We start from the raw sequence: 121896 nt of genomic DNA on the forward strand, positions 1-121896 counted from the left end.
AGCTCACTGCAGCCGCAAACTTCCCATCTTAAGCGATTCTTCTGCCTCAGCCTTCCAAAGTACTGGGATTAGAGGCATAGGCCATCATGCCCGGCCAAGTTAAAAAAATTTTTGATAGTTCACAAACCACTCACAAAAGAATCTGAAATTTCTCCAAGTGTTAAGAGAAAGCAAGCTATGAAATGCTATATTTGTAAGCTTAAAAGTAAATTAGTGTGTTTTCTTAAAAATGTAAAACAAGATTAAAATGAATATAGTCATAGGTATGAGGGGCATGTAATTTATCTTCCCACTGGAGATACCTTTGAGAGTTAAAGGAGGAGCAATTAATTGTTATTCCAGGACAACAGATATAAATCGAGATTATACTAGGGGAGCTGGGACATATGGTCATCTTTGTCATAGCTTAATTCAGGAAAAAAGGAGTTAGGGAAGTGTGAAGGTCTAACTCAAAGTCTGGTGCTTTTTAAGCAAGTTTAGGGAACTTGAGATGACCTGATTGAGACCCCTAAATCTACAGATGAGGAAAGCAAGCCTCAAGCAAGGGGGGCCTGATCCTTTCCCTGTTCCCTGTGTATTCCCTGTCTGTGGCAAAGCCCATTGCCTTGATTCTCTTCTCTTTAGTTTCATGTTGAGAAGTAGTTTCTTTCTGCAGTTTATTTAATTTACTGGCAAAATGACGTATTTTTTTCAGCAGTGTTTCAGCTAGATATTTGCTTTATGCATGTAATGTCAATGAAGTACTCATAAGTTTTCAAGAAATGACTGACATAAATCATATGTTCCACTACATAGTCTAAATATTTAGTATTTGGTCATCTATTTTAATATGTTCAAATTCTGTTAAACAAGACGTAGTCACTATGTGAAGAATAAAAATAGACAAAGTTGCATTATGACTTTTCTTCTTGCATATACAGTTTCCCTCTTGGTTTTGGGATTTTTTTAATTGAATTTTTATTTGGCATAAATTATGAACATACATGATTGAAAAAGTAAAATAGTACTAGAAGGCTTATTTAAAAAACAAAACAATAAATTATCTGTCCCTTCCCTTCTCATTCTTAGTTTGTACATACCAGAAGTAACCAATTTCTAATTCTTTTGGCTGTTACATATATTGTGTACTTGTTTACAATAAGGTCTAAAACTGCCTACTAATGAAGCTTTAGCTCTCTTACCCATTCTTTATACTTATTGGAAGATAATAGGTGCTATGGAGGGAAAAGTCAGGGTAAGGAGACTGGGAAGAGGAGGCCATAATTTAAAATGTGGTGATCAGGCTAGGCTTTATTGATGTCTCCACTTCCATTCTATGTGTCATTTTGAAAATCTATTTGCTGTTAATTTAATGGGGTTTTAGGAAGGAACTGAAGGAAATTTATATATTGAGTGCAGTATGTTTAAATGGAAGTCCCACAGCACTTTTCAGTTGAGTTAACAAATAACGAATGACAATAACATGTTTACAGAGCATCTACTATATGCCAAGTATTGTTTTAGGAACTGAAGATATGGTAGAGAATAGGAATAATAAAAGCTGGCCCTTGTATAGTTTATGTTCTAGTGGGAGCAAATAATAACAGTAATAGTGCAGGATGTCAAGTAGTGGTAAGTACCGTGGAGAATATAGCAAGGGGAGGGGATGTAAGGTGATGGTGAATTGGTACTGTCCCATAAACAGTGGTTTCTGGTGTGATTACTTATGATCAGACACTTGAAAGAAATAAGGGAATGAATCACAGGGACATCTAAGAGAGAGGAGCATTCCAGATAGAACAGCAGTTCGAAGGCCCTGAGCTCAGTATGTGTTTGGTGTATTTAGGACTAGGAGGCCAGTGTGGCTAGAGCAGAGTGAGGGAGGGGAGGGTGATAGGAATAGGATCAGATCATACATGCCCTCACAGACTGCAGCAAAGACTTGGATTATGAGTTGGGGAGTCAGTTGCAATGAACTGAGATGTGGCTGACTGCAGGAGGAATAAGTAGTAGGAAGTGGGTCCAGGAGGTTGTTTTAGCCATGTTAAGTTTAAGATACTTTCTAAAAGTCCAAGTGGAGATGTACCAGCCTGGAATCCAGGGGCAGGCTCTGGCTGAAGATGTAATTGTTGGTGCCTTCTTAAAGGTTAAACAGAAATTTACTAGCTGTGTGAGAGGAGAAGTGCATTCTGGGTAAATGGAATAGAATAAAGAAAAAAGTACGAAAAAGCAAACCTGGTTCAGGAATTCTCCAGACTGGTGGTGTTGGCCCACAGGGTGTGTGATGGAGAATGGGTGAAGATGAAACTGAAAAGGCAAGCAGGGAGGCTATTGTGCAGGACTTTGTAGGACATGCTAAGGAATCTGGACTTTAGTCTGCCATGACGGCTGCTCAACCATTTTTATGCCTCAGCATAACTGAGGGCTACAACATAACACCCATCACTCAACAAGCATGGCAGCGATTTTCATGGGATAGGAAATGTGTATGGGAGCAAAAGGGACATGGGTGAGGGGTGTTGATGATGCCACATATACCTGTGTGTGTGTGAAGCTTTGAAAAATCCCTGAGATGGTTCTGATATGCCCCCCATATTCCATATGTTTACTCCCTGGGGCGAGGTGGGGCAGGGAGGGGGTACCCTCTACTTAGAAATCGCTGCAAGCAATGGCAAGCCATTAAAGAATTTTCTTTTTAAATAATCAGATTTGCATTTCAGAAAGGCAATTTTAGCTTCAGTGTAGAGGGTGGACCCAATGGGGAAGAGGTTAGACCATTTCCATAGTCTGGGTAGAAGACAATTAGCTCCTTGAATAAGTCTGGAGAGGGAATGTTTAACTCCTAGCCCGCAGGCAAAATGTGTGGCCAAAGGAATGCATATTTTGTGAAAGTATTGATCAGAAAGATAATGAGTCAAGGATCCCTAATGGTATATATGTCTGAGTCTTATTTAATATAAGAAGAGCATGGTTGCCTGCCATAGCTCTGCTCCAGTCACCCTGGCTATCCCTTAATAAGCCCAGGAAATTGTTCAAATATTTCTGCCATTTGTATTTTCAGCTTGCCTTGTTCAGGGACTTCACATAGAATGGTATAACTGGAGTACAGGGTGTGTATGTAGTGGCGGGTGATAGAAAATTAGACTGGAAAAGTAGACCAGGCTCCAGGGCAGGAGGGTCTCTTTTCCTCACTCCATTTAATTTAAAAAAGAAATAGTTTCAATTATATAAGCATTGTGATTAATGCAGGCAGTTGGAGTACTTTCTAAATCAGAAAAGTAAAAGTGCTGCTCCTTCTGCATATCTCTAGAAATTTGTTATGGGGAAGTCTTTATCAAAGAATGTCCCTATGATTTCAGTAGAATTTCTTAAGAAAAGAGCTTCTAAAAACATTCAGTCAGCCCAGCACATTCCAAATTAAATAATGAGAAGTGTGTTTAGTATTTATTTAGGAATTCTTTTCTGAACAAAAAAAATTTTCAATGGTCTAGGCACTTCCTTTTTCTTCCAAAGAAATGGTAATAACAGGACACTAGAAGTACCTTTCTGTGTAAAGCGAACATCTTGTCAGTTTTCCTTACTTTGTACTTTTCAGTCTCTGCTGTTTACCATTTTTGTCCAGGATCAGAGACCTCCAGTAAAATAAAAGGAATTTCTATTTATTGTCTCCTTGATAATCTTGATTTCTAAACTCCTTTACTCCTCTCTTGAAGGAATTTGTTTTACTGACAAAAGAATGGATCTAGGTCATTTAGTAGAGTTCTGAAGAGAATTCTTAGAGCACTCTATATATTCAAACCTCCGTATTTTTTGATACAAAAAGGACTGATGAAAGGGAGACGTGATTCTTTTGAAAGATTAATTCACAGAATTTTTTACCACAGTTGAAATATCAATTGCAATAACAACTGAAAACTGATTGCTATTGCTGAACACTGCCCTTAGGTGGCTCACTCTTAGAAGACACAAAGTCACTGGACTACAATCCTTTAGGGCAGGGATTGTGTCTCTTGCTCGTTGTATATACATGGTTCTTACACAGTGCCTGGCATTCAAAAAATGCATTCAGAAAAATTTGGTATTCAAAAAATGCTTGATGAATTGACTGATTGACTGCCTGAATGAATAAATAAATTGGTGGATTAATGACTGAATGGAGTACAGAAGACTGTGGTCCCAGAAGACCTGAACATTGAGCTTGCTGCAGACTGAATGTTTGCCTCCTCTCAAAATTAATATGTTGAAACCTAATCCTTAATGTGATAGTATTAGGATGTGGGGCCTTTGGAAAGTGATTAGGTTATGAAGGTGGAGCCCTCGTGAATGGGAGTAGTATCCTTATAAAAGATATCCGAGAGAGGTCCCTTGTCCCTCCCAACATGTGAGGCTACAGTGAAAAGATGGCCATCTGTGAACCAGAAAGTGAGTCCTTACCAGATACCACATCTGCTGTGCTTTGATCTTGGATTTCCCTGTCCCCAGAACTGTGGTAAATAAATTTCTGTTGTTTGTAAGCCACCTAGTCTATGGTGTTTTTGTTATAGCAGCCTGAATGAGATAAGATAGAACATAGTTCTTATAATGAGCTAACATCACTAACCTCTCAGTTAGCTGTGAACTGTGGCCCTGAGAGATGTTCCAACTAGATCCTAGAGCTGTTTCAACACTGTCACCTCTGAGCTATGTGGAGGCCTAAAATTCAGTCTCCAGGACAGGGTACATGTGAAAGACAGATGTTAACAAGGTAAGCAAGCAGCTGCTTATATGATTGCTAAACACAGGGTGGTCCCAAGTGGGATCGAGAGCCCAGATTCCAAAGCACAACTTAAAATAACACACCATTTGTGTGGGATGTTGTAAACCACCAGTAATCAGCAGACGATTGCTAAACTTCAGCCATTGCCCGTAAGAATGCCTTGTGAGTTCATGACACTGTGCAATCGAGAAAGCATAGCCATGCCAGCAAAGCAGACTTCCTAGAGAACATAGGACAATGTGGTGTGGGTGTCAAGGGTGTGGGCAAGCAGTGTGGTTGGGAGGGTTGGTTATTCAGCTGGCTTTTCTGCCACACCTGCACACGTGGAGAGTCAACCATGGCACCTGTTGCCTAGTGCATGTTTTAAGAGTCTTATGGATGATGAGAGGACCTTCGTGAATTCACTACTGAAGATAGGTCATTTTTAATTAAAAAAATAATTTGGATGTCAGAGGAGGAAGTAGGGAATGAAAGAATATTTTATAATTCTGTAAAAGAAGTTTTGTTTCTTAAATGGTATGCAATGAGCCCACATGCAGGCTTATTTTATAAAATGTGCTAAAATTCATAAAAACATTGCCTAGTCCAAGTTTACGCCATTATTATGCTAAAGCTTACTAGATAGCAATGATAATAGCAGTCTTACTGAAGCCTAGCAAAGTTTGAATAAATTTGTACGCATCTGCATACTGTAAGGAAGATAATAGCTACAGCCCCATCTTATAAATTAGGAAGCTAGGTTCAGAGAGGCTAAGAACTGTGACCAGAGACATACAGCCAACAGTAATTATGGATTAGAGCATAAAACTCAAAATAAAACAATGTTCTAAACTTGAATTTTAATTATTTAGAGTGCTCAAAATTCTACATTATAATCATTAAAAATACTGAGTTATAAGCATAGTTACATCAAAACGATTAAACTTTCACCATAATTGTTTGCCTTTAATCTCATGAAACTTAAGTGAACAAGCAAAAAAATTGTCAAAGTAGATTATCTTTGTTAAAGATAGACTACTGGGCCAGGTGATGTACCTCACACCTGTAATCCCATACTTTGTGGGGCTGAGGTGGCGGATAGCTTAAGCCCAGGAATTCGAGACCAGCCTGGGCAACATGGTGAAACCCTGTCTCTTCTAAAAATACAAAAATTAGCTGGGTGTGGTGGTGCAAGCCTGTAGTGCCAGCTGCTGTGGAGGCTGAGGTGGGAAGATTGCTTGAGTCCCAGGAGGCAGAGGTTGCAGTGAGCCAAGATCAGGCCTCTGCACTCCAGCCTGGGCACAGAGTCAGGTCCTATCTCAAAAAAAAGAAAAAAAAAGACTACTGAACATCCTCACATTTTAGAAATCACTATAACTATTTGTCATAGTTTAGGATCCTGCAGCACAGCCTACAGACATCATAAAATAATCAGTTGCAAAACCAGACTTCTGCTTTTTGTGTCTACTCTCATCTTGCACCCAAACTGTGAGTCACTTTGATTGAGCTTCATAAACATAAAAGCAAATTATTTATTAATATATTTATCTACAGTCTCCATCTCTTAATTTAGTATTGTTTCCTGGACTTTTAAGACTCTGTCATAAATGTTTGTGGTTTTTCAGGTGGTTGAAGTGAATGGAGACATTGTAAAACGCTTTCAATCAGCTGACCAATGCTTTATATAACATAAACCTACTTTATCATCCTCTCCTAAAGAAGAGAAGATTTAGCTAGAATAATTATTAACAGAAGATGTGGAGATACAGAAGAAACTAGAAAATATTTCACAATCAATACATCTTTCAAGCAGTCAATCATTTGTCACTCATATTGCTTTTTTAAACCCAGCTTTACATGGAAGGAATAAATGGAACTCCAGTTTGGTTTTTCTTCTTTTTTTTTTTTCTGTTAAGGCAGATTTAAAACTTTTTTTGGTTTACTTTTCATTGAATTTTGTCAGTTCCTGGTCGAATGTATGTATGTGTGTGTTTTTTAAAGAGGTCATGCCTGTTTCTTTTTTTAACGAACTGGAAGTATGTATTATAGAATGTTAGAATTGAAAGGGACCCCAAAGATGATCTAGTTCAGCCTTCCCATTTGACAGTTGAGGAAACACTTTGTTTGGCATTTCTTTACTTTAAGGAAAGTTGGGGCACTGCCAAAATCAACACTGCCTGCTTTGAGTTTTCACTGCTTGTCGGACAAACCCTAGGTTGGGGGATATATACAAACAGGGACTAAAACAAGCAACATCATGCCATCAGCCATCAGTCTGGTTGTTGTCTTATTCTTCCCCAAAATAATTTCAAGTCAACTATAGACACAAACACTTGAAATGTATTAATTTATTTATTAAATAAAAATGGCTGATATTTTGCTTACTAAAAATCTGATTATTTCTTTGGCTCCTGGTTAGATGAGCAAGTCAAATGTTAACAACCTGAATACCATCATCTATAACAAAACAGTGAATCAGCACCCTCTAGCACATTTCTGAGTCACTACTTTTAAAAAAAAAACCTTTTAAAATATGTAACTGAAACTAAAATATTCTAAACACTGTGCTGGGTTTTTCATACTATCTCATTTTTAATTCTCATAAAATTGCACAACATAGCTTGAGACAGCTCTGTAAGTAGATAAAGATAATATACAATGTAGTGAGGTCTACTTCGTGTGTGGGAAGAGAGTTGTGGTCAGAGAGCAGCTGACTCTACTGAGGGAGGCAATGATGAATGAGAAGAGGCCCTGTATCCCTGGGAGCTCCCACCATAGTAGGAGAGACAGATCCCTGGAAAGGAATGTTGCAATAGGCATGTCAAGAACTATTGCACAGTTATTTCTTTTTAAATGGTGTGAGAGCAAAAAAAATGGAAATGCTAACTCTGGGGGTTTTGAAGATGACTTGAATGAAGAAGTTACATCAGACTGAGTATTAAAGGAAGAGAGTAGTTTGCCAGGTGAAAAACAGAAATGTCATTCAAGGAAGCAAGAAAAACAAGTGAGAAGGCATGGTATTGAGGAAGACTGTGATGTGTATGCACAGGAAATGTAAGGGGTCAGTGGTGCTGGAAACCAGGGTGCATGGGATGAAGTGGGGTGGAGATGTGTGGAGCAAGTCTGGGACAAGTTTCTGTGCCAATGTAGGGATATAGAAGTTGTCCTCTGGAAAACTGGAAGTATTGGAGGTTTTCAGTTGGAAAATAATGTAATTGGATTGCTGTCTTTCTCTTGCCATAAAAATTAAGAAATATAATCCTTAATGAGGAAAAAATACTAAAACATTAAAACAGATATAGTGTATAAAGCATAATTGTAAACACCTCTGTAACATATAACCCTTCATCTCCTCCCCAGTCATATGTCATGGAAGCCCCAAAAATGATAACCACTGTCCTGATTCTTAATCACTTCTTTGTTGTTCCTTAGTTTTTTCACTTAGGTATACATACTCAGAAAAGACAGTCTATTTAGACTAGTTCTGAACTTTTTATAAATGGAATAATACTGAACATATTCTTTGTGTTTAAGTTTTATTGCTCAATGTTTTGTTTTAAAGATTCATCCTTGTTGATTGTTCTTGTAGTAATATTTATTTATTTACTTTGCTATATAGTATTTTCTTATTTGACTATTTCACAGTTTATCTTGTCTGTTGTATATTTTTTCTTTGGTTTTAAAAATCATTCTTATGTTTATTTGATCAGTTTTTATGTTTATTACCAGTTCTTTTATACCAGCTTTTTAAAAATAGCAATTATGAACAATATGAGCTTTTGTACTCTGTATCCCGTTCACATGGTGCATAACAGTCTCTAGGGTATACTCAAATTCACTTTTTAAAAGATTTTATTTTTCTATGAGCAGTTTTAGGTTCATAGCAAAATTCAGAGAAGGGTATAGCGATTTCCCACATACCTCCTACTCCCACACATTCATATCCTCCCCCTTTATCAACACACCCCACCAGAGTGATATGTTTGTTGCAACTGAGAAACCTACATTGACACATGATAATCACCCAAAGTCCACAGTTTATATTAGGGTTCACTCTTATGTACATTCTACATGTTTGGACAGATGTGTAATGACATTTGTCCACCATTATAGTATCCAGATTAGTTTCACTGCCCTGAAAATCCTCTAGGTTCTGCTTGTTGATTCCTCTTGCCCCACAACTTCTGGCAAACACTGATTATTTTACTGTCTTTAGAGTTTTGCCTTTTCCTGAATAGTTGTAATTATACAGTATGTAGCCTTTTCAGATTGGCTTCTTTCACTTAGTAATATGCATTTGTTTCTTTCACGTCTCTTCATGGCTTGATAGCTCCTTTCTCTTTAGCATTGAATAATACTCCATTGTCTGGATGTGCGATAGTTTATTTACCATTTATCCATTCACCTACTGATGGACATCTTGGTTGCTTCTAACTTTTGGCAATTACAAGTAAAGCTGCTATAAACATCCATTTGCAAGTTTTTGTGTGGGCATAAGTTTTCAACTCAATTGAAATATCAATTGGTATCAATTGGATAGATACCAAAGAGCATGATTGCTGGATCATATCGTAAGAGTATTTTAGTATTGTAAGAAACTGCCAAACTGCCTTCCAAAGTGGCTGCACCATTTTGCATCCCCACCAACAACAAATGACATGTTCATTTTTCAGGAAGTTAACTCTGACAGGACTGAGTGGCATAAACTGCAGTGAGGTGATGTAATGAGAATGTGGACCACATTCAGTGAGGTTGGAGAGGAGAGGTCCACACTGAGGGGTGGACCTGAAGCAGACTTAAGCTGCACAAGAAATGGAGTGGCATCACCAGTGACCCTGAGTTTTCTAGCTTGAAAGATTAATATCCTTATCTGACATCAAAATTCAGGAAAAATAAGTTGTAACATAAGCTGAGTTCTACTTTATGTTTGAAATGATTGCTAAACAAATAAGTGAAGATATCTTCTAGGCAGTTAAAAATGCCCATGTAGAACTTAGGAAAGGGAGATGAATATTTGGAAATGTTAACACAGAGTTGGTTGTTGAAGCCATAGGAAAAGAGAATAATATCATTACCAACACTTTTGAGCATTTACTATGTGCCAGGCACTATTAGAAGAATGTTGTATGTTTCAACTCTTAATTTTCACAACAACCCAATGAGGCAGATAATATTATTTTCATATTACAGATAACTGAGGCACAGAGAGATCTACTACCTTGCTTAAGGTCACATGTCTAGTCTGTGGTGGTGCCAAGAGGAGATTATTCAGGGTGTGTATGTGGAAAGTACCGAATTTTAGTGAGTACCAATATTAATGGTTGGGAGGAGGAGGGAGAGCCTATGAAGGAGGCTTGGATGAACAGTCAGGGAGTCTGGAGGAGAGCCAGAGAGTGTTATTAGCAGCCAAACTTAAATTACCTTAATCAGGTAAGTACTGCAGGTGCCTGGCACTACCAGAGGAGGTCAGGTATCATGCCAAAGTACAGTCACAGATCGTCAAGCTCTGAATCTACTTGTGAATGAAACTTATTCAAGATTGGTTCATTGCTTCCAACAAAGGAGGTGAACTTTTTTTTTTCTGAACTTTTAAAATAAATCTAAAAGTAAAATATAAAAAAAAAAATTCTTGCCCTTGTGTTGCTTTCTCAGATAAAGTAAAAAAAAAATCCCTCCCATAAATAATTCAGTTATGTGTGGGTATGGAAAGATAGTGGGCAGTGGGGAGTGGGGCTAGTGGGGAAGAGAACTGTGCTGAGTAAACAAGACAAAAGCAGTTGAGCTGAGTGGGAAGGAGAACAGGAAGAAGTCTGGGACAGTCCCTGTTCTGCCCAGGCCTGCACCTCCACCATCCCCCACTGTGGCTTGGTGACTCTGATTAAAGTGGATGGGAGTAGGTGTCCAGGTGGCCCTTCAGCTGCACCTGGAACCTAACCTATGACCTTGTTTGTTCCTGGTGTTGCCTTGTTCCTCCGTGGATAAGCTACCTACTGTTTTCCACAAGGTTGGCAATTCAAGATTCCTTACGTTATTCTGAGCTGTGTGATGTGCTCAGACCGGCATGGCCTGTGCAGAAGGGCTCACATTCTAAGCTGAATAAAATAGGAATGGTGCTGGCTCTGCAGTAAGAGAAGAGAAAATCTAAGCCTGCTTCTCGTTCATTCATTCATCGATTCACTCACTGTTCCCACAAATGTGTACTGAACACCTACGAAGTCCTAGGCACTATGCCAAGACCTGTGTAACTGAAAGAGGATTAAGTCAGGTGTTATCCATGCCCTCTTGGAATGTATAATCTAGTGGAGGAGATGAACAAAAATTAACAAGCAACAAATGAAAGATAAAACTGCTACATATAATAAGGAAAAAATGCAGCTAAGAAAGGTGAAGGGGTGGATGGGGAACTGTTTAGAAAGACTGGTCATAGAAGATGTGGTGGAGACTTCCTGTACTCGTCCGTGTCAGGTTCTCTGCCTTTAAGGCATGGGAAAGAACCATACTTCCTCTTTCCATTGCAGTTAGGTGAAACCTGGTGGCTAGTTCTGAACAGATATTGGTATTTGAAGCAGAGTGCTTTATTAATTTAAAAACCCTAAAATATGTGGCATGGGCTTCGCAGTTCAGTGGTGGACAGCATAGAAATTGATAATGGAGGCTAGATAGATGACAATTCTTGTTATGTGGTGGTTGGTAAAGCCAACTTCTGTATTAACTTGGAGGAAGATTATGTAGCTAAAGAAAATATGACTCTAAGGGAAAGGATTGGAAAATAATGTGTCTACTGTGTGTTGGCAACTACTAGCTATTTTTTTAAAGGAATACAAAACTATTTATTAACCACTGTTCACCAGTATTTACAATAAAGTAAACAATATACAGTTGAATAACATTCTGATTACTACAAAGTTGTTCTTCCTGGCTTTTGCTGAACCAGTAAAGCAAAGTGAAGATTGAACCTACATGTAAGGAATGAGTTGGGGTAAAGAAAAAACATGCAGGTCAATAGGTTAGATTACAAAAGGTTGTTCACACATTTGTAGCAGCAGGTCCTAAACTGCCAACATCTCTAACCATCTGATTAGGTTTCTATGAGCCAAGTCTTACATATTCCATTCATCATTACCTTTTAGTCAATGTAGCAACAGGGATTTCAACATTTTGTTAAGGAATGGCACACTAGGGAAATTTTTTAATGTTCATTTAATTTAGTTTTGTTTAGCTAGTTAAAACACACTAGCATTTGTCTAGTTTCCTCATCTGGATGAGGAAAACTGCTGTGATGGCAGTGATAAAATTTTTCCTTTTAGGAATTTTGCAAATAAACCACTGCAATTATAGATGCTTTAAAATTATCCAATTTAAATTGTCCTATTTAGAATTACTTATTTCACTTGAAATGCATGGCTTCAGGAAAATTTTCAATTTAACTTGAAGTGATTATCTCTTATTTTGCTCGGAATAATGGCATCTCAGAAACATGGGCTTACCTGTGATTTTTTTGTTTGTGTGAATGCTCAAAAACAAACAAACAAAAAATTTACATATGCATTTTATGGATACACACACAAAAAAAAAACATGTAAAAAATCTAGAAAGGTCCTTAGGCTTATGAGAACACAAGTTTTGATTGAGTAATGACTATGGACATTTCCCCAAACATTTAGAGAAGCTGTTCTTTAATGAAGAGGAAATAATATACCATGGTATCAAATGTTCTTTTCTGATAGGGGAAGCAACTACAGAAAGCTTTTGTTTGTTCAAAGTAATCAGTGCTATGGATTCAAAAAACCCCCCAACAACTCTTCCAACGCTTTCAAAATGAACATATCAAACTTGATTTTCATTAGGATGTAGTTATTTCATCACACTAGTAAATCAAAATCCAAGACCCAAATTTTATATATATTAAAATATATATAAAAAAACAATGTGAACAATTATTGAGCTTCATCTTCTGGACAAGAATGCCAAGTTAGTCTCTCTTCATAAAAAGCAATTACAATTTGAGGACACTTCAATACTTGCTTTTTTTGCCAGCACCAAGTCTGCCTCATCTGAATCTTTCCATTTCATGAGAAACATCAATTCTCCACTGCTGTCTGTGGCACCAATTATTCTTTCAGGGTCAAGACCTCTGGCAAATCCTCTCGGTTTGTCAGCAGCATCTGTTTTCTTCTTTGATTTGCTGTCATCAGATTCACTGTCTTCTTTTTTTCTTTTTTACCATCTTTTTCTTTGCCAGCTTTCTGAGAGCTAAGAAATGCTTCAATCAATTCTGGACAATCTAAATTTTCTTCAGGTTCCCAAGTATTGTCAGCATCTGTAAATCCCTTCCACTTCAGGAAATATTCCACTTTCCCATTCACTACACGTCAATCTAGTACTTTTTCCACCACAAATTCTTCAGGCTCTGCCTCTTCAACTTTTTACTTTTTCCATTCTGTTTTTTTCCCCCATTTTTCACAATGTAGTTTTATTGGAGGCCATTTTTTATAGCAGACTTGAAGAGATATTATTCACCGCCTCCGAGCTGCTCCGGGTCGCAGGTCTGCAGCGTCTCCGGCCCTGCGCGCCTACCACTACTAGCTATTTTTTTTTTACAAGCCTTTTTAAACTCAAGAAAAGAATTGGTTGCTTTGTTAACAAATATGAGAAGGAATGGAACTATTTCAGAAAATTGGGGCCTTGCAAAATTGCGAATTCTAACAGGCTTTAAACTCCAAATACTAAGTCAGAAATTGAGAAAGGCTTGAAAGATGAAGCCCATTAAAATAACCTGTGGATAGGTAAAATTAAAAGCATGGTGTCTCCACCTATTGATAATGCCTTTCAATAGATTAAGGAATTTCAGGGCAGATAAAATTTAGGTATTCAATTGGATAAATACACATGGCAAAGATCAAATTAAAGTTGTGGCTTTTCCACAGAAAATCATAGACTCATGTATATGCAGGATACCAGTAATGGCAAGAGAGAGATAAAGATAGAGAGACATGAAGAGCTAGATAGAGAGGGAGGAAGAGACAGAGGAAGGTAGGGTAGATAGGAGGACCAGGGAAAGAGGGACAGAGAGACAGAGAGGGAGAGAGAGAGAGACACGGAGGATGGGGCAAGAAAGCAAAATGCTAGAGTATATCTGAGAACCATGTCTTGGAAAGAATGGTGGATATTGGCAAATACTGTTTACTGGAATCAAAGAAATAAGAAGCTTACTAAATTACCACTTGGCAAAAGCCATAAAAGTCCCTACCTTGAGTATACAGAAATGTTCCTTGATTTTCAGGATTCCACTCTCCGGAGGGTCTTCTGTTATCTTCCTTTGCCATGTACTAATGGGCATATATTCGTCTTGGGGACTGTGTAATTCTCTTAGTGCGTGTCCTTCTTACGTAATGTCAGAAGACCATAGGTCTACTTGGGCTTGTGATTCCTTTGACTGTAAATCTCTCCCAAATTTTAGTAAGCTTCTTATCTCTTTGATTCCAGCAAGCTGTATTTGTCAATAGCCACAGTTCTGAGCTATATTTGTCAATAGCCACAGTTCTTTTCAATACATGATTCCATTCTTCTGCTTTCTTGAAAAGTAAATTTTCTGTTGTATACAAATGGATTGCATGAAATGTTCTTGCTTATTTTCCAATTAGTATGTCTTCCATGTCTTTTCATCCATACCAGCACATACAGATCTACCTCAATGGTATGGATCTACTTTGTATTCTATGCACCAATACTACATAACTTATTTAAATAGTACTCTACAACTTGACATTGTAGCAAGTTTCAAGTGATGCATTCTTTTTGGGAAGATCTTCCATGACAGTTTATGCTCTCCACAGAGTTCATTTAAATTTCTGAGATTTTATAATAGTGTCATCTATAATTTGAAGAACTCAAAATTTTGTTTTATTGTTATTTTTATTTTCTTCATTCTTATTCTTTAATCTTGTTTGTTATTTATTATTGTTTTCTTTGGAAATTCGTATCTTTGATCATATATCATAAATTAGTAAAGGAAATTTGAGTTCAGGAGAACTGAGATTGTGACGATAAGTGCCCATTGACAACAAAGCTCTATCACACATTATCACACGTTGTGCTCTGCAGCTCTCATAAGAATGCAGACTAATGACATGACCCTGCTTGGAATATGACTGCTAGATTCTAATACAGCATTAATCTTGGCCCCAAGACCCTCCAAAGAGAGTAAAATCAAGTTAAGATTCAAATATCTTAGGTATCACGTGCAAGATGCAATGCTAGATGCCAAAATTAACAAGTTAATTTACAAAATCTGACACTCCTAATCCCAAAGGGAATATATTTCTGAATGTTAAAATTTGTGGATATATTCTGGATGTATATTGTGGATATATAAATTTGTAGCTACATATTGTGGCTCTCTCTCTCTTTCTATGTCTGTCTCTCTGTCTCTCTCTCCAACTCTCTCTCTCACCTCTGAAATAACAATTTGATTTGATGGGTGCTATGGTCTGAATGTTGGTGTCCCCCCAGAAATCCTATGTTGGAACTTAGTATTCAATACAATAGTATTAAGAGGTGAGGCCTGTTGAGAAGTGATTAAATCATGAGGGCTTCACTCTTGTGAATGGGATTAGTGCCCTTATAAAAGAGGTTGAAGGGAGGTGCCTTGTCTCTTCCACCATGTGAAGACACAGGAAAGTTGCCATCTATGAGGAATAGGCTCTTACCAGACACCAAATCCGCTAGCATCTTGATCTTGGACTTCTCAGCCTTCAGTACTGTGAGAAATAATTTTTGTTTATAAATTAACTAGTCTAAGGTATTTTGTTATAGCAGACTGAAAGACTAAGACAATGAGAAAACATTGTTTCACCAAAATTGCTAATAGACATAGGTCGTAAAAAGCACAGAAGGAAAACTAACTAGGACCTTTATTAATAGCCTCAGCGTATCAGATGATATTGATGATGGCAGTGACAACAACAATGGTAGCAACGATGATGTCAACAAAGACTTGGCCATATCTAGTTTCTCTAAGTTGTTGAATCAAGTTTGTCCTAAAGCAGCCTCCTTACATATCTTAAGTTCAGCCTAAAGGTTTCTCTGTAATGTAAGCAGACTGTAACCTACTGTTGTGCCAGTCAACAAGTTTTGGCCAATCAAAGGGGGTCAACTGTTCAAACTGTGTTCAAAGAAGGTAAATGCCAAGCTGTAACCAATCAGGCTGTTTCTATACCTCACTTCCGTTTTCTGTACGTCACTTTCCTTTTTCTGTCTATAAATCTTCCATGGGATTCTCTCTGAGCCTACTCTGGCTCAAGAGGCTGCCAGATTCATGAATCATTCTTTGCTCAATTAAACTCTGTTAAATTTAATTTGGCTATGGTTTTTCTTTTAACAGAGTTAAAATAATTATCTGCTGCAAGAACAAAAATTAGTGTGTTAATCAATAAGTACTTAAACTTTTGTGATAGGCAGGAAATTCACACTAAGAGAGGAATAAAAATCTTTAAAAGGCTTTTTTGAAATGTCATGGGATTGCCATTTAACAAATGACATCTCTGTGCCAAGGAAAGGGTCTGATCTTTCCCTCCTTCTGCTTTACACTTCCATTGGAAAAAACTTTTATAAACATTTAAAATATCTGAAGACAACAGCATGTTCCAGATTTTCAAATATGTTATCTAACATGAGCAATATATCCACAAATTTTAACATTCAGAAAGATATTCCCTTTAAGACTAGGAGTGTCAGATTTTGTAAACTAACTTTTTAATTTGGCATCTGGCATTTCTTCTTGCATATGTTACCTAAGATATTTGAATATTAATTTGATTTTACTCTTTTTGGAGGGTCTTGGGGCCAAGATTAATGTTGTATTAGAATCTAGCAGTCATATTCCAAGCAGGGTCATGCCATTAGTCTGTATTCTTATGAGAGCTGCAGAGAACAATGTTTGAGAACTAGCACACATGAAGACAATTGCAAGACACTTTCAGATTCACAGTGTGTATGTGCATTTCCTTTCAAGAAGTTTCTTTTCCAAGAAATGTTCTGTGGTTTCTGAAACCCATTCCTGACATTGAAAATGATAGTGCTGAAAAACAAAGTACTGCAGTTAAAGGAAACCAAAGGGAACCCATAACCATTGGCTTTACACTGTGCTTAATGTGAGACTCTACTACTCATTTCTTTTTATTTTTTATTTTTGACCTCTGAACTTTTTATTGGCCTCCTGCTCCTCAAAGGGTCCCCTACTTCTGCTGGCTTAATGTCTCAGAACTTTGGTGTCATTGGTCTCAGACACCACTTTGCCATCCACTATTGGGCGGGTGGTGTCTTTTGGACGGTTTGCATGGAGTTGCTGTTGTCCAGGGCATCACCAAGATTGAAGTCCTCGCCATCTTCCAGCAGGCATTGGTAGGTGGCGATCTGAGTCTCCAGCTTGACTTTGATGTCCAGCAGGGCCTCGTACTCCTGGGCCTAGTGCTGTCCCTCTGCCTGGGTCTGTGCCAGCTCTGACTCCAGGTGCAGCAGGATCCCATTGAGCTGTTCCATCTGCAGGGCATAGCAGGCCTCCAACTCCCTCAGGCTGCTTTCCAAGCGGCCTTCAGATTTCTCATGCAGTCCAGGTCGATCTCCAAGGAATGGATTGTACATCTCAGCTCTGTGAGCATCATCTCAGCAGCTCCAACCTCGGTGGACTGAGTGGTGGCCACTGTGGTGCTCTCCTCAATCTGCTGAGACCAGTACTTGTCCAGCTCCTCTTAGTTCTTCCGAGCCAGCTCGTCATATTGGGCCCAGATGTCTTCCATGATCTTGGCAAGGTCCTGAGATTTGGGGGCATCTACCTCCACGGTCAGCCCAGAGCTGGCAATCTGGGCTTGTAGGCCTTTACTTCCTCTTCATGGTTCTTCATGAACAGCAGCTGCTTTTTGAGAGCCTCGATCTCTGTTTCCAGCTGCAGCCAAGTGACATTGGTGTCATCAATGACCTTGTGGACCCCATGGATGTCGCTCTCCACAGACTGGCACATGGCCAGCTCTGTCTCATACTTGACACTGAAGTCATCAGCAGCAAAACAGGCATTGATTTGCAGAACGATGCGGGCATTGTCCACAGTATTTGTGAAGATCTGAGCCCTCAGGTCCTGATGGTCATGAAGTAATGGCTCCAGTCTCTGGCCTGGGGTCCCTTCTTCCCCAGGTGCTCCCGGATTTTGCTCTCCAGCTTCCAGTTCTCGGTCTCCAGGCTCCTCCCCCTGTCCAGGTAGGAGGCCAGACAGTCATTCAGGCTTTGCATGGTCTCCTTCTCATTCTGGATGCCTGCTATTCCTGCCAGACCCCTGGCCATCCCTGCAGCCAGGCCCCCGGATCCCATGCCGCCCCAGAAGCTGGTGGAGCGGGACACAGAGATCTGGGAACCAGAGTCCCGGGTGCCTGCATAGACACTGGCTGCACTGCTGACCAGCTGGGTGATGAAGCTGGGTGTCTGGACAGAGCCCAGGGAATGGTAGTTGGTGGAGAAGGTGGAGCAAGTGGTGAAGCTCATACTGTCCAGGGAGGAGAGCAAGAGGACAGGACTCAGGCTTTGCCGACGACGTTCTACTACTCATTTCTTAACAGCTGAAGCAAATCACAGGCTTTCAAAAGTGTAAAGACATTTAAAATATTATTTAGTCTACCTCTCCACACCATTAGGGTGTTAAGTCAATTTCCACTAAGGGCTGAACTTCTGAGCAATATCCTCTCAGAACAGACCTGGGTATGGAGGGCTGGGAATCTTCAATAGACCCAGAGCTAGAACCAGTCAATCCAGTGGTGGTGGGAGTGGATGGCAGAGTACTAGACTCAAGACCAAGTGCTGGGGAAACATTCAGGCTGGCAGGCAAAACCTGGACTCTCAATTATAGAAACCTGTACTAAGTTCTGAATGATCATTGCATCTGGGAGATTTGGGTTTGGGAGAGCACAGAAGTAGCAAACCCAGGAGATGGTGTTTAGAGACACAAGCTGACAAGACAATATGTCAGGATGCAGCTCAGTCTGTGATAAGTTTCAGAGGCAGAATTGCAGACTACATATTCTGGTCTGTGAAGCACCTAAACCTGACCTTCCACTTGCAGCTTTGGCCTCATGATGTGCCAACTTGCCTGTCATTCTCAATGCTCCCATCACTCTGGCCTTCTTTCTAACCAAGCTCCTTTGTACCCCAGACTCATTCAGATTAAATGTCAGTTTCTCATAGAGGCTCTTTCAGGACACTCTCTAACTCCAATTTATCCTGTGCATAATCTTTAGGACCCCTCCTCTCCATTTCCTATATCATCTCTACTATAAGTTCAAAGACGGCAGGATACCTGTGTCTTCTTCCTTGTTGTATCCAGCAATACCAGGCACTTTTGATAGGTACTTGACATATTCTGAGTATTTATTAAACATTTAAATGAATGACTGAATGAACAAATAAACTAATTAATAACTGGTTAACGAATTAATCTAGTTGGGGAAGCGGGCTGATAGATAAAAGTTTCTGTAAGTAAACATATTTCAAACAAATCCTTGACTAAATAACAGAAGCCAGGGAAGAGAAGGTGATGGACTTCATTAGAGTCTTAATAAATGAAGGGAATGAAAACAGACCATAGGAATGAGGTGAAGGAGGAGATGGTGCTGATTAGATTGAGCCTCAGTGGATGATAAACTATTACAGCACAGTGGTAAAACCCTGGTATGGCTATCAGCAGGTAACCAGGAAAATGCCAGCCATCCCTCTTGGTTTGAGAGATGTGGGAGAATAAATTAATCTCACTCAAGAAGACAGAAGGATGCATTTTTATTAGGTTTCAGTTAGGGGAGATTTGGATAAAGCCATCTGCACAAAGGTTGTGGATATAGTGATGTTTCTGCATGATGGAATATGGGAAGGGTGGAGGAGAGAGGACACATCTTAGAGTATTATGGTAGAGATGAAGAAGAGTCCAGCAGTAAGAGGAGAGTTACTCAAGGCACAAGAGAAGAAATTTATCTTGGGAGATGACAAATTACAAAGATAACAGTCAGAGCAGAAGTGATTCGCTTCAAACACGCAACTTTGCTGCAAGTTGACAGGAAGCCTAGCTGTATCTGGTCTAATCTCAGAGAAGAGGGCCCCAACTTTCCTGCATGACCATGAAGACCCTCATCTGGGGTTGGCCTCTAAACACACAGAAAAAAGATGTCTATTTACCACATCACTATGGAATGACAGCTTTTGGCACTACGCTAGGCACCCTGCTGGTGGTGTTGGAGAGGGAGTAGTTAAGAAGGCAAGTTGGACTAAGAAAAGAATAATACATTTCTTGTCCCTTCTCTAAAAATTCACTTGGTTCCATGGGCTACCTATTCTTTCCAGATAAAATAAGGCAAGCCTAGTGGATGGGCACCAATAAGAACCATTTCATTGTGAACTGCCCACCCAAGCTCCATATCCAGATACTCTCCTTGTGGTGAAGCAGACAGCTAAGGTGTACACCAATTCTCTTAAGGTAGCAGAGTCACTGAGTCACTTAATACTATCCACTGAATTGATCCTTGTTTAAAATTCAAAATTCAGTATTCATCAAGATTCTTAAGTTATGTACAATGTAATTATTTGTTGTCTATTCCCAAAATTGCATTTTAAGGGGAAAACTCTCACACTGATCATTCATTTAACAGACATACCCTATATGTAAAGGCACTTTACATATGCTACTCAATCTACTCATGTCAGTAATCTTGAAAAGTGGGCACTATTATCCTTCTTTTACAAATAAGGATGCTGTGTCTCAGAGGGGCATACTTGTTAAACACACCACAGACAAGATGCACTTGACTTCAAAGCCCATGTTCTTTCAAGCACACCTCAGCTCACTCTGGAGTCACACAGAGTAAGGCTCAATATCACAGAAGTGGTTACAGTGTTTGTGTCAGAACAACGCTGCCTTGAGAAAACTGAAGGTGGAGGAAACAACATTAGATAGATGTAGCTGCAGTTTGAAATTTTGGGTTCAACTAGCATTCTTTGAATAATCATGTATCCCCTTCTGTGCAGATCAGCTTGGTGGTCAGAGTCAGAATTTTACCCTCCTCCAGGCATTGACAGTGTTATGACATATCTGAAAGAAAAGAACATTGTATTGATGAGTAAATCAATACAGTATATTTGGTCTAATGTCCTGAAGGAGATCAGGCAGAGGAGAGAAGACTCAGTGTGAACTAGGCTGGTGGCTCTGTCCGGTAGGGAGACAGAAAGGGTGAAGCACATCATAGAAGTACCAGAACTTGAGCTGGACTTTGCTGATTTAGCTTATGGAAGAGGAACCAGAAATTTGTCCTTGAATAATGTTTCCCGTAAGTAATCAGTTTTTTGATAATTATTTGGTTTTACTGTGATCTGGCTTAGTAACTAGGGTGGCTGCAATAGAGGAAAATCTGGTATTTCCCAGTTTTTCCAACTGGCGGCCGTGGGTCAAGAAGGTTAGTTTCCTGGTTCGTTGTCAGATTGGTGGTAATAAAGGAACAAGGTCAATCTTCTGTCAGAGTTCCTGAATTGTAGGGGGAAGATAACTGGTGCCTCTGCCTTTGGAACGGGGTGGGTGCCAGAGAGGTCAAGGTCCTGGGGGTGTTTGCTTGCCTGGTTCTGTTTGTTAACCAGAGGTGGTGTGGCTGAAATGAGAAAGTGAAACTTTAGGAAGGTCTGAGAAGCCCTCTTCCCTTAAAAAAAAAAAAAAGCTGCTTCTCGCAGAGTGGAAAGCGCCGGTCCCCATCCCACCAAAACCATTTGACAAGCAGGACAAGGAAGAGGCAGAAGGACCTGGGCCTGTGCGCGACGCCCCGGGGGACGAGGCTCATGGAGAAGTTTCGGGCGGTGCTGGACCTGCACCTCAAGCACCACAGCGCCTTGGGCTACGGCCTGGTGACCCTGCTGACGGCGGGCGGGGAGCGCATCTTCTCCGCCGTGGCATTCCAGTGCCCGTGCAGCGCCACCTGGAACCTGCCCTACGGCCTGGTCTTCTTGCTGGTGCCGGCGCTCGCGCTCTTCCTCCTGGGCTACGTGCTGAGCGCACGCACGTGGCGCCTGCTCACCGGATGCTGCTCCAACGCCCGCGCGAGTTGCGGACCTGCGCTGCGCGGCTCCCTGGTGTGCGCGCAAATCAGCGCGGCCGCCGCGCTCGCGCCCCTCACCTGGGTGGCCGTGGCGCTGCTCGGGGGCGCCTTTTACGAGTGTGCGGCCACCGGGAGCGCGGCCTTCGCGCAGCGCCTGTGCCTCGGCCGCGACCGCAGTTGCGCCGCGGAGCTGCCGCTGGTGCCGTGCAACCAGGCCAAGGCGTCGGACGTGCAGGACCTCCTGAAGGATCTGAAGGCTCAGTCGCAGGTCTGCCGCTGGCGCTGGGGGCGTTTGGGAGGAGCCGAGGGGCCGAGCTTTCTCAGGGCCGCTGGGGTGAGGGAAAAATCGGTGACTTTTCTCCAGATATACAGTACCCTAAGAAAATCTAGAATGGCTCCTTGCATCTAATTTGCCGTCAAGCGAATATCTGAATAAAACGAATGAAAAGGAGAAAAACGCATTCCCGTAGTATCTGGCTGGCACTGTACATGAATCGTGGAAACTGGGAGTGAGAGTGGGCACGCCTACTCTGTGCCAGATACTGCGCTAGGCCCTTGACCTCCTGCATTATTTTTACGTCTCACAGCAGCTCTGTTGGGTGCAAAATTGCGGTTTTGCCATTACAAGTAATAGTTTCGTATCTCCACTATATAGTGACTTCACTGAGTCTAAGTAAAGTTGTTTGCCCAGCCAATAGAAAGCAGAATTGTTACAATTAAAGGGGTCTATACAATAAGATGGGTTTGTCTGGCTCTAAAGCCACCACTGGACTTAGAAAGCTCAGAGGTTCTTTAAAATGAACACTTCTTTCCCAGGATTTGCAGAAATTCCACATTTTGAGTTCTAAGGGAATGGTATGGGCTCCTCCCTGGGCAGAATCATAGTGCATAACTTGGACTACAGTTGACTTTCCAAGCAAGAAGTTGTACTGGGCGGCTACGGAGGTTACTGTGACACCTTACTCTTAAGGAATTAAGACCTAAAACTGTTGCTTGTTCATCATCATAACTGGCGAGTAGTTGAAACTTTATCTGAGGATTTTTAAATTTCTTGTAAAAAACCAAGTAACTAAATTACTATTTTGTTGTGTTTTCTTAAGGTGTTGGGCTGGATCTTGATAGCAGTTGTTATCATCATTCTTCTGATTTTTACATCTGTCACCCGATGCCTATCTCCAGTTAGTTTTCTGCAGCTGAAATTCTGGAAAATCTATTTGGAACAGGAGCAGCAGATCCTTAAAAGTAAAGCCACAGAGCATGCAACTGAATTGGCAAAAGAGAATATTAAATGTTTCTTTGAGGGCTCGCATCCAAAAGAATATAACACTCCAAGCATGAAAGAGTGGCAGCAAATTTCATCACTGTATACTTTCAATCCGAAGGGCCAGTACTACAGCATGTTGCACAAATATGTCAACAGAAAAGAGAAGACTCACAGTATCAGGTCTACTGAAGGAGATACGGTGATTCCTGTTCTTGGCTTTGTAGATTCATCTGGTATAAACAGCACTCCTGGGTTATGACCTTTTGAATGAGTAGAAAAAAATTGTTTTGAATTATTGCTTTATTAAAAAATAAACATTGGTATTTTTTGAGTGCTTTTTTTCTTCCAAATTGTGGAATTTTGTATCTGAAATTAAAATATAGAGCTTAACCTCTTTATAATATTATTTAAAACAAACAAAAAAAGAAAGTGATTTATCCAAAGTAAAAGCTAGAACTAAAAGAAGTCTTATATCCTTGTTCTAGAGTCCTTTTCAAATAAAAGACTTTTGGAGCAAAAACAGTGGCAGAACAATTGAACTTCAGACATTTCTGTTAGGTTATCTGATGTTAATTTCAAGTTCATTTTCTTGCCCACAACATCTTGTTAGGAACTTTAAAATCATGGCATTCTAGCTGGTTCTATAGCACAATTGATGGCACATTGGGCTTCTAGTCGAGCCTGCTGTGGTCATTCAAAAATTAGAGCATTTCATGACTCTAATAGGGTTACAATAAATTAATCATGAAAAGGAAAATAAACTTTGTAAAATACGAAATTTGAAAAAGTAGTTAAGAGAATATCAGGCAACAAGTGTTGTTTTTAGTTTATAGGATCAGAGGAAAAGTGTTAAAGCTTATATGTTATGGTAAATATAAAATAAACACAAAAGTAGAGAGGATAGTTTTATGAGCCTCCAAGTAGTTGTTACACAGCTTCAACAGAGTTGGGAAGTCAGATAAAACCAATACCAAACAAATAAATGCAAATTGTGACCTGATTTAGATTAGGGGAGAAGGGATTTGGGGAAGCTTTTTAAAAACTGAATCCTGTAGGGTAGCAAGAAGGAGCATTTCAGTCATACAGATAAAACCAATACCATACAAAGAAATGCAAATTGTGACCTGATTTAGATTAGGGGAGAAGGGATTTGAGGAAGCTTTTTAAAAACTGAATCCTGTAGGGTAGCAAGAAGGAGCATTTCAGTCCTACTGAAGGAACAGTATGTGCAAAGACTAGGGAGAAAAAGATGTTAGCAGAGTTGGAAACCTGAAAGGCGACTGAAAAAAATGAGCAAGGGACTGAGTGTGCAGTGCCTGGAAACCATGAGAAGGATTTTGGTTTTCATCATATGAGCATTTTAGGAAGATGGTTTGCTTTTCTTGAGAGAAAAGGAATGACATGGGAAGCAGGAGAGCCAGGGTAGAAGGAGAGAGACTAATCAGGAGGCCACTACAGTGGAAATAGGTGGGAGTGAACTTGAACTGAGTGGATGGGGACCAAAATGGAAAAAGTAGATAGATTCAAGGTAGACTTTGTACATAGACGTGGCAGGATTTGTTGATAGAAAGTCTCTAAAGACGGTGAGAGCAATTATATCTACGGATAAAATTCTGTAACTTTATAATGCCGGGACTTTTCAGCGATTCTTGCCTTCCATTAGCTTGTCATTCCTGCCCATTCCCCAAATTTGTGGCTGTTTTCTGAATTTTAAAATATGAGATATAAAAACTTTAAACTATAAAATAATTGAGCACTGGTCATATTTAGCCCCTCTTCCTCTTTTGGCAAACGCTTATGCTGATTTCTGTTTACCTTTTTCTTCATAAGGCCGTTAAAAAGAACTAACCTGCAGGGCGGAATATCCTGTTGTTGAGAGTCATGCGTAACAAGAAAGTTGGCAGCAGAAACAGCGTGATCAGCTTTTTTTCATTCCCTAAAAGAATGCTTTTGAAAATCATATCATATCTAGTTTCATTTTTACTTCCTTTATTTCATTTTCCAATTGCTTCTTCCTTTTTTTTCTGAGACAGGATCTCACTCTGTCACCCAGGCTGGAGTGTAGTGGCAAGATCTTGGCTCACCACAAACTCTGCCTCCCTGACTTAAGTGATCCTCCCACCCCAGCCTCCTGAATAACTGGGACCACAGGCATGTGCCACCATGCCCAGCTAATTTTTGTACTTTTTGTAGAAATGGGGTTTCGCCATGTTGCCCAGGCTGGTCTTGAACTCCTGGGCTCAAGCAATCTGCTTGCCTTAGCCTCAAAGTGCTGGGATTACAGATGTGAGCCACTGCGCCCAGCCTCCAATATCTTTTTGTACATTCTTTCCTTTCAAAACTTTTTTTATGTTCTATCACTTACACTTGCATCTTCAGTAGTATCATATTGTCTCCATTGTGTTGATTTATGCTCCACCTCCTCTTGCACAGTCTTTAATAATTATTATGAAAATATATATGCTTAAGAAAATAATTGTAATGGTAGAGAGTGGTGAGAAGTAAAATAAAATTACCTCATTCGTTTGCAATATATTCTTCTCAGAAGTAGCCATGTATAAACTCTGTGTCTGCATAAACTCTATCATAAGTGTTGTTCTGTAACTTTTACACATAAAGTATAATTATTCCATGTCAGTATCTGACAATTTACCTCATTTAAAAAATTGCTACTTAGTATTTTACTGGTTAGTAGGATATTATCCCTTTTTTGTTAACCCCACCCACCAGCCCACACACACATGCACACACATTCATAAAGTGTAGAAAGGTAAGCACTAAATTATCAAATGTGGTCCCTTCTGAGGACTAAGATTGGTGCAGGAATTTTTTTTAATTTCATGCACTTTTGATCTTTGGGGTTGTTGTAATGAATAATAAATATTAAATGTATAATTTGAAAATTTTAAAAAGTAACCTTACCCTGGTGTAGAGTTTTACAGTCAAAAAAGCAGTTTTGCATCTTCTATTTCATTTCATTTTCACAAGTTTCCAGGTTACCCATGAAACACCTCACTCACATTTACAAATGGGAATCGAAAGTTAAAGAGGTTACATTATTAATCCAAAGTTACATGTCAATAAAGGCAAAACCAAAGGTAGGGTACGGATCCTCCCTAGATGATGTAGTTTAATGTGGCCACTGGCTGTTTTTATTACTGGGTCAGATTTTTCCCTTCCTAGCCCATGTGACTTTGTGGGCAGAAGAGATACAGATCTCCTTAGTGACCCTCAATATTTGACGTTTTATCTTGAAACTCAGCAACTACTAATAGGAAAGACCACTTTGAATAAACATGGTGAGACTGAGACACAGTAAGTTATTTCTTGGTGGGAACAAGGTCACTGCTATTTGGCAGAAGTCACCACTCCTCTGGGCCTGGCCCAAACAGGCTGCATCATTGGCTAAAGAAGCATTTCTACACTCAGTATGTATTTATTTGCTGGTTTACCAAATGATTCTTCATCATCACCCCCAGCTTTATGCTATCCTGAACACTTAACCTTTAAAGAGATTCAGATGCAGAATCTGCTATTAATATTTGCTGAAAAACAACCACATTGTTATAAGAGATGATTCTACATTGTATGGAGTACTGGCAAGATAATAACAAGGCATAAGATTAAGAATGGTCTCCTTGCTTTATCCAAAGCCATGGCTAGAAATATCAATGCTCAATGAACTGACTAAAGAAGCAAGTCCTAAGGGGAGTATCTGAAAATAGAATTAGCCAAATACTTAAATGTCTCTGGCTGAAAAACATCTTGGAACTCTAAATTTCACAACATCCTGCATCTTATCTACCAGGTGGCCTGCAATAAATTCTTCTTCCCAAGACAAAAGATGGAGAAACCCTCCCTCTCTGAGTCAGCCCCAGCAGCAGCAGCCAGGGCCTATTTTGACAGCAGCGCACTCCCACTGAGTGTTTAGCACACCTCACACTAAGCCTACCCCAAAAGCAAAGCCTTTAGTTGACTTAATTTTGTCCCTTCCTCTTCATTACATACTTGTGAAATATCTCTTGTAAATTGCAATGTAAGGACTGTGGAATTGATCATATTATATTCTTATCCAGTGAAAAAGACTGAAATCAGGGCTGGCACAGTGGCTCATGCCTGTAATCCCAGCACTCTGGGAAGCTAAGGCAGGAGAATTGCTTGAGACCAGCCTGAGAAACATAGCAGGATCTCATCTCTACAAAAAAAAATTATCTGGGTGTGGTGCTGTGCACCTGTAGTACCAGCTACCCTGGAGGCTGTGGTGGGTGGATCACTTGAGCCCAGGAGTTTGAGGTAGCAGTGAGCTATTATTGTGCCACCGTACTCCAGCCTGGGTGGTAGAGCAAGACATGTCTCTAAATAAATAAATACATACATACATAAAATGATTTTTAAAAGATCCAAATCAAAAAAGGGTATATTCTTTCAAGATGGTTTGCCACAAGGACTAGAACATTAAGAAGTTCCAAATGAAAGGAATATCCTACAAGATCCGGCAATTTATTGCCATTTTAAAAATTATGAGAAATAAATCACAGAGAAGAGTATATGAAACATTTATGTACAATTTAATAATTATTACAAAGCAAACATCTATGTAACCACCGAAGAGTGGAAGGAAATGTACATTTCCAGCACCCCAGAAACCCCTGCCTCATACATCCTTTCACACTTCCAACTCTTTCCACCTAGAAGTGAGAAGTGATCATTTCTTTCTTTTTGCTAATGTTTTACCACTTAAGTGTGCATTCCTAAACTATCCATGCTTAGTTTTGCTGGTTTTTGAACTTTAAATGAATACAATCGTGCTGTAATAATTGTTTTGTGATATTCTTTTTGTCTTTAAGAGATTAATCCATATTATGTCTAGGACAATTTATTTATTTTGATTGCTGTGTGGTATTTTATTGTTCAAATATACTATAATGTAGTCCATTGAACTGCTGATGGACATTTGGGTTGTTCCCAGTTCTGGCTCTTATCAGCACTGCTGGTATGAACATTCATGGACTTGTACTCTGATAAACACGAGCAAGTGTTTCTTCAGAGTGCATTTCTGGGAATAAGTGGTAGCATGAGAGTATGCACATATTCCAGTTTGTTATATCATGTCAAATATAAAGGATTGTATCCATTTATACTACTATAAGAATTCTCATTGCTTCTCACTTCTGCAACATTTGGTATTTCTAGTTATTTACTTTTTGTCAGGGGAATATGTAATAGTATTTCTCATTGTGGTTTCAACTGACATTTCCCTAATCATTGCAGACTTTAGGCATCTATACATCTCTTTTCTAGCCATTTGGATATCCTCTTTTATGAAATGCCTGTTCAAACCTTTTGCCCATTTTCTATATTTAGTTTGTCTGTCTTTTCCTTATTGATTCATAGGATTTCATTATTATTTCATTCACTTAAACCAACAAATATTTTTTGAGTGTCTGCTACATTCTGGGCATGTTCTAGCATATGTCGATGAAGCAAAACCAAAGCTCTGTCCTCATGGAGCTTACATTCTAGGGGGAAGCGGAGAAAAAAAGAGCAGACACAATAAATAATAATAATAATAAATAAATAATTGGGTATGTAAGGAGAAGATTAATACTATGAAAAAAAGAAAAAGGAGAGCACCCCAAGAAGCATTAGAAAGGCTGGAGATTGGAGAGCTGTTGCCCTCATGAGAAGCGACCTTTGAGCAAAGATTGAAGGGATGAAGGGTTAATCAAGGTGGTCTGAGAATGGCGAATTAGGAGACAGAAATAGGCCATGAAGTCAGAGAGATAAAGGGGTTGGGGACAGATTATGTAAGCCTTTGGACCACTGTAAGCACTCTGGCTTTTATTCTGAATGAGCTGAACAACTACCTCACACATTCCCTACAACAGCAGTCCCCAGCCTTTTTGGCACTAGAGACTGGTTTCTTGGAAGACAATTTTTCCACAGACGGGTGGGGGTGGGTGGTTTCAGGACGATTCAAGTGCATTACATTTTTTGTGCACTTTATTTCTATTATTATTACATAGTAATAATGAAATAATTATACAACTCACCATAATGTAGAATCAGTGGGAACCCTGAGCTTGTTTTCCTGCAACTAGATGGTCCCATCTGGGGGTAAGGGGAGACAACGACAGATCATCAGGCATTAGATTTGCATAAGGAGCATGCAACTTAGATCCCTCACTGGATGCTGCCAATCTAACAGGAGGTGGAGCTCAGGCAGTAATCCAAGTAATGGGCAGCAGCTGTAAATATAGATGAAGCTTCACTTGCTCGCTTGTCACTCACCTCCTGCTGTGTGGCCCAGTTCCTAACAGGCCATGGACCGATACCAGTCCATGGCCCAGGGGTTAGGGACCCCTGCCCTACAACACCTAAATGATCTGATGACTGAAGCTGACCATTGGACTTTCTGGGATAATCAACAGAAGATAAGAACATACTGACTTAAAAGACAAGAAGTGATGCTCCCTTTTAGAATGTAGGTAACCATAACTCTTGAGCTAAGGAAAGATACCTAAGACCAAATAGCATGTGTTACTGTGGAATTAAAGTCAGATGGTAAGTGTATGGGCATGCATGCGTGTTGTGCATGAGTTTCCTTATGGTACTTTAAGTACTTTTTTTTATAGTTTGTTTTGCTAGGAGAATATTACATGAGAAACTTGGTTTGATAAAATTATTGATAACAGTGAGTAATGAACTTGTATATTCAGTAGTCACAGTTTGCTTTTAAAACTCTGCAACTCACTTTTCAGTGACCCTCCTTGTCAAGTTTTGGGCCCTATTTAACTAATGCCCTCAGGGTCACCATCTACTCCTTAATATATTTACTTTCAACCATTCAAGAAATATCCCTCAGTATCTGTGGGGGATTGGTTCCTGGACCCTCCATGGATACCAAATCCGTGGATACTCAAGTCCCTTCTATAAAATAGTGTAGCATTTGTATATAACCTATGCACATCCTCCTATGTATTTTAAATCATCTTTAGATTATTCTTAATACCTACTACAGTGAAAATGCTATGTAAATAGTTGTTATACTCTATTGTTTAGGGAATAATGACAAGAAAAAAGTTTGTACATGTTCAGTACAGTTGCAACTATCGAAATTTTTTTCCAAATACTTTTGACCTATAGTTAGTTGGTTGAATCCATAGATATGGAGAGCTGATTGTATTGAGAGGGGATACTGTTTGTGGGAATCTTTATAATCCCATCATTCAGAGCTCAGACACTAGAGGCAGATAACACTGGGTTTATGGCTTGGCCTCTACTAAGGATGTGACTTCAAATGCCTCTCCAAATCTCAGTTTCAGCGTTTGTAAAATGTGGAATAATCATATTATTTACCCAGATGATTTTGTGAGGATTAAATGAGATAATGCCTAGAAAATGCTCAATAAACAAAATTTATTATTATTATAAGGCAGTGGGCTAAAGGGATCAGAGAAAAGGAGAGAAATAAGATGTTACTTCTACTCTCAAAGAATCAGTAGGCAAATACGTAAACAATTAGCCATAATTGGAATAAAAAACTAAACTATAATAAAAGAATAAGCAAAGTGTTTTCAGAATACAGATCTGCCTAGGAATATTAACATAAATTTCATTAAAGAGGAAATATTTTAGCTAAAGCTTGAGAATGAGTTAGATTCCAATAATCAGGGCTGAAAAGTCAAATCTACTGAAAGTCTAACCTCATAAACTTGCTGGCTACTCAGAGCCCCCAATGAAGGTCCCTTCCATTACATTCCTACTGAACAGTGCTTTCTAAAACATACTAATCTCTCATTATCCCAGTGTCAGGTCTGGGATTTTATTTTACCCTATTTACAAGCTAATAGTCTATTACTGTATCATGAAAATTGGCAGAAGAGATGAAATGTCTAGCCCAGTGACAAAAATTGTATTAATCACAACAGCACAAACAGCATGAGTATCATGTTTGCATTGATTCCCCTTGTCCCTAAGCCCTACAGGGGCAACAGAGATGGCTAAGATGGATATTTGCACACACAGCAGGTTGCATTACTGGAGAGAACAGTGAGCTTGGGGAACTGCCATTTTATAGGAACTAATAATCAAACCTGCTCTTTTTCCAAAAAGGAGACTTTACTTCATCTCTTAAAGTTGCTTGCTGCAAACAGAACTCTAAGACATGGCTTGGGTAAAAAGCAGTCAGAGCTTTGCAATCTTGGCATATGGCAAGACATGTGAGAGTGTGAGAGACTGAGAAGGACAATCTTCCAGCTGTCACTATTTTCCAAGTCCTATTTCAAATCATACTTCCTCATCAGTGTGTGCCCCAACTGTATCAGTCCACAGTAACTTTCTCCTCTGAATCCTGTGACTTCATCTCTCAAACTTACTATAACATTTGACCATAAACCTTGTTGTATTATAATAAAACTGTATGTTTCCTCTTTCCAGCATGATTTTATAACTTCTGAAGATTTTTAAAAATCTGTTTGTAACTCCCACAAAATAGCGACAAAACTGATAAAAACATGTGAGAAAATTAAATGTTTTTATTTTAAGAAGAAAAACATTTTTAAGTATTGCAAATATTTCTTGAAATTTTGAGACACACGATACATAACCATATACAATAAATCTGAAACCCGACGTGGCATTTTGGTAAATACATTATCATTCCTAGACCTCAAAACCATGTTAGAGTGTTCATAAATCCGTGTGTTCATAAATCAGGTGATTGCTAATGTTATTTGTTGGTCTTTTTTGTATGGCATTCCATTTCATAAAGGCAGATTATATATAGCACTATAAAATTATATAAATATATTTCATATTTTTCTTATATATAGTAAAGCAAGAAAATTTAAAAAACAAAAACAGGTTTTTTTTCCATATGGTATTCACCAACTTACGGGTTATTGATGTTTCCCAGAACACACAGTTTGGAAAACTGTACCTCAGATAATCAGAGGCAGATGGCCACCAACAGTTGTTTAATTTACTTCACGATATTCTTAAATCACATAGTCTAATTCAAAAGAGGCAACTTAAATAAACTCGTATCTGAGATATGGTCAAGTTGTAGGGCAACTTATTTCAATGGCCAAGCAAGTAGATGGATGCATAGGGGATTCCTTAAGACATGGTTTATTTCATGGAGACTAGATCATCTTGCATCTAGGCATCTTTAAAGATACTTAAAAGCACTTGGAGAGAGGGCAGTGCACAAAATCAAAAACAGATGTTTTTCCTCTTAAAAATCAAATCAGTCCTAACTTCTTTCTCTACTTCCAGCTCTGCTCAATATTTCTTGATGAAATAACTGTTCCTATTCAATTCATATATAATCTAAGAGGACTAACTTTAACAAGTCCACATTCCTTAACTTTTAAGTCTGCTTGCCACTGTTCATACCAACAGAATTCCACAGTCTTTCCAGGCTGCCAAGCACATTTATCCCAGCTAGAAGCTGCCTAACTTTCCCTGCAGATGTATGGTAAAGCTCACTCTTTAAAATTGTCAGTTTTATTTTCTTAAAATCTACAACAGGCCGGGCGCCATGATTCACACCTGCAATCCCAGCACTTTGGGAGGCCAAGGTGAGTGGATCACAAGGTCAGCAGTTCAAGACCAGCCTGGCCAACATGGTGAAAACCTGTCTCTACTAAAAATACAAAAATCAGCCGGGCATGGTGGCAGGCGCCTGTAGTCCCAGCTACACGGGAGGCTGACCTAGGAGAATCGCTTGAACCCGGGAGGCAAAGGTTGCAGTGAGCCAAGATCAGGCCACTGCACTCCAGCCTGGGCGACAGAGCGAGACTATGTCTCCAAAAAAAAAAAAAAGAAAGGGAAAAAATCTACACCTTTACTCCATATCCTCTATATTTCCCCCCCGATTTGAGATTTAACAATTTAGACTTATTAAAAATAGTGCTTGGTAAATATGATCATTGGCAATGACTGATATTTGGAAAAGGTACTTCTGTTCAAAATTGTTGATTTGAAAGTATACATTTTACCACAATAAAAAAAAAAGTAAAGGGATCTTTTTCAATGGCATAAAGCAAGCAGAGAACAAGAAGGGGAACAAAACAAACACAATTTTGGAGAGCTAGAAAGTAGATGGTGGCCGGGCCCCGTGGCTCACACAAATCCCAGCACTTTGGGAAGCCAAGGTGGGTGGATTGCTTGAACCCAGAAGTTCGAGATTAGCCCAGCCAACATGGTGAAACCCTGCCTTACTAAAACTACAAAAATTAGCCAGGCATGATGGGGCGCACCTCTAGTCCCAGCTACGGGAGGGGGTCCAGGTTGGGAGAATCACCTGAGCCTGAGAAGTTGAGACTGCAGTAGGTTGTGATCTCCCCACTGCACTCCAGCCTGGGCGACGGGAGTGAGACCTGTCTCAAAACAAAAACAAAAAACAAACAAACAAAAAACATAGATGGTAACTGATAATTGGTCTAATAGACCCGAGGAAAAAAAATCTGAAACCTAAGCCAGAAGTGGAAAAAAATAAGCAATATGATTTACACCATGGAATCTGTAAAATTCTCAGGAATTAGCAGCACCATTCACCTCTAGATACGGGGCTGGAGGTGGAGTTCAAAGCAGAATTGGTTGAAAACCTTTTTAAGGAAAATTGTCCCTCAGATATCTGTCCCGTTCCATGCAGCCAAGCAACTGCTTCTCCCTACCCTAGCAGAAGATGGGAGCTTTAAGCTCTAGATATAGTTTTTCAAAAATATTTCTGGAATGAGAGATAATAGGTATAACTGAAGGCAGGGACACTATATTGAACAAATGGAAATTAAGTTAAAATGTACATAGTGAAATTTTATTTCCCCAATTATCTTTCCCACCTGGCTTGCAGAATGCTGAAATTAAGCCTATATTCTCCAGGAAAGGGATCAGAAGACTCATTTCTGATGAGTCTTCATCAGAAATTTGACTGCCCCTAAAAAAGTGACTTCAAAAAAATGACACATTTTGAAATTCACATTTAAATTGCCCAATTTATCCTATGTGGAAGCCCATAATCTACAAGCTCCATCAAAGTCTACATTTTATGCAATATAAGTGGATAGCCAAGGAGCTCCAGAGATTTCAGAAAAGTATGAAAGGCAGAGACCAAAACAAACAGAAAGACAATTACTTGGAGGAAACAGAAACTATGCATTTTAAAGAAAAAATTTTTAAAACTACCATTAGTGATTTTAGAGTTATAAGAACAGACATATGTAAAAAGTAAGAATAGAATGTTATTTTAAAACGCTTAGAAAATGCAGTAATTCTTGGAAATTAACAACATGATAGAAATTACAAATGTAATAGAAGGTCTGGAAGATATAATTGAGGAAATCTCTCAGGAAGTAAAGGATTAAGATGAAGAGATAGAAAAGAAACAAAAGTAAAGAAAAATAGAAGCCCAGTCTAGGAGATCTAACATTCTACTAGTAAGATTCCAGGAGAAAGCAGGGAAAATGGAGAGAATAGGATAAGAAATTATCAAAGAAATAATTCAAATGGAGGAGCATGGATTTCTAGATTGAAGAATTCCATTAGTTAATCAGTACAGAGGAAGCATACAGGCACATTGAGATGCATCATGGTGCAATTTTGGAACACTGAGCATATGGAGAAAATCCTAAAGTTTTCCAGAGAGAAAGAACAGAGCAAGGATAAAGAGTCAAATGGCATGGAAATTCTGAAAAACAATTGGAAGCTGGATGATCATATGCTTACAAACTTTATTTCCTATTCACTCTTTATCAGGAAGTTAGTAAAGTATGCACTCTTTCGGAAAAGTGAGTACACCAAGAAGGGGAAGTAATGGGATCAAGGAAACAAGGGGCCCCGTGCAAGATACAGGAGAAGGAAATCCTTAAGCTGATGGTGAAAGGAAAGCACACTACCTGATGGCAAAATCAGCTCCTCTGTAATACAATTAGCCCTATATCTCAAGAGTTAGAGAGGAAAAAAGTCAAAATTTTAATAAAACTGAGTCCTTAATGTATTACTGGAAAAATCACTGAGACGTCTTTTAGATAGAGTGTGGTCATTTTTAAACATGCCCACAAATTCTTTGAAACTCCTTCCTATAAAGATAGAGATTAATTCCCTCCCTTGATGTGTGCTGGACTGAGTAACTCGTAATGAATAGAAAAAACTGAAAGTGATGAGATATGTTTTCAGAGCCTGCTATAGTAGCAGGATTGATAATCAGGAAATTTCCGTATGTGTGTGGTTGAGGTGGAGGTTGTGTGTGAGAAGGCCTCATCTTTCTTATGCAGAAGTATTATAAAAACTAATGGCTCAGCCAGGCGCAGTGGCTCACGCCTTTAATCCCATCACTTTGGGAGGCGGAGGCGGGCGGATCACAAGGTCAGGAGATTGAGACCATCCTGGCCAACATGGTGAAACCCCATCTCTACTAAAAATACAAAAATTAGCTGGGCATGGTGGCGCGTGCCTATAATCCCAGCTACTCAGGAGGCTGAGGCAGGAGAATCGCTTGAACCAAGGAGTCAGAGGTTGCAGTGAGCCAAGATCGTGCCACTGCACTCCAGCCTGGGTGACAGAGCAAGACTCCATCTCAAAAAACAAAAAAAACTAATGACTCAAACTGAAAAATCAAGAGAGGGCTATAAGCATGCTATGTACAACAATGCAATAAATACCGAAAGAATTGGTTACAAGTGTAGAAAGAGTTGCTGTTGTGAAGCAGGAAGTGGCAGCAGATGTGGAAGTGGTGGAGGTCAGGGAGGGGAGGAGAGGTATAGGCAAATGATTAACTCTTTTCTGGATCTTTAAACTGTTTGCATGAATACATTTTTAAAAGTAAGTTAAAAAAGAAAAGAGAAGCAAGATAATTACTTAAATAGTCACCAAAATGTATGGAAAGAATCGGTAAATGTTACCAGTGTTACTGGTTTTACATCTTTTGCAGTGCCTAATTCTCTTCAAGGGGTCCCCCAAATATGGTCATTGCATACACAGAAAGACACATATCTACATGACATTAATCTCCATTTAAGATCTTCCAATGTTTTCTTAACTGATTCAAAATAATCCTATTACTGGAGTCATAATAATATGATCTTCGACAAGAATCTGTTAGTGTTTGAGGTGAAACTAAACCTCTAGTGACCACTTTAAGCAGCAGTGGTGGTGATTATTTTTCTTCTACTGATTGATAGTATGAAAAAAATTCTAGTTATTAAGATTTTCTTTGTTTTAACCGTTGCTTCTATTCACAATGCCACTTAAAACATTTTAAAGCAGGAGCCAATTTGATTAAATAAATATTTATCAAATATTGACTACATAATTATAGTTTAGTGGGGGCAGGAAAAGCCTGTAATGAAATAATTATAACACTTTGAGATTTGTGCAAAGATTAATATAATGTACATGTCAGAGAAATAGTAGAGTGGCAATTTGCCTGGAAGCTGCCTCAGATATGTATGGAATGAAGCAAGATACACATTAACAAGTTAATTAAGGAGTAGAAGGGTGATATGGGAAGGTTTTAGAGAACTTGAACGCTGAAGAGGTTTTTGCAAGATGGGTTATTTACCAGGTGTAAAGAAGGGGAAGAGCATTTCAGGAAGAAGGAACAGCATATGAAAAGGGACAGAGGCATGAACAGTATTGTGTATTTAGGAACCAAACTAGTTCAACACTGACCCAGTACCAGATGCAAGAGATGGAGTGAAAGGCAGAGGGCAGGTGACAGAAGGCTTTATCTGTCATCATAGGATAATTAGCTGGAGAGACCATGGAGAGGCAGTAAAGAAACTGGTGATACCATGAGGTACAGATGGATCATTCCGATGAAGGACTTTTTTTTACTTTATATAATGACTACTATATAAACACAGAGAAAAATAGAGTAGTATAATGAACCACCATAAACAAAGATTTGACAATTACTAACATTTTTAAAATAGTATTTATTGAGGAAAATTTCAAGAATAAACAAAAGTGAGAAAATAAGACAATAAAGCTCTATGTACCCATGAACCAGTTTCAACAATTATCAACTCATTGCCAATTTTATCTATGTTCCCACACTTCCCTCCATTACCAGATTTTTGAGGCACATTCCAAATACATCATTTCATCTGTACACACACAAATATATATCACTAAAGAGAGGACCCATATAAAAACTGCAATATCACCATCATATCTAAGAAATAACAAGGATTTCTTTTTTTTCTTTTCTTTTTTTTTAGGAAAGTGACTTATTTTATTATTTCAATAGGTTTTTGGGGAACAGATGCTCTTTGGTTATATGAATAAGTTCTTTAGTGGTGATTTCTGAGATTTTGGTGCACCCATCACCCAAGCAGTGTACACTGTACCCAACGTGTAGTCTTTTATCCCTCACCCCTCTCCTACCTTTTCCCCCGAGAGCCCAAAGTCCATTGTATCATTCTTATGCCTTTGCGTCCCCATAGCTTAGCTCTCACTTTTTTTTTTTTTTAGATGAAATCACGCTTTTGTTGCCCAGCCTGGAGTGCAATGGCACGATCTTGGCTCACTGCAGCCTCTGCCTCCTGGGTTCAAGCGATTCTCCTGCCTCAGCCTCCTGAATAGCTGGGATTACAGGCGCCCGCCACCATGCCTGGTTAATTTTTGTATTTTTAGTAGAGATGGGGTTTCACCATGTTGGTCAGGCTGGTCTCAAACTCCTGACCTCAGGTGATCTTCCCGCCTTGGCCTCCCAAAGTGCTGGGATTACAGGTGTGAGCCACCGCGCCCAGCCAGCCTCCATTTATGAGTGAGAACATACAATGTTTGGTTTTCCATTCCTGAGTTACTTAACATCATCAAATATCCTGCCAGAATTTAAGTTCTGCTTACCTCATAAAGGTATTTGTTTGAATTGGGATTTAAATAAAGTTTATATATTGCACAATTGAAATGCTCCTTAAATGTCTTTTTTGTTTGTTTAATCAATCCTTTATTTGTAGACATTTGATTCATTAAAAAATTTTAATTGTGGTAAAATACACATAACATGAAACGTATCATCTTAACCATTTTTAAGTGTACATTTCAGTAGTATTAAGTACATTCACATTATTGTGGAACCATCACCAACGTCTATCTCCAGAACTCTTTTCATCTTGCAAACTGAAATTGTGTACTCATTAAATTATAGCTCCCCACTCCACACTCTACTCAACCTCTGGAAACTGCCATTCTTCCTGTCTCTGCAGATTTGACTACTTCTAGGTACTGCATTTAAGTAGAATCATACAGTATTTGTCTTTTTGTGACTGCCTTGTGTTACGTAGCATAATATCCTCAAGATTCATCCATGTTGTAGCAGATGTCAGTTTCCTTCCTTTTTAAGGCACAGTAATATTTCATTGTATGTGTACATCTTGTTCATCCATTCATCCATTGAAGGACACTTGTGTTGCTTCCACATTTTGATGATTGTAAACAATGCCGCTATGAACGTGGTATACAAATATCTCTTTGAGACTCTGCTTTCAATTTTGTGAGACATGTTAGCAGAGCAAAATTTCTGGATCTTATGGCAATTCTTTTTAAGTTTTTGAGGAACCAGTATAATGTTTTTCATTGCAGCTGAACCACTTTATATTTCCACCAACAGTCTCAAGAATTTAATTTCTCCACATCCTCACTAACACTTGTTATTTTTTGGTGTTTTGATAGTAGCCACCCTAATGTGTGTAAATCGTTTTCTCATTGTGGTTTTGATGTGCATTCCCCTAATCATTAGTGATGTTGAGCATCTTTTCATGTGCTTATTGGCCATTTGTAGATCTTTGGGAAAATGTCTGTTCAAGTCCATTGCCTATTTTTTAATCATTTTGGTTTTTTATGTTGAGTTGTCTCAGTTCCTTAATATTTTGGATGTAAACTCCTTGTCAGATATATGATTTGCAAATATTTTCTCCCATTCTGTGGATTGCATTTTATTTTGTTGATTGTGCCCTTTGACGCACAGAAGTTTTAAATCCTAGTATAGTTCAATTTATCTATTTTTTAAATTTGTTGTCTGTGCTTTGGTTGTCATACGTAGAATTTTTTTTTTTTTTTTTTTTTTTTTGAGACGGAGTCTTCTCACTCTGTCGCCCCCCTAGATTGGAGTGCAGTGGCTCCATGTCGGCTCACTGCAAGATCCGCCTCCCGGGTTCATGCCATTCTCCTGCCTCAGCCTCCTGAGTAGCTGGGACTACAGGCGCCCGCCACCATGCCCAGCTAATTTTTTGTATTTTTAGTAAAGACTGGGTTTCACCGTGTTAGCCAGGATGGTCTCAATCTCCTGACCTCGTGATCCGCCCGCCTCGGCCTCCCAAAGTGCTGGGATTACAGGCGTGAGCCACCGCGCCCGGCCTAAAGCATGATTCTTGAGGAAAATGAATCTTTGAGGGAACAAAAAGATAGGCAGAATAAAGAACATTTACCCCATTTGTCACAAAGACACTAGTCATACCAGAAAATAAAGGGGACAGCACATAACTCAGGAAATATGCAGTAAAATTATGGTCTTCAGCCTAATCCCCACTTTCTTGAGCAAAACAAGGCATGTGGTTTTGTCCATGACCAGTCAAGATATTCTAGATGTCCTCATGACCAAATGAGTCTGTAATTTCAAAGGTGTATTTCATACATTTTATATTGGTAAGTTAGAGAACCTTTTATGAAAAGTTTGACATTAACAGTGGAAAACCTAATGCATAATATGAAATGGAGAATAATCTTCCACAATAGTGCAACTACACATGTAGATTATCATCTCATTTATTCAATCATTCTGCAATTTTGTAGCATAATAAAAATACCATAGAGTATTTGACTGAGTGTCAGGGATTGTGCCAGGTGCTGGGAGTACAAAGACAAATAATATATGCTCTTTGCCAGAGAACTCACAGACTAATTGGGGTTAAAGACATGCAGGAAAATACTCAGCATATACGGTAGAGATAGGTGAGAGATACTAAGGGAGTTGGGGATTAGAGGAAAACTCGCTCAGTCCAGAGGTGGGGTGGGGAAATGAGCCAGCAAGGACAGTTTTCATTGAGTAGGTGATATATGCAGGAGGTTGATCAGTTGGACTTCATGTGATGGATAAGGAGCATAGCATGAACTGGAAATGGACAGGAACACTTCTGAGAGGTTTCTGGTGTGGATGTACCACTATCTGACTGGTGTTTTATGGAAATCACTTGATTTTAGTGTGGAGAGTGAAATGGAGGTGGGAGTTACTGGCAGTTACTTCCATTACCGCCAGTGGTTTCTAACCACTTAGAAGTAACTTCAAGAATACAGATGAGGCCCTCGACTAAGGGGCAAAGGAAAATCAAGATGAATTTAGGATGTAGAATTAAAAGAATTTGGTGACAGATTGGATGTAAATAGTTAAGAGAGAAAGGGGTTGGAAATAAACAGAATGTTTTAGTTTTGACAATGGGGTCATTAACTAGGAAATGAAATTTTGGAGAAAACAGAGATTTAGCAGGGAGAAAAGGAAATAATGAGTGTAGTTTAGAGCACACCAAATACATGCTTATGGGACATGTAGTTGCAGTGACTATTAGGGAATAGCAGCAGATGGGTGAAGAAGGTAGAGAAGAGAAGTTTTCTGTGTAAAGTCTATCCAGGGAAAACATCTACCTTGAGAAAACGCCAGCCATAGAGCCACATGCATACCACCATTTGCGGAAGGTTAAAGAATTATAGGAGACTGAAAGAGATTTAGAATTAGTAGCCAGCAGAAATACAGGAGAAGAATCAAGGTGGAGACATTTCTCTGAAGCCTATCAAGAAGAAAGAACCAAGGAAGGAGAAGTCAGGAGTGTCAGGCACTGTAAAAAGATAAAAACAGACTAGGAACAAAATGCTGACTTTACTGTAATTAGTGACAGTAAGTCAAGTTTCGGTAGAATATGGGATTAGAAACCAGATTGCAGTCAACTGGGATGTGTCAGCAAATGAAGAATCAACAAGCCTGAGAACAATGGGTACCAGTCATTAAATACCTAATCTTTCAAAGAAGTATTATAGTATTGTGCCATTTTACTTGAGGGAAGGAAACTTGCTTAAGGCCACTGGGCTAGTCAGTGGCAAGGTAAGCATTTTAACAAAGGATTGTCCAGTTTCCAAACTGGTAATGCTTCTTCCACAATAAGTTTTCTTAAAGTTTGCCAGTGAAAGGATGAGGGAGACACTGGTGGACTGTTAGGAAAGAATTGTCAAGGGAATATTCTTTCTAGAATGGTAGAAACTTGAGCATGCTTTCAGGCATATGAGAAGAAGCCAGTGGAAAGGGAAGAGAGATAGGTGATGAAGGTCACTGAAGACCTAGTAGGAACTAGAGCACTCATGTCTCTCTAAGAATAAGCAATTCCATATACTAGTAATTATTCAATTTGCTCTTCCCTAAGATTTTCCTCATGACATCAAATCAACCTTTCAGGCCTCATAATTTTATTAATTGAAAAATATTAAATACTTTATATCATCTCGAACCATCTTTGGTCATAAAATTTTATCTTTATAGCTTTTCCTATAAAGTCTGCCATCCCAGAACTAGAAAGAACTCACCAAGATTACATGGTTTCTGTTTCGGTCTCCAACCTAAATTTGCCACAAATATTCCTGCCTATAAAAGGTAGCTACTAGGAATATTATCAACACTTAGTTTAATTATGTTTAACTTTAGATAATAGAGAGCAAATCTTTGCCAAAAGACTCCTGGCTGAATTCATGCATAGAAGTACCATCATCATCAATTGCCAGGTCTGGAAACATGATATTCTTGATAAAGAATTGCCCTTTGAGCTGTCTAAACTTGAGCAACCAGTATTGGGACTTTTTTCTTCCATTCATTCATTTTGATTTGACATCTTCATGGGGGACTCCACCCAGCAGGTGTTCAGAAAGGTTTAAAATGGCATTTTTTCACCTGTCTAGGGTGTGAAAAAATGTACTGTTTTGACATGAAGTTCTTCCAGACTGTCTAAACATTTTAGGCAGCCACAAGACAATCACAGGTAAGGTTCTGGGGGGAACACTGACAGTCGGAGAATACTGCCAGTGGGAGTAGAAATTTTCTTCTTTATCTCATTTTTTAAGCACCCCTAAAGCAGTAAAAATCATCTCTGGTCTATTTACTTATTGGCTCCAACTCTTGTGCTGCTTTATCTGGGGGTATTTTTTTTCAATAGTGGCATTTGTCAGCTTTTCACATTTCTTTGACATCTTTGGGACAATCATTATACAAGTCTTGGTAGTCCTAATATGTGGCTTTCTATGGCTTTCTTCAGTGGTCATTTGTATGTATTATGAGCATTTTTAGAATGCCAAAACAGTATACATTTCCACATTCTAGATACGGGAGTACTTGGGGAAATTTTGTAGCCACAAATCCGCTCCTTGTTTGGAAAAGTTCCCTAAGATGGCCTACAATCAAATCACCCATCTCCTTGGAGGCACAAAAAATTGTACTTATGATCTATGTGGAATCTCAGGTAAGTATGTCTGGGCAGGCTATTATCCCCATGTTAGTGCCATTGTGAAGAATCATTCATTAGAGCACAGGGAAGTAAAGGTCTTGTGTATTTTCTTCCCAGGCATTTGCATGATCATGCACTCTGAAGGCTGGGTTATTTTCTACTCTGAGGGGTTAAGTGCTGAGAGTATGGACAGCACAAAGTGTCCTCGTCCAGCCTCTGTCCACCTCCATCTCTACAAAGACCTTGAATCATGTTTCATAGGGAAGAATAAGGCCAACGGTCATGGGCTTGATCAGCGTCTTCCCCAAACATCTCTAATCCAATTCCCTTATCTGCCCACTTTCAACTTCATCATGCCTTTCTCAGGAGAAAGGGTAATCTTTATGCAGTTCAGAGTCAAATCTTTCTCCTGTCATCTTTATCCTGCCTTCTCCCACTTCCTCACAAGTTATTCCCTCTCTTTCATGTTTCAAATGCCTGAATTCTTAAGGAAAACAACAACAACAACCAAAAAAAACTAAAATTAAAAGAGCAAACAGCCCAACCTTGCACTCAGTGTCCATTTACAGTCAAGTACCTTAACAGAATTATCTACACATAGGGTCTCACCACCCATTGACTCCTCTATCTTCAATGAGGCCTCTGCCTCCGCCACTGCCCTGAAATTGCTAAGAGGCAAAGACCTCCTCTACACCAGTTCCAACATCCCTTTTCTGGCCTAACTTGATTGCTTTTCTGGGCCCTCTAACACCTCTGACCGCTTTATTTTCCTTGAAATTTGGCTTTGGTGTCACAAGTTTCTCCCCTCTACATCTCTGGCTGAAAGTTCAGCCTGACTTGTACTTTTCTTTTCTTATTGCCCCTTGAATGGTAGTATTTCTCAAGATTCTATCTTTGCCCCTTGTATTTTCTCAGGTCCATATTCTGTTCAGATCTTACCATCCACCTCCACTGCTGTTACTATTGTTTATACACTGATGACTCTGAAGTCTATCTTCGGTTCAGACCTCTCTTCTGAGCTCCTGGTATTGTTTGGATGTTTCAAAGGCACCTCAAACTCAAAGTATTCCAAGCTTATTAGCTTCTTCTTTTTAGCTGACTTCTTCTCCTGTGGTTCCTCCACTCACTCAGCCCCCTAAGCAAGATCCTCAGGAGCCATTGCCAACTCCCTGTACTCACCAGCTGCACATCTTAATGCACTTAAAGCACTGGCAAGTTTGTTTTCTTTGTAATTTCACAGCTACCCCCACTACAAACTTAATGCCTCACAGATTGTTGAAAATTAAATGATGTACCACATATGCCTGGCATCTGATAAAAACGTTAATTGAATGCAAATCTTAAAAATCAGCATTTCCAGGTGTTTGAATTGCTTGGTATCCATTGGGAATTAACATTTCCTTTTCCACGTCATCAAAATCTATGTGATTCACACGCTACACAGGAACAGCATGTCACTAAATACAGTCTTCTGGCTTTAAAGATTTGTATCACTGAATGGTTCCGGAAATGAGAGGATTGTTCTGAATTTAGAATCCTTAGTGACTCCTGATGTGATTTAGGATTCCAGTGGAAATAGGTGTAGCGAGGGCCTGAAATGTATAAATTTTTTGACTGTTTTATTTTGAGAGGTACCACCAATTCAAAACTGTGTCTTCTCCCTGTGGAATCTCCCTTTTCTAGGTCTTGTGGGCTGAGTAGCTGCACAACATAATACAACCTTCTATTCTCTTACTCCTGTGAACGTTTCCTTTTTGTGAAGAGGAGAGCCATGTAAATACAAGTTTTATTTCATTGAACATTCAACCATGTGAAAATGTAATAATAAGTAATTAATTTTTTTGGTATTCTCAAATACATTACAGATTATCTGACCTATCACATATTTGTCATACAATGAACTTTGTTGCATTGCTATTAATAAAGATGAGAGAATCAGAAAATTAATTAGTTTGGATCCTGTTAATTGCAGGTAACAGAAACCTGACTCTATTCTCTTAATAACACAGTAAACTTACTGATGTGAGTAACTGAAATTCCAGAGGCAGGGCAGGCTTTTCTTCTCTTCAATTCATTCATCCTCCTCATCCTCCCTATGTCAGCAGGAACCAGAGCCAACTATTTCCACAGATATACAGAATAAGACAGGAGCGGGGTGGCGGGGCAGTGGAGTGGAGAGAGAGACAGAGAGAGAGAGATCCTCTTTCCATAACCACAGAGTAAAAATTGCGGTAATTGGACCATGCCAGAACTATTGATTGTTGTCTGGGCAATACTATGTGTGGACTGGCTTAGATCTGGATGGCAAGGAAGCAGTTTTAAACTGAGAATGAGCCACCTGAAGTAGATGTGCTGTTTAATTAAATGGTGGCTCCTATGGAGAAATGTCATTGAATTAGGAGAGGGGAAGACATAGGAAGCTAAAAAATGTCTATTACATGAAGCATAATTAAAAGAAAATGGAAGAGGAAATAAAAGAGAAAGTAAGGAATTCCAGGAAGATTCCATGGAAGAAAAAAGAAGATTCAGTAGTGGCCACAGGGCTGCTAAAAAATGGACGACAAAAGAAACAGAAGGAAGAAAAATAAAGATTTTTTAAAATTTTACTTTAAGTTCTGGGATACATGTGCAGAATGTGCAGGTTTGTTACATAGTTATACATGTGCTATGGGGGTTTGCTGCACCTATCAATCTGTCATCTAGGTTTTAAGCCCCACATGCATTAGGTATTTGTCCTAATGCTCTCCCTCCCCTTGCCTCCAACCCCCCAACAGGCCCTGGAGTGTGATGTTCCCCTCCCTGTATCCATGTGTTCACACTGTTCAACTCCCACTTATGAGTGATAACATGCAGTGTCTAGTTTTCTGTTCTTGTGTTAGTGTCCCTGCAAAGGACATGAACTCATTCTTTTTATGGCTGCATAACATTCCATGGTATACATGTGCCACTTTTTTTTATCCAGTCAATCATTGGTGGACATTTGGGTGGGTTCCAAGTCTTTGCTATAGTAAATAGTGCTGCAATAAACATACGTGTGCATGTGTCTTTATCGTAGAATGATTTACAATCCTTTGGATACATACCCAGTAATGGGATTGCTGGGTCAAATGGTATTTCTGGTTCTAGATCCTTGAGGAACTGACACACTGTCTTCCACAATGGTTGAACTAATTTAAAATCTGTCTGACAGTGTAAAAGCGTTCCTGTTTTTCCACATCCTCTCCAGCATCTGTTGTTTCCTGACTTTTTAATGATCGCCATTCTAACTGGTGTGAGATGGTATCTTACTGTGGTTTTGATTTGGATTTCTCTAATGACCAATGATGATGAGCTTTTTTTCATATGTTTGTTGGCCACATAATTGTCTTCTTTTGAGAAGTGTCTGCACATATCCTTTGCCCACTTTTTGATGAGATTGGTTTTTTTCATGTAAATTTAAGTTCCTTGTAGATTCTGGATATTAGCCATTTGTCAAATGCATAGTTTGCAAAAATTTTCTCCCATTCTGTAGGTTGCCTGTTCACTCTGATGATAGTTTCTTTTGCTATGCAGAAACTCTTTAGTTTGATTAGATACCACTTGTCAATTTTGACTTTTGTTGCAATTGCTTTTGGTGTTTTAGTTATGAAGTCTTTGCCCATGCCTATGTCCTGAATGGTACTGCCTAGGTTTTCTTCTAGGGTTTTTATGGTTTTAGGTCTTACATTTATGTATTTCATCCATCTTGAGTTAATTTTTGTATAAGGTTTAAGGAAGGGGTCCAGTTTCAGTTTTCTGCATATGGCTAGCCAGTTTTCCCAGCACCATTTATTAAATAGAGAATCCTTTCCCTATTGCTTGTTTTTGTCAGGTTTGTCAAAGATCAGATGGTTGTAGAGGTGTGGTGTTATTTCTGAGGCCTCTGTTCTGTTCCATTGGTCTATATATCTGTTTTGGTACCAGTACCATGCTGTTTTGGTTACTGTAACCTTGTAGTATAGTTTGAAGTCAGGTAGCGTGATGCCTCCAGCTTTGTTCTTTTTGCTTAGGATTGTCTTGGCTATATGGGCTCTTTTTTGGTTCCATATGAAATTTAAAGTAGTTTTTTCTAATTCTGCGAAGAAAGTCAATAGTAGTTTGATGGGAATAGTATTGAATATATAAATTATTTTGGGCAATATGGCCATTCACAATATTGATTCTTCCTCTCCATGAGCATGGAATTTTTTTCCATTTTTTGTATGTGTCCTCTATTATTTCTTTGAGCAGTGGTTTGTAGTTCTCCTTGAAGAGGTCATACATGTCCCTTGTAAGTTGTATTCCTAGGTATTTTATTCTCTTTGTAGCTATTATGGATGAGAGTTCACTCATGACTTGGCTCTCTGCTTGTTTATTATTAGTGTATAGGAATGCTTGTGATTTTTGCACATTGATTTTGTATGCTGAGACTTTGCTGTAGTTGCTTATTAGCTTAAGGAGTTTTCGGGCTGAGACAATGGGATTTTCTAAATATACAATCATGTCATCTGTAAACAGAAACAATTTGACTTCATGTCTTCCTATTTGAATAGCCTTAATTTCTTTCTCTTGCCTGATTGCTCTTGCCAGAACTTCCAATACTATGTTGAATAGGAGTGGTGAGAGAGGGCATCCTTGTCTTGTGCCAGGTTTCAAAGGGAATGCTTCCAGCTTTTGCCCATCCAGTATGATATTGGCTATGGGTTTCTCATAAATAGCTTATTATTTTGAGATGTGTTCCATCAATACCCAGTTTATTGATTGTTTTTAGCATGAAGGAATGTTGAATTATATTGAAGGCCTTTTCTGCATCTATTGAGATAATCATGTGGTTTTTGTCACTAGTTCTATTTATGTAATGGATTACTTTACTGATTTGCATATGTTGAACCAGCCTTGTGAAGGAGAAATAAAATCCTTTCCAGAGAAGCAAATGCTGAGGGGTTTTGTCACCACCAGGCCTGCCTTACAAGAGCTCCTGAAGGAAGCACTAAATATGGAAAGGAAAAACCAGTACCAGCCACTGGAAAAACACACCAAAATATAAAGACCAATGATACTATGAAGAAACCACTCAACTAATATGCAAAATAACTAGCTAGCATCATGGTGACAGGATCAAATTCACACATAACACATACATTTAATTGACCTTAAATGTAAATGGGCTAAATGCCCCAAGTAAAAGACACAGACAGGCAAATTGGATAAAGAGTCAAGACCCATCAGTGTGTTGTATTCAGGAGACCTATCTCATGTGCGAAGACATACATAGGATCAAAATAAAGGGATGGAAGGAGATTTACCAAGCAAATGGAAAGCAAAAAAAAAAGCAGGGGTTGCAATCCTAGTCTCTGATAAAACAGACTTTAAGCCAACAAAGATAGAAAAAGACAAAAAAGAGCAATACATAATGGTAAAGGGACCAATGCAACAAGAAGAGCTAACTATCCTAAATATATATGCACCCAGTACAGGAACACCCAGATTCATAAAAGAAGTTCTTAGAGACCTACAAAGAGACTTAGACTCCCAGACAATAATAATGGGAGACTTTAATACACCACTGTCAATATTAGACAGATCAAAAAGAAAATTAACAAGGATATCCAGGACTTGACCTCAGCTCTGGACCGAGCGGACCTAATAGACTTCTACAGAACTCTCCACCCCAAGTCAACAGAATATACATTCTTCTCAGGACCACATCACACTTATTCTAAAATTGACCACATAATTGGAAGTAAAACCCTCCTCAGCAAATGCAAAAGAACAGAAATCATAACAAACTGTCTCTCAGACCACAGTGCAATCAAATTAGAACTCAGGATTAAGAAACTCACTCAAAACCAGACAACTACATGGAAATTTAACAACCTGCTCCTGAATGACTACTGGGTAAATAATGAAATTAAGGCAGAAATAAATAAGTTATTTGAAACCAGTGAGAACAAAGAGACAACATACCAGAATCTCTGGGATACAGCTAAAGCAGTGTCACGAGGGAAATTTATAGCACTAAATGCCCACATCGGAAAGCAGGAAAGATCTGAAATTGACACCCAAACATCACAATTAAAATAATTAGAGAAGCAAGAGCAAATAAATTCAAAAGATAGCAGAAGACAAGAAATAACTAAGATCAGAGAAGAACTGATGGAGACAGAGACATGAAAGGCTCTTCAAAAAAATCAGTGAATCCAGGAGCCGGTTTTTGAAAAGATTAACAAAATAGATAGATCGCTAGTTAAACTAATAAAAAAGAAAAGAGAGAAGAATCAAATCGACACAATAAAAAATGATAAGGGGGATATCACCACTGATCCCATAGAAATACAAACTATGATCAGAGAATACTACAAACACCTCTATTAGATCAATAAGAAAGAAAATTTACAAGGATATTCATGACTTGAACTCAGCTCTGGACCAAGCGGACCTAATAGACATCTACAGAACTCTCCAGCCCAAATCAACTGGAAAAAGATTTCAACAAATAAACTGGAAAATCTAGAAGAAATGGATAAATTCCTGGACATATACACCCTCCCAAGACTAAACAGGAAGAAGTTGAATTCCTGAATAGACCAATAACAAGTTTTGAAATTGAGGCAGTAATTAATAGCCTACCAACCAGAAAAAGTCCAGGACCAGATGGATTCACAGCCAAATTCTACCTGAGGTGAAAAGAGGAGCCGGTACCATTCCTTCTGAAACTATTCCAAACAATAGAAAAAGAGAGAATCCTCCCTAACTTATTTTGTGAGGCCAGCATCATCCTGATACCAAAACCTGGCAGAGATGCAACAAAAAAAGAAAATTCCAGGCCAATATCCCTGATAGACATCGATAGAAAAATCCTCAATAAAATACTGGCAAACTAAATCCAGCAACACATCAAAACGCTTATCCACCACAATCAAGTTGGCTTCATCCCTGGGACACAAATAAAGATTTAATTGGGAAAGACAGAGCCTGGGTTCAAGGGAGAACAAGAATTACCCCCAGAAGCTCTATTTCTTGACTGTTTTTTTTTTTTTTTTTTGTGAAGGGGCTCCAACTTTTGATTTGTTTTGTTTAGCTCTTCATTTCTAATGAAAATAAAATTTTGCTAATGATTACTGTGGCTGTGCCTTGTTTTCAATGTTAGGGTGACACTTGCTAACTGAATAAGAATTGACCATTTCCTTCTGACATCACACACTGGTACATTATACCTGCTATATCCCTTCCTGTCTGTTGGTGGTTTGTCATAGACCCTACTGGCCGACCACTGGTTATGTCCAGCTAAAGTTCTGGAAGGTTTATTAGGATGAAGAAATGCAGACACTGGTCAGATTTTTCAAGAAATATGCAACTAAGTGGAGTAAATAAAATTTGGCTTTCTCTCTTAATAAGAAGCATACAGAGTCTTTTGTCACATGAAGTTTCCAGAGCTGGGAGGATGCATCCATCACAGACTCCTCCAGTGTTACTGAAGAGATATTAGCTTCCAAAGCTGGTGAAGTAAACTGAAGTGTAACAACCACCCAGAGTCTACCACCCAGTGGGAGACACTTAACAATGACACTTAGCATTTACTGTGTTAGTTAACATTTAGCAGATCTTTGTTAAAGTAGTAGCAGATTTTTCTTAAAGCAGTCTCTGGTTACAAAAGTTTTAATATCATCCTCTTACTTCAAGCATTTGATTTTCCAAATTTCTCCTTTTGTCTCTCATAAACAGGGAGAAGAGGAAACTTTCCACTTATTCACCATCATTCATTCCAACTGCTAAACAGATCCAGGCTCCTAACTGCTAATAAATGAAACTGAGAGCTTTGAGAAGACAATAAGTAAGTCTGCAGGACGCTGAGGGAGGTATTTCTGATTCCTAGCAACTGCAAACAGTGAATAGATAACCAAAGGAGATCTCCTCAGTTAATAGCTTGGGCAATATCTGGTGTAGTCACTTAAGAGCATTGCACTACGTCTCTGCCCCAAACATTTCCTCCCCTTTTGCTTTGCTGAGGTGACAAAAAAAACTCTGCTTTAATCAAGGTTTTGGGTTCAGAGCAAAGGCTTTTATAAAATAAAAATATAAAATAATATAAAATAAAAATATTATATAACCCTGTAGTTATGCTGTGTAGTTATGCTGTGTAACTTCCTCAAGCCCTTTATCAGAGAAACCCAGCTTTACACAATGGTGATGGAAACACACTTGGAGCCCAGGGGAGGATGTGTAATCTCTATTGTTTCTATGCGTCACCGCTCAGTTGGTGGAGAAAGACCATTTCATGGGTCTCTGACAGTCTTATTGCCCTGGTTTTCTTTGATTTTTTTCTTTTCTACCCATCTCCTCTCTTTCTCTCCAAGGTACTGGATCCTCTCCATTCATTCTTTGTGTCAAAGGTCAAGGAGACAAAACAAATCTTTGACTGGGAATTCTAGACCAGTGCCGTCCATTAGAGTAGCCACTAGACACACACAGCTATCAAACATGTAAAATGTGACTAGTGTGACTGAAATTTTTTCAGTTTAATTTTAATTAATTTAGATTTAAAAATTGAGGCTATTAAACACCACTAAACACAACTTTGTTATTTTGGTAGAACTACATTTCACTCTAGCCTTTGAAAATTTACCATGAGTTGAGATGTGCTAAGAATGTCAAATACACACGGGAGTTCAAATAGTTAGTATAAAAAATATATAAAATGTCTCGTTAATAATTTTTATATTGGCTGGGTATGGGTACCTCATTCCTATAATTGCAATACTTTGGGAGGCCAAGGTGGGAGGATCACTTGAGGCCAGGATTTAAGACCAGCCTGAGCAACAAAGCAAGACCTCCATCTCTACCGAAAATAGTAATAATTATATTTATTATGATAGATAATAACATTTATTATATTACTATGTTGAAATAAAAATTTTTGGATAATTAAAATAAATGATATATTATTAAAACTAATGTCACCTATTTCTTTTTATTATTTAATATGGCTATAAGAAAATATAAAATTATATAGGTGGTTCTCATAATTCTAATATATTCAATGCCAAGAGGCTCCCCTCCTTCCACGGTGAGAAAAACAAGGGATGGGGAACAAGCCTCATCCTGAAGCCATCATCAGTTCCTATACCCAGCATCACTGAGCATACCAGATTAAGCTGTCTTCAGCAGGGTGGGGAACAAAGACTTTGGGCCAAGGGACTTTTGATGGTTGGGTTAGGAGAGAAAGAAGAGGAAGGTGTAGACAGGTAGGAGAATACCCCCAATGCCTGGAATATTTTCAGGATAGCTAGTTGGGTGCTAATTTAAGAGAGAGGGCCTTAGGCATGAATATCTTGGGTTCCTGGGAGGAATGCATATATTATAAATGAGAAAGAGGCAACTGAGCAGAAGATGGAAAAAATCCTAAAAATAAGCTTTAGGACAGATTGTAGGCAAGAATTCTTATGGAATTCTTATCAGTTTAAAATACGTGACATTGTGATACTCCTTCTAATGTCAGATATCTTCTTCCAGATTCTATTCCTGGTCTTCTGTGGAGCAGGCTTGAAGGTTCTTCCATTGATGCCTCAGCTGTGTGCCAATGACCCTATTTCCTTTATGCCTATTGCAATGTCCTTTTGAAGAGACAGTTGAGTAAGTGGAGAACAAACAATTTCCCTGCAGTGTTCTAAAGTCCAAAAATGTAGAATTTCAGTGGTCATTTATATCGTTTAAACTGTACCCATTGGTACAGTTTTAGACCTTTATTGCATCCTGATTTTAAAGGGGTGGGGAAAGAGAGAGAGAGAGAGAGAGACAGAGAGAGAGAGAGAGAGAGATTATGTGCCTTGCCCAGGATCAGTCACTACTCAGGATCAGCTGAAGCCCCTAGAAACAGAACTGGACAGGGACTCAGAACAGGCTCCTGAATCCTAATTGACGTCTATCATGAACATATCACTTATACCAGTTTTATTTATTTTGATTATTTTTTAATTTTTATTTTTTGTGGGTACATAGTAGGTATATATATTTATGGGGTACATGAGATATTTTCATACAGGCATACAATGCATAACAATCACATCGGGTAAATGGGGTATCCATTACCTCAAGCATTTATCTTTTCTGTCACAAACAATCCATTTTTATCTTAATTATTATTAAATGTACAAAAAATTATTATCAACTGTACTTACCCTGTTGCACTGTCAAATACTTGATCTTATTCATTCTTGTACTTTTTTTTTTAAGACAGGGTCTCACTCTGTTGCCCAGATTGGAGGGCAGTGGCACAATCATGGCTCACTGCAGCCTCAATCTCCTGGCCTTAATCAATCCTCCCACTTCAGCCTCCTGAGTAGCTGGGACCACAGGTATGCACTATACATGTATGTATATATATATATATATATATATATATATTTTTTTTTTTTTTTTTTTTTTTTTTTTTTTTTGTAGAAACAGGGGTCTATGTTACCCAAGCTGGTCTCAAACTCCTGAGCTCAAGCAATACTCCCACTTTGGCATCCCAAAGTGCAGAGATTACAGGCTTGTGCCACCATGCCCAGCCCAGATCTTATTCATTCTATCTAACTATATTTTTGTACCCATTAACCATCTCCACTCCTCTTGAAACTACCCTTCCCAGCCTCTGATATCCATCATTTTACTCCATATCTCCATGAGTCCACTGTTTTAATTTTTAGCTTCTACAAATAAATGAGAACATGCAAAGTCTGTCTTTCTGTCCTGACATATTTCATTGAACATAATGACCTCTAGTTCCATCCATGTTTTGCAAATGACAGGACCTCATTCTTCTTTATGGCTGAATAGTACTCCATTGTGTATATGTACCATATTTTCTTTATTTCATTAATCTATTGGAGGACACTTAGATTTCTTCCAAATCTTAGCTATTGTCAGTAGTGCTGCAGTAAACGTGGGAGTGCAGATATCTCTTCGATATACTGATTTCCTTTATTTTGGGTGTATACCCAGCAGCGGGATTGCTGGATCATATGATCATTCTATTTTTTGTTTTTTGAGGAACCTCCAAACTGTTCTCCATAGTGGTTATACTAATTTACATTCCCACCAACAGTGTACCAGAGTTCCCTCTTCTCCACATCTTTGCAAGCATTCACTATTGCCTGTTTTGGATAAAAGCCATTTTTAACTAGGGTGATATAATATCTCATTATAGTTTTGATTTGCATTTCTCTGATGACCAATGATGTTGAGCACCTTTTCATATACCTGTTTTCCATTTGTATGTGTATGTCTTCTTTTGAGAAATGTCTATTCAGATCTTTTGCCCATCTTTAATTGGATTATTAGTTTTTTCCTATGGAGTTGTTTGAACTCCTTATATATTCTGGTTATTAATAGCACAAGGGTGTCAGATACATAGTTTACAAATATTTTCTCCAATTCCGTAGGGTGGTATCACACTAATTATAACTTGTACTTGCAATTTGGGCTCTCTGCAGAGCCCAGTAGATTCTGGGCTGCCTTGTAGGCCGCCCTTGTGTGCCAGTGGTCTGGTGAAGATTACTGTATATTTAATTCAGTACATTTGAATTTTAAATGTGTTCTGGTCACAAAGAAAACATCCTTTGGAAGATTTTTTAGAGGATGAAAATGATAGTAGAAATTCTGAATTAATAAGCTTTGGGGTAAGAAAGTATTTTCAAAGAATATTATTTATCCTTTATTTTAGAAGTTTCCTGGCCTGACCATCAAGCAATATTTCATGAGAAAAGGAAGGAATTTGGTTAATGCCAGCTATATTAAAACTAAATAAATTAAAATAAATTAAAATTAAATGTTGTTTATAAATATTTCAAAATTATCATTGAATAAATAGCTTGACTTGGTGATTACAAATCAAGGGTAGCGTCAGAAGGCTAAAGTTATAAGCCAAGCTAATACATGAGAAAAATCAAATCATATTTTTTTAGAAATATGGAATTATTTATTTAAGGAATGCAATATACAGTATCTAGAAACTACTGTCTATATATAGGAAACTCTATGCTATATCATTTCATTCTTTTTTTTTCAGCAAAGAGACAAATACACAACTGTTTGTATTTGTGCTGCTTTTTTTTCCCATTACCATACGCGAATGGAATGAACAGCTTCTCTGAGGATGGATAGTGTAAGATGTGGAATTCCTGCCTGCTATCTTGTAAGGAGCTGTTTGCATATGAAATTTTGTAGACATGAGACTGAAAATGCGTGATTTATAAGCAAAAGGAAAAAAAACCTTTAAACCTTCATGCCCTGCATTTCAAATTTCTGGCTGATTTATAAACCTTTCAAAGCTCATGCTATGAAGCAATTCAAAATTTCTATGTCTATACATGTTTAGCTAACATTAACTCAACTAGCCGCCCCTGTGGCATTTTCCGTGCTATTCTTCATTTTTTCCGTCTATATTTTTTCTCATCTTGCTTTTTTAGAAATGTTATTCCTATTTCTGTCACACTGTCACCTTTTAGTCTGTCTTGCAAGAATGTAACATCAGCAGCCAAATGAACCTAGGAAAGAAGAAAAAAACAGGCCTGTGTCATTTAATTAAAAAACAAAAAACTAAATTTTCTCAGTCTTTTTTCAGCTTTCTTTACTTTCCTTAAGAAATGATTTTTAAAAAAGCTTGTTCGTGGATAAAGGGCCCTTTACTGAGTGTCCTCCAGAGATGGTCCAGCTGTGTGTCAGCTCTGGTGTGAATCTGCAAAGAGAAGGGTGGTCCAGGCCAACTAGGATGACTGGGACACCCAGATTCTGCCCAGCTTAGCTCAATGTGCAAGGCTGAACTCTGGATCCATCTTTACAAGAACACGAATTCCCAGCTCAGAGATAGCCTTGACCCACTGTGCTTAGCCAGCAGAATTTCCAAGAATAAATGGATTCTTAAATGATTGCTCTCAAACAGATTTGCCATAAATCATTCTGTCATTAGCTAAATAACATAATCACTTATCCTAACAACATTTAGCAGTCACTTATGGCTTTGAGAGCTTTGAGAATAATATCAATTAAATGAATTATAGATATAAAATTAAAGATTGAATTTACAGACATGAATATTTGATACTCAGGTCTTCTTTTTCTCTGTAAGCTATTTCCCATTTCCCAGGCACTGAGTAAGCAGGGCTTACTTCTTTATTCATTAAAATGTGTCCACATAAGAGCAGCATGATATTGCTGACCTACCCCCAGTAGTGTATTTGTTCAGAGTTATTTTGATTTATTGGGAAAAATAAGATAAATAAATAAAAGCACCTAGTAAAAGCAAATAATATGTGAAAAATGTCCACGTGTAGTGGGCAATTAATTGATGTTTATTGAATCTTACCTGACTCAGTCCCCTCTCTCACTAAGAATTCCTTAGCTAGCCAGCTTCAATTTGTTAAACCATTAGTGTACCAAATTATCTGGCTCATACTGGGCCCGGCCTTGCAATGCCTACCATTTAACAGAGGATGTAGATTGCACTTGGAAATACAGAAGCAACATTCATCCTCAACTTTTTCTTCCATAAGATTTTTTAAGTCTTTGTCAAAATTTAACAGAACATAAATTAAATTAACAGGGAGACAGTGTTGAAGCTATTTGGATATTTGGGGACACATGAGGTCTGATACCAGCTGTCATTCAGTAAATATAATCAACTGCTATTTATGAGAGTGGAAGACATTCTTATCCTATTATTGACTTGGTTTTATGGTTTTTCCCTTTGCCCATAAACACTTATAATGCTTTCCCACCCCTTCCTTGATCTCATGGCCACCGACTACAGGACAAGTCTAAAAAGATGCTAGGATAGAAGCATGGAGAATCTGTGTGAACAATACATTATTTCTATTTTTTTATGCTTTTGGATTACTTGTTATTCTATTTTCCCCTAATTATCACAAATAATTTAAAATTACATGCATGCCTCATTATTAGGTAGCTCAATACATGGCAAGACTTTGGTTGCTATCTGGTTCCACCATTCTTAATAGCTAAGCTTCTGGGAAAATGAGACTTTGTTGACTGTTACCTCCTCTTAAGCTGTTGTTGGCTCACCAATCTATGACAGATTGTCTTCTTTTCCTCCACTTTCCCAAAGGAGCTTTTACCAAGGCCCTTCTGGGTCTTTTGGTTCCTAAATGTTGTGAATATTTTTCAGGTCCGGTTTAACTTAGACTCTTTGCTGTACTTGTTCTTATTAATCACTCTGTCTTCTTGAAATGATCTCCTCTCTTGTTTCTATGACTCCTTCTTTTCCTACCTCTGATTTCTTTTTCTTGGTATCCTTTTCAGCCTTTGTGCCCTCTGTTTAACCTACTTATTATATTTTATTGCTTCCTATGATTCTGTTACTCCCTTTTATTCTTGCTCTACAGACTCTGCCTAGGCATTCTTTTCCTATTCTAATGCTTCTTCAATCCACGTCTCTCTGTGATCTCCAGACAGGGATAAACAACTGCTTGCTGGAAAGCCTCACTTGCGTGTGTTAAACACCTCAACTCCAGCAGGCTCAAAATCAAACTCCTCACTTTGTCTCTACCAAGCCCAGATGTACTCCTCTTGATTTTGTTCCTCTTGGTTTAATAGTACAACCATCTCTACAGGTTTCTCAGAAACTTACAAATCATTCTTGAATCTTTTTCTCAATTTCATTCCTTTCAGCCAGTTCATAAACTAGTCCATAACCTGTTCCATCTTTTTGATGTTGTTCAAATGGTCTTCCTCTCCCCATTCCTGCAGTCAGGGTTTTGTTCTCGTTTTACCTGAGGTTACCATCATAACTTCCAAAGTGCCCTAATCCTTTCCTTCAGCATTGTTCCCTCTGATATACTTTCATTTGGCTGATAAAGAAATGAAATTCCTAAAACACAAATTTCAAAATATTATTCTACTGTTTATAAACCTATATTGATTTCTGTTGCTTTCAATATAAAAATCTGAATTTCCAAGCTTGTCATATGAATCCCTTTTCTTAAAATCAGGCTTCTGTAAAGAATTTAAGCCTCCTTTCTCATGACAATCTGTCTCCCAATTTATATGTCAGTCATACTGAACTAATTCAAGTTCTTTGTTCCTTGAGTGAAACACTCTTTTTGTACCTTTGGACATGCTGATTCTTCTACCTGTTATATTATTTTTCTCCTGCTCCTCTTACCCAAGGCTTTTATCTAACTCCTATTTTTCCTTCAAAAGCCAGTTTAGTGTTTCCCTAGGAAGTCTACAAGTTTTTCCTGCCACAGGTCCTCTCATAGCCTTAATTATACTTCTTTATACATCTGACTTTTCCATTAGACAGAAGATTCTTTAAAGGCAGCAACTATGTCTTGTTCATCTGTGTATACTCAGTGCCTGACACTTAGAAGATACTAATAACTGTTTCAGTTAAACCAATGAATAATTCAGGTGTAAAATCCAGCCTCCACAATGGCCAATGATCCCTGCCTCCTGTTATTCACACCCTCAGGTAGCACCCTCCTACACGGCACCAGGGTTGGCAGCATAAGTGGCCATGTTGTGATTAGATCTACAAAGAGGTCCATGTGGCCAGGAACTTCATGAAGCCTCCTGCCAACTGCCAGCAAGGCACTGGGGCTGTGTGAATGAACTTGGAAGTAGATTCTCCAGCCTCAGTCAAGTCGCCAGAGGTTGCAGCCCTGGCCAGCAGCTTGACTGCATGTGTATTAAGCCATGAAAGACTCTGATTGACAACCACTTAGCTAAGCTGCTCCCAGATTTCTGATCCTCAGAAACTGTGTGAGATAATAAATGTTTGTTTTTTTAAGCTGCTACATTTTGGGGGTAATTTGTAACACACCATTAGATAACCAATATACCCAGCAAAATGAATTATGTATATTGGTTATCTTATTTTAGTCTTAGAAGGACTAAGAGATTCTTCATTCATTCTTCACTTATTCAACTTTACCATTTCCAAGGCACCTCTGATAATCCCACAGAGCAAGTTGCAGTAGCACAGAGAAGATCGCCCAGCAGGGAGCTCTTCCACAAACTCCACCAGAGGATTCTTGTCTAGAATCAGTGAAAATTCATTTTTGCTTGAATTGTTACAGGTCACACTTGGTGTAATTCCCAGGTACATCTTGAAAGCAACCTGATAAGAAGAGAACAAAATTACTAAAATTTGGTCTAGAACAAATAACTATTAGCAGACTAAACAAATACCCAGTTCTAGGCATTGCAGCACAACGGTTAAGCACATGGAGTCTATAGTCAGAAAGTCCGGCTTCACCCTTAGCTTTGCAATTTATTGATCCTATGATGTGAAATTTTTAAATATTTTTACTTGTGAGTCACTTCCAAAATTGCCAAATAGGAACAGCTCTGGTCTATAGCTCCCAGCGAGATCAGTGGAGAAGATGGGTGATTTCTGCATTTCCAACTGAGGTACCTGGTTCATCTCATTGGGACTGGTTGGACAGTGTGTGCGGCCCACGGAGAGTGAGCTGAAGCAGGGCAGGGCATCGCCTCAAGTGGGAAGCGCAAGGGATCAGGGAATTTCCCTTTCCTAGCCAAGGGAAGCCATGAGTAACTGTACTTGGAGGAACTGTACACTTCTGCCCAAATACTGAGCTTTTCTCATAGTCTTCGCATCTGCAGGAACAGGCGATTCCCTCCCAAGCCTGTGCCTGGCTCAGCAGGTCCCACGCCCATGGAGCCTTGCTCACTGCTAGCACAGAAGCCTGAGATTGACCTGAGATGCTGAAGCTTGGCAGGGGGAGGGGTGTCTGCCATTGCTGAGGTTTGAGTAGGCGGTTCTATGCTCACAGTGTAAATAAAAAGGCAGGGAAGCTTGAACTGGGTGGAGCCCACCGCAGCACAGCAAGGCCTACTGCCTCCTTAGATTCCACCTCTGGGGGCAGGGCATATCTGAACAAAAGTCAGCAGAAAACTTCTGCAGACTTAAACGTTCCTGCCTGACAGCTCTGAAGAGAGCAGTGGTTCTCCCAGCATGGTGTTCGAGCTCCGATAACAGACAGACTGCCTCTTCAAGTGGGTCCCTGACCCCCATGTAGCCTGACTGGGAGACACCTCCCCGTAGGAGCTGACAGACACCTCATACAGGCAGGTGCCCCTCTGGGACAAAGCTTCCAGAGGAAGGATCAGGCAGCAATATCTGCTGGTCTGCAGCCTCCACTGGTGATACCCAGGCAAACAGAGTCTGGAGTGGACCTCCAGAAAACTCCAACAGACCTGCAGCTGAGGGGCCTGTCTGTTAGAAGGAAAACTAACGAACAGAAAGGAATAGCATCAACATCAACAAAAAGGACATCCACACCAAACCCCATCCATAGGTCACCAACATCAAAGACCAAAGGTAGATAAAACCACAAACATGGGGAGAAACCAGAGCAGAAAACCTGAAAATTCCAAAAACCAGAACACCTCTTCTCCTCCAAAAGAACACAACTCTTTGCCAGCAAGGGAACAAAACTGGATGGAGAATGAATTTGACAAGTTGACAGAAGTAGGCTTCAGAGGTCAGTAATAACAAACTTCTCTGAGCTAAAGAAGCACATTCTAATCCATTGTAAGGAAGCTAAAAACCTTGAAAAAAGGTTAGACGGATGGCTAACTAGAATAACCAGTGTAGAGAAGAGCTTAAATGACCTGACGGAGCTGATAACCACAGTACAAGAACTTCATGAAGCATACACAAGCTTCAATAGCCGATTCAATCAAGTGGAAAAAAGGATATCAGTGACTGAAGATCAAATTAATGAAATAAAGTGAGAAGGCAAGATTAGAGAAAAAAGGGTGAAAAGAAATGAACAAAGCCTCCAAGAAATATGGGACTATGTGAAAAGACCAAATCTACATTTGATCAGTGTACCTGAAAGTGATGGGGAGAATGGAACCAAGTTAGAAAACACTTTTCAGGATATTATCCAGGAGAACTTCCCCAACCTAGCAAGGCAGGTCAACATTCAAATTCAGGAAACACAGAGAACACCACAAAGATACTCCTCGAGAAGATCAACCCCAAGACACATAATTGTCAGATTCACCAAGGTTGAAATGAAGGAAAAAATGTTAAGGGCAGCCAGAGAGAAAGGTTGGGTTACCCATAAAGGGAAGCCCATCAGACTAACAGCAGATTTCTTGGCAGAAACACTACAAGCCAGAAGAGAGTGGGGGCCAATATTCAACATTCTTAAAGAAAAGAATTTTCAACACAGAATTTCATATCCAACCAAATGAAGCTTCATAAGTGAAGGAGAAATAAAATCCTTTTCAGACAAGCAAATGGTGAGAGATTTTGTCACCACCAGGCCTGCCTTACAAGAGCTCCTGAAGGAAGCACTAAACATGGAAAGGAACAACCGATACCAGCCACTGCAAAAACATGCCAAATTGTAAAGACCATTGACACTATGAAGAAACTGCACCAACTACTGGGCAAAATAACCAGCTAGCATCATAATGACAGGATCAAATTCACACATAACAATATTAACCTTGAATATAATGGGCTAAATGCCCCAATTAAAAGACACAGACTGGCAAATTGGATAAAGAGTCAAGACCCATCAGTGTGCTGTATTCAGGAGACCCATCTCATGTGCAAAGACACACAGAGGCTCAAAATAAAGAGATGGAGGAAGATCTACCAAGCAAATGGAAAGAAAAAAAAAGTAGGGGTTGCCATCCTGATCTCTGATAAAACACACTTTAAGCCAACAAAGATCAAAAGAGACAAAGAAGGCCATTACATGATGGTAAAGGGATCAATTCAACAAGAAGAGCTAACTATCCTAAATATATATGCACCCAGTACAGGAGCATCCAGATTCATAAAGCAAGTCCTGAGTGATCTACAAAGAGACTTAGACTTCCACACAATAATAATGGAAGACTTTAACACCTCACTGTCAATATTAGACAGATCAACGAGACAGAAAATTAACAAGGATATCCAGGACTTGAACTCAGCTTTGGACCAAGTAGACCTAATGGACATCTATAGAACTCTCCACCCCAAATCAACAGAAATACATTCTTCTCAGCACCACATCGCACTTATTCTAACATTGACCACATAACTGGAAGTAAAACCCTCCTCAGCAAATGTAAAAGAACACAAATTATAACAAACTGTCTCTCAGACCACAGTGCAATCAAATTAGAACTCAGGAGTAAAAAACTCACTCAAAACCGCACAGCTACATGGAAACTGAACAATCTGCTCCAATGACTATTGTGTAAATAACGAAATGAAGGCAGAAATAAAGATGTTCTTAGAAACCAATGAGAACAAAGACACAATGTACCAGAACCTCCGGGACACATTTAAAGCAGTGTGTAGAGGGAAATTTATAGCACTAAATGCCCACAAGACAAAGCAGAAAAGATCTAAAATTAACACCCTAACATCACAATTTAAAGAACTAGAGAAGCAAGAGCAAAGAAACTCAAAAGCTAGTAGAAGACAAGAAGTAACTAAGATCAGAGCAGAACTGAAGGAGATAGAGACACACAAAAAAAAACCCTTCAAAAAATCAATGAATCCAGGAGCAGTTTTTTTGAAAATATCAACAAAATAGATCTACTGCTAGCATGACTAATAAAGAAGAAAAGAGAGAATCATCAAATAGACACAATAAAAAATGATAAAGGGGGATATCACCACCAATCCCACAGAAATACAAACTACCATCAGAGAATACTATAAACATCTCTACGCAAACAAACTAGAAACTCTAGAAGAAATGGATAAATTCCTGGACACATACACCCTCCCAAGGCTAAGCCAGGAAGCAGTTGAATCTCTGAATAGACTAATAACATGTTCTGAAATTGAGGCAATAATTAATAGCCTACCAACCAAAAAAAGTCCAGGACCAGACGGATTCACAGCCAAATTCTACCCAGAGGTACAAAAAGAAGCTGGTATTATTCCTTCTGAAACTATTCCAATCAACAGAAAAAGAGGGAATCCTCCCTAACTCATTTTATGAAGCCAGCCTCATCCTGATACCAAAGCCTAGCAGAGACACAACAAAAAACAGAATTTTAGGCCAATATCCCTGATGAACATCGATGCAAAAATCCTCAATAAAATACTGGCAAACCGAATTCAGCAGCACATCAAAAAGCTTATCCACCACCATCAAGTCAGCTTCATCTCTGGGATGCAAAGCTGGTTAAACATATGTAATCCATCACATAAACAGAACCAAAGACAAAAACCACATGATTATCTCAATAGATGCAGAAAAGGCCTTCAACAAAATTCAACAGCCCTTCATGCTAAAAACTCTCAATAAACTAGGTATTGTTGGAACGCATCTCAAAATAATAAGAGCTATATAGGACAAACCCACAGCCAATATCATATTGAATGGGCAAAAACTGGAAGCATTCCCTTTGAAAACCAGCACAAGACAAGGATGCCCTCTCTCACCACTCCTATTCAACATAGTATTGGAAGTTCTGGCCAGGGCAATCAGGCAAGAGAAAGAAATAAAGAGTATTCAGTTAGGAAAAGAGGAAGTCAAATTGTCTCTGTTTGCAGATGACATGATTGTATATCTAGAAAACCCCATCGTCTCAGCCCAAAATCTCCTTAAGCTGATAAGCAACTTCAGCAAAGTCTCAGCATACAAAATCAATGTGCAAAAATCACAAGCATTCTTATATACCAATAACAGACAAACAGAGAGCCAAATCGTGAGGGAACTCCCATTCACAAATCCTACAAAGTGAATAAAATACCTAGGAATCCAACTTACAAGGGATGTGAAGGATCTCTTCAAGGAGAATTACAAACCACTGCTCAAAGTAAATAAGAGAGGACACAAACAAAAGGAAAAACATTCCATGCTCATGGTTAGAAAGAATCAATATCGTGAAAATGGCCATACTGCCCAAGGTAATTTATAGATTCAATGCCATCCCCATCAAGCTACCACTGACTTTCTTCACAGAATTGGAAAAAACTACTTTAGATTTCATATGGAACTAAAAAAGAGCCCGCAAAGCCAAGACAATCCTAAGCAAAAAGAACAAAGCTGGAGGCATCACGCTACCTGACTTCAAACTATACTACAAGGTTACAGTAACCAAAACAGCATGGTACTGGTACCAAAACAGATATATAGACCAATGGAACAGAACAGAGGCCTCAGAAATAACACCACACCTCTACAACCATCTGATCTTTGACAAACCTGACAAAAACAAGAAATAGGGAAAGGATTCCCTGTTTAATAAATGTGTTGGGAAAACTAGCTAGCCTTAAGTAGAAAGCTGAAACTGGGTCCCTTCCTTAAACCTTATACAAAAACTAACTCAAGGTGGATTAAAGACTTAAATGTAAAACCTAAAACCATGAAAATCCTAGAAGAAAACCTACGCAATACCATTCAGGACATAGGCATGGGCAAAGACTTCATAACTAAAACACCAAAAGCAACAGCAACAAAAGCCAAAATAAACAAATGGGATCTATTTAAACTAAAGAGCATCTGCACAGCAAAAGCAACTATCACCAGACTGAGCAGGCAACCTACAGAATGGGAGAAAATTTTTTCAATCTACCCATCGGACAAAGGGTTAATATCCAGAGTCTACAAAGAACTTAAATAAATGTACAAGGAAAAAACAACCCCATCAAAAAGTGAGCAAAGGATATGAACAGACACTTCTCAAAAAAAGACATTTATGCAGCCAACAGACGTGAAAAAATGCCCATCATCACTGTTCATCAGAGAAATGCAAATCAAAACCACAATGAAATACCATCTCTTGCCAGTTAGAATGGCTATCATCAAAAAGTCAGGAAACAACAGATGCTGGAGAGGATGTGGAGAAGTAGGAACACTTTTACACTGTTGGTGGGAGTGTAAATTAGTTCAACAATTGTGGAAGACAGTGTGGCAATTCCTCAATGATCTAGAACTAGAAATATCATTTGACCCAGCGATCCCATTACTGGGTATATATGCGAAGGATTATAAATCATGCTACTATAAAGACACATGCACATGTATGTTTATTATGGCACTATTCACAATAGCAAAGACTTGCAACCAACCCAAATGTCCATCAATGATAGACTGGATAAAGAAAATGTGGCACATATACACCATGGAATACCATGCAGCCATAGAAAAGGATGAGTTCACATCATTTGCAGGGACATGGATGAAGCTGGAAACTGTCATTCTCAACAAGATATCACAAGGACAGAGAACCAAACACCGCACGTTCTCACTCCTAAGTGGGAGTTGAACAATGAGAACACATGGACACAGGTAGGGGAGCATCACACACCGGGACCTGTCGGGCTGGGGGGCTGGGGGAGGGATAGCTTTAGGAGAAATACCTAATGTAAATGACGAAGTGATGGGTGCACCAAACAATCATGGCACATGTATACCTATGTAACAAACCTGCACGTTGTGCACATGTACCCTAGAACTTAAAGTATAAAAATAAATAAATAAATAAATAGAAATAAATACTATTTTTAATTGTATAGAATATTGTAAGAGGCTAATTTTCTGTGGAAATAATATAGTTTGTAAAAAATTACATTAAATCATTATTTTCAAAATCTTTTTAAAAGATATATCTCCTTTAGGGGAGTAAGAAATTAAAATATTATTAATCATCAACATATCAGCTGATATTTGTCACACTGATACTAGCAAAGTATAAAACCCTGGACTAGAAGGGACCCAGGACACATTTGCCACAACAATGTGGTGACAGTCAAAGCAGAGGATGCTAGGGGCAGATTAGACCCAAGAATACATTTTGGGAAGTGGAGGGAACAATTTTGGAGTAGCTGGCCATTATCTGTGGTCTCAGTTACCTGTGGTCAAGATAATTTGAAAATGTTAGATAGAAAATTCTAGAAGTATATAATTCATAAGTTTTAAATTGTGCTTCTGAGCAGTGTGATGAAACCTCTCACTGTCCGTACTCCATACTGCCCAGAACGTGAATCATCCCTTTGTTCAGTATATTCACACTGTTTATGCTATGACCTGCCCTTGGGTCACTTATTAACTGCCTCAGTTGGCAGATTTAAAAAAAACATAATATATACGGGTTTGGTACTCTCTGCAGTTTGGGGGTCTTGGTTGCAGGTATCCCCTGTGGGTCTTGGTTGCAGGTATCCCCTAATGGGGATCTTGGTAGCAGGTATCCCCTGTGGGTAACAGGGGACTACACTACTATCGAAGACAAGTCTCTAAGGAGCAAGTGGTAGTGGTGGCAGGCGCATAAATGAATTATAAAGTAACTTCGCAAAAACATCTGCTGTTTTACAGTGCTTGAAGAATTTTACAATGTGGAAATGGAAGAAATCTTGCAGACTGTGTCTTTTAAGGCCTTAGTTTCAAAAATAAGTAAACTGGTGTTCAGAGAAGTCAAATGACACTGCCAAGACTATGCTATAACTTAATTCCTTGGCTCCTAGTCCAAGGCAATTTCTTTTCACAAAATACACAGGCCTGGACTTTGAAGTTTATTAATGAAATTTTGTCAGCTTGATATGTTGCCATCTTTCAAGTGCAGAAATTAATTAATTTTTTAAGTTGAGAGCTGTGTAGGAGAGAAATGGAAGCAATTTTCTTAAATTACTTATAATCAGAAGGACTAGGAGATTCCTTATTCATTCTTCATTTATTCAACAGAAAATTCTTGAGCACCGCCAGTCTGGCACAGTACCTGGCACACAGTGGGAGTTCAATAGCCATTTGCAAGACAAATTATAGAATGGGCATCTATTGACTGAATGTTTGCCAGGTAGACAAGACTAGGGGTCTGGAGGGAAGTGACAAAGACATTCTAGGTAGTGGGAACATGTCATGAGCATAAAATACCATGATGGGGTTCAGGGAAGCTCTACATCTATCAACTTGTGAGCAGTTGTGAGCCCCAAAGGTGTGAACTGGCTAATGCAGAATTCAATTTCAGTTTTAGAGGGATCCTTTTCTTGTCAGCATAGAGGATGGATTTAGGGTTATGGATAGGAGTGAGCGTGAGGTCAAGGGCTGAGATACTAATCAAAAGGTTACTATTACAGTAAGCCTAGGAAAGAAATGATGAGGACTCTTCTCATTTTGACATTCCTTCAAAACTCAAACTCTCCCTAAACTTTCCCATGTAAAATGCACATATTCCAAATCCCAAAATTGGATCTCTAACACTAGCCAGTTTAGGAAGATAAAAAATGAAAGGGGGAAAGTTGAAGGCATTCCCCCTAAGAAGTGGAACAAGACAGGGATGCCTACTTTCACCACTTCTATTCAACACAGTGCTGTTAATAGAAATCCCATCCACAGCAATCAGGCAAGAGAAAGAAATAAAGGGCATCCAAATTAGAAAAGAGGAAGTCAAACTATCTCCGTTTGTCAGGATAATCACATATCTAGAAAACCCTAAAGACTCCTCCAAAAGACTGTTAGATTTGATAAATGAATTTAGTAAAGTCTTAGTTTACAAAACTAAGGTACCCAAATCAGTAGCCCTGCTATACACCAACAACAACCAAGCTGAGAGCCAAATCAAGAACTCAATCCCTTTTATAAGAGTTGCAAAAAAAAAAAAAAAAACCCACCGACGAATATACTTAATCAAAGAGGTGGAAGATCTCTATAAGGAGAACTATAAAACGCAGCTGAAAGAAGTCATAGATGACACAAACACAGGGAAATATATGCCATGCTCCTGGATTGGAAGAATCAATATTGTGAAAATAACCATACTTCCCAAAGCAATCTACAGATTCAGTGCAATTCCTATCAAAATACCAACATCATTTTTCACAGAATTAGAAAAAACAATCCTAAAATTTATATGGAAGCAAAAAAAAGAGCCCCAACAGCCAAAGCAATACTAAGCAAAAAGAATAAATCTGGAGGCATCATATTACCTGACTTCAAATTATACTACAAAGGTATAGTTATCAAAACAGCATAGTACTGGTACAAAAGTAGATACATAGACCAATGGGACAGAATAGAGAACTCAGAACCAATTGATCTTTGACAAAGCATACAAAAACATAAACTGGGGAAAGGACACTGTATCCATTAAAAGGTGCTTGGAAAACAGGATAGCAACATGTAGAGGAATGAAGCTGGATCCCTGTCACTCACCATATACAAAAATCAACTCAAGATGAATCAAACACTTATATCTAAGATGTGAAACCATAAAATTTCTAGAAGAAAACCTAATAAAAACTCTTCTGGACATTGGCCTAGGCAAAGAATTTATGATTAAGACCCAAAAAGCAAATGCAACAAAACCAAAAATAAATAAATGGGATCTAATTAAACTAAAAAGCTTCTGCACAGCAAAAGAAATAAACATCAGAGTAAACAGGCAACCCACAAAATGGGAGAAGATATTTGTAAACTATGCATCCGACAAAGGACTAATATCCAGTATCTATAAGGAACTCAAAAAATCAGCAAGAAGAAAACAAATAATCCCATCAAAAAGTGAGCAAATGACATCAATAGACATTTCTCAAAAGAAGATATACAAATGGACAGCAAACATATGAAAAAATGCTCAACATCACTAATCATTAGGGAAATGTAAACTAAAACCACAATGAGGTACCGCCTTATTCCAGTAATAATGGCTATTACCAAAAAGGCAAAAACAATAGATATTGGTATGAATTTTGTGAAAACAGAATGCTTGTAGAATGCTGGTAGGAATGTAAATTAGTAAAACCTCCATAAAAAACAGTATGGAGATTTCTTTCTTTCCTTCTATGTATTTATTTATGAGACAGGGTCTTGCTCTGTCACCCAGACTGGAATGCAGTGGCATGATTTGGCTCACCACAACCTCAGCCTCCTGGGCTCAAGCAATCCTCCCATCTCTGCCTCCTGAGTAGCTGGGACTACAGGTGCATGCCACCGAGCCTGGCTAATTTTTTTTTGGTATTTTTTTGTAGAGATGGAGATTCACCATGTTGCCTAGGCTGGTCTCGAACTCCTTGGCTCAAGCAATCTACCTGCCTCGACCTCCCAAAATGCTAGGATTACAGACATGAACCACGGCACCTTTCTTTCGTTCTTAAAGAAAGAACTTTAAGTACTAAAAGTAGATCTACTATTCAGTCCAGCAATCCCACTACTGGGTATCTATCCAAAGAAAAAGAAGTCATTATATATTAAAAAAAAACACCTGCACATGTATATTTATTGCAACACAATTCACAATTGCAAAGATATGAAACCAATCTAAGCACCCATCAACTGATGAATAGATAAAGAAACTGTGGTGTATATATACCATGGAATACTACTCAGTCATAAAAAAGAATGAAATAATGTCTTTTGCAGCAACTTGATGGAGCTAGAGGCTGTTATTCCAAGCGAAGTAACTCAGCAATGGAAAACCAAAAACTGTAGTTCTCACTTATAAGTGGAAATTAAGCTATGGGTACATAAAGGCTTATGGAGTGGTATAATGGACTTTGGAGACTCAGAAAGAGGGAGAGTGGGAAGGGGGTGAGGGATGAAAAAATACATATTGGGTACACATACATATCCGGTGATGGGTGCACTAAAATCTCATATATAAATATGTGTATTTATACATATATTTCAACCATGTAACCAAAACCCACTTGTACTCCAAAAGCTATTGATATATATATATAAAATTTTCATATGTATTTATATATATGAAAAAAGACAGCAAATCCCTGTCTTCCAAATCTCAAGTCATAGGAAGAGAAAAAATTCATAAAATTCTAGGTTTGGAGATTTGATTTGTCGGCTGAAACCTCTTTCTGTTAATGTTGATTCCTTACACTGGAAAAATCCTAGACTATTATTTGTACGAGTGAGAATTTCTTTTCTGATTTTCAATCCAAACCACATGGAAAGAAGGTTAAAACGGAGCCTGTGCACTTTGAATTTATTCTCAGCATTTAGGCTGCAGTATCACAGCCCAATTTCCACCAGTAGGAGGCATTATCTAAACATGTTGAGAAATATTCACTCCTAAGGAATGACATTGTTTCCTTATCTGGCTTAGTTCAGTCTGAGAAGAAGGACTGTTGTTTCTGATGAAGAAAGAGCTCCACCCTCGGCCACTGCCACAGCTGCTCTGCCAATAACAAAGGCACAGCATTTTCCCTCTGTGCATCTCCAACATGGATGCTTTTCAGGGCATTTTAAAATTCTTCCTTAATCAGAAAACTGTTATTGGCTACAGCTTCATGGCTCTGCTGACCGTGGGAAGTGAGCGTCTCTTTTCTGTTGTGGCTTTTAAGTGCCCCTGCAGCACTGAGAATATGACCTATGGGCTGGTTTTCCTCTTTGCTCCTGCCTGGGTGTTACTGATCCTGGGATTCTTTCTGAACAATAGGTCGTGGAGACTCTTCACAGGCTGCTGTGTGAATCCCAGGAAAATCTTTCCCAGAGGCCACAGCTGCCGTTTCTTCTACGTCCTTGGCCAGATCACTCTGAGCTCATTGGTGGCTCCAGTGATGTGGCTTTCTGTGGCTCTGCTCAATGGAACTTTCTATGAATGTGCCATGAGCGGGACGAGAAGTTCAGGACTCCTGGAACTGATTTGCAAGGGTAAGCCCAAAGAGTGCTGGGAAGAACTTCACAAAGTATCTTGTGGCAAAACTAGCATGCTACCTACCGTCAATGAAGAACTGAAACTCTCCCTTCAGGCCCAGTCTCAGGTAAGAAAAGACAAACTCGCCTTTTTCTCTCAGCCTGAGCTTGAAGTATTCTCTCTGTGCTCCTTTCAGCCAGGGCTGTCTGTGTCCTGTCAGAATATTTTGAAAGTAAATGGAAACTGAAACATGATGCAGCATTGAGATTATCTCAGGAAAAGCTTTTGAAAGGCTGGATGGCTCAGTAAAGTTGCTGACTGGATTATCTCTTTTCTGGTTCTGAAAAGAAAGTATCCACTGGATTGTCCATATGTAAATACTTAAGTACTTTAAAACAGTCTCTCTGGGTCGACCTTGTAAATGAATAATGCCTAACACTAAATCATGAATTGAGTGTTAATGGCAGAGCTGTAATTAGAAATTACTGCCTTCTATCAATTATTTACATTCAAGTTGGTTTCTCAAACACACACATATATTATTCATCTATTAAAATGTAGCTGAATGAAATGAGTTATTACTTTTCAAAGTTGCATGTCATATAATTAGTGTGGAGATTCTCTTGAATGATTTCTGGCAACTGCTATCTCTGTGTATAAATATTGTCAAGATTGAGAAGAATTTCCCTTGTACGGTAGGAATCAGCAGTTTTTAAATAGCCTTCTGTGAAAAAGTGACCATACTCTCTAGGGAGATTATGTTTTATATTCTTTGTGCTATACAGCTAAAGGGGTTCTTAATTACTTCAGAAGCTCAAGATTTGGGCATTGTTTTGTTTAACAGAAGGAAATCATATCTTTACCTAATTGATGCAGGGAAGTAGCCTGTCATTCCTCCAGGCACATGAACACAAATCCAGATGTACAGCATTAGGAAGGACTGACTTCCCATTTATAGGTAGTAAGAATTGCATTCTCAAAAGCAAAACAAGTGGTAAGAGTTGATAAGCAGATCCACAAATTGTCAGGAATGCTATCTGTTTCAGAATAAAGGCACAGAAATAGCATTATTTTACTTTTTCAACAAGGATTTGCCTTGGTAAAAACACATCAAGGCAAAATCTGTTTTTAAAATCATACACTCCAAAGCCGGTTGGCAGTAAAGTCATACTCTTCATAAATTGATAAGTCAAAAAATACTCCAAAACAAAATCTTTTCTTTAATGCATAAAGCACATCTTAGATAAAACATATCAGGCTCCCAAATGTCTTGTGTCTTTTATTGAAGAAGGGTATAACTTACAACTCTTATGACAGAATGATTGATTTATGGTATATGTCCTCAGGCACCAGGCTCCATTCAGTCAGTGGCAGGCCCGAACATTTATCATTGTGTGAGCTTCTCCTCTCTAAACACAGTCACAAGGAAACCATGCACATCATGTCATAGCTTAGGCTGAGCACACTGACCTGCTGATTCTTCATCAGAATGAGAAGGACCTGGGGCTGATTCCTGTGGGAAGATGCATAAGGAATGTGGGCAAGAGGAGTTGTATCAATAGCAGGTGCTGACTACAGAGGTTCAGATAGGCAGGAGGCAACATATAGTCCAGACCAACAATAGTTGTACATGTGCCTGGAGGTGGAAAAGAACATTCATCCATGGGTGGGGCAGATAAAAAATCTAGCTGGATGACTCTCTATTCTTAAGGAAGATAGAATGGAGTAGTGGAAAGAGTCTTGGAATTGTCTGGCGTTGGGTTTGTATGCTGATGCTACCAATCACCAGCTATGTGACCTAGAACTAGTGGTTCAACCTCTTTGAGTCCCAGTTTTCTCATAGTTAGTGGTAATATCACTTACTTTGGAGAGTTGTTGGAAGATTTAGAGATGATAGACACAAATGGGCATAAAGCTTCTGGTACACAGTAGGTGTTCCAAGTCAATGAGGAAAACTGCCAGGGTTTGGGGGAGGACACATGCAAAATAAGACACTATTGAGGGCTGGTATGGAAGCATCCACCAAGCTCTAGTTTGACTCTGGGTACTGTGAATTGAGGGAAAGCATCGGTCAATGCAAAGGTCATGTGAAACGGGGAAGGGGACCTGAAGCTGATGGAATAGTTTATAATTCGGCTGGAACAGGCTCAGATACTGAGATGAGATGGCGTACAGAAGCCTCAGCTGTGGAAAAAGAGGAAGATAGACGATGAAGGAAAGAGGAAGATATAAGGTAGCCAACCACAAGCCATTCAAGGACTTTCACATGATGGAAGTTGTGCCTCACTCATTAATTATAAGTACAGAAAGATATTATGAGTTCAGTAATACATTTACATAAGTGCATATACATTTGAAGAATAGCAGCATATAATATTAGCTAAAACTTAATGAATACATATGTCCAGTATCATTTCATTAGGTCCACCAAATTGCCCTTCAAGGTGAGTAACCCCTGTTTCACAAGTGAAGAAACTGAGATACAAAGAATATGCATAGTAAGGGGAAAGTTTAGATTTAAACCTGAGTATTGCCTGTCCAGTGTTGGCATTGGTGCAGAGGTTGAGACCCTTCACAAACACTCTATATCTGAGCCAAAGATTGGGAACCACTGATATAAAGCTTATTTGTGGTTTTGTTATGGTCTGAATGGGTTCATTTGTAGATTATTATTTCTATTTTCAAATAGGCTCATTTGCTAAAGAATATTAAAGATCATTTAAACTAAATGTCAAGAGACACTTTGAAAAAGATGTTAGTTTTCCAAACATAAAATTAACAAAAATTCTGTGAAAACAGAATTAGAGCCAAAAAAGTTAGAAGATAATTTGAGCTATTTAAACTTTTGCTTTTAAGATCCAGGGGAGAAAAGCTGAACCATTTCATATTCAGGAAAGAGTTTGTTTTTTCTAATTACCAAAAATCAAGACAAATCATTTTCAAGGTTTTAATGATCCTAATTTTTTCTCAGCCTTTAAATTCTTACAGCTTCAGCTTCCTGATTGTATCATCTGTCTCCCTTTTCCATGGACAGTGAGTAATGACAGAAAAAAATTAGTCACTAGCCATTTATATACATGTATCAATGCCTAAAAATGCCTGGCTGAAGAGCTGGTCATTTGCTCAAATGACCACATTTACTTGTGCACAGAATATTTTCCTCTCAGAGCTAACACTATTTGAGCTTGATTTCTGTAAGTCTTATGTAATCTATACTTCGTACTCTTTTCCATCTGCCTGCCTTCTGATTATCTCTTTGCACCAGCAATGTTGGGGAGGAGAATAGAGATTAGGTAAACCCTAACTTTATTTTTAGTTTACCTAATAAATTCAAAAAGTGAGTTTAAAGTGTTTAAAAATTGAGATGAATGATTTCAAGTGAGGTATGCCAAAGACTGTGGTAATAATTTAGCTATACACTTCTCAATAATACCCCGGCTACCTAAATGACTTTGCTTTTACCTGTACTCAATATTTCTTTCTTCTTCAGATTCTAGGATGGTGCCTGATTTGTTCAGCATCTTTCTTCTCTCTACTCACCACATGTTATGCTCGCTGCCGTTCTAAAGTTAGCTACCTTCAGCTGAGTTTTTGGAAGACATATGCACAAAAGGAGAAGGAGCAGTTGGAAAATACATTTCTGGACTATGCCAACAAGCTGAGCGAGAGGAACCTGAAATGTTTTTTTGAAAACAAGAGGCCAGATCCTTTTCCCATGCCTACGTTTGCTGCCTGGGAGGCTGCTTCAGAGCTGCATTCTTTCCACCAAAGCCAGCAACACTATAGCACCCTCCACAGAGTGGTGGACAATGGTCTGGAACTTAGCCCTGAGGATGATGAGACGACAATGGTCCTTGTGGGTACTGCCCACAATATGTAGCTCATCCACCATCACTGACTCATGGTGTTGAGTGGTATGCTCATTCTGGGATCCTCCTAATGTATCACCAGCAACCTGTGTATCTCTGTATTTTCTTACATTTGGAGTATCTTTACAAGACAATAACACAAAGGAAACTGCTTTGAAGCTCTCAAGTGGAGCATCAGGATGTGCTCAAATTGATGCTGAGGGGTGACAAAGGTACTCTTGCATTGGTGGAGCTTTGGGCTCAGTAGGCCCAAATGTTGCTCCAAGATCTAAGATTATATCGTTCAACAGACAGACTCATGTGAGAGGGCTCATCAGTCTCCGTAAATATTGGTTGCAGAAGTTAGGGGTAGAAGCAATGGCTTGTGAGTGAGCAAGTTACTGTTAACATAAGTTGCCCTACACAGTGGCTCCTGCAGTGTGATCAGCAGGGGTCTCTGTCCTACAAATCTATCCTTTTAAGGATGTATGAAATTCTGGAATTCATTCCCTCAGAATCCGAAGACCCCAGTTCTCAAAAATGACAAGTTGCAAGAATATGATACCTAAAACTGAAAGTTTTTCACATGTTTTCACTGTATACTGAAAATACGCCCCTGGAAGCAGGGCTGCATCATGATTTTTGTGGGCTTTATGTACTTTTGCCTTTGTGAACCACTTCCTACATTCAAAATAGTAGTAACAAATATATATATATATATATATATATATATATACAGAAATATATATTTATAACTGCATTGATAAAAGGTGAATATATTAGCATTTTCTTCTACTTAAAAGTTTATGTATTTTCTTCTGATTTTAAAATAAATTAAAAACATTTTAGTGGGCCCTTGCAAGTATTGTGGGCCTTAGGCACAGTGCTTACTAGGCTGTGGGTACGTCTTAGTGCGTTTGGGCTACTATAACAAAATATCATAGATAGGTGGCTTATACAAAATAGAAATTTATTTCTCACAGTTCTGGAGGCTGGGAAGTCCGAGGTCAGGGTGCCAGCATGGTCAGGTTCTGGCGAGAGCAATTTTCCAGGTTGCAAACTGCTTGCTGACTTCTCAGTGTCCTTCCATGGTGGAAAGTGCAAATAAGCTCCCTTGAGCATTGTTATAAGGCACTAATCCCATTCCTGGAGGTTCCACCTTCATGACCCAATTACTTCTCAAAGGCTCTGCTTTTTAGTACTATCAGCTTGGGGGTTAAGATTTCAACATATGAAATTGGGGGAGACACAAACATTCAGACTATAGTATGGTAAACTGACCTTGACTAAAGGTCTAGGGACACTGTCCAAAGCAGTACTGTCTTAAAACTGTATTGCATTCTTACATTTATCAGAAATAATGCAAATCTTGCATTCTACAATGTACTATATCCATGTTAGTATGTACATATATATGAGTATGTGTATATGTACATAAATTCTCCTTAAATCTCTGAGAAGAATTGTGCTTTAAAAAAGAACTGTTTTGTGCTGTGTCTCATACCTTACAGTGGGAGTCTATGTCTCCTAGTTTGACAAAGCTGAATATTAACTTCTTATTAACATGAAACATGATGGCAAACTGAATCCTACAAGTATAGGACCCAGAACATATCTATGTTATTGTCATGTACAAGAAGAAATATGTATTTGGTCTTTCTTCCTATTCCTGGTGCAGAGCTCCTAAAACCTTTGGGACCTCCGAAGTGATGTGTCTGGTAGTACGCGAATGAGATGACTGATAGTTAGGGGCTTCTGAATGGCCTCAGAATGGGGTCTGGTTGCCAGGGGAACCAACCATGTGTTTAGAGGGTTGGAACTTTCAGCCCCACTCCCAGACCTTGGGGAAGGAAGAGGGGCTGAAGGTTGAGTTGATCACAAATGGATAATAATTTAATCAATCATGCCTAAGAATAAAGCTTCCCATAAAAATCCAAAGGACAAGGTTCAGAGAGCTTCTGCATTGCTCAGTACATGAGGAGTGGTGCGCCCAAAGGGGCCGTGGAAGCTCCGTGCCCCTTCCCCCAAACCTGTTCCTGTGCCTCCATCTGGCTGTTTCTGAGTTATATTATTTTATAATAGACTGACGATAGTAAATAAAGCCCTTTCCTGAGTTCTGTGAGCTGCTCTAGCAAATGATGAAGTCTGAGAAGGAAATCATGGGAACCTCTGCTTTGTAGCCATGTCAGATAGAAGATGTGAGTAACTTTGGGACCCACTGCTTGTGACTGGTATCTGAAGTTGGGGGAGGTCTTATGGGACTGAGCCCTTAACCTGCTGGGGATCTGCACTTAATGCCGATTAATGCCAGAAGTGAATTGTATGATATCCAGTTGGTATTGGAGAATTGGCCAGTGTGGGAGAAAACCCACACAGTTGGTGGCAAGGAGTGTTCAGTGTTGAGTGTGAATGTCAATAAAAAAAGGTTTGTTTTTTCTACATACAATAACTTTGGGAACTTAGAGGTGCAGGGTCAGACGTCTGTGTGTGTATGTGGCAGGGACAGAACAGGGATTAGGGATGTGAGGGGGTAGAGTTTTCAGAATAAAGGGAGAGAAAATTCAGCAAAGAGTTCTCCTTCTTAATCTTTCTTGACTTAAAGTTTGTCTGCCCTTAAGTGTCTTCTGAGCTGGAAAAAGACATATAGGAACTGGCCGATGCCGATGCCTCTCTTGCAGTGTGTGAGAGGCTGAAACAGAAGTTCTACAGAAGCAGGTTAGCTGTAAGGAGCTGAGGATTGAGGAGTCATATCTGGGGAATATTCCTGCCACCCTCAAGTCCAGGGACTTTCTGCACTCAAAAAACTTACGCTCATGACAATGACTGCCTCATTCAAGAAAATCCAAGCTGACTGGCAAGAAGCCGGCAGCCTGGGTACTTGTTGCTGCAGCTTAATAAGTAGCAGAAGAGCTCATCCTCCTCCTCTGGAAGAAGCCACTTAACAGGTTCTCGTCCTGACTCCTAAATTCCTTAACAGTCCTTTACTCAGGAATAAAACAAGTCCAAGAAAACTTATCTGTCCCACAAATAGTCCTGGAGGCAGTGGAGTAAGATAGGGAGAGCAGATTGGTGTCTGCTCTTGAGTATCTTGAGGGAATGGGTATCTAGAGGCAGCAGGATGAACTGGCTTTGATAGCAGAGACTTTAAAATGTGTGGACCATTAGTTGTCTTTGGATGTGCTCCCTAGAGGCTGTGCCTGACACAGGGAGCTGTGTATACATGATTTATTAAAAGGAAATCCTCTTAGGAGAAACGTATTAGCAGGATAAACACAAGAAAGAATTCAGTTACAAGTGGAGTCTCAATCAATCCCACAGGAAATTCTAGGACTTCAGCCTCAGCTTGACCTACGGGGGGCTCTGGAATGTCAGCTTTCTCCTGATCCCAACTGTGCTCTGGGGCTTCCATTGCAGCCAAGAGAGAGCATTCCCCGGAAAACTCCAGGTGAGGAGTCTCCAGTGGCCCAAGGGTGATCCTCCAGAGGAGGTTACACCGCAGAACTGGGACGTTGGCACCCTGAATTTGGATATCTAAAGAGGACACCCAATGGTCATACTAATGTCTGCCATAACAGTCTCTTCTAGGTCTAGAATTGAAGCATATGGAAGAGTCCTTGGGCTAGAGCCAACCCAAGCCCAGGCTGACTCCCTTTTTATACTTCTAATTTTCCCTGAAGATCTGGTCTCCCTACCACCACTACCCTGTTACATAAGAGGAAAGGATTGGAGAATGCTCTTGAAAAGAATGTGATGCTTTCCCACACAAGGAATATACTCAAGGAAAAACTTCATGGCACAAAATGCTGATTCTGTCTAATTTATCCCATGAATAAATTGTGTACACATATATATGATTCTTTTGTTTTTCCTGTGCAGTTCCTTCCTTTTTTCAGGCTCAACCACTTAATTCAGCTTTAGGATACATTCAGCTTATTCATATCAAATATAAAGTGGGGGGAAAAAGGTATTTAACAAAGATTACAAAAATAAGGCATGGCAGACAAATCACTACATAATTCTATGCATTATACCTTAAAGTAATATATTGTAAAATATATGTGTCCAAAGCAACTTTTAAAATTTTTGTGCGGTTTTCTACTTGAGACCTTTAAAGCATCACCGAAAATGTATACATTTAATGAAAAAACGATGACATTATTGATTCAAATTAGTTGTTTCAAAGCCTGATGATCCACTGATTTACTCTAAAAACTGGTTAAAGCAATCCAGAAGTCACTGGGTAGCAGAAAACTGCTACCGCTTCTCACATGATATATTTCAAGTACTTCAACTATTAACTATATTATTCTATTTAGACTTTGGTGGTTCCGAATTCTCTAAGGTAATTATTTTAATTTTCTAATATTTCCCTCTCATTTTTCTCTCTTATTTTAAATATCCCCTGTTGTACAAGCCAGAGGATATTAATTTCCTTTGTGGGTAGTGCTTGGACTTCTCTGATTTTAGATCCCAAAATCGTTAAGAAAAAGCTAAGAGGTTGGCACGAGAGGTTGGATGGAAAGCATCTATCTGTGTTTGTCAGTAGCTCTCGATGTTGGCTGCACATTGGAATCACCTGGGGGCCTTTGACAATCACAATGTCTGGTCCCATTTCCTGAGAACCTGATGTAACTTTTCTGGGTTAGGGCCTGAACGTTGAGATTTCTTTTAAAAGCTTCCTAAGTGATTATAATGTGCAGTCATGGTGAAGAACTACTGATTTTATATGGGGAGTCAGTGAAGGTGGTGAGGGGCTGTGAAGTTGAAATATTGGAAATGTTATCTGGATTTCAAACAGCAGAGTATGATAAAAATTTAAAAACTGGCTCTCCAGGAAAAAAGAGACATCCTAATATGATGTATTTGCCAATATACCATGGGTTTTCTTGGGCTGGGATGAACTTTTGGAAGTTTTACAGTGAGCATTTTTTTTTTTATGAATTTAAATTGGTTCTAGCTAAGCAATTTCGGAATATCTTTGGTGTACCTGAGTCTCTCATTTTAATAAACGTAACAGTAGTATGTTAGTCAGGGTTCTCCAGAGAAACAGAACCAACAGTACAACAGTATATATCATACACATATATGTATGTGTGTGCATGTGTGTGTGTGTCTGTATGTCTGTGTGTGTATGCGTGTGTGTGTGTATATATATGTGTTATATATATGAAAGGGGATTTACTGTGGGAATATATATTATTTATATAACAAAATATAACAAATAACAAAATATATGTGCTATATATATTGTGGGTATATATATATAAAACAGGATTTATTGTGGGAATTGGCTCATGTGATTATGAAGGCTGAGAAGGCCCATGACATGCCACCTGTAAGCTGGAGAATCAGGGAAGTGTGTAGGGTGGCTCAAGTCCCAGCCTGAGGGCCTGAGAACCAGGGGAGTTGATGGTACAAATCCCAGAGCCAAAGGCAAAGGAACCTGAAGTTTTTATTTCCAAGGGCCAATAGATAAGGAGAAGATTGGTGACCCAACTCCAGGAGACAGAGAAAAGATTGGTGACCCAACTTGAGTGGAGAGAGAGGGAGAGAGAGAGAGAGAGAGAGAGAGAGAGAGAGCAAATTTGCCCATCCTCTCCCTTTTTGTCCTACCCAGGCCCTCAATGGATTGTATGGTGCCTACCCAGGTTAGGTGAGGGCAGATTTTCCTTACTCAGTCCACTGATTCAAATGCCAATCTTTTTTGGAAACACCCCTACATACATACCCAGAAATAATGCTTTAATAACTATCTGGCTACCCCTTAATCCAATCAAGTTGACATCTAAAATTAACCAGCACATGTGATAAATTAAATATGGTTCAATGGCTCCTTCTGGCAGATATAGTCGTGTTATCCTCACTTTGAATCTGACCTTATGAACCAATAAAATATGGCAGACATGAGGTAGATTGTTAAGCAGTATCACAGTTTATGCCTTGGTCTCTTACAATGTTGCAATGCTCAACAGTCTGGTAAAAGCCACTATGTAAGAACTGCAATTACCCAGGGACTACCAAGCTCTGAAGAGGCCCAAGCTAGCCAGTGGGAGGAGAGAAAGAGAGATAAAAAGAGAGAGAGAGAGATCCCAGTGGCTCCAACTGTCCCAGATATTCTAGCTTAGGGGTCAGGCATGTGAGCGAAGGAGCCATTTTAAACGTTCAGGCCCCAGTGTATGTGACATGGAGAAGAACCAGGAAGTCCAACCAACAGTGAGAACAAAAGGCCCCAGATCTATGACCCTAGTCAAATCATTGCAGCCATCTCCAAACATTTGACCCACTCCAGTGGAGGCTGCAGGCTTTGTAGAGAAGTCCTTGCCATGTCCTATCCAACTCCATGACCCCAAAAATCATGAGCTTAAATACATGTTTGTGGCTTTAAGCCACTGAATTTTGGGGCAATATGAAGCGATAGAACCTGAACACTAACATGAAAATCAGAATTTATAAAAAGACAAAAATTACAGGCAAATTGTATTTATACATTTATACATTCTCCCTATGCCTAGAGAGCATTTTCTTCAATCATGTTTTCTTTTTCTTTAGGTTCCAGTTAGCAGTATAGCATCTATAGCATGACTTGATAGACGCTGATAAGTAGCTCTCTAAAATCACTCCACCAAAGCTGGAGATTCACTTTTAATTATTTTTGGTTAAATTTTGTCTGAAAGGAACACAAACATATTATTGGGAGGAGTAACACATTAAACTATTATTTGTCATTAATATCTACGAAAAAATAGCAAGTGAGGGTTTCAGACTAGGCTGGCCTTCAGTAAGCTGGAAACAGATTGTTCTTCTAGTTGTCTCTCAAAATGTTATCTTCAGACTGTCAACATCAGTATCACGATGAAGCTTGTTAGAAATGCAGAATCAGACAGTATCTAAAACCTGTTGAGTCAAGCCTGCAGTTTAACATGATCCTAGCTGATTCCAGTTCAAGCTAAATCTGATAACCCTAAGGCAGTGGTTCTCAAACTTTAGTCCATATAAAAATCATCTGGAGGGCTTATTAAAATGTGGATTGCTGAACTCCACCCCCAGGGTGTCTGATTCAGTAGGTCTGGGGTGAGGCAAGAGAATCTGCGTTTCTAACAGGTTCTCAGGTGATACTGATGCTACTGATCTAGGGACTACATCTTGAGAATAACTGCTCTACAGCACAGAGCAGGCTATTCTGGGGAAGGCAGGCTGTAAGAAACTCAGAATCCTGGCCTGCAATCCAGATCTACTGAATCGGTCATCAGCCCGTCCAAGACTTTGGGGTGCCTTTCCATTCATTCAAGGATACCTTTCTATTCAAGGATATATTTTGTCCTTTAGGAATATTTTAAAGTTTACTTCACATAAGTTTTACATGTTTCTTGTAAACTCTATTTGTAGGTGTTTTCTTTGTTCCTATTGTAAATGGTTTCTTTTTTCCACTATATCTTTCTAAGTGATTGTTGTCTGAGTACGTGAAAAGCTATTGTCTTATGCTTATTAATTTTATCTCTCTACTAATTCTTTTATTGTTTGTAGGGCTTTTCAGAATTTGAAAGTAAACATTTTGCAACCTTTGATGACAAAATGGATCTAGATAATAAATAATGAATTCTAAACTATTAGGTGAAAGCAGAATGGGGTCAGACCTATGCAATTTGAAGCCACTCATCTATATTAGCATCACTAAAAATCAAAGCAGATGTTACGTGCCTTATGAGGCAAGGCAAGAATAAGTACATAGTATCACCTGTGAAATATTGTTTCCTAAGAAGCTAAACCTAATCAAGTATTTAGACATTACTGCTAGTTTATAGGAAATGTGAGCAACAAAAAACAAGGCAATTAGCACCACAAGAAAACAACCAGGTACATCTAGATCTAACAGAACATTCCATTTTACAGATGACTCAGTTTCCCCACAGATTAACAGTATTAAAAAAGGAGAATAAAGGAGATATAAGTGACTTAATAACCAGATATGCTATATAGACCTTATTTGTATCCTGTTTCCAACAACCAACTGTAACAAGATATCTTTGAGATATTTAGGAAAATATGAATGAATATTAGATGATTTTTAGAGAATTATTAATTTTGCTATGTGTGATAATGGTGTGCTGGTTTATGTTTTTTAAAAAGTCCTTCAGTTAGAGATAAATATTTAAATATTTATGTGTGAACTGCCATGATGTCTAGAAGTTTCTTTAAAATACTCTAGAAAAAAGAAAGTTTAGGGAGAAAGCTGAAAGATGAAATAAGATTGGCAAAATATGGAAACTATTGAAGCTGGACAGTAGGTACACGGAATTCATTACATTATTCTCTTTACATTTGTATATGTTTGAAAAATTTCATAAGGTACACAACAAAATAAATGATATGGTCACCTCAGTTATTTTGCTGAAGTTTTGTCAATCACCTCCTGCTTAGCTGGAGTTTACCTTCTAGTATCATTCTCAGCAAAGGCTCACCGGAGTGCTATTCTATGAATTCTTACATATTCGGCCTGTTGGCCTGTTCTCGAATTGAAGGACAGCTTGTCTGGTTCATACTTTCTCTACGTGAGTGTATTGTAAGCGTTACTTCATTGTCTTTTGTCATTGAATATTGCTGAGGTGGCCACAGCCTGATGTCTGATGCCATCTTTATTTCTTTCTTTATTACTAACATGATGTTTTATCCTATATTCTCATTGGTTTCTTTATCTTTCACATCCAAAAATGTTAAATAGGCCTTCAGGTAGGTCTTTTTGGAACAATTTTTCCTGCTACAAGTTTACTCTTTCATTGTGGAGAATCATTTTCTTATATTTCAGTAAAAGAGTTGGAAAATTTTCAACTTATTTTCCTTTCTGTGCTATACCATTTTCAAGAAACTATATTGTTTTGAATTTAAAACTAAACCACTCCTATGTTCCTATTGGAATTTCATTAATTTAATTTAAAAAACTAAGTTAACTTGAAGTCTTGGCTCTTGTTTCATCTAAGTTTCACAAGCATACTGGGAGGGAGGTATTACCTTTTCTATGTTTATAAATAATGCTGGAGTCCAAAAAGGCTAAGGTGGTTAAGCCACTGTTAAGTTATTGAACATCAATTTGGACCTACATTTGTCTAATCCTAATTTCCATCACACAAATTCTGCCTCATTTTAGTATATTCTTGAGTGTTCATATAACTTTTCAAAGTATGTTCCATCATTTGTAAAATGAGGATGTTGAATTAGTACATCTCAAAGTCTCAACTCTGTTGTCCTAAATCTTACAGCCAGTGGTGTGTGAATTCCCAGCCAGTTCGATTCTTAATGTCCTCTTGGGAATAGAGGTCTATCTCCAAGTTTCCTGGCCTCTGTCTAGGCCCCTGGATTCTTTCCCACTCTGAACAGCTTTTCACCTTGGGTTTCTAAATATTTAGGATAGTTATGCTCAAACTATGCTCCTACTGTATCAATGAAGTAAACTTTCCATTTTATTTTTTTAAAAATTTCCTTAGATAAAAATGACAATTGATATAGAACGAATTTTTAGCAGTGGAAAGTTTATAAAAGATTTCAAATAGTCCCCAAACTTTAATTTTTATATATTTTAGAGTCCACCTTTCTTTCTGTCTGGCCAACTATCTTTTTATAATTTCAGGTTTCCTGTACCTACAGCCACAACAATGCCAGGGAGAAATCTTCACAAGTTTTAAATTGCAATGAAAACTGAGATTAAAATGGGAAAATGAATTAATTACTTCACCTAATCACATTCACTGGGTCATTTCAAGAAATAGGATTAAGTCAGCAAAGTAAGAACTCATGATATTGAGTAACTTTGCTTAAGAACAGTACCTTAAGATATATGCATTATTTGGCAGTTTATAACCTATAAAATGGTGACTAGTTGCATTGTAAAAACATTCTGTGCCTATATTTTATCATAAAGAGATGTGCTTCTGCAATCATAATAATTGCTGATGGTTTCAACAGAACACAGTTATTTCTCCCAGGGGTTTTGTTGGTATTTGTGTCACGGAGGAAACATGAGGGATAGTAATCAGTGTTTTAAAAAGGGTTACTTCCTTAAACAGTTGGCTAACTATGAGTGGGTTTCACCGACCCTATGCATGAAGTCCAGCAATTAAAGAAATATATGCTTACAAACTGATCGATTTCCATCTTATTTTGAGAAATGTCCTCAAAAACACAGCCTCCTTCCCTACCTCTTTCCCTATAGACAAGTTTGTTGTCCCAACTAAAGGTGAGATGGACTTTGTTTCAATCAAAACTGTTCCACTTTGATCATATCTCTCTAGTGTTTTCCACTTTTTTTCCAAATGGATTTTTATTGTATTTGAAGCATGTAAAAGACATAAAAAGAGAGGTAATTAGGAGAAGAATTTGGATGGAGGGTCTGGAGGCGTGGCAGCCTTAACCTGCAGCCTCACTTCTATAGGAATCACCCTAGAGTTCCATAGAACAGAGTTAGGAAACTCTTGTTCTAAACAGTGGAGGCCAATTAGGATCACTTGGAGAGCATTTAAAAAGTTCTAATGCCTGTGCCTTATTCCCAGAGACCACAATTTATTGGGTCAAAAGTAAGTTCTGAACGTCAGGATTTTTTGGAAAGCTCCAGGTGATTCTATGCAGGAGCTAGAATTGATAACCCTTGCCCTGGAGTATCACTGAGAGGTCAGGGCAAGTCTAAACCAAATCTTACTTCTGACACAAACTAAACATCACACCAGGCAGCGATGGCCTGGGATTTGGTGTTCCTGATGTGTCTCTGAATCCTTAGACCCAGACAGATCTTGCTTTAGGGTTTTGTTCCCCACGGTATTTTCTCCATGGTTTTCTTTTCTTAATAAAGAATTTTATTGTAAATAGTTACATTAATAAAATGTTCCCAAAGCTATTGCTATCTTCAGTCCACTTAGGTTTGTTTTAAAGGACTTAAGAATATGCCACCCCAAAATATTGCCACTTTGACATACATATTCATTATTTTGAGTTAAAGGCACTTGAAAAGCAGCAGTCACAAGGTTGCTCTGACCTTCCTGCTGTTTCTTAAAGGCAGGAGAAAAAATTCCCATGTGAAGGATATCCTCCCTGTACTAGAAAGCAAGCAACATTCTTATCATCAAGGAGGGGCAATTGAGGCTGAGAGGATTCTGTACAGATTTTATTAAAATAATTCTTGTCTTCTTGCCTCCCCAAATAATTTAGTTGCCTTTTCACAAATTACTATTCTTTGTCCAATTCAGTAGGTAAGTGTTCAACTCCTTGGGTCTCCATTTCTTTATTAAAGATTCCCGGCCGGGCGCGGTGGCTCACGCCTGTAATCCCAGCACTTTGGGAGGCCGAGACGGACGGATCACGAGGTCAGGAGATGGAGACCATCCCGGCTAACACGCTGAAACCCCGTCTCTACTAAAAATACAAAAAATTAGCCGGGCTTGGTGGCGGGTGTCTAGTCCCAGCTACTTGGGAGGCTGAGGCAGGAGAATGGCGTGAACCCGGGAGGCGGAGCTTGCAGTGATCGCGCCACTGCACTCCAGCCTGGGCGACAGAGCGAGACTTCGTCTCAAAAAAAAAAAAAAAAAAAAAAAAAAAAAAATTCCCATGCTATGTATTAAGTAAATGTGTATGATTTTTTTCTGTTGATCTGTCTCATGTCAATTTAATTCTCAGGACAACTTTAAAAAAAAATCCTAAGAGGATAGAGGTGAAGTTTTGCCTTCCCTACAGTTTCATAAGTCAGTTTCACATGAGTTTCATCCAAATAACTTAAACAGCAGAAATAAAACCAATAATCTTCAATGCAAAGGCAGGGCAGCCTAGATATTCATGTGCTGGGATACCCAGAAGATTCAAAACTTCTCCCCTAGGAGGGAGAGCATTTGGACCAATGCCTAATGCATGCAGGGCTTAAAACCTAGATGACAGGTTGATAGGAGCAGCAAACCACCATGACACATGTATACCTATGTAAGAAGCCTGCGCGTTCAGCACATGTATCCCAGAACATAAAGTAAAATTTAAAAAAACTTCTCCCTTAGAGCATTTTTAGTAATAGAGCAAAAATGACATCTACATGCAGCCAGATTTCTTGTAAGTCCTGATTATGAACAAAAATGGAAGATGGACATTCATAAGGAAGTTGAGAGGCAGTGCTAAGTTATTTAGTGACTTGCAGAATTTACTAAGAATCAACCCCTAAGAGATTCTTCTCTGTGATGAAAGAAAAAATAATATTATACAAGTGCAGTCATAATAAAAGTTTAAGGGTAATTCCCCTGCAGGTGCTTTGCCTTCATGTTGGAACTCTGCCATAAACAGTGGATGTGGCCTTCTGGGTTTGATCCAATCAGTCTCAAAATCCACAGAGCTTGTGGCTGTACACATATGCTTTTCCACAAAAGAAAATTTCCTACATTTTTCCTTTTTCACCCCTCCCAGAGGTACAAAGCGGAATAGACCAAATGGGTGAGTGATTACATAAGGCAGTTCTTGCCTACTCAGTGGGGAGAAACAAGCCTAAGTGGTTATGCTTGTTTAAACAAGTTTCATATTTTTAATAATCTATCTGCCATATTTCTGGCCCAAATTGTAAGATGTCTTAAAATAATTTATAAATTGCTTTTGCTGTGAATATTCATCATTTTTTAAATATTGAGAATTTTATTACCACAAAGAATTTTTCTTTCCTTTTAATTGATTTCCGCTCCCTTCTCTACTCAAAACTGCTACTAAATAGGAAAATGGTCTGACCTTCAGCTAACTGTGATGCCAGCCTTCTCTGGAATGTTGTGTTGTGTTGGGCTGTGACTTCCATGGAATTCAATTCCTGTTTACCAAGGGCTCCCACTTATTTTATTTTAATATAGTATGTTGAAAAGAGTGGAAAAAAGAAAAGCAATTCAATAGGCTCTTACAATTAGGTTTTGAGTTAGCCTTTGAAAAACAGGACGAGCAAAGAAAGATTTTATTTTTAGGCTTATCTGATAAGCTTCCTTTGTTGTTGTAGTTGTTGAGGGATTAAAGGGATTAGTAATCTTAGGAAAATGTTGAGAATGAGGCATATATGGTGCTTTTACCCTTGGGTCCTCCCCTGCCTATACTGTGCTGAGAACTGCTCTCTCTGACCGGGTCTCCTGTTTCTACCTGGTTGGTTGTGAACATGCGTTCTCCACATTTGTCCTGACTCTTCAGGTGAATAACTGAGCCTTTCACTTGGCTTTGCTGCACCCCTTCAGCTCTGTGCGTGGTAAGGAATGCCTGGGTTGCAAATCTCACTAGACCCTGGGGATTCTGCTCCATTCCAATACCTGGGTTTCCTACTTCAATCTTTTGGCTGGGGTGGGAGGCATGTACAATAACAGCTAATTTCTCAAATATCTATTTACATGTTATTCTAAGATAAGACAGTGGCAAGATATTAAAAAATTTTAGAATCTTTGTAACTAATGGAGTCACAACTGTTGGCTGTCTAATGGAAGTGAAATATGGGGTAGCCTCCATGCACCCTCCTGCTTCCCACCCTACAGTTAGGGATTTCCTGTCAGGTTGCTTTTGGTAGACAGAGCACTGTGCTGCTCGAGGTAAAGTAGATTGGAGCTGAGTGGAAGTTGTCCACCATTCGTATCTGCCTTCAGTATCTATGTGGAGAGCACAGAACCCCCCTCCATGTCCTGCAAGGCAGAAGTTACATGTCATCTGGTGAGGTTGACAGGTAGGCAGTTGCAGTGATGTGCCTTCCACCCTCATGAGGTGAATGCAGCATGAATGAGTCACTTTTTGAGAGGACCATCAGCAAAAATCAGTCTCCACAATATCAGTGAGAGATTTTAACCAAGTGAAGGGCAGAGATTGCATGAAAATAAACAGGTTCCAGGTCTTTTATTTTATGGCCCCCAGGCTGCATTTCTGAGCCTATACCATAAAGTAAGTTGTTGTGTGTAAGAGAAGGAGTGTGTGCGGAAGAGGGTTGAGGAATGGAAAGCAACTCTAAAACTGAGTTTTACATATTCATCCTAGTAAAAGAAAGAACATTCAGAGGACAGGAAAAAAATGCCTCCCCATTTTCTGCACAGCATTATGATGGCAGCAAAATTCAAGTGTTGTGCATCATACTGGGTGTGTTACAACTAGACTTAGACCCAGAATTGTGAAATATGGTGACTTTTAGAGAAGTATTTGTTTTTAAGATGCATGTTATTTAGAAAATGAAGGAAGCCAAATATAATTAGAAAAAAAAAAAAGCAAAGTAAGTAAAATACAGAAGCATAAGGAACAAACCACCCCCCCTCCTTTTTAAGAAAAAGGAAAAAACAGCCTAAGATATGTTACTGTCTCTGACTTGAATGCCCTGGTTTAAGTTCATTTCATCTGGGCACTTTTCCTATTCACATTAAAAATCAGATTGTCTCTGTTAACATTCTTTGAAAAAAGAAAACACACAGAATGTCAAGAGAAAGGACTGAAAAATACTTAGAAAAAAGAGTAACAAAAGAAAAAGCCCCACAGGATTAGATGACCAGAGCAAACTTTTGTAATCGGTTCCTTTATAAGAAGTTCAAAGGGAAACCTAATACTATCTATTGTAGCACAACATCATTTTTCTTAGGAGAATTTAGTTATCTCCCTTCTACCAAAGCGTTCCTCTGAGCTCACTGTTCGGAATAATGTCTGCCCCACTCTTGCTAATGGTCTAAAATATTTACTTTGCATTAACAATGTAGTTTCACTTGACTGCTTCCAAGTGCAGAGTCATTTTATTTTGAAGTGTTTGCTTTCTTTATTATTATCTGCAAATGTATAACAAAGACAGTTTTGTCTACTTCAGTACCTTACAGTTAGCATACTAAATGGAGTCTGCAACACTAGTTACTTGCCCCAAATTCTAGCTCTGAAACAAAGAAAAACAAACACCAGCATCAGTAACATAAATAATGTGAGCAGAAGGTTCATAGATAAAGTGAGACTCATATATATATGTATGTTACTAATTTCCTAGACAAGAAGAACAAGATATTTGTCAATTACTTTGCCCTGTTTTGGAAAATCTTGGAATGTTTTTCATACCCAGATTCCCTTCCTGAGGGGCTCCCTATGATCGCCATGTTCTATCTAATTATCCTGCCATTCTGGCCACAGTTAATGGATTAGGGTGGGCATTGTGAGCCTGGACAGTCAGTTCATAGCTTGGCTAGAGCCCTGGAAGTGACCTAGCATGAAACTCTACCTAACACGGGGCTAATGATTGGCTGGACAGGTTAAAGACTCTCTTTTTGGGACTTTAAATATGAAACACATACAGAAAGTCACAGTTTGGGTGATTGGGCAGAATGCAAATCACACCCAGAGAAAAGAGAGTAAGCAGAAGCCATGAGGCAACAAAAACTGTGAAACACCAGAAGCAGTGAGGTGGAGAGAAGGAAAAGAAAAATGGAAAGATATTAGTAGGTAATTATAAGAGCAGAACAAGCAGAGAAGGGTTGAGTCATGAAAATGGCACAGGACTGAAGTAGAGAACCACAAAGGCTTGCTGCTGAGGGTTCAGGATAGACTAAAACTGTAAGGATTTTCCAATTTTGGTTCTTTCATGGGGTCTGTTTATCGTGTCCCAGAATATCTCTACAATAAACCCTAAAGGTCTGACATAAACCGAATGCTGGTAACCTAAAGGAGTCTACCTAACACAATTTGGCTCCATGATGAATTTTAGGATAATTTTCAAGCATTTTCCATAATAATAGGAAATGCACTATGTAATGATTTGGTTACCTACTTAATATTTGCATTTTAAATCACAATTGACCTCAGAGTAGCAGAATGAATATCCCTCTTCTGAAACCTTCTACACTCATAAAATAAATAATGGAAAAAACAGTAACAAATATATAATTTAATATAATTAAATTTTATTTATATTTAATTTATATTTAATTTTAAAATATAATATAATAAACAATAATGGAAAAAACAAATGTTTCAATAAAATTACCAAGTTGAGTTCGCTGTCATTATTTAATAAGAATCAGTTATTGTCCTGTTCAGGATCCTATCGCAGTTTAAATATTGTTGCTGTGGATTCGTTATTGTGAACAACCAGGTACTTTTAGAGCACTGATTTTCAGTGTAATGAATATTGCTTGAAATAAGAGGGCTGCTTCTGCATGTAGTGTTAGTATTGAGCAGACAGGGTAGGAGTCTTTCATTTAGAGACAAATGTGGAGCACTGCCCTCTTCTGGACAGACTAGGAGGAGCAACAGGGTGTAGATGTGAAAAGTTCTAGCATTTTCTCTCTTTTTTGTCTTTTTTTTTTTGTCTTTTTTTTCCTTTTTCTGGAGAACGGGGTCTCGCTATATTGCCCAGGCAGGTCTCGAACTCCTGGGCTCAAGCTATCCTTCCGCCTCTTGCCTCCCTGAGAGCTGGGATTACAGGCGTGAGCCACCGCGCCCGGCCAATTTTTCTAGTATTTTCTAAGTTCACTTTAACAGTATTTAATAAATGTCAACAGGTGTGGATTTACCTGGTGAACCAAATCCCAAGAATGCTATAAATGATCCCTCCTTTGGAAAAACTTACAGATCTGATGGGGAAATGAAATTGTAAATGAAAGGCAACTTCACTGGCTAATACAATAAAGAATCAAATTAAACAAAATTTACTAGTATTATCATAACTTTGGGAAACTGTATTACTTCCATTTTTGTGAAACATTTTTGCTTTCTTTAGATGGAGACTGGAACTATGTACAAAATAAGCTGGTCAACAGCAAATCGTTGGAAGATCAACAGGCACAAAACACGATAAAATTGAATCTCAAACTGATTAAAACATTAAACTAAAATGCAGACTTACATTGCTCTGCTTTCATAATAAAGGTAGGTTAAGTAAGGTTAATCATGGGTTCCCTTACCTTTACAACGTTGCTTTGTCATTTTTGCTTACTTATCTTAACACTACAACTCTTGCTTCACATAATGCAAACTAATTATCTCCCTTTGGCACAGAAAGATCTAATGAACATTTCAGAACGTCAACTTGGTTAATTTAAAGCCTATGAGACCCACTGGCAGGCTTTAAGTCTAAGCCCCCAGCTACATCTTTCACTGGGTGGTAGCTTAAGGGCCAGTCTGCCATTTATCCTTGCATATCACCACCTTGGGCTTCCAGGGAAGAAAGTATAAATTATTGGCGGGTGATATTCTGGAGTTCTTGGCCACAGTGTCATTTAACAGCACTTCTAACAGCAGTCAAATAGAGACAGTAGATTTATAGTCATTGGAGGGATTGAGAAAGCGAACATAGATTTGGTTGCAGAAGTTGAAGAAATTTGTAGGAAAAAAGAGGTAGTGGTTGTATTTAACAAATTTCACAGTATTTAACAAAAAGTCTTTATTTCAGAAGAAAAGTTTGCACACTGAAAATTGTGCTCTTCAGCCTATTTTGTGTCTTCAGTGACAAGAAGTTGACACCACTCTAGCAAGAAAAACACGTGGCTTCCTTTGCCACCTCTTCCTTCCACCAGACAGCTAGAGTTGCACTGAGTGGCCAGAATAATTCCAGCGTGAGAGAGCAGGTAGGATAGGGTCAAACGTGAGGCCACCAAAATTTAAAACGGCAATAGAAATGTAAGTAACAATCAGGTTGGCTCGGCTCATGCCTTCTGTACTGGTTGTCAGATTATTATTGCCTCTCAGCTTAAAACCTGCTGTTCAATGCCCTACTTGTAACACTAGAGCTCCATCATGCAGACATTTCTCCTTGGCCAGAAGAAGGTGCTGCAGGGACACTGCAGGAAGAAGGGGCTTTTCTTCTGTCTCTAGCGTGCCTTTTGTTGGCTTGCTCCTGCTGTGAATTGTGACTGGCAGGGCATAGAATACCCAGTGGCCTTTCCTTCTTAACTTGCTACTTCCAGCTTATAGTTGTCTTACTGTCCCCATCAGCCCACTTACACCCTAATGGGAGTTTCCTGATTGCAAGGTTTAGCCCATTGTTCCCTGCCTGCAGTCTGAGCCTAGCAACACAGCGGCGTTCTCCACTATCCATGGTCTGTAATCATACCTTCCCCAAAAAGATTTGAATCCCAGCCTTAAGAAGTGGAACTCTGTCTAAAAAGGATTCCTCCTTTGGGTACTCACTCTCACCCATAAATTCTGTAGTGCGCTTTTTTTTCCCCTTTCTCAGTAGCTAATCCCCTATAAATAGCTAATAATGTTTTATATTCAACCTTTCATTCTGAAATGATTGTGTGATTCCTGTCTCCTGACTGAAACCTCTCTGGCTCACCTTCCAAGCTGTGGGACTCCCCTCTGAAAATGTCTAATAAAATCAGATTTGGATATCCTTGTTGAAGTGTCAAATCAGTGCTTCAAATCTGTATTGGAGATTGGAAATCTATAACCCTCATGCTGTCTCCATTCTAAAGTAGCTCAGGAGTTTTGGCTTGAAATGTTTTCATTCGTCCTATAGATTCAGTCATAGCAGTCTTGTGCATTCAGATCAGAAGCAGAAGAAAAAAATATGACTAGTATGATTTGCTGAAATTTTTCTGTGTACACTCAACTCTAATCTCAAATGGACCATTTTATTGAAATAAAAATGATTCATCCACTGGGAAAAAAATTCCCTCTGCTATTTTGTTTTCTCTCTGGATTATGTGCCTAAATCTTTTGCCCTAGAGTTTATGCTTACAAAATTCACCACTTAGATTTACTTCCCTGCTTTAGGCACCCTCATTCATATTGCTTCCTATGACCATTTCCTTGATTTTTTATTACTCATCCCCCAAAATCATTGCTCACATTATTTAATTAAGGTAAAATTTCAATTTATACTATAAAAGGAAAAGTTCTCTTCTTTTGCTTTCCAGAATTTCCAACAAGTACAGTATATTAGATGCTGATTTTTTTAACCTAAAAATCGGGGTTTCAAGTTTTTTAAGTCTTTTCATGCTGTATTTAAAAATCCCTTCTTACTGTGACAACAAAGTAATGTGATATTTACACTGAAAAATGATAAATTCCCCCACGTCCCTCAGAGTAATCATCATATTGACATGGACCTGAGAGCAAAAAGCTTCTCAACTTTGACAAACATAATTTGTGCAAGGCCAAGCAGTTATAAACATTGTCAGTAACTAGAAGGTATGGATGGATGCTCTGCAGGAGGCTTTGGAAGCTACATTCACCACACTCAGCTATTTATGATTATAATTCAATGTGCAGATGATAGCTAGTGAAAGTAACACCTGAAATTCAGGAGAATGACAGCTGAAAGAGGTCTCTTCTGACAAATATGGAAACCGAAGTTTGGACAGCTTAAGCAACTTGCTTAGAGTCACACAGTGGGAATGTGGATCAGCAGGATGTGGACTCTTCCCTTTTAATCTCCACTACATTGGACATGGTTAGGCCAGTGCTCATCTACTGATTAGGATCACAGCTCTTTGTGTCCAAATTACTTTCAAAAGGCAACATTATTATAATTATTGTCAAGCCTAGCCTTTATAATCATCTTGACTTAAATGATCAAGTTTATCTCTAATTAGCTTCTCCTAATAACAAAACTATTTTATCATAAATGTGTTTGGAAACCCTAAAATATATTTTGTATAACTAAGGAGGTTTTTTGGCTCTTTGACCAGAGACAGGTGCAATTGCACTTTCTACTTTCCCTTATAATAAACAGAAAGACATATAGGTCTGTAAGTAACAGTTGAATTATCTAATATTTCATTATTACAACTAAAATCAGCTATGGTAATTCTACTGAATATTACACATTTTCATTTAGACCAACTGCAAAATTTTTCTCAGAACAATTATCATAGTAGAAAAAAAACTTTAAAGATATATTTTAAACAATTAGTTTGTGGAAAAAACACTAGAATAAGGTCAGAAGAATTAAATTCTAAGCTGGCTTTTCTTACTATGTGTCCACGGTGATAGCAGATAAGTCTCAATTATTCTATCAGTAAAATGGGGCTAATGATAGATGATAGATGTTCTTTTTATTTCACAAGGTTCTTATAAGGGAAATACAGGTAATAGGTAGGAGTTACTTTGAACTTTTATAAAGAAAATATCAATGCTATTAAAGTTTTTCAATACCATGTTATAATGCTGACTTACAAATGTTCAAAATAAATTAGTATGTCTTATTTAATATTTGTAGTTGTACTTTGAAGTAACTACTACAAAAAGTTAAGTTGTATATTATAAAATTCTGTTTTAAAAATGGATGAATTTTAATGTTGTAGGAATGAGACTTTATAATTAACTTGGCATCTTTTTTTTATATAAAATGCAAGGTCAACTAAAGATTTTTGCCTTCAATGATTTGGCCACTGTCATGGTATTTCTTTTCAGACCACTAGATGGCGCAACTTAAGGTGTACTACTTGTTAAAAGACATTGTCAGAGGCCTAATGACAGACCGACCTCCTCTTTGAAGAAAAAAAGCAAGTGAGGGAAACAAGAGAGGAATGTTACGAATACCTGAAGTTACACAGTCCTTCTCTCGCAAAGGCAGAGGCGTGCTGAGTGCAGTGTAAGTTCAGGAAACCTGTTCCTACATGTAGTCTTTTTACTAACTCAGAGCGAGAGATCACTTCTCCTGTCTGGGCATAGGTTTCTTCATCTAGTCAATTCTCTTCAAATGCATTCCTTCTCTCTCTTTCCTTCCCTGGAGACAGGACAGAGATCATGAGTTTTATGGGTGCCATGGTCTCTAGGTGCTCAGTACTTGAGACGGATGATGATGGTGTTCGGTAGAAGTGTGTGGTCTGAGAGGGGAGCCAAACAAATTTTACAGCCATTACGTTCTATTCTTGACTCTGCCATGCTCTGGGAGCAGCATGTGACTACAGTAAACTTCTTCTGAACTTGGCCTAGTTCTCTGTAAAACTGACTGTATCATTTGACATCTGCCTCCTCTGAGGAGAGTTTACAAGGATTAATAAGATAATGCTGCCACAGGCCCGACGTTTGGATGAAAGCTGCTAATTATTAACAAAGCTTCAGTGGGCAGGTCCATAACTAAAGTCTGACCTTTCATCTTTGTCAAAGTGCTCCTGAAATGGGTGACATTAGTGCTACAAGTAAAGGAACATTTTGTTGGAGAAGTAAAAATGATCAAGAGGAAGGAAATCAGGCCTTTGAAGGAAGGTGCAAAGAGCAGGGACAATTGTCCTACACTAGAGAAGGGTGAAGGTGATGAATATTCTCCTTATTGGCAAGAAAGAACCTTGCATAGGAGTGGAAGTGGATCTTTTTCCTGTTCACTGAGGACAGAAGACACAGGAAGGAATTCATCAGAATGGTTGATAAGACATGAAAATCTTAGAGAAGGGATATTTGGAAAGCAGATGTTGTACATTTTTCTAATAGGGGAGAATCAAGCAAACTTGTTTCTAACTTGGTGAAAATTGTGTACCATTAGGAGGTCAAATTTCGTTAGAATCTTCTCTACTCTTTTAAAGACAGAATATGGTTTCTGAATATAATTTCTAAATGGGGAACATTCTGGGTTTTTTTCATGGGTCTTTTCCTGCTGAGATATGAATTCATTTTCTTTCCTATGCTCTCCATAGAACATTTCTTACTTGATTCCTCTTCAACTTTTTCTTTTTTAATCTGGAGCATTGAAAGAACTCTTGTTCTATTTCCACATATTGAAGACTTCATTGTAAGGTAAAGCGAGTAGTTCCTCATGGAAGGGACTCGAGGAGCCCTTAAATGCATTGGGCAAGGTGAGGAGCATTCGCAGGCTACCTCCTGCAGAAGAAAAGCAACTTCCTAAGGGGCCTGAACAAAAGACTGCTTTGATTCCTTCTTCCTCCTTCCTCCCCTCTTCCCTTCCTCTTTTCTTTTCTTTCAACTAATTTTTATTGAGTAAATACCCATTAAGAAGTCCTACATTAGGCCCCACATAAATATGTACTTCCTATTGGCATATTTAATTTGGCTTTCAGCTCTGTAATTTTCCTGAGGCTAATAGAGAATGGAGAATATCCTGGTTGAGGACCACAGGCAACAAGAAAGTTTTACGTGAGACTTCTTAGCCACCTCTGGGAAGGATTTATATGGGATATTTGTTAGCAGCTATTTTGAAGTTAATCATAATAATTTTTAAAAGTTACCGTTTTTATTTTCTACTAGAGAAGCTTTGTTCCTTTATGTTCTTCTGATTAAAATGAATATGTGGAATTATCTCTTCTGATTCTCTTCAGAAGCTTTTCAGTGATTTGGATGTTGCCCTCAGCGCTAATAATAGACAGTAAGAAAAAACTGGAGAATCCTCCCATGTCACTGCACTATTCTAACTGGATGAGCCAATATTCTCTGGGCCAAGGGCATTTACGGTATTGAGCATACTTCAGATAATCTCTGACCGTACATCGTGTGACAGAATGTAATTCCAGCTTCTCAGCAATGGGGTTGTATATGCCTCTACTTCCGGTTGGTTACTGCTCTTTTTTCAACAGATATTTTTTGTTCTGTTAATCATCTTCCTAAAAAAAATTAGTGAATACATTAATAAATGGAAGAAGATACATATACAAACATATCCAGAGGAATGAAAATTTTTGCTAGTTATGCTAACATATCTTTAGAATGAAGTCTCCAAATTGCCCTTGAAATTATTCTTCAAATGTTCAAAGCCTAATAAACAACCTTAAACACATGAGTCAGGTTTTATTTTCCACATTATATAAGTTTTCAGATTATTGGTCAATGCTCTACCGCCTTATTAATTTGCAAGACAAAGTCTTAAATCTTTCTTTTTTTTTTTTTTTTTGAAACAGGGTCTCGCTCTGTCACCCAGGCTGGAGTGCAGTTGCATGATCTCGACTCGCTGCAACCTTCACCTCCCAGCCTCAAGCCATCCACCCCTCTCAGCTTCCTGAGTTGTTGGGACTACAGCTGTGCCACCACGCCTGGCTAATTTTTGTATTTTTTTTTTTGAGGTGGGATTTCACCATGTTGGCCAGGCTGGTCTCGATCTCTCCATCTCCTGAGCTCAAGTGATTTGCCCACACTAAGCTAATGGGATGAATTTTGGCAAAGATCAAGAGGGAGTCATTCTCAAACCAATCTATCCTCATTATAGAGAGACTGTGTCTTACTAATCAAAAAGCCTAGGGGGCTACCAACTAGAAATGCAACAAAACACAACCATCTACATTTATATATTACAAGTATTTACTTTCCATTAAAACAGCTGGTATTCTTGTAGTATTGCCTATAGAATTAGTTTCATTAAAAAATGTTTTATTTTATTTTTCAAACTACTGTTTTGGGATCTTACTTATATTCTGACAATATAAAAAGGGACTTTTTTCCCCAGCCTGGTTAGTGGTATGATAAACTCATTGTGCTAAGGTTGGAAGATACTCAAATAACAGTTTCAACCACATTATTCACTAGCCATGAAATAATACAAGTAATAGTATGAGTAAATGGAAAAATCTTTCATTTGGATTGTATTTTTAATGTAGAATTTTTTCCCACATATATTATTATTTACTGTTCATCATATTATTTCTGGAACTTAATTTTCTTATCTGGAAAATGGGGATAGCAACTCCAATTCTGCCTATTTCAGAGGGTTACTGTGACAGTGAAAGACAAAGAGTATGTAAAACTGCATTTAGGCTCAGAAAGCATGATGGTATAGAATGACAGCCATTCATGCACAGAGTCAGTTTGGCCACGTACAACAATATTAAGGACTAGGAGAGAAAAAAAAATGAGACTGACTTAATTGATCAGTTGTGTAAACCTGGAGACACGCGTATCTTCTGAGTCTCCCACAAATTAACAACACTACATTAATAACCATAGGCCAAGATTTTTAAAGGCTGGCTAAAGATGCATTTTCCAGTTTAATTTCTAATAAAAGTGAGCTAATCCTGGATGATTCCAAGTTGTCTCCTACATATCAGGGCTATGAAAGTTCTTAGAACAAATATATTTACAGGAAGTTCTGTTTTTCTCTTGGGAAAACAATACTCTGGGAATGACTAAACAATATTCTCTGATACTACCAAAAACCATCTCCCTCCATGTGCTGAGAATTATCATAAAGAAACTGGTTTGGGGCATGCATGTTTTAAGGTTGCCTTATTACACTGCCCTTCTGTTTACCTTCTGAAAATGCTTTTTCCACTGTGAGACATATACTCTACACACTCCTGTAGTCAGGAAAATCTATAGTTGCTTAAATGCATCTTTCAGTTCACAGTAGCTTTATCTCTGTGCTGAAATAAAATGCTTTTCAATCAGAATCTCCTTTCTCAGCATCTAACAATGAATGCAGATGGAACCTGTCCAATCTGAGCAGAAAACCACCATACTCAAAAAGAATCAGAGATTTTTCAAAACATATTGACAGAGATAAAAACATAGTTACCTGGGCAATTATGTCTATAATTTCTGAATAACCATGGCATCTTCCCACGCAGGATCGAGCCAAAAAGTCTTCCACAAGCCGCGTTCCAATGCCGTAACCCCTGTGGATGAAGGAAAGAGTGTGGTCTGAAAATTCTAAGAAATTAGTGAAGTCTGTCAGTTTTTAAGAAGCGATTTGTGTGTTTAGCACTTGTGCAAGTGAATCACAAATCAAACCAAATATGACGAGTCAAATGGCTTTTGGCTGTGGGCTTCTTATTCGTCCCACAGACCACAAAGCAGAGAACAACACACTGAGGAAATATTAACTGGTCTCCTACAAGCAGAAGAGTCTGCCTAGAATCAAGACTTGCCCAAACTTGACAAATTAAAATTAAGGAAGGCTGGTTTCTGTAGCCTAATGTTTCTCAGTGGCAGCTAATTTTCTCATCATTAGCTATTGATGGAAATCAAATGAGATCCTAGCTAAAGCGTCTGCTACATGTGTGATAACCGGATGCTCGCTCTTCTCTTAGCATTGTTATCAGGGTAGAAGGGCAGGCATTTCCAGGATGGGCTCTGGAAGGAGGGGAAGAAGGGAGCAGAAAAAATTTTTGTTGCCAGTGAAAGTTTCAGCATCTTCAGACTCTGAAGTTTACTAAGTGAAAAACAGCCAAGTTCAGAAAACTCATTTTTCATTCCAGGGAAACAAACTATGGGATTGGGGGAAGGTATTGTATTATCTCCACCCCGAGAAAATAGCTCTAGTAGTGCCTGAAGTACAATCTTGAAAACCTTCGATTGAGATGTGATTATACACACACTGAATATGCAGCTAAGTTGGCTGAGCACACACTTTCAACAAGATAAACTGAAAAACGACTAGATTTCCCAGAAGGATACAAAGAAAGGTCAGAATCTCTGTCTTATAAGAACTTGCAATCTAGCTGAGAAAATGTGACCTTCAAGGTGGAAATCAAACGGAACACTATTTTTGCCAAACCTCTATCAAAATTGGTCTTTTAATTTCACAGCCACATGTACATAGACAAGTGAAACGATTTCCAGTGGAGCCACAAAATGCCCAACAAGACACCACAGTGTTCAGAGGCAATGATTAATCCAGAGGCTCTAAAAAGAGATGAAATCTTTGGTGACTAGGTGGTTGGAGGGAGACGGATTTGATGTGAGAGTGCTTATGAATTCAATGAATCTTGTGAGATATCCTATTTATATTTCTGAGTGGATAGAAATATTCAGTTTAGCTTCCTTGACTTTGGAGAAAAATGGTTTATAATTTCAGCCAAGAAGCTCTCACTGCAAAGACTTTTAACAATCAAAATGTCTACTTTACAGAAATAGTTGTATCAGGATTAAAAAATATTTCCAGTGTTTTCTAATTCTCACTTTGCATATCCACAGCTCAGCAACTGGGAACAGTGGTCAGAAGCCAAAACGTTATGAGCTGTGCTATATCTACACATATTGCTTTGGTCAAAGGGTATGTTTCTGCAAAGTAGATATTTTATAAATTAAAAATGTAAAAGGCTCTCAGCAGAAGCTATTAAGGAAATCTAAATGTGAATTTTTTTCTTAAGGAAAGATCTTTCTGCAGCTTCTCAAAAATTTATTATTTAATATTTCTTTCATATTTGTTAAATGTGTACTCAATTAGCTAACCAAAGGTATTTTTTTAGTCAAATAAGTGAGCTTTTTTATTATTCACAGCTTTTTCACAAAACAATGCAAGTTTAACATAAGTCAAATAAAATGAAGTAATTTCTGGAAATGCTATGTCAGATGTTTAAGTGTGAGCTAGTGTAAAATAACCTTAACATTCCTCACAGCTATAGACAGACAGTTCAGCTAACAAAGTGACTGAAAAATCTATAGGTGGACAGTTGGGCAGTTCTCTTCTTTGTGAATGCCCTTGACTAATTAAGTAGAAATTCCAAAAAAAGTCATGTGTACAAAAATAAATTAGAATTTTTTTAAAAGAAAAAGAATATGCATACAGAAAGAAGAAAAATGAGAGTTTTTTAAAAAGACTTTCAATCTTTATGTTGTCTTTTTCTGTATTTCAACTGAAAATACAATGAACCCTTTTAGAAATCTCTAAAATGTTAGGCTAAATTACCCCTTCAATCTGCCTAGATAAATCTTCTAACCAGTACACATTTTCCAGTCTTTCCTCTGTTAGAGTCCTCTTCAGAGTTTATAATTAAAAAGCTCAAAAACAATTGACAGATGTTTTATTGTTTGGCAATCATCTGATGATCACACAGTTACTCAGAGAAAATCAAAAGGTGGAATTTGTGCAGGAGGAATCTCCAACAATAAAGACAAAGAGAATGGGTCTCATTTAAAAAGGAAGAAGTGAGTTTTTCTACCTAATATGTTTTTTAAGAAAAGCATAGTAATGATTAAAAAACATTCAAACAATAAAAATGCTATCTTAAACAAAATAAACTCTCCCTTTAATTCACAATTCCTATTTTCTCCATCTTCCCCTTAGGAAACTACCGTTATGAGTTTCTTGCATATCTTTCAATAGATGGTCTGTGGTTGTGTAAGCATATATTTATATTGGAAGGAGTTGTGTTAGAACAAAAGACTTCTGAAAAGAATAAAATTTGATGTTCCCTCATGTTGTTAATAGAAATAATTTCAATTTTACCACATCTTTTGCTTGTAAGCGACTCTTAAGTCACTTAAGAAATGATTTCTAACTAAAGAGAAAACATCCCACACTTGATATTTGTAGGAAAAAATTCCTTCCTATTATCTTATTCTATCAACCCAAATGGCACTTGCAAGAAATTATGTTCAGCTTTCAGATGTGATTAATTGAGACAGAAGAACAGCTGGTGAAATGAAGCAAAGGAAGTCATTAGAGGCAGAAAGAATGCAGGTGATGTAAGAAACAACAGCCATTCAATAAGAATGAAGGACTTCCACTTACATTTTATCTAAATATTGGTTCACATCTTCATCCTTCTCATAATCCTTACACAGCTGGGCAACCAGAGCTCCATAGGTAAGGACAAAGAGATCTTTATTCTGGAGAAAAAGGGGTAGTTTCTTGTTATAGGCAAGTTATGACAGTATACTACTGTATTTCTTTTGTTTACAAAATCTGGTTTGAAGTAGCCTTAGAAGTCATCTGTACATTTTTTCCTTCCTCCTATTATTGCAACAATCTGCACTTTTGAAAACAAATTATATTCACATTTGGATACATTGATGTGAGGTGGGGGAGAGAGAGCTGTTAAATAAAATGAATTTCTTAACATGAGAACATCTTTCTATGCATTTGCTTACATGATAACTTGCAGTGTATTTTCATGGAGGACAGTTTTTTAAAAATACTAATTTCTAACATAAATTTCTGTTTTTCTAAAATATATGCCATCCATGTTTTCAGTTGGAAGCAAGAATTGAATAAGACTTCTCAGGCATCTGCACAATCCCTAATGGCCCCCAGATCTGCCAAGGAGACCTTCAGGATAAACCCAAATGTAGCAGCAAATTTGTGAGTTTCTTTTCTTTTTACTTAGAGAAAAAAGGGGAATGTGATATTTCCTTATAGATCTCCAAAATATGTCCCATTTTTAGAGTAAATTATAAATGAAAACTAAAACTTAAGACAATTTAGGTTTGGCTTAGGGTTTTTCAAAGAATCTAATAATAAATCACAAGAAATGCTGGTAAATTATCAATGAAAGGTCTGCTCAACATGTAAGAGCCACAGCAGAAGACAAAGTGCTGCCATGTACTAATGCTACAGCATAAAGATAAGCAAAGGTGAAGAAGAGAGAGAGAGAGAGAGAGAATGATGAGATTGTTGTGACTAGCAGTAAAACAAAAGAATTTGAAGAAGAGAAAAGTAGAAAAAATTATACCCTACCTACATGCCATGGCCCCAACATTGTGTCCATTTATAATTAAGACCAAACTGAAATAGTGGAATTTCTTCTCTGTCCCTGACGGGTGGGCACTATTATATATTGAAATCTATTTTATTTCCAGCTGAGTTTCTGGTTCAGTACCCATAAAGGCCAGCTTTCTGTATTCTGCTTCATGGCCAAGGACTGTACCTTGAACTATCTGTTCAACTGGGTCTCAAATCCATACCACAGATGCCACGAAAGGTCAACATAAGTTTATCTTTATCGTTTTTAAAACAATAAAAATAATCATATGAATATCTGAAAGAACATCATTAACTATTTCCGTAGGTTATGAATGTATCAGGATAAAAATACATTTTAACTGCTTTATAAAATCAAGTGATTTCGGTATAATATGAACTATGTACCATATATTTTTAGCACTTGAGAGTCACACAGGAAAATAAATCAAGATCCCAGACTGCCAGAGGAGGTATCTGCAGGCATTTCAAACTGAAGTATGCCAGTTAGTCACTACAATTCTAAACACCAAGTCTGAAATTACTTAATTATATCAAATGCCCATCAGTCTCCTGATATAATTAACAGAATTTTAAAGTTAGCAATGAGTTTTTGTATCTGTAGCTTCTGAGTGACTAAAACTATAAGAGAGTATTAAAGAATATTATTTAAAACTAATCTGCAAAAAAATAAGGTTTATAAATAACTCTTAACCTGGAATATATAGAAAGGATGATATTATATACCAAGCTACAATAAGACTAGGAAACATTTTTAAAGGCAATCCTTTTTTGATGACCTATTTCGATTCAGTTTTACACATAATCAACTATATATATACACATATATATACATACATATATACATATATACACATATATATACATACATATATACACATATATATACATATATACATATATACACATATATACATATATATACATATATACACATATATACATATATATACACATACATATATATGTAAGTTCCCATTTCCTGAAGTATGAAATAGAAAAAATTGCTAATATTTTCATATTTTCTGTCAGAGGCAAAAAAATTGACACTCATATTGATATAATTAGTCAGAAAAGAAGACCTTAAAGTGTGTATAAAGAATTGATTATTCTTTATGTAGGAGATAATCATAATTATTCCTAGATGTGTCATATATGATTCACTTCGCTGAACACTGTCTTTCCTCCACCAAAAATTCTTATAGCATAAATTTTTAAAATCAATCAGAAATCACTCAAGAAAACATTTTCTCTGAAGTAGAAAAAATCTCTTTGTAGAAAGATCTTACTATTTTATGGTATTCTGGTCTTCGGTGTGCAGGGCGAGACATAGTGCTTGATAGATGAAGAATATGATCTTCAATTTCTCTTCTTTTGCCTGTTTCTTAGAGGTGTATCAGTCCATGTCTTTTTGTTTTGTTTTCGTAAGCTCTTCCTCGCTTTGAGACAGGAGTGCTGCTTCTGCACTCTGCTGCTTTTGCTCTTTGCTGAGCTCAAGAGGGAAAAAAAACATGAACAACAGGATTGTCTTATAGCCACGTAACTTGTCATGGATCAAATAACTGCTTCATTTGTAAGGATGAATTGTAATCTAGAGCCATAAAAGCTGATAATGTGAAGTCAGACCTGAAGCACTGAGACTCAAAAAATTCTTTAGCCCAAGGGAGTTCAAGAGTGGTGTTTTGTTCTCAGGCCAAGACATTGTTTTAAAATCACAAACAGAAATCTTCGCAATCCAAGATAGATCTAAATGTTAGCATTATTCAGTCTTGGATTGATTGTTGTAAGAATTAGAGAGACAAGATCAGCAATCTGTAGGTAATAAATCCTGAGTTAAAACCTGATCCCTCAACTACACCAATGGTTATCACACTGTCCCCCAAACCACAGATCCCTATCTTGTGTGATTACAGTATTCAAATATATCTGGTAACTTTTTTGCTTTTCATTAGCAGCAATCAACAACATTAAGGAGTGATAGAATGGGCAATATTTTCTTACAAAACTGTTGTTCAAAATGGGCGCTCTACAGTATCATAATGTATAATGATTCTGATAGAGAAAGTAAGCCCTTAGCTTTCTTTTGAGAGTTCCTGAGACGTAAGCTATTGAAGTCTCTCTTTATTTATGCAGAAATACTTAAAGTTCAAATAAAAAAATCCTTTCACCTTGACAACTGCAGGGTGCAGAGTAGGATCAAAATCTTTCCAGAAATGGAAGTGGAAAACTCAGTTTAGGAAAGTAATTTTCTTCTACTTTTAGTTTGAGTCCATTAGTCCTATTTGTTCTGGCAAATTCTTGCTATAAAGTGACAGACTCAAGAATACTTTGACGAAAAGTGTGGTGTAGTTGAAAGAACCTAGGAGGATTTGGAAGGATCAGGCTGTTGCAGCCCTACCATTTACTGGCTGTGTGGTGTTGGGCAAGCCATTTTATTGCTCTATGGCTCAGTTTCCACACTTGCAAAATGGCAACAATATCACTCACCTCATAGAATAATTGTGAGAACCAAAGAGATGAGGTGTGCCGTAAAACACATTAAAATGCACCATATAATAACTAGTTACTATAGGTTATTCTTGTGGTTGGATAAATTGAATGGAATTCTACAATACCTAAGGCATTTCCATCACTGCATATGTTCTATGACACTATGATCTCAGGAAAATTAATTTCACTTCGTTGCGGGGTATGGGGTGGAGAGTTTTTCAGTAGCAAATAATAACTACTTATATGTATATCAAATTTACAGTTTACAACATGGTTTTCGTTCTCTTCATCTCATTTTAATTCAGATACAATCTGTGAAATAGTACTGTAATCATGGCCATGTTACAGGATAAGAATCTAAAAGTAGAGAGGTTGAGAAATGTATTCAAGGTTATCTGGATGTTGGCAACAAGAAGGGATTTGGGCTAAATTTGGTGATTCCAAATCAAATTTATTTTGTACCGCACACAACTCTAATTATGTTAGAGCAAACTATTTTAGAGGCAGACTCAAAAAGCTTACTAAGGTGCAGGGACAGCATGTTGCTGGGTCAATTTGTGGGCAATCCTAGTTCTGAGTAAGATACCCCAGAGAATAACCTAGAAAGGGCCTGTGTGCTTGCTGCGAGGTGATGGCAGTACTGGAATCAATTTCACCAAACTCTAATGGCTGTGGTATGGTCACATTAGGGCCATCGGGAGAATTCAGGATGTCATTGGATGTATTAGAAAAAGCCGGCTTTTACTTCAGACTGACATGGCTCCCCTCTGCTCCATTGACCTTCCAGTCAAGACATGAGCTTAAGGAAGGAGCAGAGCCCCTGCCAGGTGCTACTGTACAAAGCACAACCTGTACGACCACAGCTGGACTCACCATCACAGGGGACACTGGTTTGCTGGTTTTCAGTCTATGAAACCTACTAGTCTTCAGCAGCTCTTAGGATGCAAGTGAGCCCTGTGTTCCCCAGACTCCTTTTTTAATGTAAATGTACTCCTCCCTTAAATAGAAGAAAGCACAGAGATGATGTTTCAAGCAGGTACATGATCTATAATGTCTGCCCTGGCAGCCAACTAGGAAAGAATTATTCCAAGATAATGCGTAAGCAAAGTTTTTCCTGTTTTACTAAGAGTTCTTTAGGCTTGTTAGGACTAAATTTGGAACTGGGGTTAGGAGAAAGACACATTCTTCAGTCTGGTAAAACTGCACTGCAGTCAACCAACCCAAGTAAATGGTGAATTGAGCTATGCCCCTATGCTGGTCCTTTGGGAATACACGGGCAGCAGAGTAGACACTTGGGAAGGTGCTAATAGAGGATGACATCCGCTGATCTGTCGGTTGTATGATCACCCGCAAACTATCAGAGAAGGCAAAGGTCTGAATGTCCCTAAAATTTATGTGTTTAAACTTAATGCCCATTGTGGTAGTTTTAAGAGTTGGGGCCTTTGGGGAAGTGATTAGGTCATGAAGGCTCTGCCCTTATGAATGAATTAGCACCTTATAAAAGGGCTGGAAGGAAATAGCTTAGACTTTTTTTGCTCTTCTGCTATGTGAGGATATAGCAACAAGGTGCCATCTTGGAAGCAGAGAAGAGCCCTTGCCAGAAAACAATGCCAGCACCTTGATCTTGTACTTCCCAACCTCCAGAACTGTAAAAAATAAATTTCTGGTGTTTATACTAGTCTGAAGTATAGCATCACAAAAGAACTAAGAAAATTGATTACTCATAAATGTAATCATTCACAGTCATTAACAAGTTACACATTGGCACTGCAGATGAAGTGATTAGTTCTTTCAACAGTAAGCAATAGTAAAACTTGGGAATTTATCATCTACAAACTCCTTTACAGCAAGAATTTTACAATCCAGTAATGTTTTCTAATCAATCTATGCTCCATCCTTTACTACATACTTCCCTGAAAGAATGGTCTACAATTTCCTTCCTAATTTCCTCACTCCCCGTATACAGATGCTCCTCAACTTATGATAGGGTTATATCCCGACAAACCATTCAGAAGTCAGAATGCATTTAATATACCTCATGTACCGAGCAGCATAGCTTAAGCTAGCCTACCTTAACATGCTCAGAACACTTACATTAGCCTACAGTTAAGCAAAATCATCTAACAGAAAGCCGATTTCATAATAAAGTATTGAATATCTCATGTAATTTATTGAATACTGCACTGACAATAAAAAACAGAATGGTTGTGTGCATGTTTGATGTAGGGTTTCTCCTGGATGTGTATTGCCTTCACACAATTGTAAGGTGGGGACCATCTGTACTTTTATTAAGTTCATTTTTAAATATAAAATTTTAAACATAAGAAGGCCGGGCATGGTGGTTCACGTCTGTAATCCCAACACTTTGGGAGACCGAGGTCGGTGGATCACCTGAGGTCAGGAGTTCGAGACCACCCTGGCCAACATGGCGAAACCCCATCTCTACTAAAAATACAAAAAAAATAGCCAGGTGTGGTGGAGGGCATCTGTAATCCTAGCTGCTTGGGAGGCTGAGGCAAGAGAATCGCTTGAACCTGGGAGGTGGAGGTTGCAGTAGCCGAGATGGTGCCACTGCACTCCATCGTGGGTGACAGAGTGAGACTCCGTCTCAAAATGTACATATATGTAAAAAAATAAATAAATAAAAGTATAAGCCTAAGGAAAGATGTGGCATTTACTATTAAGCTTTACTGAACATGTCACTATATACACTTCAGGCTTTGCTTTTTTAAATTTTTGTGTTGATACATGATATTTATGAGGTACATGGATAGAATATACAATGATCAAGTTAGGGCATTTAGGGTATCCATCATCTTGAGTATTTATGATTTGTATGTGCTGAGAACATTTCAAGACCTCTTTTCTAGCTGTTTTGAAATGTAAATACATTATATGTTATTTATATATATAAAACTCTCAGACAAAACTTGCTAAGTTTGTTCTTAGTATATTTTATATATTTTCTGATATTTATTTGATTGATTCATTTCTGATAAAAGTATATTAAAAATATCTCTCCAGCCAGACCTGGTGGCTCAGGCCTGTAATCCCGGCACTTTGGGAGGCCGAGGTAGATGGATCACCTGAGGTCAGAAGTTTGAGACCAGCATGGCTAACATGGTGAAACCCTGTATCTACTAAAAATACAAAATTTAGCTGGGCATGGTGGTGCATGCCTGTAATCCCAGCTACTCGGGAGGCTGAGGCAGGAGAATCGCTTCAACCCGGCAGGCAGAGGTTGCAGTGAGCCGAGATCATGCCATTGCACTCCAGACTGGACGACAAGAGCGAAACTCCATCTTAAATTATACACACACACACACACACACACACACACACACACACATCCATAATTATAAAAATTTTTCTTTATAATTTGATCAGTTATTGCTTTATATATTTCAAAGTTATACAATCACAGACTACAAGTTGACGATTGCCAAAATTATTCCTTGTGACACTTTTTAGTTAAGTTTTGCCTTCTATTAATATTATTGTTCCCATTGATATATATTTCAGTACCTTTATTTTCAAGCATTGTGTGTGGTATAGTTTTGAGAGTGTCACTCGTAAGCAGCATGACTCTATTTTTCAGTGACTTTGTAGGTAAGTTTAATCTAGCTCTGGAATAGTGGTTAAAAGCATGTGTTAGACCACCTGAGTCCCAGTCCTGGCACTTCCGCTCATCTGTGTGTGATGGGCAGAAGTGCCAGGGTAATTTTCCTGGGTAATCTCTCCACACCTTAGTCCTCTCATCTACAAAAACATTGAGGATAATATTAGTATCTCATCATAGGGTTATTGTAGGAACTAAATAACATAAAGTTCTTAGAGCAGTGCCTAGTGTCAGTAATTGTTAGTTGTTGAAAAAAATTTTTTGTTGTGATTATTGATGTATTTAGTCCCAATTCTACCATTATTTTCTGTTTTCTCTTTACCATCCTCTTTCCCTTGTTTACTCTCTCCTTTCCTGTCAATATTCTCTTTGTATTTCCTCTTTTTTGAATGATCTATGCGTTGGATTTCTATTCTTTTAGTGATTACACTTATACGCCTGAAGCCACCAAATAAATCAATATAATTAACATTTCCATCATCCGTGTCCTAGTTGTATTTTCTCAGATTCTGTACTTGTCTATTTGGCATCCATTAATTACTAGGTCAAATAATGGCCAAGTTGCTTACATCTCACCTGTGATCAGAGACCATACTCTGAACCACTTCCTTATCTAATTCTCATACACCAAGCCAATATTTACCCTCCCCTAAATAAACTATGGCCAGGTCGCGGGCACATAGGGCTAACCTCTGTGCCCCAAGGCCAATCAGAATTGTTTAAGCTAGCCAACCCTAAGTGTTTTCCCTGCCCTGCCTTGCCTTTTCCACAGAGTACGCAATAAAGGCTCTAGTTAGGCTTTCCCTGCCTCCTTCTGTCCCCTGACCAAACCTGATGCACCCCTGTGACCTTATGTGGCAATAAATTATTTAAATGGCATTGGCCTCTTTGTGTTGTCACTCAGTCACCTCTCTAAATTAAAATTCCATGGCACAAGTTGATATAACCCCAGAATTACAAAGGGATATTTCTCGTATTCCTTTGTAATCCCTCTCTTCTTATCCCTACTTCCAGACTTCCTAGGCAAGCACTGGTCTGTTTTCTGTCGGTATAGATTAATTTACATTTCCTAGAATTTTACATTAAAAGAATCATACATTATGTACTCCTTTTCCTGAATTATTTCATCCAGAAAATTATTTCTGAATTCATTCAAGTTATTGTATTAATATATATTAGGTTGGTGCAAATGTAATTGTGGTTTTTGCCATTACTTCAATTGTTTTATCCTTTTTTTTGCTGAGTAGTATTCCATTGTACGAATGTATAATACTTTGTTGATTCATTCCTTTGTTGATGAACATTTGGGTTGTTTCCAGCTTTTGGCTATTCTAAATAGGGTTGCTATGGACATTCATGTGCAAGTTTTCATGTGGACATGTGCTTTCATTTCTCTTGTGTAAGTAACTAGGAGACACATGCTTATGTTATATGGCAGATGTATGGCTACCTTTTAAATAAAATAACAATTTTCCAAAGTGGTTACTCCATTTCACATTCCCACCATCAGTGTATGGGAATTTCAGTTGCTCTGCCTCCTTGCCAACATTTGGTATGGCTAGTCTTTATTTTAGACATTTTAGTAGATATGTAGTGACATCTTATTATAATAATATATAGTTTTAGTTGTATATTTTGAAATAAAAATTAGTTATTTCTGAATTGAATGGACTTTTAAAAGATTATACTTGTGCCCATCATTATTTTTTGCTCCTGTGTCTTTCCCTGGGGCTCATTTTCCTTTTTGCTGTAATATATCCTTTAGTAATCCTCCTAATGAGGTTCTGTGCATGGTAAATTCCCTTAGCCTTGATGTGTCTTTATTTTGCTCTATCTTGAATGATAGTTTGGCTGGTACTAAGCACTCTGAAGATAATATCTTCTGGTCTTTATTGTTATTGATGAGAAGTCTGCTGTCAGTCATTGCCATTCTTTTGTAGATTATCTGTTTTTTTCCTTCTGGTAGTTTTAAAGAATATCTATTTTTTCACATTCTGCAGTTTTATTCTGTGTTTAGTTGTGCGTTTATTTTTCTTTATATTGCTCAGAATTACCAACATTCTTCAGATATAAGAACTTTTCTTTGATTCTGCAAAGTTCTCAGTTATTTCTTCTTCAAATATTGCCTGTCTATTCCTTCCTTTTTTCTTCCAGAACTCCTACTAGACAGATTGTGTAGTTGCTTAACTGTTTTCAAAAATAATTATTTTATTTCTTTGTCTGTACTGCATTTTGGGTGAATTTCTCAGTACTACATTTCCTTTCACTAATTATGTATTTAACCATGTCCAGTTAAAAGTTTATTTGAGAAGAGAAAATGTGTATCATATTCACTTTTTATAAACCCAGTCAAGCCTAGTTCAGTGCCCTTTATATAGAAATTCTATAATAAATATTTACTGGTTAAATACACACAGAAAACATCTTACTTTTTGTTTATAGATATATAACTTTATTAAAAACCAAATATCGGCCGGGCGAGGTGTCTCACACCTGTAATCCCAGCATTTTGGGAGGCCGAGGCGGGCGGATCACGAGGTCAGGATATCGAGACCATCCTGGCTTACACGGTGAAACCCCGTCTCTACTAAAAATACAAAAAATTAGCCGGGCGTGGTGGCGGGTGCCTGTAGTCCCAGCTACTCACGAGGCTGAGGCAGGAGAATGGCGTGAACCCGGGAGGCGGAGCTTGCAGTGAGCCGAGATCGCGCCACTGCACTCCAGCTGGGCGACAGAGCGAGACTCCGTCTCAAAAACAACAACAACAAAACAAATATCGCATTTTCATATAACAAAAAGATACATATAAACAAACCTGCAACTTAAATTTTTAAGCAGCATATAGCAATATTCTGTCAATGCAAGCAGATTTAAAATTTTTATGCAAAGTTAGAATACTTTGTTGTGATTTGGCTTTAGGGGCATCTAGCCTTGTTCTTTCCTTTGGGAAATCTTTTGAGCTCTTCTAGCAGAACCCTTAGGAACATTCCAGTCAGCCCTAAATTTTGGATTGCTCTAGTATTTAATAATTTCCATTATCATTTTATTATAATTTTATGGTGACGAGATTCTAGTCTAGTACAAGGTTAAGAATGTCTCTGTTTTGCTTTCAATGCTCTATTTGCTGGTGCTCAGCATTTTGTGTCATACAAAGCAGCACATAGAAAGATGGAGGCAGTCTGCTTTCTAAGCAAGCCACCCTCCTTTTATTATAGTTAAAAAAAAGAAATTCCCCGCTTCACTCATACCTAAAGGAGCTCTCCCTCAATTTCTTTCAGCTGTAATCAATCTGAGCTCAGGGTTTTCAAAGTACACAAGGAAAGATGCTAGAATCCTTTAAACATGTAAGGATGTTGGATCACTTGACACAACCAGTTAAACCAGTAAGATCCCATAAAATGGTTATAGCTGGTGGAGTCTAATGATCAGAAAGGGCCACAAGCTGATTTGTGTAAGAGCTTCCCAAGATGTGCCCAACTCTCAACAATATTGTGTCTTCTCTGCAGAGAAATGGAATATTTATCAATTCTTTAATTGCAGCCTTGACTATTGGTGGGCAACAACTGTTCTCCTCTTCTACATTCAGCTGTCCTTGTCAGGTTGGAAAAAATTTCTATTATGGTTCTGCTTTTCTTGTCATTCCTGCCTTGATCCTTCTCGTTGCTGGCTTTGCTCTGAGAAGCCAAATATGGACAATTACCGGTGAATACTGCTGCAGCTGTGCCCCTCCATACAGGAGAATCAGCCCCCTAGAGTGCAAGCTGGCTTGCCTTAGGTTCTTCAGCATCACTGGGAGGGCAGTTATTGCTCCTTTAACTTGGCTGGCGGTGACCCTGCTGACAGGCACGTACTATGAATGTGCAGCAAGTGAATTTGCATCTGTGGACCATTACCCAATGTTTGATAATGTCAGTGCCAGCAAACGAGAAGAGATCCTAGCTGGGTTTCCATGTTGCAGATCAGCTCCTTCTGACGTGATCCTAGTAAGAGATGAAATAGCTCTTCTGCACAGATACCAGTCACAGGTAAGTTTTTAGAATTTTTTTCCCTCTGCTATGTTATCCTATAGAACTACAGTCAATGGAAACATTTCAGATTCCTACTGCTTCTCATATTCTCTGATTATAGAACACAATACTAGATGCTGTTCATCAAAGTGAGTTCTACTGAGCAAATATATATAGTTAGGATGTTGGGCTTTGGAGTCAGCAGAACTGAGTTTTAGTCTTGCTTTGCCACTTATTAACGTGCAAAGCCTTGAGTAAAATGGGGATATTAATGGCACCTACCACATGGGGCTGCTGTGGGGAATAAATTACCAATATATCTGGAGTGTTTAATATGATTTCTAGAATCTATATTAAGAACAATAGATTTTAGATATTATTATGAATATTATTATTGTTATATTAGTAAATCCCATTTTCTGTACATATATATTCTTAAATATGCATTCTTATATATTACTATCTCATCTAAAATTATAAGAAGCTTAATTATGATGAAAAATAACTCCAGTTATGATTCTAAATTTGGTGTCTATGGATAGGTTTATGTCAGAAAGTGAGGTGGGGTGGGAAGAAAGCCTGAACCCTACTACATTTATAGGTTGAATTTTAAAAGTGCTATTGTGCATTTTGTCAGTAGAAAGAGCGACACTGCTGTCATCAATTTCTCCAAGGGATCTGAGGAAGAAACACATTTTGAAATCAACGTCATATAGTAAAAACATGGCTTTTTAAAACTACTTATTGCAAAGGCATGCATATTTTTTGACTGGTAACCTTAGAGTTATTACATTTCAGAAATGCTAAAGTTATTTAGTTGGGAAAAGCTACTATCAAGACACAGAATATCAAGTTATTGCAATATGGCCCAGTTTTTAAAAAGTTAGAAATACCATTAGATATGCTCTGTCTTAACTTTTTTAATACTAGCCCTAATGCTCAGAGGAGCTGTGTAAAAATATGTGAACATTCAAAAAATCAATAGAAAAATTATAACTTAAAATAATTTTCTTGCTTAAGAAAAGCTAAAATGAAACACACATTGGTAAGATTTTCTTAAAGTCAAAACAAAATGTGTTATTAAACGCATACACAGATTTCTGTGAAAAGACAGTTTTACAGTTCTGAGTACCATTGCCAGTAGATTATTTGGTTTTGTGACAACGAAGCTTACATTTATTGATGTACTTATCACATACTGTATAAATATTTCATATCTTAATTCTAGTCCTGATAATATTGAGAGACTGATATTACTACCCCATTTTACAGGTAAGTAAATCAAAGCTCAAAAAGTTTATGTAACTTGTATAATTCAGGGCTAATAAACTGGATCAAGATATCCCGAGATCATGCTATTTCCATTTCACTAGGCCATCTTCTGTGACTGTCTCAATCACATTTCAAGAATATAGATTATTTTTCTGTTAGATTTTTGTGAACTGACCACAAAATCACCTTGAATTCAAATCTCTTCTTTGCCCATGCCCTATTCTAAAATATCTTCCTGACATTAACTTCACTCCATGTCAATCTACCTTCTAGATATATGCCAAAAATATATTTCTAAGTGCAATTTGAATGATGAGATCCCTTCCCTACTGCATATAAAGCCCTTCAGTGATTTTCTACTAGCCTAAGAACAAACCCACTTTCTTGGCATAACATGCAAGGCTTCAACATGTGGCCCTTGACCACTTTTACATGACTCCTATGAGCATGTGTGTCCAAATGTCTTGAGGTTCTGCCAACTATTCATGCTATTTTTCTTTACCTTCTTAGAACTCTCTTTACCTTCTTGCATTTGGTGAACTTCTTTTTAATAATTTAGGCTTTTGCATTATCTCCTCTGGAAAGTATTCCCTGATACTCCTTTCCCTTAAGTGAGTTAATTCCATTGTGCTTCCTCGGGTGCTCTGATTACTCATATCAAAAACTATCCCATTGTACCATATTTCTTGGATTGCTCATTTGTCTCCTTTTTTAGGCTTAAAAATTATAGAGAAAATGAATGCATCTTTAATTATTCACATCTGAGTTCCCCATAACCAAGCACATGTATTACACATGGGGGAAGGTCAACCTGGAGCTCAGTAAATGATTGTTTATAGGTTAATGGGCATCTGGGATGGCTTTTCCTCTGCCATGCTGGCCTCTGTTTAGTTAAATGGTAATAAATACCACTTTGTAGGTTTTAGCCTCTGTAGAGTACAACTATCCCACTGTGCACACACTGGAAACTTCAGGCCTGTTGGTAAATCACAAGATGCAGAAGAGGCCTTCACTACCCAAACTGTGGCTGCATACTGCTAGTGTCTCTAAATATGTGGAACTTACCTCTCTCACTTTACATAAGAAGTGCAAAATATTGAAAACAGTAAAATGAAAAGAAAAAAAGGATTCTAAGAATAGAAAACAGCCATTTGAGTCAATCTTTAAAAGCCGACACTAAATAGTCTCAAAAACTAGTTCATTTTCCTTTTAAAGTATGTTTCAAAGACACATAATGAAACTGGTCAGCAAATGATTATTTGAGGACAAGGGAAATGAAAAGGAAAACAATATGTTACTACATGGCACAGTGACTATGCTATTTATTTATTTTTAATCTTTTTTTTTTTTTTGAGATGGAGTCTCTCTCTGTCACCTGAGCATTATTATGGCATGATCTCGGTTCAGCACAACTTCTGCCTTCTGGGTTCAAGAAGTTCTCGTGCCTCAGCCTCCCAAGTAGCTAGAATTACAGGCATGTGCCACCATGCCCGACTAATTTTTGTATTTTTAGTAGAGATAGGGTTTCACCATGTTGGCCAGGCTATTCTCAAACTCCTGGCCTCAAATGATCCGCCTGCCTGACCTCCCAAAGTACTGAGATTACAAGTATGAGCCACCACACCCAGCCAACTATGCTATTTATAATACATTTAGAAACATAATTCTCTTCACTGACTTGCTTTTTAGCTGCAAAAGATAAGAGGAAAGTGCAATTCAGGAAGAAATATCAATGAACACCTGTTGGTACATCATTGAAGATGCCTTAGAAGGTTACTATTATTATGTATCATATCATTTTCATCACCATCATTATCAAATACTTATTAAGCACCCAAAGAATGCATAGGCCTGTAACTGATAGTTGAGAAGTAAGGTTGAACTAAAAGCAAAGAAAGGTATGTATCATATGTAAGGTTAATTGGTGGGTTATAGCATCTGTCACTTCAAGGACAGTACTTAGAATCCATTCCAAGTTAACTGGTCAAATTTCTTTGTAACTCAAAAACGAAGTTGAAATGGCTGGGCCTATGCCCTCCATCAGACCTGTTTCCAAATCATATCATTAGCACGTTGTTGATATACTAAAGATGGGAAAAGCAAATTTTATGTCCATATTTTAGTTCTTAGGTTTGTAGGAATACCCCCTCCCATGACTGTTGCTTGAATATTTGATGTATTGATACTTCCTGTTTTTCTTTTTAATAATGATGTGAAGATGCTGGGTTGGATTTTGATCACCTTGGCAACCATCGCTGCCTTAGTCTCCTGCTGTGTGGCAAAGTGCTGCTCTCCCCTCACCTCTCTGCAACATTGCTACTGGACCAGCCACCTCCAGAATGAGAGAGAACTCTTTGAACAAGCAGCAGAGCAGCACTCTCGGCTCCTCATCATGCATCGCATAAAGAAGCTATTTGGCTTCATTCCCGGGAGTGAAGACATCAAACACATCCGCATTCCTTCTTGTCAGGACTGGAAAGATATTTCAGTACCCACTCTTTTATGCATGGGTGATGACTTGCAAGGTCACTATAGCTTCCTTGGAAATAGGGTGGATGAGGATAACGAGGAAGACAGATCAAGAGGTATTGAATTAAAACCTTGATTACAGCACCTTTCATGAGTCAGGTTGCTTAGCAGATACTTGGCTTTTATGATCAGGCCATTTCAACGTAATCTCTTCATCTTTTTCTTTCTCTCTGATATTTGTTTATGTAAGTCCATCTCAAATATTATTTCTAAAATCAATTTATTAGATAATTGTGCTAATCTCTCATTTTGAAATTTTGCCAATGGTCTGGTAATGCCTAGAGTGGAATGTGAAGTCACATGGAAATTTGCATCTTAGTTCTGTTACTTAGTAGCTGTGTGAAAATTAATATTTCTGAGTGCCATTTTGTCATCTGCACATTGTAGCTACCTCCTAGAGCTATTATGAGAATTAAACATGATAATACAAAGTGTTTAGCACAGTGTCTTTCATAAAAATAGATGCTAATAAATGTTACTTTCTCTCTTTCTCTTTTGCATTCCATGTCTTCTATTCACTATTTTCCCTGCCTCTATTTTCTGGTTTTATCAGTTTATACCTTTATATAATATCCAGAACTTTTCACAGCCTCCCCCTCTTTCTTCAGACCTAAATATCTGACCTTTTGGGAAGCAGGACAGAAACCTCTTTCTAATCCAGTAACATGTGAGGGAGAAGCCCATGCAGGAAGCTCTTGAGTTATAGTACTATAACCTGGGGACAATGATATATTATTGTATCATTATTAGTATCATGTTATTTGTAGCACCTCCATACTAGGAGCATTTTTATGGCCACTACATATAAAGTTTCTTCTAGAAAGCTTCTCCACTGTGCTCTACTCCAGAGATACCATTTGTACCTTTTCATTACCAAATTGCACCTTTGCACTCAAAATCCATTTGTGAAACCAAAACTGCAGTCTGTACTTGTATATCCATTATCTGTAACTACAAAAGAGGATAATTCCTGCTTGGTGTTGCTCTGCCTGGCTTTACTAAATGCAGCCTACAGTATCTGGACAATTTTCTAATTTATCTAGATTATTTCTGTGATATATAGTGACTCGTGCCTGATTTTTGCTACGTTCACTGAAGCAACTTGCTCATTAGCAAAAATAAGTTGTCTGAGGGCATTCTGTCTATTTATTTCTTCAGTCAAAACAATGCTTACTGGACAGTGGACCAACTGCCAATAGTCAATCCAATTTTCAAGATTCACTTTCAAGGAGACCAAGGAACTTGACTATACTATCTAAAATGCAATCAATTACTTGGTAATCTACTTTTACACAATTATGGAAGGTTTTATTTTCTATAAAGTTCTGGGTCCTTGAACTTAATAGGAAGAAGCAGAAAATGAATTTTTAAGAAATCAAAATGTTTTCGGGTTTTGTTTTGTCCTTCAATAAGAGACTGCATATTGTAGCTCTTTGCTGGGACAAGAGAACTGTCCTGCCCTCACCATTACTCATCTGTCATTTGACCTTGGACAAATCAGTCCATCTCTCTGGACCCTGGATTTTTTTCATCTATACAATAAAAGGGATGATAATATTTTACCTCTTGGAAGAAAATAACTGAACTAAATAACTGCTTAAGGTCTCTTTTACATCAAGTACGATTTTTATGTTTATGTTTATATATATATACAGGTCAACATGCATACATCTTTCTGAAATGGTAGTAGACCCACGTTGCTTCTCTTGGAAGGAAAATGTCCCCAACTCTGAATCTGAGCTTTCTCTGAAAACATTTACTGGCATTCCACTTTTAAAAGAATGTTAATGTACTGACCTTTTTCAAGTCATCAAGGAAAGCCATTCCAGTTTGTCTACTAACTCTACACTCAGTACTGATATGACATTACATGAAGGATGTTAAAAATACAAATAGAAGTATGTTGTGGAAGGCAACTAGGGTTCTAGTTCCACACTGATACAAATGAACTGTGTAAATATGGAATGTCACATCCATTTTGTTCCCTAAGGTCTGCTCCAGTTCTAAAATTCTGTTCCTATATAACTGATAATTTTTTATATTCCTCTGTATTGGAACATACTAGTTAAATGAACACTTTCAACCATGCTCAGAATTAGTTTATTAGTTGTCAGGAACTATACCACAGTAAAGACTCTTCAATAAGATTTTCGGTTAACAACAAAATCAAAGAATATTTGAAGTTATAGCATTACATCATCAGAAAGAAGATTAATAGTTGTTTATACCCTAATACCAGGAAACTATTTCCACTAGCTTCTGAAGCCCTTTCTACATCAAACTCTTTTAGTGTATGATGTAAAAATTTTATATTTTGAGCCAGTTAATCATGATCTTCCCCTATAACTTTCTGGCAAAGGATTCTAAGTATTCATTGGCTCTTCTACATGGCTTCAGAGTGATTTATAGCATCTATGTGAACATTTAAAAGGTAGTACACACCCCTGGGATTTCATCTTACAGTACATTATCTATCTCAGATCAAATAAATGGAATTTTTAGTATTTTTTGGGGGGCTATGGTCTATAGCATTTTTTTGTTCCACAGCTAGTTAAATGAAACTTTTTCATTAAGAACATGGTACTCCCTCCCCTTTATGCTTAATGGATTTATGTAATTATAAAACATATAATTAAAGTCAATTATGTGCTAATACTACTTTATATTTTGCTACCAAATGCTTTTGGCTACCACATCAAACCCTGGAGCTTGACATATATAAACCTGCTCCTTTCTTAATTTCATTAGCTCCTCCACGGTCCCATCATGACCTAAGTTGCCACCTTCCCAGGAGACAAATACAAACCATTGTGTAAATGTGTTTTACTCAGCTTTCTTTATGTTTTCCAAAGCTGAATTGTAGAACCGCATTTATACGCTGTCCTTCTCTGTGTCTCTTTTCTCTGTTCTCAGTCTTCCATTCATTTTTTGTAGAAATTCTAATGCATGATTGTAATAAACAACAGTGAGATTTTGCTAGTTGTTTTCTTGCATTTGGTTTGTATCACAAAGGGACATCACATTAATCCTATAAAAGTTTGAAGTATCATGGCCAACCAAAGGCCTTCTGAATGCAAGACTAGGTAGATACTTGCTGTCTTGAAAACATAAGGTGTGGAGATACAACTTTAACTTCTAAATAGAGTCTACAGAAATTTAGTACCAGTCAATAAAGAACAGATACTGGCAGGCTGAAGAGCGTAGACTGCTACGCAACTGGCTTCTTGAGCTGGGGGGCGTAAATCCATAAATGTGACGTCTGGACCGAAGAGCAATAAATGGTATTTCCAGAGAGGCAAACTGTATTATTCCTGACCTGATTATTTTTCTGCAGTAACAACCAAGTATGATTAAGCTTCTGTAATTTCAGTATACCAGAACTTCAGGAACAAAACAAAACGCACGGATTTCAAGTATGGTTTCCTCTGCTGCCACCCCGTGGTCAAAACAGGTGTCTGCACCCATCTGTGGTGATAGTAGTAGCAAAAATAAGTAGTGCTCCCTGTATGCCAGTAACTTTTAACAAATTATCCTAGTTACACCTTTGGACACGTGACATATAGTCACCCGTTAGAAAGTAACTTGCTGAAATGATATTAAATAACATTAATTCTTTATTAATTCATTGAGTAACTGAGATACAGAGAAGTAATTGAGATACAGAGAAATCAAGCAATGTGCCAAGGGTCACGTAAGGGTTGAAGCCAGAATCCACCCCTGGATCCTGCACTCTATAGCACTGTGCTGGAATACAGCAATGAGGTACGTTATCAATCTTCCAAGGCCTTGTAGGTGTTAGGAGGATATCCCTAATACTTCTGTCGATGAATAACTGAAACATCCTGGGCTCTGACCGTGTGTTGCCATATCACGTAAGTCGCTCTCTTTCCACCTAAATCATACCTGCATACATCAGGGCCCACTTTCAAGGCACTATGCTTCTTAGCAAAGTGACCTGTCCACTCTCATTGGGGCATAACATTGGACCTGATCTCCCCAACAGCCAGTGGCACTGATTCTATTAGCCGCAGACTAACCACAAACCTGCTCTGGAGTATCAGGTGTTCTCTTTCTCATGCATGGCATGGGCATGGCACTACTGTAATCTGTCCATTTATTTTCAGTAGGCCATAGTTATGAAGTGTCAAAACAGGGATCAGGAAAACACCATCTCCTATCATTTATGTTGTCTTGCACAAGCCAGCCTCTCTGGGACTTCAATTTTCCCCTCCACGAGAAAGGAGAGGGTGGTTAAATTGCAAAGGTGGTTGATTAAACCATTTTGAATCACAGACCCCTTTGATGAGCGATTCTGGGGAAGCTGTTTTGAGGACATATCCAGTACATACACATAGACACCAGCTCACATACCTCAGAGTTCTCAATACTGTGGTAGGCTAAATAATGGCTCCCTGAGGATGTCCATATGCTTATCCCTGGAACCTGTGAATATGACTCAATATGGCAAAAAAGACTTTGCAGATAGATCAAGGTAAGGATTTTGAGATGTGAAGATATAATCCTGGATTCTCTAGGTGGCCCAATGTAATCACAAGGGTGCTTATAAAAGGAATGTAGGAGGAATCCGAGTCAGAGAGAAGGCAAAGTGACAACAGAAAAGGAGTGTCAAAAAATGTCGGAGTTACACAGCTTGAGAAAGACTCAATCAGCCATTGCTGGCTTTGAAGATAAGGGGGTCATGAGCTAAAGAATGTGGGCAGTCCCTAGAAACCGGAAAAAAACAGGAAATGGACTCTCTCCAAGAGCCTCCAGAAGGAACACAGCTCTGCTGACACTTTGCTTTTAGCCTGCTCAGAGCTGTGTCTGACCTGTGCCAGAAAAGTAGTAACTACATACTGTTCTTTTAGTTACAGAACTATAAAATAATACATTTGCAGTGTTTTAAACCACTAAATTTGTGGTAATTTGTTACAGTGGCAATAGGAAGCTATTATACAAGCCAATACATTTCAGGAGCTTATGAGCCCACAAGCCTGTTGAATGAGACTCCCTGGATTAAGACCTCTAGGTCATTTCTAACACAAGCATCCTGATTCTATATATGCTGACACTCTGCCTTGGGCAAAACTGTTGCTCCTGGAAAACAAATATATCTATAATATAATATTTTATGAATAAAATACCATGTGCTCTAATATTTTACAGTGTGCTAAAGTGCAGAAAGAGCTGAATATAAACTTCATAGGCATTTGTGGATATTTTACCTTAAGCTGCAAATAAACATTTAAATATATTTTTCTTCTGTAGTTGCCAGTTAGTGGCATCAACAGAACTATTTACTATAAATTATTTCATAATGTAGACATATGCTAGCATTTCAAATGTGAGAAAGCAAATGTGAAAGCACAATCAATCAATCTCTGGATCTACGTGGTGTTTTACTGATTGCACAAATTTCATAAGTCGATAATAGGTGACCTATTATTGATAAGTTTATGCCTGCCATCATTCTTTCATGTTGAAATAACTTGAATTTGGAAAAGCTGCCTACAAAATAAGCATCTTTAGTCCAATGATGATTTAATAGATCCTATGCTGTCCTGTGAGACAGGTTTATATTTCATGGGGAAGATAATGCAAAAAGCAAAATTCATCCAAGTTATTACTGGCAGAGCTAGAATCATAATTTAATATGCGATTCAGTACTGCGCGCCATCAGGGAGC

General features: G+C 38.3%; 4 protein-coding genes, 2 long non-coding RNA genes and 2 pseudogenes across 8 annotated transcripts; 4 read left to right on the forward strand and 4 right to left on the reverse strand.

Annotated features, from left to right (window-relative positions):
* Positions 1-12614: 12614 nt before the first annotated feature.
* LOC101128720 (chromobox protein homolog 3-like) lies at positions 12615-13285 on the reverse strand (annotated as a pseudogene).
* A 3679-nt stretch (positions 13286-16964) lies between these two features.
* Positions 16965-18247, reverse strand: LOC109027419 (keratin, type I cytoskeletal 18-like; annotated as a pseudogene).
* Positions 18248-21266: 3019 nt separating this feature from the next.
* Positions 21267-23409, forward strand: CALHM6 (calcium homeostasis modulator family member 6). Its single transcript, XM_004044571.5, has 2 exons — positions 21267-22093; positions 22926-23409. The coding sequence occupies exons 1-2, from the start codon at positions 21569-21571 to the stop codon at positions 23346-23348; spliced, it is 948 nt and encodes a 315-aa protein (XP_004044619.1). The 5' UTR covers positions 21267-21568; the 3' UTR covers positions 23349-23409.
* Positions 23410-53011: 29602 nt separating this feature from the next.
* Positions 53012-103795, reverse strand: TRAPPC3L (trafficking protein particle complex subunit 3L). The gene is made up of 5 exons (XM_004044573.5): positions 103584-103795; positions 101326-101423; positions 98386-98485; positions 58505-58690; positions 53012-55100 (listed from the first exon to the last, which is right to left on the reverse strand). The coding sequence occupies exons 1-5, from the start codon at positions 103623-103625 to the stop codon at positions 54981-54983; spliced, it is 546 nt and encodes a 181-aa protein (XP_004044621.4). The 5' UTR covers positions 103626-103795; the 3' UTR covers positions 53012-54980.
* On the forward strand, positions 69633-74708 carry CALHM5 (calcium homeostasis modulator family member 5). The gene is made up of 2 exons (XM_004044578.5): positions 69633-70273; positions 73637-74708. Exons 1-2 carry the CDS (start codon positions 69734-69736, stop codon positions 74024-74026), a joined length of 930 nt encoding a protein of 309 aa, XP_004044626.1. The 5' UTR covers positions 69633-69733; the 3' UTR covers positions 74027-74708.
* LOC129534506 (uncharacterized) lies at positions 71411-73756 on the reverse strand. The gene is made up of 2 exons (XR_008681121.1): positions 73609-73756; positions 71411-71659 (listed from the first exon to the last, which is right to left on the reverse strand). It is a non-coding gene; the product is annotated as an uncharacterized lncRNA (long non-coding RNA).
* LOC134758769 (uncharacterized) lies at positions 74731-94504 on the forward strand. Of its 2 annotated transcripts, XR_010134351.1 has the most exons (3): positions 74731-77439; positions 90703-90851; positions 94341-94504. It is a non-coding gene; the product is annotated as an uncharacterized lncRNA (long non-coding RNA). The 2 variants fall into 2 exon arrangements; XR_010134350.1 differs by lacking the exons at positions 90703-90851; positions 94341-94504 and adding an exon at positions 77570-77841.
* CALHM4 (calcium homeostasis modulator family member 4) lies at positions 101800-119190 on the forward strand. Of its 2 annotated transcripts, XM_004044574.5 has the most exons (3): positions 101800-101895; positions 112362-112428; positions 115901-119190. In XM_004044574.5, the coding sequence occupies exons 1-3, from the start codon at positions 101837-101839 to the stop codon at positions 116285-116287; spliced, it is 513 nt and encodes a 170-aa protein (XP_004044622.1). In that variant the 5' UTR covers positions 101800-101836; the 3' UTR covers positions 116288-119190. The 2 variants fall into 2 exon arrangements, with proteins under 2 accessions (XP_004044622.1, XP_018885336.1); XM_019029791.4 differs by lacking the exon at positions 101800-101895 and having other exon boundaries at positions 111828-112428.
* Positions 119191-121896: the final 2706 nt, after the last annotated feature.

This window comes from Gorilla gorilla, chromosome 5, assembly GCF_029281585.2.
Source record: "Gorilla gorilla gorilla isolate KB3781 chromosome 5, NHGRI_mGorGor1-v2.1_pri, whole genome shotgun sequence".
Classification (NCBI taxonomy): Eukaryota; Metazoa; Chordata; class Mammalia; order Primates; family Hominidae; genus Gorilla; species Gorilla gorilla.

What these genes read in the sequence shown, in the direction of transcription:
- CALHM6 (XM_004044571.5), top strand. Translation starts at nt 21,569, where the DNA reads ATGGAGAAGTTTCGGGCGGTGCTGGACCTGCACCTCAAGCACCACAGC. An exon ending in ATCTGAAGGCTCAGTCGCAG is followed by an intron (nt 22,094 to 22,925) that starts GTCTGCCGCTGG and finishes TGTTTTCTTAAG; the next exon opens with GTGTTGGGCTGGATCTTGAT.
- CALHM5 (XM_004044578.5), top strand. Translation starts at nt 69,734, where the DNA reads ATGGATGCTTTTCAGGGCATTTTAAAATTCTTCCTTAATCAGAAAACT. An exon ending in CCCTTCAGGCCCAGTCTCAG is followed by an intron (nt 70,274 to 73,636) that starts GTAAGAAAAGAC and finishes TTTCTTCTTCAG; the next exon opens with ATTCTAGGATGGTGCCTGAT.
- TRAPPC3L (XM_004044573.5), bottom strand. Translation starts at nt 103,625, where the DNA reads ATGTCTCGCCCTGCACACCGAAGACCAGAATACCATAAAATA. An exon ending in GACCAGAATACCATAAAATA is followed by an intron (nt 101,424 to 103,583) that starts GTAAGATCTTTC and finishes CTTTTTCTCCAG; the next exon opens with AATAAAGATCTCTTTGTCCT. An exon ending in TCAGAGGTGCCTTGGAAATG is followed by an intron (nt 55,101 to 58,504) that starts GTAAAGTTGAAT and finishes CTTCTTTCCTAG; the next exon opens with GTTCATTTGGCTGCTGATGT.
- CALHM4 (XM_019029791.4), top strand. Translation starts at nt 111,871, where the DNA reads ATGTGCCCAACTCTCAACAATATTGTGTCTTCTCTGCAGAGAAATGGA. An exon ending in TGCACAGATACCAGTCACAG is followed by an intron (nt 112,429 to 115,900) that starts GTAAGTTTTTAG and finishes AATGATGTGAAG; the next exon opens with ATGCTGGGTTGGATTTTGAT.